Genomic DNA, 105,776 nt, shown 5'->3' with positions numbered 1-105,776 from the left:
AGAACCACACCTGTCTGCACCGCCGCCCAGCCTGGAATCTCTTAGCCGGTCATGAGCAGGGAAGGTACTCTCATCACCAACTGCTCCAAACGCCACTCAGAATCTCACCAACTCCCCCTAAGAGTGGCTGCTAAAATTTGTTAGAGCAGAAATTGCAAATTGAACTTAAAGGCGAAGCAAAAGCAAAGTTTCTAAATCTCTAGCATTAATAAAACGCATCGTAAAATTCTAAAAACCAAAGTAAAGTTTTGAAGAACCCTTTCTTGCCACAAAACTCCTCTCTAAATCACAAAAGCCCTCACGTCAGCCCCAGTCTTCCTGGAAGTCTGGAGGCTCATGGGCACCATCAGATGCCTCCAAGGCAGGAACCGAAGGGCCAGCACTGAGCACCTGCGGGGGCTTCTGTCAGCACACTGAAAAGAGAAGCTAAGGGATGACCTGTTCTGGACACAACCCAAGCAAGAGATCTTCATCTTACCAGGTGGCCTCTGAGGTCATGAAGGAGGGGGGCTTGGGATGCCCATCCAGTTGTAACTTTTCTTTACCCCTGGTTTCATGAAAGTCACTGAAGTCAGGATACACTCCTCAGAAGCCAGGACATGTCGTCAAACTCTGAGCAGTTAAAACCACAGCCTGGTTAACAGCTAAGGAGCTGAAGAGCCACAGGCACAGGTATAAAGAGGTGAAGAAAAGGTCCAAACACACGAGGAGGTCACAAGTTCTGAAGGGTTAACATCCCCAGAGAATCCCTCAACCAATGAGAGACTGGAGCCAAGAGGTAAGTACCCCAACTTTCTGGTGTCATTTGCTATCATTCACATCCCCCCTGCCCCACCACCTCCCCAGCATCCAATGCACCACAAGTCAGCAAGCATTTGAATCCCAGGGTGAGAAGATACAAAGTCTGATGAGTCATATCATCACTCTCCCAGGAAAGAATATTGTTCACAAAAGTTCAAAAGAGACCTTTTTTTTTCCCTTCCAAATGGAGAGAAGCGGTATCACCACACCCTGGCAGGGAGAAAAGGAAGGTGTAGAGCCAACGCTCTACTGAAAAATCAACAGGAACTTCACACAGCCTTGATGAAGGCCATCGGCAGCAAGCCACGGCTCTGCAAAACGAACGGGGTCAGGAAGAAAAAGAGTGCTTTGAGAACGATGCAGTCTTCCAATCACAAGTGGAGCGACATGTCAACAGGCAAGAGTTGGAAGAATAAGAGCTGTGAAGGAGGCCAAGTGTCATTGACCTGCGTTTGGTCAACGCTCACCTGGAACACGAAGCCAAGACCACACAGGGCCTTAATGAAGACTAGCAGCCACAAGCCATGCGGAGCACAGCCAACCGGTCAGGAAGTAGAAAGAGAAGAAGCTGCCTGAGAAAGCAAAAATGACTAAGCAGAAAACTCAAGACCTGGAGGAGAAATTGGAAAAACAAGCAAGATCCTATAAAACTTACATTTGCATTCCAAACAGGAAAAACCACAAACCCTCGTTCACAGCATGGCATGTTAAGAGTTCTTACCACAGAGAAGATGGGAGCTGCCAACTTGAGACACGCTTTAGGACAAGTGCACCAAAAGAGACTCTTCAACGTACCATGTCCCTTAAAAACAGCTCTAAGTAAGCATTCATCAGAAACTTCCTGGAAGACGCATTTAAAGACCCAAGAGTTCTTCCCGCCCAACCACCAAAGCAGGTAAAGTCTTCCTCCCACAAACAGTGAGCCAACCTGAGAGGCCTTTCTCCTTAGCCGAGACTAGAAGCCCCTACACCAAGTTCCTAGGGGTCATCTGAAGTCTCAAGTGCAGTCTGTACCTTGTATCTGCTTATATCTAGGACAGCTGACGTTACACCAATAGGTGCAAGAAACCCTTCTCTTCTAAAAGCTGCACCTCCCAGATCACCAGTCATTCCCATCATTTTCATGATCACACCAAGGTGAAGATGCCCGTTTCACTGGGGGAACCTCGTGTGTCTTCCCTCCTCTCACCTACAGTTCCTATTAAGGCCTTCTTGAGGAAATAGAATCTGTACTTTCCCTAAATAAGAACTTCTTTTTTCCTAAGAGGGTATATGCAGACAACAATCTGAAGTTTGGGGTTTAAAGAAACTATTTTGACCACTATAAAGACCACTCCCCATATTGTTTCCTCCTACTACCAACAATAAACCAAACTGCAAGGTCCTCCTCTTCGCTCACCTTAGGAGTTCAGCCTCGGCAGAGGACTGCACCTGCTGGGGAAGCCTCTACACCTTGTCCTAGGGCCCATCTGAGGTCTCTCCTGACTTCACACCTATGCTTTGCTGAAACTCCTCACGTTTCTGCAAATGCCAAAGATTTTCATCATATCCAGGACTCCTCGGCATGAGGGTACCAAAAGAAGAGTGCCCACTCCCACCCACCTCTGGAGTCTTTAGACTACCTCCTCAATTGTGGGGACCTCAAATACTTTCAACACTTCTTCTGCCTCTGTTTCTTGCTGGGCCTGCTCCTTAAGACCCTTCTCGTCTTTCCTCTGAATGAAAAACTGACAATTCTGAGGTTTGTGGTTTGGTTTGGTTTGGTTTTTTAACTATTCACTATAAAAGGAGATTACCTCAAGATCTTGCTTCCTACAGAACTAACTGTTTAATTGTAGCTCATAGTTTAATTAATAGTAAAGGACTTAGAAATTTATACTATACTTAATGCTTTAAAAAAAATCCTTTAGGTTTAAGTAAAAGAGAATACAATAAAAACTGACTTCCCAGTTTATTCGGCTGTCCGGCCAGATTTGGGAACCAGTGCGTTACATCAATGGTGGGGGTGGGGGGAGGTCTGGAAAGTCCGGGGTCCACCAACTTTGGAAAATCCTTTCCCATGACTTCATTTGATCCTCCAGACAGTACACAGAGGTAGGCAGAGATTACCAAGGTTCAGAAAGGTGATCTTGCTAAACTTGAGCACTACTAATAATAACCACTCACTGAAGGCTCACCCCACTGGCATCCCTGCAAAGCAGTAATTCTCAACCAGAGGCAATTTTGCTCCACCCTACCCCAGGAGACATTTGGCAATATCTGCAGACATTTTTGATTGTCCCAACTCGGGGGAGGGGGTGCTATTGATATCTAGTGGGTAAAGACAGGAATGCTGCTAAACACCCTGCCATGCACAGGATAGCCCCAGTGCCCCTCCCCCAACAACAAAGAATTTTCTGGCCCCAAATGTCAATAGTGCCCAGGCTGAGAAATCCTGGCCTGGTATAAAGTCACTTGAAACCTCCTAGGCATGCAAATCTTTAGTATTGACTCCCTCAAGCATCTTAGGAAGGCCATGGACTCTGTCCCTAGGAAACAATAGTGTTTATACAAGCATACACAGACACAAAGCTTTGCACTTTAAGGGAGAGGGGGTTCATCAATCCCTCATGCCGTTCATGAACACTTTGCCAATCCCAGGCACAAAAGGATACTGAGGTTAGGTACCCTCTTTTTAGGGAGCATTCCAGTTTTGTTTCATCCTTACAAATAAAAGAAACCCTATTCCAGATAAACCTTTGCACATATTATCTCATTTAACCCTCACATCCATCCAATCTGGTGAGTACTACAATGATCACCATGTGATAGAGAAGATTGGAGTACGGAGCGGTTTACCATGGTAACACAGCCAGTAAGTGGTCAAGATTCAGGAATGTCCACAGGCATCCCCAGTTCGGAGACCACATGTAGAACCCCTGCAGTAAGACCACAGCCTCCTAAATGAGATATTCTGACTCTGTCCCAGCTTTCCATCTTCTCGGCCTCCCCCACCCGTTCTCTGCCTCCCTCTTGCTGAGTGAAGAGGTGGGAAGGCCCAGGCTGAGAGGAGTTATTAAATGTGCTGGGCCATCCCTACCACACTGCCTTCTCTGGCAACAGTGGCACTTCTGGGCAAATGTGGTGGCCAAGACCAGGCGAGAGGCCACAGCAGCTGCACAGGCTGCAGGTGTCTGCAGGGACACAGTAAATGCCCTGAGTCTCATGCAGGTGCCATTCTGGTTGTCTCACCACCCCCAGGAGGTGAGGTGGGTGAGCAGAGTGTTCACAGCCTTGTTCAGCTCTTTTTCATCTCTAACCATGCTCAGAGTGAACACGCGCAGTGGCGCCAACGCTGATTCACGGAGCAGTAAGTCAGTTCAAAGGCCTGCCACACGTGCATTTACAGAGCCCAGACCTGTCTGCTCAGAGGGTCCAGAAAACCCCTCAGTGCTCCCTCAGCAGCCAGTGCCCTGTGATATCTGTTAATCGCTGAAACAGGAGTTAAGGGTAAGTTCCTAGGGCTTCGTTGTTTTTCCTCCATTGAACCTCTTCACCGTTTCCTCAGTCTTTCTTTGCTTTCAAGAGGCTACATGTGGACAGAGTAGGTTTGCGGCTGTGCAGGGACCAACTTCACTTTCAACCTCCTGCAGGTCAGTGGACAGAATGACCCAGCATCCAATGCCCTGGCATCGGTCCCCAGGTCTTGTCCTCTGTCCTCGTTTTCTGGTGACGGCTTTTTTCTTTGGTCTGATCACCGGTCTCCTGTAGAGACCTGCATTTCTCTGGAGGCCTGTGACCACGAAGAAACTGCATTGCACCAAACCGTGTCCAGAGGCACGTTTTTCTTGTATTTTACAAAAAACACTTACGGAAATCCAAAAGGTTTTAGAAAAAATTAGCCGACCAGACTGAACAGATGTTACTCACTTGCCATATGTGCACCAGACCAATTTTTTTGAATTAAGTAAAGCACTGCTTTAAAGCTAAGTCCCCTAGCCCCACCTTGTCGTTCCTTTCTTGTCGGGTACTACCTAAGCCTCATGTGCACCCCCTTCCTGAATATTTCCTGCTTTCACAGGACAGTCTCGGAGCCAGAATCAGTATGTCATTACCGCCTGCTGTGTGTTTCTACAGAAAAGACGTCATCCTGTCCATATCTGGGTCCTGTGTGGGGACATCTCCTGAGGAGGCCCCAGGTTATCTCATTCCTGCAGTTGTACACAGGTGGCTTTGGGGGAAAAAAAAAAAAAGGGAAGGGGATGGGAAATGCCCAGCTTGGGGCCAGTCCCTACAGCAGGAGGAGGTTGATTTCCATGACTCTACTCCCCTAAGGGCAACCTGAAATGGCACAAAGCCTGGGTCCAACTCCCTGTTGTTCATTCGGTAGCACCACAGCGCAGGATGGTTTTGGCAGAAGATGCTCTAAATCCTAGAACAGGCTGAAAGGGATGAACCCTGTTATTTGTTGGAAGAGAAACAGACCCAGAGAGGGGAAGTAAGTGTGTCATGATCATGTAAGCCTGTTGGTGATCCGCTCTCAACATGGGGCGCTGACACCGCATTTGAGTCCGCAGAATTGTCAGAACCTTATCTCTCATCCTATACAAAGCAGGCTGTGAACCCTCCCCAGAGGAACCATGCCGAGGCTCTGAGCAGCTACAAAGCCGCTTGTCATCACGAAGGCCTGACTAGAAAATCAGACAGAAACTCCAGGTGGGGCCACAGTGCCCCCTGCTGGATAATTGCTAACCCGTTAATGCTGAGTCGATTCCCACTCATAGTGATCCTATAGGACAGAGTAGAACTGCCCCATAGGGTTTCCAAAGAGTGGCTCATGGATTTGAACTGTCAACCTTTTGATTAGCAGCTATAGCTTGTGGTAGCTCTTGACCACTGTGCTACCAGGGCTCCTGGCTAATTGCTAAGCTATCCAAATCTAACATGTACTTCTAGGATTTCTTGTGGTCCAGCTCAGTAGAGCTGAGGGTTGGGTCCAGGGTACTGTCTCTCCTTGGGAGTTTCTCCTTCTGCTCTAGACCACCTCCAGGGAATCCCCATGGTCTCTGTGGATGGGGGGAAAATGCCCTGACCCTTTTTTCTCTTACTGCATCCCTAAATGTATCCACTCAGCATCACCTACTGATGGCTTTCTGCATGCCAGGTATTGGGACTGGCACTTTAGGGGCTAGAAATGACAAGAGGACCCTGTTCCTGCCCAGCAAGGGGTTTAATGAGTGAGGCAGACAGCCAAGCAGAGTGTGGCAAAGATCAGTCAACGAAATCTAAATCGATCAGAGGGGCTCTAATGGGGAGGATGGGGTTTGAGCTAAGCTTTGAGGGGAAATATAAGTAGCCAGGGAAGAGAGGAAAGAGGCATTTATGGAGCAAGGAAAAAGCGCGGCCAATGCCCCTCCTCACTATTCCCCTTGTCCCTCCCTACTAGCTCACCACCGGTCACAGCAACCCTCAACCTCATGAATCCCACTGTTCTCTACTGGCTCGACCTCTCCTCTCTGGCCATGTCCTCCTCTGGCCGGATTTCTCCCAGCCCTGCTACACTAACCCTGCCACTGAACACTTGGTTTCCTGAATCCTGCATGAGGCTGTCCATAATCTAGACATTGGAGAATTCAATTAAGTAGAAAATATTTCTTGTGCACCTGCTTCAAAAGATTCATTAAAATTTAACTACCCTTTGAGCCTAAGAAAGAGAAGTCATCTCAGGCAAGGAGAAAAGGTGCCAGAGAGCCGTGTTGAGAAGTTTCTCTTCAAGTTCAGGGAAGGTAACAAGTTCACTCAGGGCCTCTGTAGTAAGGGGAGGAGGGAAAAAAGGACTTGAACTCCACGGGCAATGGCGGTAGGATTTGGATGAGTGGGATAGAGAGAGGGGAGTTGGCAGCAAAGGCCTGGAGCATGAAGGCTCAGGAGTCTGTGGCAGGTTTTATCAGGGTGGCAGGGCTGGGTCACTAAGGTCATTGTGAGGGCCTGAGGAATATTTTCCGGTGGGCAGTTGAGAGCCACTCAAAGTTGAGAGAAGGAAAGTGACGTAAAACATGTGCTTATAGAGATCCCAAAACAAAGGTTGTCTCTGGCCCTCCGCAGCATCTGTGGTCAAACAGACCTCCAACTGGGGTGGGCAGGGCAGTCCTGGACCCACAGCTTCAGTGTGAGCTTCTCCATGAGGGTCCCTCCCTGCTGGGAGGGGGCGCTGCCCCCCTTCCCTCAGACCTTGCCTCTAGTTCTTCAGAGGGCAGCATCCCTGCTTCCCAGGGTGAGTGAACAACAGTGCCCAGCTGGCCCCAGCCACCAAGAAGCCTCACTGGGGGCTTCAGGGCTCCAATGAAGGGGAAGCTGGGGTGAAGCACCAGGCAGGCCCCTGACAGCTGGATCTTCACCCTGAAACTGCCACTCACCACTAAATGACCTTTTAGTAAACCCTTTTCTTCTCAGTCTCCACGGCTGACAGGTACCCCAGCTGCTCAAAGTCAATGAGCACCCTTTTACACTGCTATGGATTACACCATGGGCTCTCCATAAAATGCCACTGGAAACAGAAACAAAGACTTGCCAAGCTCCTGCACTCCACCCTCTGCACCCCTCAGCTCTGGCCCGAGCTGAAGCAGAGATCCAGGCTCCAGCCTCTGCCTCTGCTTTGCTCCTCTAGGCCTCACTGTTTTCCTTGACCCTCCCTGCCCCCCAGGCTGACCACAGTTTTTCCAGTTCCTCTGGCTACCCTCAGGACTCAAGACTGAGGCGCTTGTTTAAGATTCTCATCAGATGAACCCCCAAACAACTGCGCTGAGATAATCTTTAAACCTTAAACCAAAATATCACCTGAATCTTCTTTAAACCAAACAATAGTTTAGCTTAGTTAGTAAAGGTGCCCGCCTTGAGCACCATGCTCTTTCAAGAACTATCTAACCAAAACCAAACCCATTGCCATCCAGTTGATTCTGACTCATAGCGACCTTATACGACAGGGTAGAACTGCTCTATAGGGTTTCCAAAGAGCAACTGATGGATTCGAACTGCCAACCTTTTAGTTAGCAGCTGTAGCAAACAGTAGCCCTTAACCACTGTGCCACCAGGGCCCCGAGAACTCTCTATATGGGATCAGATTGACAACAGCAACTCTGAAGATTAGATAGGAAACTTAGGGGGCAGTGAGTTTATGTTCATGGAGGAGGAACAATTTGAAAAAGGAGGTTGAGTATGGTCGCACAATTCAAGGAACGTAATCAATGCCACTGAATTATTCATGGAGAATTTGCTAAATTAGTGTATGTTCTGTTGTGAATATTCTCAACAACAACAAAAAATAAAATAAAAAGATTCTCCTCAGCCGCAGAGCAGAGGGAGGAGCTCACCTATGTCAGGGTGAGTCCTAGGAAGAAGCCAGTCACCACGGGCAGCAGCATTATTTATTTTTCTGATACTCCTACCTCTACCAGGAAATCGGTTTCATTCTGAAATCTGACTGAGAGTGAACTAGCTGACCACTTTACCTGAAACTCAGTTTGTCTTAAATTTTGTCCCTAAGGGGTAGAGCAGAGTCCCTGGTGGCACAGTGGTTAAGAGCTATGGCTGGTAACCAAAAGTTTGGCAGTTTGAATCCACCAGGTGCTCTTTGGAAACTCTATGGGGCAGTTTTACTCTGTCCTATACAGTCGCTATAAGTTGAAATTGACTTGACAGCAATAGGGTTTTGTTTTCTTTTTTTTTTTTTTTTTCGATTAAGAGGTAGAGCAATGGTTTCCAACCTTGGATAAACATGGGATTCACCTGGGGAGCTTCAAACACTACCGACACTAGCTTCCCATCCCCCAAAATTCTGATTTAATTGGCCTAGGATGCAACACTTTTTAAACATTCCCCAGAAGAACTTTTTTTAAAAAGCGGGGTAGGAGGAGAAAGAGGAGCAGCAACCTCTCAGACCATTCTACTATTCAGCTAGGTTGAGAACCACTGGGCTAGTCCTTTGTAACTCAAAGTGTGGTTCCTGAATCTAGCATCAGCATCACCTGGAAACTTGTTAGAGCTGCAAAACTTCAAGACCCAGCCCATACCTCTTGAATCAGATTCTGCATTTTAACAGGATCTTCAGAGGGTTCATGTACACAGGTCTGAGAATCACCAATCCTAGCAACCAGAAGGTTCCTTGGGGAGATTCGAGTCCAGTGCCATATCTGCAGTTTCTGGATACAGGGATCAAGGATCAGAGGGAAGGATTAATTTGCTCAAAGTTTCTGGCCAGTGTTGGGTGGGATGCACAGACATCAAGGCCCTAACTCCCAGTTCAGTGCTCTTTCTCCCACAGAACGCTGCTCCTCCATCCCTGAGCTGGGCCTGGCACCATATGGTAATAAATGGTGGCAGGAGTTTGGTAGGTTCCTGGAACTCACATAGCTGTAACACATGGTCTTTGGAAATCCCAGGGATGGCTGATACACTGTCCCTGGATCAGGGAGCTTCCATTCTAACATATAACTCAGGACAGACACCCATGATATCAGCTGAGAACAACCTCTTACCTTATGTTAGGCTATGATACTGTCTCTAAATCTAGAAAAACAAAGAAAGGAGAAAGGGATCAGAGTGGGTAGCTGCAGCCAGGGAAGGCTTTCTGCAGGCTGGACTTGTGAGAAGGGTGGCTAGTGGACAAAAGACCAAGGGTATTGCTAGGGCAGGAAAGAGGTCAGCATGACTGGGGCACCAGGTGAGGGCCAGACAGGGGAGGAAGATGAAGCTGGAATGCGATGGAGGCTAAGGGCAGACAAGACCCTGAAAGCAGGCAGAGGACTCATAACCCAGTAGAGTTGGTTCAGACCCTGGGTTGGAGGCTACAGGGAGCCATGGAAGGTATTTGAGCCAGGGTAGGAGTCCAGGCCTTAGAAAGATCTTCTGTGGTCAGCCCTGTTTATCATGTGTATTGGACATGGAGCAGTGGAGGAAAGGGCTACAAGAACCCTCAGGCCTAGGAGCTCATGGAGGATGTGGCTTGAAGGTCATTCATCTCAAGGTCACCAAGCCCTGATCCTTGAAAGGTGGCATCCACATGGCCATCTCTAAGGGAGACCAGTCTTTAAGCCAAGAACCATTTAATAGTCAAAGTCCAGCTCAGAAAAGGAAACATAAGTCCTACTCTTATGACTGAGCTTGTTACGTCACAGAGTGGGGATGATAATAAAAACTAGGTCATAAGATTATAGTGAAAATTGTCTGATAATACATGCCAGGGACCTGGCATCTAGCTGGTGCTCAGTATCATGACATATCCATTCTACTTAAGACCTGTTCTCCCCAGGGCCTCGGTGCCTTTGCACCATCTTGGCATTTTCTGCAGCCCCTTAAATTGCTCCTTCCATCTTCTCTTGCCCCCTAATTAATGGTAGCATTTGTTGAGTATTTTACATATATTAAAGCACTTTACATATATAAACTAAATCCTACAATAACATTTTGAGAGAGGTTTTAAAATCCCCCCCCCCCCTTTTTTTTTAAACTCAAGGAAGGAGCCCTGGTGGTATATGGTTAAGTGCTTGGCTGCTAACCAAAATGTTACCAATTGGAACTCACCAGCCACTACACAGGAGGAAGATGTGGCAAACTGCTTTTGTAAAGATTACAGCCTTGGAAACCCTGTGGAGCTGTTCTACCCTGCCCTATAGGGTCGCTGAGTTAGAATTGACTTGATGGGGGGAAAAAAAACTCAAAGACAAAGCCTGCACATGAGCACAACAATTTGAATCAAGTTACAGGACTCAAGCACCCCTCTCCTGACCACTCTTTCATTTGGCCTCCTATTGTGAGACCACCCAGGGCTCTGTCTTCAGCCTCTCTGTGGCCCTCAGGCCACACTTTCTCCGCCCTAAACTCTTCCTCTAACAGTCATGGGACAAATCTCAATTCTTCCTTCTGAGCCTTTTCCCCTCCTTTAATCAACAGACCCACATTTCCGAAGGCCAGCGTGCTATATCCACAAAGATATCTGTCATTCCCTCAAACTTCTAGCACCTTCCTCTAGCCTGAGCCTAGGACAGTTTGTCCAATTACAGCAGTAAGTTCATTCTATCCAGAAGTCTAGCTAATTGTGGCCATGCTAGTCTCCCACCCTGGACCATGGAATCCTAGAGAGCAGAAATCTGTCCTCAGTGCCTCTCACAGACCCAAGCACAGTAAATACAAGACTCACCTCTCTCTCAAACCTGCGTCCTCTCAAAGCTCCCCTATTTCTACTCATGGCACTATTGTTCATCCTGTCCTCTGTGATCTGAAACTCTGCCCTTTGCCCATCTCTCTCCAACATCCTCCTCATTCCCCCAACAGTCTTCTCTGCTCAGAGCTGCCTCCCAACTGCCTCTTAGATTCTTCACATCCCCCACATTGCAAAAGGCCAACCCTCATCCGGCGCTCCAACAAGCTCAGGTCAAACACCAGCTCCCCTTGAAGACCTCCTCCTTTCACCCTTCTCTCCTTGTCCTTTGCTCCCACAGAATCTTTACCACACTCTGCGCCCTATTATAGCTCTCAGTGTGACTGCCTAACCCAAAGAACCATAAACTCTTTGGGGTAGGTGCTGTGTCTTATTTTTTGTCACCACAACGTCCAATGACTGTCCTACAGAGCCATTAATTTAGTTAGAGCAAAAAGAATCTGGTACATAGTCGGCATTGGATAAAAAAAAATTAACAACATGGAGGTTATATGTATTTACTGTCAAAGAAAACTTACAAAATTGCCCACAACCACAGCCCAGATCACTGCTTCTTGCCATGCCTGCCATATTTTTATGGATTTTTTTATTCTCTTTTCATCCACTGAAATGTGGTGACTATTCAAATAGTTTTTGAATGAATTAATGAGATATTAAAGGTCACTTAATCCAGGGAAGTTTACACCTGAATATTGGAAACATGTAAGAAGTTTATTAAAAGTACAATCCCCAAGCCCATTTCCAAGACGGGCTGAATCAGAATCTCTAGGATAAGGCCTGAGGGCTTCCATTTTATTAATTTGTTTTTAACTTCCTTTTAAAATAATTTGACTTACAAAATAGAGTTCCCATACGCCCTTCACCCAGCTTCCCCAAATGATAACATTTTACATAACTATAATGCAATTACCAAAACCAACTATTACTATTAGTAAATTATTAATATTGGCAATTATTAATTGTATTAACACTGATATTATACTATTGACTCTGTTGACTAATTTACATACTTTATTCAAAATTAGCCAGTTTTCTACTTATATCCTTTTTCTGTTCCAGGATCTAATTCAGGATCCTATATTTAGTTGTCATGTGTCCTTAGACTCCCCCACAGATTCTGCCTCTCACCTGACCGTGACATTTTCCAAGAGAACTCACCAATAATTTTACAGAATGGCCCTCAGTTTGAGTTTATCTACTGGGTTTGACCCCACCAGCCATTCTGCAGGAAAAAAGACCTGGTGACCTGCTCCTGTAAAGATTACAGCCTAAGAAACCCATAGGGGAGTTCTACTCTGTCATATAGGGTTGCTGTGAATCCAAGTCAACTTGACAGCACCCAACACCATATGCACACAAATGTGTGTACACATTCAATTATTTATTTATACCAAAATGCAGTAAAAAATATTATATGAGTTATAATCCATTACTATTAATGTTTTGTTACTAAAATTATCCCAGATTTGGGAGCATTCTTAAGTTAGGTCCAACATCCTTTTGGCACATCCCCATCATTTCGTGGTGGTGGTGTCGTTAGGTGCTGTTGAGTAGATTTTCACTCATAGCAATCCCATGTGACAGAGCAGAACTGCGCCATAGGGCTTTCTAGGCTATAATCTTTAGGACAGCAGATTGCCAGGTAAGCAGTTCTTAAATTGGTGGCACTACAAAAACACACAAATGCCTCTGATTCCAATCCAACATCAAGGATTCGCTCTAGCTTTCCTCCTTCCCTTATTGGTAACGCCTTCCTCCATCAGTGAGAAGCTTACATCCACAATGCATTCACTTATTTGCTTAATTCTAAAATATACATAAATAGACTTGCACAATTGCTACACCATTCCCCTCACGGTAAACAAATTTACTAACTATTGTACAACATCTCTGGGCAGTTCTTTTTGTCTTTAGCTTTACAGCATCTGGTCAAATACTGTTTTCACAAGTTAACTTGGATGTGTTCCTTTTTCTCACCCCCTTCAGTACAGTCAAATTATTCATTTGGCATACAGTTAGGTTCATGTGTTACTTGTTTTATCCCTTTTTGATTCCCTCCACATCCTGCTCGATTTTGATTAGCATTGGGGTATATGGAACATCAGCATGTTTTTAAATGTTGGAACTATATTAAGAGGTGCACAAGGAAAAATGTCACTCTGCCTTCACCCCTTCTTCCCCATTCCCATTCACCCATTTTTTCCACTGTTTCCACCCCCATCCTATAGGTAACTGACTTCATGGTTTCTGGTTTATCATTTGTTTCTTTTTGCACAAATGAGCAGAAACATGCATATTTTCCTATTATCCTTTATTTTTTACATGCATACTATACCCTTGCACTTTGTCTTTTTCCCTTAATATCAGTATCCTGGAATTCAGCTCGTATCAATTCATAGAAATCTTCCTTATTCTTTATTACACCTGCATAGTACACCATTGTGTGGATATACCATAGTTTATTCAACCACTGCCTACATATGGGCCTTTCAGTTATTTCCAGTATTATAAACAATGCTGCAATGAATAACCTTGTGCATATGTATTTTCATATTGGTTAAGATGTATCTTCAAGGTAAATTCCTAGAAGTTGAATGGCCAGGTCAAAAGGTAAGCATGTTTGTAGTTTTGTTATGATATTGCCTTTTCCAAAGAGTTGTATCAGTTCACATTCCCACCAGTGATTTTTGAAAATGTGTTTCTTCCCAGTCTTTCCAACAGAAAGATGTCATACTTTTAATTTTTGCCATTCTGATAGAAGTGGTATCTCAATGTTGTTTTGATTTGCATTTCTCTAATTATGAGTGCACATGTGAATCTTTTCATATATTTTTATATTTGTGTGTGTGAATTGTCTGTGTTTTACTCATTTTTCTTTTGAGTGTTTGGCCCTCTGTCCCTCAATTTTTAAGAGTTCTCTCTATGTCTTAGGGATATCAGTGCTTTGTCTGTGGTATATGTTGCAAATATTTGTGTTGCTGTTGTTGTTATGTGCCATGGAGTTGGTTCTGGCTCATAGTGACCCTATGTACAACAAAAACAGAATGAAATTCTGCCCAGTCCTGTGCCATCCTTACAATTGTTTCTATGTTTGAACCCTTTATTGCAGCCACGCATCAATCCATCTCCTCAAGGGACTTCCTCGTTTTTCAGTGACCCTCTACTTTACCAAGCATGATGTCCTTCTCCAGGGACTGGGCCCTCCTGATAACATGTCCAAAGTACATGAGATGAAGTTTTGCCATCCTTGCTTCTAAGGAGCATTCTGACTGCACTTCTTCCAGGACAGATTTATTTTTCTGGCAGTCTATGGTATATTCAATATTTTTTGCCAACACCGTAATTCAAATGCATCAGTTTTTCTCCAGTCTTCCTTACTCATTGTCCAGCTTTTGCAGGCACACGACGAGGTAACTGAAAATACCATGGTTTGGGTCAGGCGCACCTTAGTCCTCCAAGTGACATCTTTGTTTTTTTTAACACTTTAAAGAGGTCTTTTGCAGCAGATTTGCCCAGTGCAATAATACATAATTTGATTTCTTGACTGCTGCTTCCATGGGCATTAATTGTGGATTGAAGTAAAATGAAATCCTTGACAACTTGAATCTTTTCTCCATTTATCGTGATGTTGTTTATTGGTCCAGTTGTGAGAATTTCGTTTTCTTTATATTGTGGTATAATCCATACTGAAGGCTGTAGTCTTTGATTTTCATCAGTAAGTACTTCAAGTTCTTTTCACTTTCAGCTAGCAAGGTTGTGTCATCCGCATATCATAGGTTGTTAATGAGTCTTCCTCCAATCCTGATGCCTCATTCTTCTTCATATAGCCCAATTTCTGGGATTATCTGCTTGGAATATAATATTTAAATATTTTATTAAAATGTAAATATTTACTCCCAGTTTTTCATCTGCCTTTGACTTTGTTTATGGTATTTTTTCCATATCCAATTTACCAATCTTTTATTTAATTGCCTCTGGAGTCCAAGTCATGTTTTGAAATCCTTTCCTTACACTGGGTTAAAGAGGAATTATCTGCTTTTTTTGTTTGGTTGGTTTTTACTAGTACTTGTGTGGCTTCATTTGTTATATTTAAGTCCATGATCCATACAAGTTTATTCTTATATATGATGTGAGGTATGAATCAAATCTTATCTTTTTAAAAATGGGTACCTAGTTGTCCCAGCACAATTTATTAAAAAGTCTATCATCACCTCTGTGATTTGAGATGCCATCTTTGTTGTGTGCCATCAAATTGATTCTGTCTTCTAGAGAGCCTAGGACAGAGCAGAACTGCCCATAAGGTCTCCTAGGCTGAAACTCTTACAGGAGCAGATTGCCAGGTCTTTTCTCCTGCAGAGCAGCTGGTGGGTTCAAATCTCCAACCTTTCAATTAGTAGCCAAGCCTTTAACCATTGAACCACCAGGGCTCCTTATGCCATCTTTATTATATACTAAATTTCCATTTGTACTTAGGTCAATTTCTATTCATTGGTCTATCTGCCTGTTCATGTTCCAATACTATACTGTTCTAATTATAGAAGCTCTATAGTTTGCTTTAATGTCAGATAGGACTTGGTCCCACCCCTACTTTTTTTCAGTGTTTCCCTGGCTATTCTACCATATTTATTTCCATACAAATTTTAGTATTAACTTATCAACCCCATAAAAAAAAGCATGCTGATATTTTTATAGGAATTGAGTTAAAATTATAAATTAGCAGTGAGTATTGACATCTTAATGATATTGAGTCATGATACCCAAAGACATGGATCTCTTTCCATTTAGTGTACTTTTGTGTCTTTCAGAAGTATAAAATTTTTCTTTTGTTGATTTTGTATAGTTCTTAATTTTTTCCTAAGTATTTAATTTTTTTAGTTGTTATAAACGAGGTTTTCACTTCCCTTATGTCCTCACATCCACAATGCATTCACTTATTTGCTTAATCCTAAAATATACAAAAATAGACTTACAGAATTGCTATACTATTTCCCTGTGAAAAACAAATTTACTAATGAAAGTACATCTCTGTGTAGTTTGTTTGTTTGTTTTTCCTTTAGCCTTACAGTGGCTTCTACTATGTCCTAGCCCACCAATGCAACTCTTAGGAAGAAAAGCTGGGCCACAGGATACTGACTCAGGGATTCTTCTACTCCTGTGACCATTACCACTCAGGCCATGGACAAACAACACTCTTTAGTTTCAGACAGTGCCCCGGAACAGAGAGCAGCCAAAACTGAGGCAGAGGGGGACCTATGTCCTCTTTTACCTGTCTACGGTGCTAAACCAATGGCCCCACTCTTTTGCAGATTCAGAGGAGGGGAGCTTCAGCTAGAAGGGAGAGGGGCAGGGAAACAACTTTCCTTGCTTCCTGGTGGAGAAGATATCCATAGTGTAGTCCCTAGAATGAACTGATTTTTAAAAACATTTCCAAAGGAATAGGACATGTTCTAGATACATTGTCAGATTTTGAACAAAAGATTAAAAATGCAGGGACATTCTTTAAGGTCATCAGGATACAAAGCAGGAATTCATCTCAGGAGTCTGGGCTTGCTTATTAATTTGGAGCCAGAAGAATAAAAGAAAATAGAGATGTTGAAAAGTCAGGAATCTATAAAAATATTATAGGACTTTACATAAGATTTAATGAAGTTTTCTAATGTAAGAAGAGCCTTAAAGACCTTAAATAAGAGGAGAGAAACAGATCTGGCCTCTGTTGGGCTCAAGAACAACATATGAGGCTTCAGAATGCTATAGGGGCAAATCCTACAGGAAAAAGATCAGTGGAGAAAGCAACACACTTACTGCCACGACCTGATCAAATGCTATAAGCAATCTCAGGGTCCTAGAAGTCCTTGCTGATGAAATAAAAGAAAATGCACTTTTGAAAGGTTACATTACGTCATGGGAAGACCTGTCAGATCAGGAGAGTGAGAAGACACATCTAACAAGTCAGAAGGTCTAACAAGTCAGAGGGCCCATGTCTCCCAGACCAAATCTTTGTTAACCCTGGTGGAAGCAGAATTATTTCCAGCTAAAATGGAGAGAAGATGTGTCAGCCAAGCAACACCTGAAAGAACAAATAAAGCACCTGGAAAGAGATGATTGTTCACTGCACGAGGCCAACACTCTTCTGAAAAATAGATGTGAATCCCTGCAGACCATCCATGAAGGCCACCAGCAGAAAATCATGGTCTGCAAGGCAAGATCCTGGAAGAGAAAGAAAGGAGCAAGATGCAGCCTTCCAAACAACACTGAGGAGAGTGCCAGTGAGGCAAGAGCTAGAAGAACAAATGACGTAATTGAAAGATGGCATTTACTTATTTCATCACACCAACACTCTCCTGGAAAACTGATGTAAAAAATCTGCAGAGTCTTAATGAAGGTCATCAGCAAACATGGAATCTTCAAAACAAGCTTATTTAGAGAGGAAAAGATCAGCAAGTAAAATAGCAAAATCTTTCCAAAAAATGCAAATATACGATAAAAAAATTCAAGACCTGAAACAAAAACTAGAAGTAGAAAAAAGGTCCTATAAAACTTACATTTGTATTCTAAACAGGAAAGCCCATGAATTCTCACTCATACACAGGATGTTAAAAGAACTCTTGCCACAGAGCAGATAGGTCCTGCCAAAGGAGATACATTTTAGGGCAAGCACACCAAAAGAGAGAGACTCTTCAACAAACCATGTCCCTAAAACTAGTTCTAGGAAGTAACCAGTCATCACACTCTTCCTGGAGGAGGCCCTTCAAAGAACTGAAAGTTCCTTTTGGTCCAACCACCAAAGCAAGTGAAATCTTCCTCCTAACACCAACAAAGAGCCAACCCGCAAGGCCTTTCTCTTCTCTCCATGGAGGAGGTGGGCTGAGATTGGAAGCCCCTACATCAATTCTAAGTGGTCATGTGAGGTCTCAAGTACAGTTTGTACCTCGTATCTGGGACAGTTTATGTAATATCGATAGATGCAAGAAACCTTTCTCTTCTAAAGATTTAGACCTCACAGGCCACCAAGTCATTTCCATTATTTTCATGATGATATTGAGGTGAAGATGCCCGCCCCACCAGGACCTTTCAGACCACCGCCTCACCCAGGGGAACTTCATGTGCCTCACCTCCTCCCACCTATGGTTCCCCTTAGAGGAAATAGAATCTATGCTTTTCCCAAATAAGAACTTTTTTTTTTTTTGCCAAAGAAGGTATATGCAGACAACAATCTGAGGTTTAGAGTGTTAAAAAACTGTTTTGATCACTATAAAAATCATTCCTCCTACAGAATGATCTATTTTTAATTAATTCATACCAGCTGTATAAGTATAAATGACTTAGAAATTTATGACAAATTTAACAATGTAAATAAATCCTTTTTGTGGATGAGTTCCCCGGTTATTCTTATATGGCGCCAGGTTTGAGAGCCATGGGAATGTAAAAGAGGGAGACTGGGATTTGGAAGCTCTGGAGGCTGTCCTAAATCCCCAGCATGGGGCCCTTGAGAACTAACCCTCAGCACCAGGCAGTGAGGTAGGGAGGGCCCAGCAAGGCTAGGGGTCATCCAGCTGAGCGGCTCAGAGTTGTCACAATAGCCCGTAATCAATAAAAATCATGTTAGGCGTAGTATGGGCACTTTGTAATATCTCCCTAAGTCTCCCAGCAGCCCAGTGAGGTAGATTCAGTTAAGACAACTTATCCCAGGTCACACAGCCAGTCATGGGCAGACCTGGGAATGAGCAGAGGCATATCACCCCAGAGGCCACTCATGGTTGTTTCCAACACTCTGGTCTTCTAGGAACACTGTGTGAGGTAGAATAGCATGTAACTGAGTCCCCACTCTCCATATTGCATAGCCATAGCCCAGGGTGGATTTATGGGATGCTGGTATCCTAGAATGGACTGGAAAAGGAATGACCCTGCCATTTTATACAAGAAAAACAGACTCTCTGTACACAGGGAACAATTGAGAACAACTCCAAAACATGGGATGTGCTACAGTCACTAAGTATCCTAGGAAATCAGAGAAAGGAGAGAGACTCAGTGTAAGCAGCTGCAAAAGGGATAATCCTGAAACCTGCTTCCAGTCAAGCACCAAAACCCTGAAAAGAAGAGCAAAGGCAGGTGGGGGAAACTAGTCCTACCAGATATTAAAATATATTATTAATCTGGTAAAAACAATTAAAAAAAAACTCATGAGGGCTTAGAAAATAAAGCTGGCAAGGAAGTCAACTTACCCCCATAACAACTGTTGAGTAAATGGAACGAGGTAGAGATTCCTTGGTAGTCATTTCTACTGGGCAGTGGTGGCAGAACATTCCCTGAATAGGCAAGGAGGAAATGACTTCTTAGAAATGGTTATATGTTCTGTCATCTGTCCACCCACCCCTCTCCCTTTTTTAATTGCATGTTCTTATAACATTGAATTTTACAACCCTACACACCAACCAACCCTGCTACAGCTGCTAACCAAAAGGTTGGCAGGTCAAATCCACCAGGTTCTCCTTGGAAACCCTACGGGGAAGTTCTACTGTGCCCTATAGAGTTGCTGAGTTGGAATTGACTTGACAGCAACAGGTTTGTTTGTTTTAATGCACCAACCAGTCATGTCAAAAATGGGGAAACTGAAGATTTTTCTCAACTTCTGCAGCCTGAAATTGACCAAACATGCAATCATGATGCACTGATAATTACTGGTGAGTGAAATGGGAAAGTTGGAAACAAAGAAGGATCAGTAGTTGGAAAATATGGCCTTGGTGATAGAAATGACATCAGAGATCAAATGACAGAATTTTGCAAGACCAACGACCTCTTCATTGCAAATACCTTTTCTCAACAACATAAATGGCAACTATATACACATGGACCTCGCCAGACAGAATACACAGGAATCAAATAGACTACATATGTGGAAAGAGACAATGGAGAAGTTCAGTATTATCAATCAGAAGGCCAGAGGCCGACTGGGGAACAAACCATCAACTGCTCATATGTAAGTTCAAGCTAAAGCTAAAGAAAATTAGAGCAAGCTCATAAGAGCCAAAATATGAGCTTGAGTATATTCCACCTGAATTTAGAGACCGTCTCAAGAACAGATTTGATGCACTGGACACTAATGATCGATGACCAGATGAGTTGTGGGATGACATCAGCCTAAGGACACTGTCTTAGGCTGGGTTCCCCAGACCAACAAAACCAGTAAAGCGTATAAATATATACAGACAGAGATTTATATCAAGGAAATGGCTCACGTGGTTGTAAAGGCTTGAACCTCTCAAGTCCATGGATCAGGATAGAGGCTTCTCCTGATTCATGTAGCCACAGGGGCTAGCGAACCCAAGATCAGCAGGTCAAAGGGCAGAGCTCTTGCTCACAGGCTGTGAAGATCAGTGAATCCCAAAATCAGTAGGTAAATTGCTAGCTCAAGTCCCAGGAACCGGAGGTCAGATGAACAGGAGCCAGCTGAAGGATCCAGAGCAGGCAAAAGCCAGAACATCTACTTATATTCAGATGCAGGTCACACGCCCAAGAAAACCCCCTTTTAACTGACTGGCTACTAACAGCAGATCCCATCATGGGGGTGATCACACATGAACACTGAGAATAATGGCCTAGCCAATTTGACACACAATCTTAACCATCACAGACATTATATGTGAAGAAAGCAAAATGTCATTAAGGAAACAGGAGAGAAAGAAAAGAACAAAATCAATGTCAGGAGAGAATCTGAAACTTGCTCTTGAACGCACAGCAGCTAAAGTGAATGGAAGAAATGATGAAGTAAAGGGGCTGAACAGAAGATTCCAAAGGGCAGCTCAAGAAGACAAAGTAAAGTATTATAACAAAACGTGCAAAGACCTGGAGTTAGAAAACCAAAAGAGAAGAACACACTCGGCATTTCTCAAGCCTCGAGTTGCAATACTGAAGGATTCTATGGAGAAAATATTGAATGCTGCAGGAAGCATAAAAAAAAAAAATGAATGGAATACACAGAGTCACTGTACCAAAAAGAACTGGTTGATGTTCAACCATTCAACCATTTCAGGAGGTAGTATATAATTAAGAACTGATGGTACTGAAGGAAGAAGTCCAAGCTGCACTGAAGGGAATGATGAAAAACAAGGCTCTAGGAATTGATGGAATACCAACTGAGATGTTTCAATAAACATATGCCATGCTAGAGGTGCTCACTTGTCTACGTCAAGAAATTTGTAAGACAGCTTCCTAGGCAACCAACTGGAAGAGATCCATATTTGTGCCCATTCCAAAGAAAGGTGATCCAACAGAATGCAGAAATTATCAAACAATATCATTAATATCAATTTTGCTGATCATCATTCAAAAAGATTTGCAGCAGTACATCAACACAGAACTGCCAAAAATTCAAGCCGAATTCAGAACAGGTCGTGGAATAAGGGGTATCACTGCTGATGTCAGATGGATCTTGGCTGAAAGCAGAGAATGCCAAAAAGATGTTTGCCTGTGTTTTATTGACTATGCAAAGGCATTCGGCTGTGCGGATCATAACAAAGTATGGATAACATTTCGAAGAATAGAAATTTCAAAACACTTCGTTGTGCTCATGGGGAACCTGTACGTAGACCAAGACGCAGTCCTTCGAACAGAAAAAGGTGATACTGCATAGTTTAAAGTCAGGAAAGATGTGTGTCAGGGTTCTATTCTTTCACCATACTTATTCTATCTGTATGCTGAGCAAATGATCTGAGAAGCTGGACCATATGAAGAAGAACAGGGCATCAGAATCAGAGGAAGACTCATTAATAATCTGCAATATGCAGAAGACACAACCTTGCTTGCTGAAAATGAAGGAGACTTGAAGCACTTACTGGTGAAGATCAAAGACTATAGCTTTCAGTATGGATTGTACTGTGACATAATTCTCACAACTGGACCTATAAGCAAACATCATGATAAATGGAAAAAAGACTGAAGTTTTAAACAATTTCATTTTACTCGAATCAACAATTAACAGCCATGGAAGCAGCAGTCAAGAAATCAAACGACATGTTGAATTGGGCAAATCGGCTGCAAAAGACTTCTTCAAGGTGTTAAAAAAACAAAGATGCCACTTTGGGGACTAAGATACACCTGACCCAATACATGGTATTTTCAATCACCTCATATGCATGTGAAAGCTGGACAATGAATATGGGAGACCAAAGAAGTGACCCCTTTGAATTACGGTGCAGGCAAAAAATATTGACTATACCATGGCCTGCCAGAAGAACGAACAAATCTGTCTTGAAAGAAGTGCAGACAAAATGCTCCTTAGAAGAAAGGATGGTGAGACTTTATCTCATGTACTTTGGACATGTTATCAGGAGGGCCCAGTCCCTGGAGAAGGACATCATGCTTGGTAAAGTAGAGGGTCAGTGAAAATGTGAAAGACTCTCAAGGAAATGGATTGACACCGTGGCTGCAACAATGGAATCAAGCATAACAATGTGAGGATGGCACAGGACCTGGCAGTGCTTTGTTCTATTCTACATAGGGTTGCTACGGGTCAGAACCCACTTTAGGGCACCTAACAACAATAACAACACTGGCTACTCTTCTGCCCTTCAAAATGAGACGACCCTAAGAGTATGAGAAAGCAAAACTTATTTCAAAGTACAGAGAAAACAAACCGGGATTTAGTAAAGGAATAAATTGGCAAGTCAAGATAACCATAATTTCTTGTCTCCATTTTCCTACTGCATTCACATCCAGTAAACCAAAAAAACCAAACCCAGTGCCGTCGAGTCGATTCCGACTCATAGCGACCCTATATGAGATGAGTCGCACATCCAGTAGTCCATCTGAAATCTCCCCTTTCTCCTCCCACCTCCCCGCAGTCCAGAGCCAGGTCCTGGAGATTTAACGCCCCAAACCACTCTCAGCACTTTTCTCCTGCTCACCCTGCTTCCTCCCCAGCCCCTGGTTCCCAAGGGCTCTACCCACTTCTCACTCGGAGGTCTCCCCCTGATGCCCACCGCAGCTGGCCTCACCCCCTCTAGCTTTCCTCCACCTGGACACCCGTCACTTGTCAGCAACGCAGGCCTGAGCGCGTCTCCCAGGCGTTCAAGCCACCATCGCAGCAAGGACAGCTCGCGCCAGCTCGGACTTGCTCGCACAGAATCCTCCTTCGTGCGTCCCGTCGTGCCAGCCCCAGCCCCTTCCGCCAAAGGCAGGCCAGTGTTCTCGAAGCTCCCCCGCGCAAGGCTGGGCCAGACCTCGGAGCCTTTGCTCCTGGGGGGCCCCTGCCTAGAGCGCCCTCCCCACTCTGCTGGCCCTACCAACTCCTGTTCACGGCTCAGAACCCCACCTCGGCCGCTCCCTCTCTTCAGAAGTCTGCGTGCTGGGCGTCGCCCCCTCTTCAGGGCCCAGGTGATGCCCGGAGGCGCTGCGCCCATCCTCTTCCCGGGTACCCACACGGGAGTGCGGTCCGGGCAGGCGCAATCGAGCCCCACAGCGGCTTAGGTCTCCCAGCGCAGGCACGTCTCCCTCAGCTGGGGCCGCCCCTACCCGGGAAGAGTGACTTTTCTGCCCACAGGGAGACCACTAGACCCATTCTCCGGTCCGGCCCTGCCTAGGGGACTGGGCGCTCCGCCCGCGGGAAACAGGGAGCCTCGTGGCTTCTAAGGAAGGGTCGAGCGTCTGCGGGTCTCAGATGGGAGAGAGGCACACCCGGAGCAGCTCGGCCAGCGGAAGGGGAGTGAGGCCTTCTCCTTTCAGTATATGAAGAGAACCTCTTCCTAGCGGCCCTCTTAGCGCAGCGGGTAGCGCGTCAGTCTCATAATCTGAAGGTCCTGAGTTCGAGCCTCAGAGAGGGCAGAGCTCTTTTGCTGTATTACAATTTAATTTAACGGATATAATGAACCTTCAGCGAAGGTGTCCAGAGATCCCGCGGGTCCAACAAGGAGAGGGACTTTTGCCTTTACATACCAAGCATCCTAGAGGGACGTTTGCCTCTACAGACCAAGCATCCGCTTCTACTCACCCGTGGAAGACTTCCTATCCTCGGGCGACAGCAGGTGTCCACGGGGAAGGGGCTGCCCGAAGGCTCAAGGAGCCCCCGAGACCCCCCAGCCTGGAACAGGCGACCCCTTTCGTGAGCCCCTTCTCAGGTATCCCTGGTACTGGGGCAGGGGATCCCGCTGCAGCGATGACAGTGTAGTCAGTCACCTGGGACCCAGGTGTTCATGAACAGCGGACACAATTTCCTGGTAGGCTGCCGCCAAAGGACTGCGTAAGTAAATGCTTACATCCCACACACAAACCGTCCCACCTCACTCATGACAAAAGACAGGGAAGTCACAGCCCCAGGGAATGACCGTTGCCCCCTATCCCAGGAATAAAAACCCACAATGAGAAAACATGCAGTGTAGCTACAGCTGCGGAATGGAAATGCTGGGTCACAGGGTGTCCACACCTTCAGTTCCCATTTCTCCACATTCCTGACGGTACCTGGAATTATCAAAATAATAATAATAAACATATTTTCTGAACTTAAATGTTATTACAAATATCTTAATTTTCAGCCATTGTTTTACACTTTCAAATAGACTGTAACTAGTACATTCAATCAACAGTATAGAGTTATTTATTTGCTATATAGTAGATATTGTGCCAAATAACTACTTTTTATTTCTTTTATTTAGTATGTAATTTTGGAGTACATTTTTTTCCTGTTTTCAAAATTTATGCTACATTTAAGGTGTGGGAATTGTATGTATGTACATCTTCTGTAAATAACATCTAGTATCTTCTTTAAATACAATTGTTGACAAGAAAAAAATTTTTTTAATCTCACTGGTGTAATTACATTGCTTAGACTACTCATTCCACATTCGGTTGGATCACCTTTCTTGAGAATAGGCATAAATATGAATCTCTTCCAGTCAGTTGGCCAGGAAGCTGTCTTCCGTATTTCTTGGCATAGATGAGTGAGCACCTCCAGCGCTCCATCTGTTTGTTGAAGCATCTCGATTGATATTCCATCAATTCTTGCAGCCTTGTTTTTCACCAATGCAGTCAGAGCAGCTTGGACTTCTTAAATACCATCGGTTCCTGATCATATGCAACCTTTTGAAATGGTTGAACACCGACTAATTCTTTTTGGTATAATGACTCTGTGCATTCCTTCCATCTTCTTTTGATGCTTCCTGCATCTTTTAATATTTTCCCCATAGAATTCGTCGCTATTGCAGCTCAAGCCTTCAATTTTTTCTTCAGTTCTTTCAGCTTGAGAAACGCCGAGCGTGTTCTTCCCTTTTGGTTTTCCACCTCCAGCTCTTTGCACATGTCACGATAATACTTTGTCTTCTCGAGACACCCTTTGAAATCTTCTGTTCAGTTCTTTTACTTCGTCAATCAAAAAAAAATCAAGCAATTCTTTGCTGAAGATCATTCAAAATTGGCTGCAGCAGTGTATCAACAGGGAACTGCCAGAAATTCAGGCCGGTTTCAGAAGAGGACGTGGAACCAGGGATATCATTGCTGATGTCAGATGGATCCCAGCTAAAAGCAGAGAATACCAGAAGGATGTTTACCTGTGTTTTATTGACTATGCAAAGGCATTCGACTGTGTGGATCATAACAAATTACGGATAACATTGCAAAGAATGGGAATTCCAGAACACTTAATTGTGCTCATGAGGAACCTTTACATAGATCAGCAGGCAGTAGTTCAGACAGAACAAGGGGATACTGATTGGTTTAAAGTCAGGAAAGGTGTGCGTCAGGGTTGTATTCTTTCACCATACCTATTCAATCTGTATGCTGAGCAAATAATATGAGAAACTGGGCTATATGAAAAAGAACGGGGCATGAGGATTGGAGGAAGACTCATTAACAACCTGCGCTATGCAGATCACACAACCTTGCTTGCTGAAAGTGAAGAGGACTTGAAGCACTTACTAATGAAGATCAAAGACCACAGCCTTCAGTATGGATTGCACCTCAACATAAAGAAAACAAAAATCCTCACAAATGGACCAATGAGTAACATTGTGATACACGGAGAAAAGATTGAAGTTGTCAAGGATTTCATTTTACTTGGATCCACCATCAACAGCCATGGAAGCAGCAGTCAAGAAATCAAAAGACACATTGCATTGGGCAAATCTGCTGCAAAGGACCTCTTCAAAGTGTTGAAGAGCAAAGACGTCACCCTGAAGACTAAGGTGCACCTGACCCAAGCCACGGTATTTTCAATCACATCATATGCATGTGAAAGCTGGACAATGAATAAGGAAGACCGAAGAAGAGTTGACGCCTTTGAATTGTGGTGTTGGCGAAGAATATTGAATATACCATGCACTGCCAAAAGAACAAACAAATCTGTCTTGGAAGAAGTTCAACCAGAATGCTCTTTAGAAGCAAGGATGGTGAGACCGCGTCTTACATACTTTGGACATGTTGTCAGGAGGAATCAGTCCCTGGAGAAGGACATCATGCTTGGCAGAATGCAGGGTCAGTGGAAAAGAGGAAGACCCTCAAGGAGGTGGATTGACACAGTGGCTGCAACAATGAGCTCAAGCATAACGATTGGGAGGATGGCTCAGGACTGGGCAGTGTTTCGTTCTGTTGAGCATAGGATCGCTATGAGTTGGAACCGACTCGACAGCACCTAACAACAAGACTACTCATGAGGTCAAGCACGTTGTCACCTGCTTAGGGGCAGTTCTACTCTGTCCTACAGGGTTGCTATGAGTCAGAATTGACTCAGTGGCAATGGGTTTGGGTTTTTTGTTTTTTAGGTTTTTTTTTGGTTTTTAGTGGCCATTTGAGTTCACCTTCTCACCCTACTCGCTCTAATATAAGCGAAAAGGGAATTCATCTTAAAACAGAGTTCAGAGGCTCAAGAGTATGTCTAAAGAGCGAGACTTAAAAAATCAGGAGCGAGGGAAGCTCCAGAAATCTCAGGAGTAGAAACCGAAAGAGGCCTTTTCAGGTGCTTTTAAGCCCCAGCTATTTTGTTCCAAATTGTTCAGTATTAAAATTCAATATTCAGTAGGGAGAGGTCTTTAGGTGTCCTGTTAAAATGGGCAAAAGAAGACATGTATTTAAATCACAAAGGACAGTGCCCGGTATTTAACATTCTCAACAAGGGGAGGCTGTTATTATTGGAAGACCCCGTGGCTAGGTCAGGAATTAAGACCTTTCTGGGAGGTGGCATAGGATGGTCCTGGCTCAGACTTCTATATCAGACAAACATAATTTGGAATCAGTAACAGATTATCCTCACCACTGACCTTCTTGGTCATCTTTATGGAGACAGACAAAAATCAAACCATGTAAGGGTAAAAGACAATCGCAAAAAGTGCATTTTAGATCACATCTTTCCAATGCCTGGACCCAGTAGAATAGATCTACTGTTGGCTTTTACCCTCTGTATTTTATTCTTAACCCTTACCCATTGCTGTTGGGTCAATTCTGACTCAGTGGATGCTAATTATATTGTTTAGAGGCACGCTGCTATAGTATGGCTTAGCAAACTACAGCCAGTGGCTCACATCTGGCCCACTGCCTGTTTTGTAAGTAAGATTTTATTTGAACAGTCATAGTCATTTAGTTATGTACTATGTATGCCTCATCCCCCAGAAAGGTCTTAATTCCTGACTTAGCCTCAGACTCCTCCAATAATTACAGCCTCCCCTTGTTGAGGATGTTATATACCAGGCACTGTCCTGTGTGATTTAGATACACAACAGCAGAATTGAGTAGTTGTGACAGAGACTGTATGACAAAGCCTAAAATATTTGGTATCTGGCCCTTTAAGAAAGTTTGTCATTTCCTGGGCTATAATGACAAATAGGTCCCAAAACTTATAACAGCTCAAATACAAAGGAAAAATACAACAGAGGTTTATTTCCCTCTCATGTAATAATCCAAAGTAGGGCTTCTGAAGAGTCAGATAAAGCGAGGTTTTGTGTGGTAAGGAACTCTTCTATTACCAAAGTTAGGTACCTGTCTTGGTTATTGTCATGGATTGAATTGTGTCCCCCCAAAATATGTGTCAACTTGGTTAGGCCATGATTCCCAGTATTGTGTGGTTGTCCTCCATTTTGTGATTGTAATTTTATGTTAAAGAGGATTAGAGTGGGATTGTAACTTCCTTACTAAGGCCACATCCCTGATCCAATGTAAAGGGAGTTTCGCTGGAGTGTGGCCTGAACCACCTTTTATCTTACAAGAGGTAAAAGGAAAGGAAAGCAAGCAGAGAGGGGGGACTTCATACCACCAAGAATGCAGTGTTGAGAACAAAGCATGTCCTTCGGACCCAGGGTCTCTGCACGGAGAAGCTCCATGTGAGTGGCTTTAAAGAACAAGAATTTATTTTCTCACAGTTCTGGAGGGTAAAAGTCCAAATCAGGGTCTCAACCATGTCAATTCCTTCTGTGAGCTTATCTCTAGTTTCTAGTGTTTGCCAGGGATCCTTGGCATTCCTTTGCTTATAGATGGAGCCTCAGTCTCTTTCCCCTGTGTGTACCTTTGTCTCTTCTGCCCTTTTTATAACTCAGAATTGATTCAGGTTACAACCCACCCTACTCTGCCATGACTTCATTAATATAATAGAAGAAAAACTATTTCCAAACAGGATCACACCCACCGGCACAGGGGCCAGGACTTTAATACATTATGGGGGAACTCAATTAAATCCACAACAGCACCCAATGGGGAGAGAGAGAGAGGCCATCCTCAAGATATCATTAGGCCAGCTCATGGGAGTTATTAACCTATGCCAAGAGTTGGTTGGGCTTTGTTTGTCTATCGACTACCTGATATAATCTGCAAGTGTCTATTTGTACATACATTTTTTTTTTCTTGAGCTTTATTAAAGATTCCAAGAATTCCCTGACCCAGGAAAAGGTTACCAACAAGACTGTATGGTCTAAAATTTCTTCCCCACTCTGGAATTTGCCGAATGAGGACATAAACAATCACAATGAGTTTGTTATTTGAAAGAACTGGCCGCATATCCCAGCCACTTTGGTTTTGTTTTGCTTTGCTGTTTTATTAATTACAAAGGCCAGATCTCACAAATGTTTCCAGCCCAACCCCAGAAATCAGTGGTAGAAAAATAACAAAAGGAAAAGCCCCAAGCCATATAATAAAAACCTGGGAGTGCAGGCTGGATGGGCAGAGGGGGAGGGGAGTGTTAAAGTTGTCCAGCACTTGGAGGTTATCCTCTCATACGTGGCTGCCTTCTTGGGCTTCCACTGGCAGGGCCATGTCATGAAACCTTCAATATAAGAACTGGTAAACAGTAGCACTCTCCTTGGAGCCCGTGATCAGATACTGGTTGTCCGAGGACATATCACAACACAGGATTTCTGAAGACTCCTCTACCTAAGGGGGAAGAGGGAACCAAAGAGGGACAGCATGCAGGGGCAAGACAAGCCAGAAGCGAAGTCTTGGGGCTGTTTCAAAGGCTTAACATAGACCTAAGGGTTGGTCTAGAGACAGGAGACATCTCCCCAAATCTCAACCTAGGGCTCAAGGTGGAGCCCATGAGTTCACAACCTTTAAATCCACATTCCTCCCAATCGATAAAATGGCCCGGGATGCCACCTCAGAAGTATTCAGAATTATCTCTGGGATCCAGCCAACTGGAATCTGGGGGTATAAGCACTGAATGCCTGAGTTTGTGCATCTTCCTTCCAGTACCTGAAACAACCTTTGAAGAGAAGGTGCCGACAAGCTGTAGATTGACTCGTCCATTGTAGCCACAAAATAGCTCCCTGGTGAAGGAAAGGAGTGGAGAGCTAAGACCAAGTCTGCATTCTAGTCCAGCTCTGTCCCTGACTGGTGTAAGGGCACGGCTTTCTCTGCTTCAGTTTCCTCCATTTATAAAAATCAGAGACACTACCCATGCCATTCCCTTATCTGACCACCCCCCCCACCACACACAAGACCATGGTGAATATCATTAAACAAAAAGACAATTAGAAGTGGCCTTGTGACTCTCATGTCTGCCTGCATCTTTAGATTAGCAGTCTACATAGGAAGTTCCTGGTTACAGAGACAGCCAGAAAAGTAGAGGGGAGTAGAGAAAGAAAATAGGAAAGGCAACCAGGCCAGGAGAGGGAGAAATGCTGGTGAGGGAGGAGAAAGTTAATGCAAAGGCCAGAGCCTTTAGCTCTACCCTCAGGGTGGGTCAAGTGGACACTGGATCTCCATTTGGCTAGCGTTGGGGCTGAAGAGGGAGAAATTAAAAGTCTGAAGTAAGGCTGGGCCCAGACTCTGCAAGACAGTTCAAAGCAGGACATCTATGGGTATCACCTGGTTTCCCACTCACCACAGGAGGCAAACTTGAGGTTGTAGTGGCTGCTATCTCTTAAATGTATGTTCATCTTAAACTTCTCCTCCCGGTGAGTGTGTTGGATTATTACATCACTTGTTCTCAAACCCACTAACACCCATTCCTCACTGGGGTCATGGGTGATGCCAAGAATCTGTTTGGAAGAAGGTGTGGAGTCAGCACGCAAAGTTACCAATATCATCATCCATGTGCACCTTGTCAAATGTGGGCCCCACTCCTGCCTTCATCTACAATTCTACAGGGAGGTTGAGCTTGGCCCCAGTGGTAACCACCTCGTGGTTTAAATCGTATTTCTGCAGTTTCTGGTAGGTCCTCAGATCCCAGGAATACAGGTTTCCATCTTCACCTCCTGTCCAGAACATATCGCCTGTGATATCAACACATCTGGACCCATTTACAGGGACTTGGTGCTTCCTGGCAAGAAAACAACACAGAGGCTGGGTCTGCGTCTGAGTTCTGGAAGTTTTAGGGCAAGGAGCCCTGAGGAATATCTCATATATTTTCTAGACTAACTCACCTGCCTCTACTGCACAGAGAGGAAAGCAAGATCCAGAAGCAGACACATGCTTTCCCCAAGCTTCACCATCAAGCCTTCCTCCCCCAATTGCACCCAAAGGGCTGGGGAAAGAGGTCATACCTGATCATGATTTGGTTCTGCAAATCCCAAATCTCAACAAATCCCTTGAAACAAGCCAAGCAGATATGGGCATCAGAGGAGATCACCAGGGAAAAGCACTTGGAGCCTGTAGAGGCCAGCTGTGCCCTGATGCGGGGGCTGGGTGCCAGATCCCAAAGAGTCAGCGTTTGGAACAAACCCCCTGTGATCAGGCTCTGCTCATCGGGAAGCAGTTTGCAGGTGAGAACACAGCTCCGATGGTCCTGTAGATACATTCTTGTATCACCTCCTTGAAACACTGAGTCTTATGACAGGGCCTGTCTGGGATTCCCCAAGCCCTACCCCTCACCTGAAAGTCCAGCTGGTCCAGAGGGGTCTCGTTCCAAGCATGCAGGGCACTCTCATCCCACACCCTGATGTATCTGGAGCCACACGTGTACACATGCTGGGTAGAGCGGCTGATGGCAACAGCATAGACTTTCCCTCCATGGCAGAGTGTGCCAACCTTCCAGGACCCATGTGGGATCCTGTGCTTGACCACTGCTTCTTCTGGAATGGGGGGCTACCAAGGAAAGAGGCACGCCCTAGCCTACCATCATCCAGGGATAGCCTGCCTTTACCCCCTGACTGAATTCCTAACCATCCATCCAACAACTCCTCTTTGACCCCCAGACAGCATTGCCATGTCCTTCTCTGGGCTCCCCAGACAACTGAACATCCTTCTGCTCTAGCCCAGGTTGTGCTCAGGTTCTTTTCCCGATAAGCAGGGCCACATTTTGAGATAATGCTGAGTGCCAGCAATCAGAGCAGAGACTGTCTGAGAGATCCATAGGGCAGATCTCTTGAAGGAGTAGCTCTGAGCTGAAGACCCTACATAGAGGATGGTGGGAGGAAGGCAGCCTGAAAGAAGAAAGAAGCAGGAGCCCCAAGTCCCCACCACCACAGAGGAACAAGAACGGGGACTCATGCATTGAATTATGTCCACCCAAATATGTACTGGACTCCTCACCCCTATACCTGTGGTGTAATTCTTTTAGGGAATAGGTCTTTCTTCGTTATGTTAATGAGGCCTTATTAGTATAGGGCATGTCCTAAACCTAATTGTTTCAGTTATAAGGAGCAGCATAGACACAGGGACAAGCAAACACAAACTGGGGGTGGTGTGGGGCGGGGGATAGATGCCCCATGAAGATTGCCAAGGAACCAAGGAATGCTGGGGCTACTGGAAGCTGAAATCGACAAAGAAGGACCTCCCCCTAGAGCCACACTCTGAATTCAGACTTCTAGCCTCCTGAACTGTGAGAAAGTAAATTGGTTTTTAAAGCCACCACTTGTGGTATTTCTGTTACAGCAGCACTAGGAAACTAGAACAAAGATACATTCCGTGCCCTTGACTTCTTTCTAGTGGTTTCTTACTTGGTGGGGGGGGGAGGGGAAGGAGATGAGGGAACGGAAAGGATCCTGAGTTTAAAAAAAAAAACAAAAACACTTACAAGTGCTCTGAGGAGTGACTGGCCTTCACTGGAAAGGGATGAAGAGCAAGGCTGACCTGCAGGAGAATATTAAGACCCATCTGCTCACAAAGAGGCAGGCAGGACAGACAGGGCATCTAGCAATAACAGAAAGTCATATGATTCAGGGAGGCTAGCCTCCTGGCACCCATTCCTAGCCCCCCTCTGTAGCCTAGCCTTGGGCTACCACCCCCACACCCCCAAGGGGCAGGCAATGGAGCCGCCTGCACCTGTCACAGCCTGTACTTACTACACTCGGATCCTGGTAGGAAGCTATGAGAAATAGAGAAGAGAGAGAGGAAATAGAGCATGAAATGGGTGACTTCGTGCTGGGATCCACTCTCCCCAGGGCAATTCGCTGTTCCCCACCCAATCTTGCTCAAGGGAGACCTACCTTGGGCCAGGCTCTGTTGCTTTTCCTTGTTCCGCAGCAGAGAGGCTTGTGGCCTGGTGCTCAAATCTTTCTAGGGTCTGGAAAGCCCTTTGCTGCTGGGCCACAGAGCCCATCTCCTCGTGAACCAGGCCATACTGCACTGAGGGGCCTGGGGACTGCTGGGACATACCGGGTAGACTTTCCAGTTGGTACTGTACTTGTCGCTCATGCTGGGAGGAAATGCCAGAGCTTTCTGGCACATCCCTCCTCTCCTCTGGGTCACCATAAGCCCTGGGTGCATTCAATGAGGAGGCCTCTTCCTTCTCTCCACTCATGTTGTTAGATCAACAAATTGCCTGAGTTCTAGGGCTTGAGAAATTGGGCCATCAAACAGATTCTAGGATCCCAATGCATCTGGGTCCCCTGTAGCAAAAAAGAGAACAGATTCAGATATGCATATGTATTGTTTGGGTTGTGTTTAGAAGGATCAGAGAATGTATCCTTTGGTGACAGGATTCAAAATAATTGTTGCCAAATAATTTTTTATACTAAATGTTGGCAGCAACAATGTTAAGGTGAAAGTTTCTCTCCAGACATTTTGAGATATTGGTACCAGGTGTTATGTTTCCAGGTGTTATGTTTTTCCTTTTGAAAAACGGAGGGAATTTTAGGCCATATAAAATCAATTCGCCCTTTAATCCGGCCACATACATTTAGTGAAGGCTCATCCCCAAAGTAAATGAAACATGAGGCAACCAGATACTTGCCACACATATCCCAAGGTCTCCTGCCTGCTGGAGGGGATAGTATGCAGGAACCAGAAGAGGTCATGCCAATATTAGATGTTCAATTTGGATGGGTAAGATTGCATAGTGATGAAGGACTTGGCTTATGCTGATATATTTCCTACCCTATGTTTGCAAAAGCTGGACTATGAAGAAGGAAGACTGAAGAAGAATTGATGTCTTTGAATTATGGTGTCAGTGAAGAATATTGAATACACCGTGGACTGCCAGAAGAGCAAACAAATCTGTCTTGGAAGGAGTACAGCCGGAACTCTCTTTAGAAGCGAGGATGGCGAGACCTTATCTCACATACTTTGGACATGTTATCCAGAGGGACCAGTCCCTGGAGAGGGACATCATGCTTGGTAAGGTAGAGGCTCAGTGAAAAAGAGGAAGACCCTTGATGAGATAGGCTTACACAGTGGCTGCAACAATGGGCTCAAACATGGCAACAATTGTAAGGATGGCACAGGACCAGGCAGTGTTTCTTTCTGTTGTACATAGGGTTGCTACAAGTCAGAACTGACTTGATGGCACCTAACAACCCTATTCATGAAGTCACCATGAGTTGGAATCGACTCAGTGACAACTAATTCAACCTATTCAATACCTATTCAAATTATATAATATATATCGTTTGATTAAGCAGCTCCACTCCTGGAAATCTATTCCGTATCGATAAGAAAAAAAAAATTTTTTTTTTTTTTTTTACATATCAGAAAATACATAGAGCTACGCCAGGATGCTTAATTCGCATTGCAAAGAAAACTATGAACCTAGAACAGTCTGAATGCACTTTCCTGAGGAGACATTCAAATATACTTTACTACAGTCCTATAATTGAATGACATGCATCTCTTAGAAAGCTGTTATTGTTGCTGGATGCCATCAAATCATTCCAACTCAGAGGAACCCTACAGGACAGACTACTACTGCCCCATAGGGATTCCTAGGCTGTAAGCTTTACGGGAGCAGACTGCCAGGTCTTTTCTTCTGCAGAGCCACTGGTGAGTTTGAATTCCTGACCTTTCGGTTAGCAGTTGAGCACTTAACCATTGTGCCACCAGGGCTCCTTCTTAGAAAGCTGCCTGGAAGGAACTTCCAAAGTCTATTTTTAAAGGAGACAAGCAAGATATAGAGTGGCATGGATTGAATTGTGTCCCCCCAAAATATGTGTCAACTTGGCTAGGCCATGATTCCCAGTATTGCGTGACTGTCCACCATTTTGTCACCTGATGTGATTTTCCTATGCGTTGTAAATCCTACCTCTAAGATGTTAATGAGGTAGGACTCAATCTACAAGATTAGGTTGTGTCTTAAATCAGTCTTTTTTGAGATGTAAAAGAGAAGCAAGCAGAGAGATGGGAGAACCTCATACCACCAAGAAAAAAGAGCCAGAAGAATAGCAAGTCCTTTGGATCTAGGATCCCTGTACTGAGAAGCTCCTCAACCGGAGAAGACTGATGACAAGAACCTTCCTCCAGAACCAGCAGAGAGAGAAAGCCTTCCCCTAGAGCTGGCACCCTGAATTAGGACTTGTAGCCTCCTAAACTATGAGAGAATAAATTTTTCTTTTTTAAAGCCATTCGCTTGTGGCATTTCTGTTATAGCAGCACTAGATAAGTAAGACACAGAGGAATATATATAATACCCATTACCTGTGGCCATCCAGTCAATTCCAACCCCATAGCGACCCTATAGGACAGAGTAGAACTGCCCCATAGGGTTTCCAAGGAGCGCCTGGTAGATTTCAAATGCTGAACTTTTGGTTAGCAGCCATAGCACTTAACCACTACGCCACCAGGGTTTCCAATATGTATAATAGGTTCCCATCTTTGAAAAAATAAACCATTACAAAAACATTTATGTGTGCATATACATGTACGTATATAGTGAAAAGAAAACAAGGTGTTGAAAATAAAAACCTCAGGTATAATATTTATATATAGCCCAGAAAAATGCAGGAGGGATTGTCACTAAAATCACAAAGATGATTATATCTGAGTCATGGCATTTTTACTTTTTTCCTTATACTTTCCTGAATTTGTTTTATAAGAACATAATCAGAAAAAAATTAAGGTATGTTAATTGGGACTGGGAGAGAAAGGTAAAAGAAAGTGATGCAAAGTTCCACCACTTGAACATTGTGAAACAAGTCTTCCTGGTTTGACGATTAGAAGGGGTAGTAATCAATCGAATAGTAGGGGGAGGTGGAAAGCTGGTAAGAGTGACGAAACAAGGTTACCCTCCACACGCACACACTCAAGGGCTGCCATATCACACAACTCCAGGAGGCGCCATGCAGAAGGACATAAAGTTAATGTCACCTCTGGAGTGGTACAGTGCACAACCTGTACATTCATACATGGTACCCCTGCAGTACTAGCCCTGCAGCCTCCCAGACTGTCTTCATTTCCATCTCTCACACTATAACCCAAACACTGAGCCCAGGCCCTCAGCTCCCTCTGTGCTTTCTTCCCTCTCAAGCTGCCCATGCACTACCATCCTCAAATCCTACCTACTCGCCTGTGTCAATCAATGCTTCTTTCCTCCCAGTCTCCACCTATCCTCCAGAATAGGAAACGAGTCTGAATTTCTTCCCAGTCCCTTGGAGCACAGCAAGGGGAGTTTGAAACAAACTTTCTCCCTGTCTCAGCTCCAACTCAGTGCCCCCAAAACCCTCACTCTTGAATGTTTTCTCCATTTACTGTTCATTCAAGGCATGTCTTCTAGGCCAAGCTGAAACATACAGAGGCAACTGGGTAATATCTACCATAATTGACCTGGCACTTGCACTTTTAGGAATTCATCCTGCAGATGCACTTGGACATATGCAAAAGAACATATATACAAGCTGAAACTTTCAGAAAATTTTTTTGTGAGAGATGATTGGATAAAACACAAATGGCTGTGGTGGGGAGGGAGGAGACTGGTGAAGTAAATTATAGTATATGCATATAGTGGAATACTGTGCAGCTGTTAAAAATAACAAGCACACTTATGCATTGATATGGAAAAGTCCAGTGTGTGTTAATAGGGTTTGGAACAGTGTGCATAATACGCAACTTCTGTGTAAAAGAAGGATGGAAATCAAAATCTATCTTTGTATGTGTTTGTACACACATAAGAAATTAAGACTGACTGCCTTTAGGGAATGGAAGTCAGCAGATGAGAAACAAGGATAGGAGGGAGATTTGTCATTGCATAACTTGGTATAGTTTTTGCATAGTTGGGGTTATTTGAACCTGGCTTAAAAATTGTTAAACCTTGAGCCTTTTTCTCAGCTAAGCCCTTTCTCATAACCCCATAAATGATAATTCAGGGGCCTCATGATTCTTAACTAGTTGTTTAAATAACAAACTCTCCCTGACACACATCAGGCCTCCTTAAACAGAGTTCACCAGGGCTGACTCGGCTCTGTGTCCTCCTTAAGGAGGTGAGGATGAAAGGGTAGGGCAGAGTGTGATGAGAGTAGCAAAAGATTGATGGACAAGCGGCCCAGGCCCACTTAGGCCACTTTTAAGGCAGCCAGGCCATTTAACCAAGACTTTCACTAAAAGAATAAGCAAAGCTTTCTAGAAAGAGCAGAAGCTAGAGCCAATATCACCAATTGCCCCTCTGCTCCTTCCTACAGTTGGGAATACAGAGACCCCTCCCCTTACCAGGCAGTTCTCTTTCCAAAGACTCAGCACAAAATGCTAGTGTTGGGTCTACCCTGCCAGCAAGATAAGCACTCACAGACCCCCATGGTGTGACAGCTCACCTCTGAAGGTAGAAGGCAAAGCCTTGGAGACAGGTGGCCCACAGATCTAAGGCCCGGCTAACCCCAGACACAGCCTTCCTCACCCAGGCACTGCCCTATCCCACAGATGCTGCCATTTTTAAGCCATAGCCTAATTGAGAATCAAGCCCTCACAGGTGATAAGCTGAACCTGTGTCAGGTGCTAGCTCTGAGTGGCTTGCCGATCACCCTGCTTGGGCTACCTCAGCTGTTTCCACACCCACAACTGTTCCTGATGGCCAACTCCTGGATAGAGGATAAGATAAGGAGCTACAACTCGGTTCGTGGCAGGAGGCAGACGTGGAGTGAGACATTTTTCGGGAAACAAGTCTTTGAGTTGGGTTTAAGGAGCCTTACGAGAGCCAGTGTTTGGGCAGAGATGGAGGGTTGCGTTGAGGTTCCCAAGGGCTGTTTCAAATTCTCGTCTCTGGTGATCCCCTTTGCTCGTGAAGGCTGGTCTCAGGCTGAAGACAATCATGGCGATTATTGGAAGCCAGTGGAGGCACTTTTACCTTTTCTCTCCCCTGTGCTGGCTGGAATGTGCCTGCCTCTTTACCAAATATCTGAAAGTGAAGAATTTTTGTTTTCGTTTTTTTACAGTTGCCATTGAATAGATTCCGACTCATGGCAGCCCCATTGTAGGACTGTGCTTCGCAGGGTTTTCAATGGCTGATTTTTTGAAAGTAGATCACCAGACCTTTCTTCAAAGATGTCTCTGGGTGGACTCGAATCTCCAACTTTTCGGCTAGCAGTGGGCACTTTAACTGTTTGCATCACCCAGGGACTCCAAATGCTCACTCCACCCCATTGCCACCGAGTCAATTCTGACTCATAGCTAGCCTACAGGACAGAGTACAACTGCCCCATAGGGTTTCCAAGAAGCAGCTAGTGGATTTGAACTGTCAGCCTTTTGGTTAGCAGCCATAGCTCTTAACCAGTGGGCCACCAGGGCTCCAAATGCTCACTAATGGTTAGCAATTCTTAGGGGCCTGAGGAGAGAAAAGAAGTCATGAGAGAGGCCTGAGGGAAGACCCCTGTGGTAGGTCCTTGCAGCCCATGGAGGAGAGGGTTTCTAGAAGGCACGTGAGCACTTGTTGAGCACTGAGTGTGCCTTATCTGCATTGTCACAGCCCATTGTCACAACTGCCCCAGGAGGAAGTTTTCATAAAAGTAAACTGAGACTCAGAGTTTAAGTACTTTACTCAAGGCCACACAGCAAGGAAGTGCTGGAGTTGGAGTTTGAACCACGCAGGCTCCACCAGGTTGCAGAGAGATGGAGGAAGGTAGCGAGGAAGGTGGGGCCATTTGGCTTGAACAAGCTGGAGGGGTGACTTATGTGCACTCTTGGAGCTGACACTAGATTTCTGAGAATTAAGTTGTCAGGAGACTAGGTGGGGAGTGAGTGAGGTCTGAGACTTAATATTAAGGATGGAAGGAGCTGGCGAGGGCACCGGGTGGAGAGCAGAGGAGAATATTCCAGGCAGAGAGAACAGCAGGTGTAAGGTTTCGAGGAGAGTCTTTGGTACATTTTAGGAACTGGGTGAACTTTCTAGGGGCTGGAGCACAGAGGGCCTGTGCTGTGAGGCAGGAGGCAGGCGGGACTTTGTCCTAGGGAGAGTGGGGAGGCCCCAGGGGTTCTGAGCTGGAGATGACATTATCAGAACTGGGTTTTAGGAGGAGGATTCTGCCCTTCAGTGGATAGACTGGGGGAGGGGGCAAGACTGAAGGCCTGGAGACCAGTTAAAAGACAATATGTCTTGAGCTGGAGGCAGGACCAGTACCAGCACCAGATTTCCGTCATCCTCTTTATCAGCAAACTCCAGGCAGTTTAGCTGGGGGTTTCCTTATCTTTGCTCCCCCTGGAAAAGAGCCAGCCAGCTGCAGATGATCCTGCCTGGAGGCCCTTAGCAACTATAGTCAAATAGAGGAGGGGAGGGTGTTGAACCAGGCCCTATGGGGCCAACGTTAAATCTGGCTTCTCGAGGCAGGACCTCAAACAGCAGCCTCCGGATCTTTATTTGGGGCTGGACCGCCCTCTGGTGGCCACCTGGAGCGCAGACCAATTTTGATTTCCTTCTCTAAGGTGTTGGTTGGTGCTCATCTCCCAGTTCTGGGTGCTTGTTGTTGAAAATGCTTAAACCATATACGCGCAGGCACAAAGCACTTTTTCCCTTACAAAGTCACATCATCCACTCAAGTGAAATTTATTCCTGAGCCGGGTGTAGCACCACCTGCCCTGTGAGCTTGCCCTGGAAGCTTACGGTCTGTTCAGGAGTCAGAATACAAGCAGCTCCAGGTATGGGGTGGAATCTGGTAAAGACTAACCTGGGAACAGCAGAGAGCTGGCGGAGGCAGAGCTGGGGGCCAGTGCAAACCAAGGAGACCAGGGAGGACAGCAAGGCTCAGGGTGGCATTTGAGCTGATCTCAGTGTGGAGCTCAGAGAAAAGGGACAATGCCTGGCCAGGCCCCTCCTCACTGGTCCCTGCTGCTTCTTCTCTTCTCCCTCCCTATTCTCCACATCCATGGGGAGTCTCCAACTCATGATTCCTTAACATGTCCCCTTCCCAGGAGAATGTGATGACTGGTCCCTGGCCCTCGCCTTGTGCCCTGGACATGCTAGTACCCAAGTAGTCCCATTGCTCCTAAAGCATGGCCCCTACCCCCTACTAGCCACTGAAATCCCACCCACTCTCAGCCCCAAGCCCAGCCTCCAGGAAACCTACCCCAACTACAGCTTCCCACCTGGTTCTCTCTCTCCTCCTCCAGCCCTTAGGGAAGTTAGGGAAGCCACTATGGTGGGGGTCGTTCTGCCATTGATTCCTGCGTCTGTCAGTTCTGACTGCTGCATTAGACTGGGAGCCATTCCAGGAGGCCCACAGACCATGTGCTCACAGGGGTAGGGACAGGAGGTTCTGGATCCCACCCCAGGTCCCTCTGCTGCCATTTCTGCTGAGGCCCCGCTCAGGGCTAAGGCACAATGTTCTGAAGGGAAGAGTCAGGGTCTTTGCATTCTGCATCTGTCTCACTCTGCAGCCAGCTTTGGGCACATGGCTTTTCTCTCTTGGACTCAATTTTGGCTTCTGTATAAAAATGGGTAGGTCTGGAAGGCATTATGCTGAGCGAAATGAGTCAGTTGCAAAAGGACAAATATTGTATAAGACCACTATTATAAGATCTTGAGAAATAGAAAAAACGGAGAAGAACACATACTTATGTGGTTACAAAGGGGGGAGGGAGGGAGGGAGGGAGGGAGGGAGAGGGCTTTTTATTGATCAGTCTGTAGATGGGAACTGCTTTGGGTGAAGGGAAAGACAACACTCAAAACAAGGAAGGTCAGCCTAATTGGACTGGATTAAAAGTAAAGAGGTTTCCAAGATAAAATGAAAGCTTCAAAGGTCAGCGAAGCAGGGGCTGGGGTCTGGGGAACTTGGTTTGAGGGGACTTCTAAGTCAATGGGCAAAACAATTCTATTATGAAAACACTCTGCATGCCACTTTGAATTGTGGCGCCTGGGGTCCTAAATGCCAACAAGCGGCCATCTAAAATACATTAATTGGTCTCAACCCACCGGGAGCAAAGGCAAAGGAAGAACACCAAGGTCACACGACAACTAAGAACCCAAGAGACAGAAAGGGCCACTTGAACCAGAGACCTACATTATCCTGAGACCAGAAGAACTAGTTGGTGCCCGGCCACAATCAATGTCTGCCCTGTCAGGGAACACAACAGACAACTCCTGAGGGAGCAGGAGACCAATGGGATACAGACCCCAAATTCTCATTAAAAGACCACACCTAATGGTATGATTGCGACTAGAGGAATCCCAGAGACAATGCTCCCCAGAACTTCTGATGGCACAGGACAGGAACCATCCCCGAAGACAAATCATCAGGCATGAAAAGGACTGGTCAGTGGGGGGGAGAGAGATACTGATGAAGAGTGAGCTAATTAAATCAGGTGGACACGGAAAAAAAAAAAAAAAAATGGGTAGGGATGTTGAGCCCTGTGTTTCTGCCCTGTTGGCAGAGGGAAGCAATTCAAGAACTTTCTGAAAGCTTTTGCCTTCTGCTGCTACCTTGTGGCAAGTTTGCTCATTGCAGGGCCAATGACAACCCAAGCCCACTTTTCAGTAGGAAAAAAAAAAAAAACCCATGGCCGTGGAGTCCACTCACAGTGACCCTATAGGTCATAGGTCAGAGTAGAGTTGCTGCATAGGGCTTCCATGGAGCAGCTGGTGGATTCAAACTGCTGACGTTTTGGTTAGCAGCCAAACCCTTAATCGCTGCACCACCAGGGCGACAGTAATGAGGCTGCCCAGGGGTCCCTCTGCCAAGACTGGGCTCTTCCCCCACCCTAATGCAGAGTAGTATCCCTTGAACGAGCTGCACCTGGTCTGAGCTCTTTGTGGAAAACTTTCCTCTAGATCCACTGCAGGGGGCGGAGGGGCAGAGGGGATTGAAGCTGGAGCAGGAAGAAGGCTCAGACCACAGACAGGACCAGAAAGCCACAGGGGAGTCCTCTTTGTGTTCCTAAGGCCTCCACTGGACTAGGGTAGATACGGGTAGGGTAGTGAGCACGGAAGCTGAAAGTCTGCAGAAGGACCAGTGAGGAAATCAGGAGACCTGGGTGGTGGGGCCACATGACTTCATGAGGCTCTTGAAGTGCCTGCCTTCTTCACTCTCGTGTCCTTTGGGTCCATACAGATGGCTCTGCCCTGGACAGTCACAAACTTGTGCACAGGGAGAAAATGGTCACAGACTGTCAGGGCAGGATGGTCTTTCCAGTACTCTGGGGCGATCCCAGCCCTGCGCTGACCACAGCCTGAGGCCCCGAGAGGCCCAAGGTCACACAGGATGTCAGATGTGGGACATCAGGCTCTGTCCTCAGTGATGCTCGACCTCCCAGGGTCCCTGCCTCAGTCCTGCCATAGCAGAGAAACTTCTGGACCCTCCTGGAGCCAGGGCTGCAGGACTTCCTGCTCCACCTCCCAGAGACCACCTAGGAGCTGATCAAGAACCTGGAAGGTGGGGCCAGGCAGGCCTCTGACCTCTTCCCCGGCTAAGCGAGAGACTGCATCAGTCACTGACTGCTATGTGACCAGGTGGTGTCCTCTGGGCCTCAGTTTCTCCATAAGTAAATGAAGAGCTTGGGTCTCACAGTGCGTGGTGCAGGAACTGTCCAGAGAAGCAAGGCTGGATGGTCAAGGGGAGAAGATCCAGCTCTCTCCTCTCCCCTGTCCCCAGTGTGCATTCTGAGTGCCCCGGGGCCCACCTCCACCATGCTCGGCTCCCAGAAGCCCTGGGCAGGCAGACTTACACGATGGTGTCTTTGGAACACTGCGTAGGTCCAGTACCACGAGGTCAGCTTTCTGATAGGAATGACTCCTTTGAAGTACTCAATACAGTACTTAAGGTTGACACTGATCACTCGAGCTAGAGAGAAAAAAAAGCAGCAGCAGGTGTGTCTGTATAAAAAGGGGTGGGGAAATCCTGTGGAGTGTACTGGGTGTGTGACTATGTGTGTCTGTGTATGTCTATGTTTAGGTGGTTCTCTGTGTGTCTATGGGAAGGTCTGTATGTGCATCCTGTTTGCGTTTGTGGAACAGGGGTTTGGGAAGTCCTGTGTTTGACCTTGTGTCCATGTGTGTGCATCAGTGTGTTTGTGCATCAGTGTGTGTGTACAGGACTGTGTGTGCATCGGTGTGTGTGTGTGTGCAGGACTGTGTGTCCATTGGTGTTTGTGTGTGTGCATCAATATTTGTAGGGCTGTGTGTATATCAGTGTGTCTGTGTGTGTGAATGACTGTGTGCTCACGTTCAGATAACAGCCCCTGATCACCAAGCACTAACTCTGGACCAGGCTCTGACTGAGCTCTTTACCTGCCGCAAGTCATTCAGTCCTATCATTACTATCACTGGAAACCTTGGTGGTGTTGTGGTTAAGAGCTCAGCTGCTAATGAAAAGATAGGCTGTTTGAATCCACCAGGCACTCCTTGGAAACTCTATGGGGCAGTTCCACTCTGTCCTATAGGGTCACTAGGGGTTGGAATTGACGCAATGGCAATGGGTAGTAGTAGTATTAGTATTACTATCATTAGTAGGGGTGTTGGGTATCATTAGTACTAATATGATTCCATTTTACAGATGATAAAATGGAGGACCAGTTTCGTCTGTGTGCAAAAAAAAAAAAAAGAGGACTGTCTGATACACTGTAGATGGATATTTGGGAGCTGTGGGTGTGACAGAAAGCACCCACTCTGTGGGTCACATGTGGGGACTGTGAATGGGCCTGCATGTCTTGGGCCTGGGTTTGGCTGCCCCATGGGCTGCATGTGTGTGTGGCATGTGTGCACATACAAGCTGTGGTCTGTGGTTTGTTGTGGTGTCGGGAGCTTTCTGCAAATACACCCGTGTTGCCAGTCTTGAGCTTACAGAGGGTGGGCAATCTCTGCTCATCAGAGAAGCATCCAAGGGTTTCCCATACCTGCCAGGCCAGAGGTGATGGGCTATCCTGGGGAGGCACCCATGCCCTCAGTGGCCCTGGGCTAAGCCGGAGAAGCCTTGCGCCCACAGGAAAAGCAGAATCTCTGTATGTGCAGATGCCTTTTAAGCAACATAGAACCAAAGGGCAATTCTAACTATGTAGGTTGGGTGGGGCAGGGTGTTGGGAGCATTCCCCAGGCTGCCTCAGCCTGTGCATGGGACAGAGGGGTCTCGGTGACACTAATGACTCGATCCTCCGGGGCTCCAGCCTGCTTGCTGCTGTAGGACCTTCTACCATGCTAAATCCTCCCCCCATATCCCCAGGGAGTGGCGCATATGGACTCACAAACCTGCCCTTCTGGCAGTGACTGCTGCAGCCCGACACTGGTCTCTGTTGCTCTGGCTTGGACTCCCTTCAGTGTGACATCTTCTCCCAAAGGGCCCTCAACCTTGTATAAATAGGCCACCAGTGACTCATCTCACTAAGCCACAACACCACAGGGACATCCCAGTTAACTGGCCTAAGAACGTGTTCAGTGCTTCTACCTCCCAGTTCATTGCATAGTGCCTGTGGTCACAAAACTTGCAAGCGTCCATTAAAGTCACAACCATTGGTCTCTATTCACCTAGAGCTACAGAAAGAAGGGCAGTCAGGAATAGGAGGATATGGAATGTGTGGCTAATTGCCTCCATGAATAACTGCCTCCTTTGCCATGAGACCAGAAGAACCAGATGGTACCTGGCTACCATTATTGAATATTTTGACCAAAGTTCCATTCGTAAATCTATCTTTAAGTCGAATTTGTACATAAATCGAAACAGATATGATTCATATCTAATGTCAGTCAAATGTCTTAGTATATAGTATCTAGTGTACCTTTCCATGCATTTAAACACTTCCAGGTACTCTAAAACATCTTTAACATAATACAGTAATAACAATGTTTTGATGTGCATCACAAGGTAGCGCCCATTTGTTATTACAAACCATTTATGTACCTCAAATTTTTAACAGGCTTTACAGGGGTTGGTTCATAAGTACTGGTTGTACGTGGGACATTCGTAATCCAGGGACTGCCTGTACTTTTATATCACGTTTTACAAAGGTATTTCCACTTTTTGCCCATTATCTTTTAGCCTTATTTGGGATTATTAAAAAATATAAGATTAAATTTTAAGTAGTTGATTTATCAATATTTTCGCTTATGATTTCTTTCATCTAATGCTTAGAAAAAGTTTTCCCTATTGCACAATAAAATCATTTTTCCTTTTTAAAGGAAATTTTTATTGTTTTTCCTCTACAAAAGTAACGCATGCTTGTAAAAAGTTAACCAGAAATAAATTAATTTAGATAGTTAATGTCTTTATATTATGGGGTTTCCAATCTGAGAACAAGGTTTGTCTCCTTCTCGCTCTCCATTTATTCGGGTTTTTCCTCTGGTGATCATCAGTGGAGATTCATCATTTTCTCCATATGGGTCCTGCATATTTATTAAGTTTATTCCTAGGAAACCTATTTTCTTGATTCTGCTGTGAATGGGACATTTTCTTTCATAGATTTTCTATTGGTTGTTGGTATAAAGCAAAGTTATTTTTGGATGTTACTTTTTAACTGGTCATCCATCCCTGATTATATATTGAACAAACAGAGAAGATATTTCCAAGTGAAGGCTCTGTCAATTCATTTCCCTCTCAGGGTTTTCTACCAGGGTGATCTGATACTTGATCCATATCAGCATTAACCTTGAGAGTTCACTGTATCTTTCTCATTATTAGGATTTTCCCTCACTATGGACACTCTGATGATGAATAAGTTGGAAGCTAAACCTAAACGCTTTCCCACACACATTACACACATAGGGTTTCTTCCAAGTGTGGACAGTCTGATGTATAATGCAGTCAGAACTATAGCTGAAGCCTTTGCCACACTCCACACATCTGAAGGGTTTCTCTCCAGTGTGGCTTCTTTGATGCCGGATTAAATGGGCATTAACATGGAAGGCTTTTCCGCACTCCTTACATTGAAAGGGCTTCTCTCCAGTGTGGATTCTCTGATGCACAATATAGTCAGAACTACAGCTAAACGCTTTTCCACACTCCATACATTTGAAAGGCTTCTCTCCAGTGTGTATTCTCTGATGCCTAGTCAGTTTGGCATTGATACTGAAAGCTTTCCCACATTCCTTACATTGATATGGCTTTTCTCCAGTATGGATTCTGTGATGATCAAGCAGGTTTCTTTTAGAAGTAAAGCATTTCCCACACTCATTACATTCAAAGGGTTTCTCCCCAGTGTGAATTCTCTGATGCTGAATTAGTTTTGCATTAACATTGAAGGCCTTTCCACACTCATTACATTCATAGGGCTTCTCCCCAGTGTGGATTCTCAGATGCTGCCGAAGCTGGGAGTTACACCGGAAGGTTTTCCCACATTCATTACACTCATAGGGCTTCTCCCCAGTGTGGATTCTCTGGTGCTGGATTAATTTCCCTTTGACACTGAAGGCTTTTCCACATTCAGTACACTCATAGGGCTTCTCCCCAGTGTGGATTCTTTGATGCTGAATGAGTTTCGCATTATTGTGGAAGGCTTTCCCACACTCCTTACACTGATAGGGCTTCTCTCCAGTGTGGATGCTCTGGTGCTGCCTAAGCTGGGAGCTGCACCTGAAGCCTTTTCCACACTCAGTACACTCATAGGGCTTCTCTCCAGTATGGATTCTCTGATGTTGAATTAATTTTGCATTTACATTGAAAGCTTTCCCACAGTCATTACACTCATAAGGTTTCTCTCCAGTGTGGACTCTCTGATGTGTAATATATGCAGAGCTACAGCTGAAGCCATTTCCACACTCCTTACACTGATAGGGCTTCTCTCCAGTGTGGATTCTCTGATGCCTACTTAAACTCCCATTAACGCTGAAGGCTTTTCCACACACCTTACACTGATAGGGCTTCTCCCCACTGTGGGTTGTCTGGTGCGTAATATAATGGGAACTATAACTAAAGCTTTTCCCGCACTCTATACATTTGAAGGGCTTATCTCCACTATGAAGTCTTTGGTGCCAAATTAATTTTGCATTAACACTGAAGGCTTTGCCACACTGCTTACACTGATAGGGCTTCTCTCCAGTGTCACTGTCTTGATGTTCATTACATTGAGAGTCACACCTAAAGGTTTCCACTAATTCTTCACATTTGAAAGGTCTTTCCTCAATATCAATTTCATGCTGAGTAAATTTCCTGTCAGCACTGAAGGCTTTCCCTGATCCTGTACACTCAGGAGGCTGCTCTCCAGTGGAGACAGTATGACAGTGATACAAATTTGGGTTTTGAATAAAGAAACATTCCTCCGAGGGGCCTGTCTCATCTTTCACTGTCCTATCAAGGAAACTACTGTCTTCTTTCTTCACACTTCCTACTGAGTGGACTTCCTGCTGTTTCTCTGGAATATAAGCTGCTGGAAAGTCTGTTTCCTGGGAAAAGTCCCTCTGAAGTTTAAATGATGTACTGCTTTTTTCTTCACACATTTTCTTTTTCAAGTTATTGTCAGTCTGGATATCAGTATCTGTAATAAAAAATAGAAAACATAAAATATCATGTAAGAACCATATCAGAAAGAGAAAAGAACTGTACTAGAAAGAATAAAGGATCATAATAATCTAGGGGCTCTTTAAAATCACCAGACTAGGTTAAAGAACCTAAGGTTCGTCCATAAGGTATAATAATATATAGCTGGTAAAAGAATGAAATATATCTATATATGCTGACACACACACACCAAAAAAAAAATGGCAAAAATACACTGTTAAGTGAAAAAACAAGTTGAGAAACAATATGTAAATTAGATCCTGTTTATGTAAAATAAAAAAGAAAAAAATCTAGAAAATTTCTGGAAGAATACACGAGAAACTGGGCAAACTGGAACAGGATGTTTGATAGACATTGTTCCCACTTTGTACACTTTCTATACTATTTTGAATACATGTCAGTGTTATAATTCTTAAAGTAATGACTAAAAAAGATCACCAGTCTCTTGCAATCTAAGGCAAGACCATTGTAAAGGACATAAACAATAACATGAAGGTTAAAAGTGAGAGCAGTAGAATAAAACTTCAGGTCTTGTCCACCAGTTCTGGTTCTATCACACCATGCTTTTCTACACTCTGCAGTTTCTTCTCAGTTGTCCCTATGTACTTGAGTCTCTTGTTAATAAAAATAAAAAATGCTTAAGGAGAATGGCAAGTGTGAGCAGCACCAGGAAGCAAAAGGGAAAGAATTTTGTTTCTTTTCTTAGAACTTAAACTCTAAAAAAAAAAACAAAAAACTCTAGACTTCCCAAAATTCCTTCAAATTTTTTTCTCTACTTCAGAAAGGGTCTGTTTAAGGTCCCCCTGATGTTTCGATCTCACCTTTTCCACCTTTCCCAGGATACTCCTGCCTTTTCCTTTTCTCTCCCCCAAACCTAAAATTGATCATTCCATAAAATTCTTTCCATGACCTCAATATTCTTTAGAGCTACTGATTTCTTCATTTGCTCCCAAATTTCTCAAAAAATGTCCCAAAATGCTGCCTCTATTTTTTTGTCTGTCATTCTCTCCTTAACTATGTGTAATATGCCCCCATACCAGTATTTCATTATCATTGCCCTCAGTAGACCCAAATGACCTGGATTTCCATAGCAAGCATTTTCAAAATAATGAGTCTTTTCCCAATTATAAAAAGTTAATACATACTCATCTATACTACCAGAAAGTTACAAAAAAGAAAATTAAAATTACCTGAATTACAACCAACTTGATAACTACAGCTAATCTTCTGATGTATCTCCTTCCTCAATCACATTGGTTAGAATTTGTATTTCTCATTTGGATCAACCACTTATATTCTTTGCCAATTTTTCTATCCTAGTGACCTATTTATCAGATCCTATGGTGTGGCAGATGCTACTGGTTGCTTACCCAATATCCATTTTCCTCTTCCTCCTTACTAGCACATCTTTTTTTTTTTTTTTTCTACATAGCAATATGCCCAGCTATGTTCCCTACCCTCTCTTGCAGTGAGTGATGGCCATTTGACACAGTTCTAGCAACTGAGATTTAAACAGAAGTCACTGAGTGGAGATTCTAGGAAAGCTTTTAAAAAGGTCACTTTGTTGACATGAGCTTTTGTCCTTTGCCCTTCCCCCTTCTGCCTGCCTAGAACTCAATTTGACTCCTCACCCCAGTTAACCTACACAAATTGACTAGATTAACTTTCCTATCTTCAGTTAGGAGCCCTGGTGGCACAGTGGTTAAGAGCTCAGCTGCTAACCAAAAGGTCAGCAGTTCGAATCCACCAGCCCCACCTACGGGGCAGTTGTACTTTGTTTTATAGGGTTGCAATGAAGCAGAATTGACTTGACCTCAAAGGGTTTGTTTTTTTATTTTTACCCTCAGCTAAGGTCATAATAAACCAAAAAACCCATTGCTGTCAAGTTGATTCCGACTCATAGCGACCCTATAGGACAGAGTAGAACTGTTCCATAGGGTTTCCAAGGAGCAGCTGGTGGATTTGAACTGCCTACACTTTGGTTAGCAGCCATAATACACCGTAGCTCTTAACCACTGCACCACCAGGGCCCAAGATCATAATAGGCTGTTTAAATACTTCAGAAAGATTTCAGGACTGTCTGCTGTCTACAGGGTGAAATCCAGCCTCCTCTGATCAAAGACTTCCACAATACTGCATTTCCCCCTCTAACTGTCAAACGCATTATACTTCCTTCAACCCCTCTATTTCTAAAACATGTCTTCCTTGGTTAAGGATCATATAGTTAAATGGTCAAAAAGGAAAAAAATCCACTGAAATTATCTATTAAAAAAAGGATTCACTGAAAGGATATAAGAACATCTCACGGATGCCACACGCCAGAAAGAAAGCTGTCCATCATGGGGTATGGGAAGTCATCTGGCAGCTTCTCTACCTAAACCAATTAAAACCCTGCTGCTCCAAGTGTGGTCTGGGAACCAGAAGCATTGGCATCACCTGGGAACTTATTAGAAATGCAGAATCTTGGCCACATCCAAGACTTACCGAATCACAATCTGCATATTTATAAGACCCCAAGGTGATTCGTGTGTACATATGCATTTGAGAATCACTGAGTTAGAGGACTTCCTCCTCTCTACCTTACTTTACTATGTACAGCTGTCTCCTTCCAAAATATAATAATGATAAAATATAATACTTAATTGAGCACACACTATAAGCTAGGCCCTTGATGTTATCTCATTTAATCCTCAATTTCTAAGACTAGTACTACTACCTCATTTTACTTATTATCAAATTTTCAGAGATGAGGACATTGAGTCTTTGGGAACTCAAATAAGTGACCTGCTCAAAGCCATTCAACCAGGAAGTGGCACAGTTGGAATCTGAACTCAGGAAAGTCCACTGCAAAGACTGTTTTTAACCACCAGGCTGTTCTTCCTGTCTGTGTGAGACTGTTTATTCTGCATCCTCCACATTAAGTGGACAATACTTAGAAAATAGCAATGACCCAAAAAATTACTGAACCCATTAATATTGTCTGAGAAAGGTAGGATTCCAAAGGTAAGACTAAAAAGAGTTATAATGAGGCATCTAAAAAACGATCTATTCTTGGGATTAGAAAGAAACAGCAAACTTCTAAAATAGATAGGGTTTATAAGAAAGGTCTCAATTGTACTTATGTCTGTAAATCATCGAAACTTATTTATATTACACTCTGTATGGCTAGCAGAAAAATGTGGCATGCTTATATGTTGCTTAAGTTGGCTTTCTCCCTACAGAGCTAAATTTTCCAACATAAGGGCAATGTGTGTTCCCTTACCAGTCCAGAGGTCTTGAGGGCCAATTCCCATTCCAGTGGGCACTGGAGGTGGGCCCCACAGCTCACCTCCTCCCTCCAGTTGTGAGATCACGGTAGGTTTGAGAAGTGGAAATCCTGGTTCAGAGGAAGAAAACAGGAGAGACAGGTGAATAATCCCCCACAGGTGAGTTCCTAAGCTGCTTCTTAGATTGTCTTAGCAATGGGGAAGGAAGGTAAGAGTCCAAGGGGCCCCATGCATAAGGACTATGGAAAGATGGGGGAAGGTGTCTTGGGCAAGTGGGAGTGGTCTTGTGAAGATCTGGGGGTCCTGGGCAGGTGTTGGGGAGCGGGGAATAGCCCAGATTATTGGCCTTGGAGACCTAAGGCAGGGCAAACCAGGGAAATTCTGCTCCAAGGGATACCACTTTGTGGCCTTGGCCTGAGATATTCTTGGGGCACATTGAGATCCCTGGAAAAATATAGGTACAGTGAGAGGAAACGTAGAAAGCATGGCTGTGTAACAGGAAGTTACTTTTTTCCCACACTGTGTCTAAAACACAGCTTCTATAGGGTAGAGTAAAAGTGCATACCAGTCCCAGCAAAGTCCTATACTGGCCCAAAAAGCACTTGGGGTTCGCCCTTCCTCTGAGTCTAGGGAATTAGGACTCTCCGCCCCTGAGGCTCCCACTTGGTAAAGAATTACCAGAGACCCTACCTGTAACCTGTAAGGGGGAAGATAAGCTGGAAATCCCAAATGGAAGAATCTGGGCCCCAGGGGGAGGAAGGCCTTACCCAGGGAGGCCACGTGCCCATAATTCTCCAGCATCACATCCCTGTACAGGGCCCTCTGTGTGGGGGACAGGCCATCCCATTCTGTCTGCGTGAAGTACACAGCCACATCCTCAAAGGTCACCAACTTCTGAAACAACAGGTTCCTGCTGCCCTAGGGCCAATTCCATGGCTCAGGCCCTAAGTGAGGGGCAGAGGGCAGTATAAGGGCCTGGGGTGGGAGCTTTTGAAGAGCGCGACATTAATAACAGGAAAGATTTGAGAAAAGGCACCTGGAAACTGAACGACAGAATATCCAAATTCCGTTTCAGCAAAGAAGCCTCATGCCATTTTTCACTTATAAAAGTTAACGTAAGTTTGACTGCATCTTAAAGATCTTTATGTCTTAAATACTGTTTGAAGCTACTCTTCCCCTTTAACAACTACTTTTCTTGAAGTCCACATCACCTGGACCAGTGGAATACTTTCTGAAGTGGTCACCTTGGTTTTGAACTTCTCCTCAAAATCCTCCCATGCATAGTTATCACAAACATGACCAAGTTAACGTCACTAGCTTCATCTGGCTGAACAGTTAAGAATCACATGATAACTGTGACCTGTGGCAAGTTACTCAGGGGGTCTGCAAAGTCCCTGAAATTGCATGGAAAACTTGCCTTGCATGTTTATTTTTCTGGGGAGAGGATCCAGCCTTCTTATCATAAACCTAAAAATTAAGGTCTGCACCCCAGTACTTGAAAGCCTGTCAAAGACACAATGTGATATTCTGTCCCACAGGACTTCCCTGCCTTTCCCCTACTTGACCCCAGTCCCCATTCTTGTCCCTTCTTTCTCCGAATTAGAAGCCCTGCTCTCCTTTACACTGATCTGTCCCTGCCAACCCCACTCACCTACATGTCCATTAGAGTCCCAATGCTCTGCTAGTCTCCTCCACTCAGGCCCATACACAGAACAGCCTGCGAGGACACTTCTACACCCTCTCACCCAGGTCCCTCTGCTGGGGAAGCTCCTATACCAGAGGGGACCCCCAGCTCAGCTAGGGCGTGCTTCTCAGTACACTCTCCTGCAGCCTCCATCTCTCACTGTCCAGGGTCTCTGTATACATCACCTCTCTTTCCACAGCCTCCAATCCTGCAGGCAGAAGCATGGAGCCACCTCCAGCTTTCATCCTGAGGCTCACCAGCTCCCCTTCTCAGTTTTCCTCCATTTGAAGCTGCTTAGAGGAAGAACTGAAGGACCCACAGCTCACCTGGGGCCAGGCTGTCAGGAGCATGTCTGTCGCCACATGGATTCCCTCTCAGAGAAGGGTTGCAGCTGAGGGAAAAAAAAAGACACACATGTGAGGCAAACCACCGCCATCAGGGGTGGTACAGCCTCTCACAGAGCATCTGAGACGCGGGTGGCCTATATCCAAATGGCAGTGAGACCAGGTGCTGCAGCAGGAGGAGGGAAGTGATCTCATCACAGGCTCAGCCCCTGACATTGACAATGATGCTCTGACATTCATTGATGCTCACTGCCAGGAACCCTGGGATTTTACAATCCTGACACATACCATACATACAAAAGAGTATATGTAAAATGTATGCAGAGAATAAAGAATAATAAAACAAAGACTCATATATCCACAACTCAGCTCAAGAAAGAATATTACCAATATCTCTACTTTTTTCTTTTTCGTTTTCTAAATCATCATCATCTTTGGCTACACTGTAAGAGAAGCTAGGCTGGCTGGGCTGCAGTCCCAGCACAGAGGCTACAAAGTCAGCCCAGGGAGGCAGCTTCTGGAGAAGGGGCAGCTGCTTCCTCACATCTTGCCCCACTCCCTCATAGAGCTCTGGGTGTCCTCAAAGGTCTTAATGCCTTTGTGGAGACCTTGGCTATGTTCCTTAGGTATGCTTTCAAAAACCTTAGCAGAGTTGGAAAAGAGATAGTAAGCCATGTAGAAATGCCTGCTTAGCATAATAGGTTCCTAGAATTTTTAGAAGTGAAAAATGCCAAATAAGAAATATACAAACTGAAAGGATCCAGTAAAATGGCAGTTAGAAGTAAAAAAGGATAACTGATACATCGTTATCCTGAGAAGACAGAAGGAAAAAAAAAAACCCAGAATCTTGAGGAAGGGGGAACAGAAGAGACCACTAGTTCTGGAGCAGAGGCAGGGATAAGAGTAGGTCTACATATCTTCTGGAGGGAAATAATGGACACAGTATAGACTTAATTGCCTACAGCTAATACAGATCTTGTGAGTGAAGAATAGATAAGTGTGAGGTGGGAGAATAGTAACATTTTCAGGAAAGGAAACTAACCAAAGGATTGTCCAAGAGACATGGCCTGGCTGACGTAGCCTCCGCACTTACCTGGAACTAAACCTCTGTCCGGGGGTGGAACATTCTCAGGAGAGTATTCCCATATCCCCTCAGGAATGGCCTGTGGAAAGGCCAAATCATTTCCAGGTCACTGTCACCCCACAGCCTGAGAGAAGCAGGGTGAAGTTACCTTTTGGAGCTGACACCGCTCCAGGGGACAGTGCCCTCCAAAAATCAGGCTTCTGCTCCCGGGTGACTGGGAGGGGCTCTGCTTTTTCTGCCCTCAGTCTCGGCCCTGATTAACAACCCTATGCCAGGAACCAGGGAGCACACTGTCCAAACTTGAAACGCCTGGGTAAAAGCCCGTGCACGACCTCAACATGTCAAAAGGCATGTGATGTTACCTCAGACCTCTTCACGCCTGCAAATATTCCACCCTCTGGCTGCACTGACACATCTTCCCAAAGGTCGGCATCATCTTCTCTGAACAGATCAAACGCTAAATGCTCGGGACCTTATGGCTGTGACAGTAACACAGGCTCCGTCTTCCACAACACGGAACCTATTAGACAATCATGTGCAAAGCCGGAGTCCAGAAGAGGCGAAAAGAAGCCCCTGGGCCGCCGCCTAGCTCCCTCCCACAGGCTCGGCCACCCGACGGCGGGAAACACAGCCTCCTCAGGGTGGAGGCGTGTCCCAACCACAGGAACCGTGGCATCAGGACACCGCCCACGAAGCCCGCAGCCCAGCACTTACCTCCGCAGCCAGCAGCTCCTCGGCGCGGCCGGAAGTGCGTCACCAGGCCGCTGCCGAGCCTCTCTAGGAGCTGAGTCCCTCCCTCTCGGTGGTACCCCCCCCCCCCGCAAAAGCCTCTCTCAGAGGGAGGCTTGAATCCATGGCCTAGAGGCATAAAGAACTTTAAAAAGTAAACAGTAAGAAAAGTAAGCAACAAAATTATAAAATAGGCCAAAAACATGAAGAGATACTTCATCAAAGTCAATTGGTATAACAGTTCATAAAGAAAATGTTCTGCATCCTACTTTGGTGAGTTGTGTCTGGGGTCTTAAAAGCTTGGGAGCGGCCATCTAAGATACATCTATTGGTCCCATCCCATGGGGAGCAAAGGAGAATGAAGAAAACCAAAGACACGAGGAAAATAGTAGCCCAAAGAACTAAAGGACCACGTGAACCAGAGCCTCCACCAGCCTGAGCCCAGAACTAGATAGTGCCCGGCTGCCACCACCAACTGCTCTGACAGGGATCACAACAGAGAGTCCCAGACAGAGTGGGAGAAAAACTTGGAACAAAATTCAAATTCACAAAAAGAAAAAGACCAGGCTTACTGGTCTGACAGAGACTGGAGAAACACCTGAGACTATGGTCTCCAGACACTCCGCTAACTCAGAACTGAAACCACTCCCAAAGCCCACTTTTCAGACAAAGGTTAGAAAGGCCTGTAAAACAAACAATAACACACATGAGGAATGTGCTTGTTAGTTCGATTAAATATTCAAGACCAAATGGGCAATGCCTGCCCAAAATCTAGACAAGAAGGCAGGAAAGACAGGAAAACTGGACAAATGGACATGGGGAACCCAGGCTGGAAAGGGAGGGTGCTGTCACATTGTGGGGATTGCAACCAATGTCACAAAACAATATGTGTGTAAATTTTTGAATGAGAAATTAACTTGAGCTGTAAACTTTCACTTAAAGCACAATAAAATTAAAAAAAAAAAGATACTTCACCAAAGAATATGTATGGATGGCAAATAAGCACAAGAAAAGATATTCAACATCATTAGCCATTCTTTTTTTTTAATTTTTACAATTTTTATTGTGCTTTAAGTGAAAGTTTACAAATCAAGTCAGTCTCTCACACAAAAACCCATATACACCTTGCTACACACTCCCAATTACTGTCTCCCTAATGAGACAGTCCGCTCTCTCCCTCCACTCTCTCTTTTCGTGTCCATTTCGCCAGCTTCTAACCCCCTCCACCCTCTCATCTCCCCTCCAGGTGGGAGATGCCAACATAGTCTCAAGTGTCCACCTGATCCAAGAAGCTCACTCCTCACCAGCATCCCTCTCCAACCCGTTGTCCAGTCCAATCCATGTTTGAAGAGTTGGCTTCAGGAATGGTTCCTGTCCTGGGCCAACAGAAGGTCTGGGGGCCATGACCACCGGGGTCCTTCCAGCCTCAGTCAGACCATTAAGTCTGGTCTTATGAGAATTTGGGGTCTGCATCCCACTGCTCTCCTGCTCCCTCAGGGGTTCTCTGTTGTGTTCCCTGTCAGGGCATTCATTGGTTGTAGCCGGGCACCATCTAGTTCTTCTGGTCTCAGGATGATGTAGTCTCCGGTTCATGTGGCCCTTTCTGTCTCTAGGGCTCATAATCGCCTTGTGTCCTTGGTGTTCTTCACTCTCCTTTGATCCAGGTGGGTTGAGATCAACTGATGCATCTTACATGGTCATTAGCCATTCTTGCTGTTAGCTGTCATGGAGTTGATTTCGACTCATAGATACCCCATGTAACAGAGTGACAGAGCAGAGCTGCCCCCATAGAGTTTTCTAGGATGTAACCTTACAGGATTAAATCACCAGGTCTTTCCGTGGCTGGGTGAGTTTGAACTGCCAACCTTTCAGTTAGCAGCCAAGCATTTAACTGTTGCACCACCAGGGCTCCTTCATTAGCCATTAGGGAAATACAAATTAAAGCCACAATGAGATATCACTACACAAGTATCAAAGTGACTGAAAGAAAAAATAGTTACAGCACCAAATGCTGGTGAAGGTGTGGAGAATCTGGGTCATGCATACATTGCTGGTGGAAATTAAAATGATACTGCCACTCTGGAAAACAGTTTAGCAGTTTCGACAAAAAAAAAAAAAAAAAAAAAAAACCAAACCCATTGCCATTGAGTCGGTTCCAACTCACAGTGACCATATAATACAGAGTAGAACTGCCCCATAGGGTTTCCAAGGAGTGGCTGGCAGTTCTAAACTGCTGACCTTTTTGGCTAGCAGTCAAACTCTTAACCACTGTGCCACCAGGGCTGTGTAACTAACTACCATAAAACCCAGCAATTGCACTTCTGGGCATTTATCCCAGAGAAATGAAAATTTTATGTTCATACAAAAATCTATACATGAATGTTTAATAGAAGCTTTATTCATAATAGCCCAAAACTGGAAACCATCTAGATGCCCTTCGATGGGTAAACTGCTAAACAAACTATGGTACAGTCATACCATGGAATACTACTCAGAAATAAAAAGGAGTCAACTATTGATACATGCAACAACCTGAATGAATCTGCAGAGAAATATGTTGAATGGGGGGGGGGGGGAGAGAAGCCCATCCAACTTTTGAACATACTGTCAGATATTATTTATATAATGTTCTCGAAATGACAAAATTATAGAAGTGGAGAAAGAAAGATTAGTGGTTTCCACGGTGAAGAAGAAGGCTGGGTGGGATGGGGTGGGAGAAAAATGGGTGTGGCTATGAAAACATGAGAGATCATTGTGGTGATAAAAACGTTCTGTATTTTAACTTTATCAATGTCAATATCCTGGTTGTAGTTTTATACTCTAGTTTGCAAGATGTTACCCTTGGAGTAGTCCCTGCACACAGGAGTCAAAAGTCCCAGGGAATTAGCAACACCCCAAAGTATAAATGTTTACAGAACTGTCCAAGGACAAGAGGACTACAGTAGAAAACAGGTAAGCTTTGGTGCTATCCAAGGTGCTAGCTCTGTCTCAGACATTTGTTTACAGAGCTCTCCAAGGTTCTGCATCTGACCTCAGAACCATTGCTCTCCAGTCTGGTGCTTGTCCTCTATTTTAACCCTGGTCTCCAGATACTTCTCAACCCTATCTCTTTCTTTGAACCCAACTGGGCTGAACCTGACCAATATCACCTAGTGCCACAGCCCCTGTTTTTCTCTTCTTTTCTCCTTGCCTCAAAATCCAGAGAATTCAAGGAATTTATCGTGGATCCAGATGTTCACGGGGGGCATCTGGGAATTTTACTACATCTTTAAAAGTTGTTATAAAATGCATCAGAATACACACACACACTTTGAAAAGTTAAAAAGAATAGATGAGGGTTGGGTATTGTTTCTAACAATAAAAATTATAAATTACCTCGATACAGTTTAAATGTAATAAAAATACAATAAAACTGGAGAATTCATATGCTCAATGGCTTTATTCAACCACCTTAAACTCTCTCCCTGAACAAGTTACTTTATGCAGATGTTGTAAACCACAAAACACCTTTTATCTGAAAAATGCTTTACTAGTTATAAACACTTTTATGTATATTATGTGCTTTTTTTCCTTCACATCATCTTGAAGGGGGGTACAGAAGGTATTATAGCCCTTTTATAGCTGAGTTAAAACAAAATTTACAGATTACAGCTGTTGTAGAGCTTAGGGTGTAGTGGGGAAGATAGGCATTAAATAAATCAGCACCTGAATAAAGACATTGTTGTAAACTTTTCTTCCTACTACACTGTCTTTCGGAAACCTAATTAACCTCTTTGTGTCTGTCTCTTCAATTGTAACATGAAGATTATCACAGCACTACTTCGTAAAGTTGTGGAATTGGTTAAGTGTAGTGATTAGTAAAGTGCCTGGCATGTGGCATCAAAAAAATATTACAGCTGTTACCATTTATTAAAGGGCAGCTGTAGCTGGTGCAGCAACATGTAAAACTAACCAAACCAAAAACCAAACCCACTGCTCTCTGGTTACTTTATTCAGTTTCTTTTGAGTGAGTTTTACATTTTCTGCCCTCTAAATGACTCCCGGAGCCCTGGCAGTACAGTGGCTAATCCACCAGCTGCTCCTTGGAAACCCTATGGGGCAGTCCTACTCAGTTCTATAGCCACTATAAGCCGGAATCAACTCGATGGCAATGGGTTTGGTTTTAGTTTTGGTTAAACGATCCCCTAGAAATAACCCAAATGTTCACTAACAGTAGAGTGCATTACTATGTACTGTTTACAACCAATGGTATATTCACGTAACATAATACAGGTAGTGCCCAACTTATGAGGATCCATTCCAATGACTCCACTGTAAGTCAGTTCTGACATAAGTTGAATAGTCATTATTTTTGCCTTTTTTTTAATCAGTGTCTTTATAAATCTGATCTTTGAGAATAATGTCAGCAAATTACACACAACATTGTACATGGTACATATTACTAATGATGTACCAAAAAAAAAAAAGAGATGGTCATAAGTGTGGTTTGTCCTAACTCAAAGACTACCTACCTTAGTATGCAGCAATGAAAATGAATCTACACTGATTACTCCATTTCCATAAAATACAAAGACAGGCAAAATAATTTATGATGATACAAGTCAAAATAGAGGTTATTTTTAGAATAGTAGTGACCGAAATAGGGTGCAGAGACTTCTGGATTGCTGGTAATGTTCTATTTCTTGATCCTGGGGCTGATTATAAGGCTATGGTCTTTGTAAAATTCCAAGCTGCACAACTATGACTTGTGTACTTCTCTGTATATATGGTGTATTTCAATAAAGAAAAAAATGCTTACTTAAAAAGTGATTCCATGGCTTATTTTTCATTGTTTAATCTAAACGTGATAGAACTGCTTATCCAACTGCTGACAAGTTAGAAAGAGGTGGTGAAGCCACCCAGGGGATAGACTTAGTAAAAAGGTGAAGTCTGGAACCAGGTAGGGTAATTCCAACAGGTTGGCAGCAGAAGGGTGAGTGGGAGAAAAAGGTGCAGATTATACTCAATATCCAAAGAAAAGGGCCAGCTCTTTGTTTTCCTACTGAAACCTCTCCACTGAGCATTTCCTTGGTTTTAACAGTCCACTAACCAGGTCAAAGGGCAGGGTTGGCATGCTACTCTAAGCATTAAAAATGGCAAATGCCAAGCTATAAAAGGTACAAGAGCCTGGCATTTACCAGCTGAATTTCAGAATAGCAACCACTCCAAGTAAGAACAGATTAAACAGAAAATGAAAGCTTTTGAAGTGATGGGTTTCAATTTCATAGTAGGACTTCTTGAGAAAGGATTCACTGAAGACATAGTTTTATAGTAACACTGAAACTCTTGTCACAGAGCTTAAATGGTTAGAACTTCTATCCACTGGTGTTGCCTGGATGCAGCCTGGGTTCTCTTGAGTCTTACAATGGAAGGGTTTCCCGTTCTCATTACAATCACAGGGTTTCCTCCTATGGGGACTGCCAGGACTATAGTTAAAAACCCTCCCATACAACACACACAAACACACAAATCATTTGTCCATTATTAGGTTTCTTACCCCTGCAGACGTTAAACAATTGTTATACTGATAAGGCTCTGTATAAGTCAACATTCTCTTTCAAGAAAAGAAAAATCCAACTCAGACTTGATGAAGCATAAAAACAAAAGTGGAATTTATTGGTTACTGGAATTCAAAACCCCAGATGTAATTCTAGCCTCAGATATGGTTTAATGTAGTTGTTCAAACAATGTCTTCAAGATGTGGTTGCTCTTCAACTCTCAGATACCTCTTTTGCTGTGCTGACGTTATTCTCAGACTCTACTAGAATCCAAGGAGTTCCTCACAGCTCAAGTTCAATGCATAAAGAAGAGTATTTATTCCAGTTAGCTCTTGCCAAGTCCTGGGACTCACTCTAATTGTACCATATTAGGTCACTCACTGACATTAGAACCAATAACTGGCCTAAGCAGAAAAACTTGTAGCTGAGCCAGGCCTGTGTCCCACATTCTACTCCTGACTAGAGGATGGAGTCCAAAAGGTGATTTAGTATATACTATTACCAATAAAAAGGGGTAAAAAATTCTGGGAGGCCAAAACGACAAATGTCCAGCACAGGCTTCTCTCCTGGTTGGACATGCTCATGACAACCTAGCTGAGAAGTCCTGAAGGTTTTATCATACTTGCTACACTCATAGGGTTTCTCACCAGTGTGAATTTTCTGATGCTGAATAAGATTTCTTTTGCTAGTGAAGTCTTTTCCACACTCATCACATACATAGGAAGACTCCTGAATATGGATTCTGAGATGCCTTTTTAACTGTTCCTTAGCACTGAAGGCTTTTCCGCAATCCACACACTCAAAGGGCCTCTCCTCACTATGGATTCTCTGATGCCGAGTTAGTTTTGTATGAAAATTGAAGGCTTGGCCACATACTTTACAAGAATAAGGCTTTTCCCCTGTGTGAATACGCTGATGTTGGCTAAGATGGGAAGTCCTTCCGAAGCTTTTGCCGCACTCGTTACACTCATATGGTTTCTCTCCAGTGTGAATTTTCTGATGCCGAATTAGTGGTGAGTTACCAACAAAAGCTTTTCCACACTCATTACATTCATAGGGTTTCTCCCCGGTGTGGATTCTCTGGTGTATGACAAACTCAGAACTACTGGTGAAACTATTTCCACACTCCTTACAGTGATAGGGTCTGTCCCCACTGTGGATTCTCTGATGCCTGATCAGATTTGCGTTATCATTAAAGGCTCTCCCGCACTCCTCACACTGATAGGGTCTCTCTCCGGTGTGGATTCTCTGATGACGAATTAGTGAAGAATTGCCATTAAAGGCTTTTCCACACTCATTACACTCAAAGGGTTTCTCCCCAGTGTGGACTCTCTGGTGTCTAATATAGTAAGAAAAATAGCTGAAGCATTTCCCACACTCCTCACATCTGAAGGGTTTCCTTGAACAGTGGATTCTCTCAACCTTTCCTCCAATATTTTCCACAGTGGGGATCTTCTGGTGCTTCTCCAGTTCACATGTTTCTGGGAAGTCAGTTCCCTGAGGAACACTATTCTGCAGCCCACATGCGATCATGTCTCTTTCTCCAGAGATTCCTTGTGTTGATATGGACTTGCTGTGAATGTTGTTACCAGCATCTGACACAAGAAACAGAAAACACAAATGCCAGCTAAGAATTATTCTAGAAACAACAGAGCGTTGAAAACTACAGAGCTTTTAGAGATAACATCCTAACCTCCATGGCAGCTTGCTGGGAAAATGAGGCTATTAAAATGAAAGTGCCATATACCACTCAGGCAGAAAATGTTTGAGATGAAACAGGATGTTAGGTTTTGACAGTATACTTTCCAGTTTACACAGCACATCTGACTGCTTCCTAAGCTTCACTGAACATTAAGGGCACAAGGCTGTGGCAAAGCAGAGAGAAAAGAAAATCACAGAGGGGCTTAGAGGATATTACCCCCAATACACTCCATGATCTACTAGTCCAGACATTCTTTGCTGCAGGTAAGTGGCAAGATCATTGTGGTAAGGGGCAAGATCATTGTGGTAAGGGTCACTGCTCCTGCTGCACGTTCTGTTCTGCCTGCTCTTCCATTTCCAATTCCCATGCAGTGATTTCTCCGGGACAGTGGTCTTCAACAAACTCTGCATTCTAGATATTCCTCATGAGGCTGGATGGGTAAGATGCACCAACCACACTCATCTACACCATTAGCTAAGCAAGGAGGCTCCGGGGTATGCCCTGCAGGCTCTACCACCCACAGATCCTAGGAAGTAGAGAACAGAAAGTTCTGCTTAAGCTTCTCATCCTAAGCTTCTTGCTCTCACACATCTTAGTAGAAAGAGAGTAGAATACTTGCAGGTAGGCTCTGGAAATACCCATTTTTAAACATGCTCTCCAGGGGATTCGCCTGCAAAGCCCTTTACAACGATCTATTGGGTCCTCTATTCCCTTCCTCAGGAAGACTAGCTTCCTTTTTGTCCGCATCTGAAATCCTTTTTTGTCCCCATCTGAAATCACTGTAATCTATTAAATTGGAAACTTCTCCATTGAATTCACTCCAACCCCTCCTTCTGCTGTGGTCCCACAGCCCACTGCTTATATACCAGCAATAGCACTTAACACGTTCTCTCTTCTGTAACTCTTCACACCTGTCTCCATAACTAGTACCCTCCAGACTGTCTTCTCCTTTTTTTTATTATTATGATGAAAATATACACTACAGAACATAGGCCAATTCAAAAATTTCTACATGCATAATTCAGTGACATTGATTATATTTTTCAAGTTGTGCAACTACTCTTGCTACCCTTCTCCAAGTTTCTCTATCATCATTAACATAAGCTCACTGTCCCCTAAGCAAAAACTCCCTTCCCCCCTGCCTACCATCCCTGGCAACTACTAATAATCTTTGGTTTCTACATATTTGCTTATTTAAGTGAGATCATACAGTATTTGTCCTTTTACAACTGATTTACTTTGCTCAGCGTGTTTTCAAGGCTCATCCATGTTGTGGCATGCATCAGGACTTCCCTTCTCTTTATGGCTGAATAATATTTCATTGTACGTGTAAACCACATTTTGTTTATCCATTTATCTGTTGATGGATACTTCGGTTGGTTCCCCCTTTTGGCTATTGTGAAAAGTGCTGCAATGAACATGGGTGTACAGATTTCTCTCTAGACCTTCTTAAACAAAGCCTGACACATGCAAACACTCAAAAACTGCTCCTGAGTAAATCCATCCTGTCCAAGGAAGGAGTGGCACTAAGGCAATGCTGAAACTCAGAAAGAGCAACAGATTCAAGAATCGTATAGATCTGGCTCATGGATAGGAAGGCTCAGCATTGTGAAAATGTCTACTTGACCCAAAGCCATCTACACATACAATGCAATCCCAATCCAATTTCCAATGGCATTTTTTAATGAGATGGAGAAGCAAATCACCAACTTCATATGGAAAGGGAAGAAGCCCCAGATAACTACGGCATTACTGAAAAAGAAGAACAAAGTGGGAGGCCTCGCTCTACCTGATTTTAGAACCTATTATATTGCCACAGTAGTCAAAACGGCCTGGTACTGGTACAACAGATACACAGACCAATGGAAAAGAACTGAGAATCCAGACGTAAATTCATCCACCTGTGAGCAGCTGATATTTGACAAAGGCCCAAGGTCCACTAATTGGGGAAAAGACAACCTGTTTCACAAATGGTGCTGGCATAACTGGGTATCCATCTGCAAAAAATGAAACAAGTCCCATACCTCACACCATGCACAAAAATGAACTCAAAATGGATCAAAGACCTAAATATAAAATCTAAAACAATAAAGATCATGGAAGAAAAAATAGGGACAATGCCTGGAGCCCTAATACATGGCATAAACACAAAACATCACTAACAGTGCACAAACACCAGAAGAGAAACTAGGTAACTGGGAGACCCCCAAAATCAAACACTTATGCTCATCCAAAGACTTCACCAAAAGAGTAAAAAGACAGCCCACGGACTGGGAAAAAATTTTTGGCTACGGCAAATCTGATCAGCGTCTAATCTCTAAAATCTACAAGATACTGCAAAACCTCAACAACAAAAAGACAAAGAACCCAATTAAAAAATGGGCAAAGGATATGAACAGGCACTTCACCAAAGACGACATTCAGGCAGCTAATAAATACAAGAGGAAATGCTCACAATCATTAGCCATTAGAGAAATGCAAATCGAAACTACAATAAGATTCCATCTCGCCCCAACAAGGCTAGCATTAATCCAAAAAACACAAAATAATAAATGTTGAAGAAGCTGTGGAGAGACTGGAACACTTATACACTGCCGGTGGGAATGTAAAATGGTACAACCACTTTGGAAATCTATTTGGCGCTTCCTTAGAAAGCTAGAAATAGAAGCACCATACGATCCAGAAATCCCACTGCTTGAAATATATCCTAGAGAAATAAGAGCCTTCACAAGAACAGATACAAGCACATCCACGTTCACTGCAGCACTGTTCACAATAACAAAAAGATGCAAACAACCAAGGCACCCATCAATGGATGAAAGGATAAACAAACTATGGTATATTCACACAATGCATCACACATCAATAAAGAACAACGATGAATCTGTGAAACATCTCATTACATGGAGGAATCTAGAAGGCATTATGCTGGGTGAAATTAGTCAGTTGCAAAAGGACAAATATTATATGAGACCACCATTATATGAACTCAAGAAAAGGTTTAAACACAGAAGAAAACATTCTTCAATGGTTACAAGGGTGTGGAGGGAGGGAGGGAGAGGAAAGTTAACTAGTTAGTAGACAAGAATTATTTTAGGTGAAGGTAAGGACAACATGCAATAGAGAGGAAGTCAGTACAACTGGACTAACTCAAAAGCTAAGAAGCTTCCTGAATACAACCAAACACTTCGAGGGACAAAGTAGCAGCGATGGGGGTCTGGTGACCACAGTTTCAGGGGACATCTAGGTCAACGGGCCTAACAAAGGTATTAAGAAAACGTTCTGCATTCCACTTTGGTGAGTGGCATCTGGGATCTTAAAAGCTAGCAAGCGGCCACCTAAGATGCATCAATTCGTCTCAACCCACCTGGAGCAAAGGAGAATAAAGAACACCAAAGACACAAGGAAAATATGAGCCCAAGAAAAAGAAAGGGCCACATAAACCAGAGACTTCATCAGCCTGATATCGGAAGAACTAGGTGGTGTCCGGCGACCACCAATGACCGCCCTGACAGGGAACACAACAGAGAATCCCTGATGGAGCAGGAGAAAAGTGGGATACAGGCCTCAAATTCTCGTAAAAAGACTAGACTTAATGGTCTGACAGACTGGAGGGACCCCAGAGATCATGGCCCCTGGGCTCTCTGTTAGCCCAAAACTAAAACCATTCTCGAACCCAACTCTTCAGACAAAGATTAGACTGGACCATAAGACATAAAATGATACTGATGAGGAATGTGCTTCTTAGCTCAAGTAGACACATGAGACTATGTGGGTAGCTCCTGTCTGGAGGCGAGATGAGAAAGCAGAAGGGGACAGGAGCTGGTTGAATGGACCTGGGAAATACAGGGTGGAGAGAGGGAGTATGCTGTCACATTGTATGGAGAGCAACTAGGGTCTCATAACAATGTTTTTACAGGTTTTTGTATGAGAAACTGACTTGAATTGTAAACTTTCACTTAAAGCGCAATTAAAAAAAAAAAATCATATAGAAGGTGTTTTAGGTGGTAATATATAGGTAAGAGTTAAGATTTGTGGAAAAGGCTTCAAATTCTACCTATGAGCAGAAAACATCTATTTTATTCAAATCCTGCCCAGCATGAATCATTTTCAAATACACTGCTCTGGAAAGCTCTACAGTTGCCAGTTCTGACCCTGCTTCGCTTACCTTTACAGATGTCTCTGGTCTTCTCTGCAGGTGGATCACCCTGTGTCTCCAGCCCCCAAGGTAAATCTCCTCCCTCCAGAAGTGAGATCAGAGAAGGTTTGGGAACTGGGTATCCTGAAAAGGGGGAAGAAAACGGTATTTTTGGCCCTGTGTTTGCTGTCTCAAAAGAAGAAAAACCCAAAATTCTCAATAACAATAAGACCCATAGAAGAGGACTCAGGAAACTGAGTATTTGTGACCTCTTCCTTGAAAACTGCTCATGAGCAGGAAAGTTAGTGAAATCCTGCAAGACATGTTCAAACACAGAGAAAGCGTCCCACCCTTCCCTAGACAACGAGGAGGGTAGCAACATGCTGAGAACTTGTCTTTGGCACTAGAAACACATGCAGAGCCTCTTAGAGGATGGGCCGTGCTCTTACCAGGGAACACCAATTCCCTACAATGGGACCAAACTAACCTGACACCTCTCCCTATTCAGCAACCTCTGAGGCTGGCCACTTAGCCTCAGCCCTGGAGCCACCATTCAGTGGAGGATAACCACACCACACCCCAGCCTGTAAGAAGAAAAAAAGGAAGGAACCAGAAAGTATAGATCCGAGTCCCAGAAAGAAAGTGCCTTACCCAGGAAAGTCAAGTTCCCATAATTCTCCAGCATCACATTTCTGTACAGAGCCCTCTGTGTGGGAGAAAGGCCAGCCCATTCTGTCCGAGTGAAGTACACAGCCACGTCCTCGAAGGTCACCACCTCCTAAAACAACAGATTCCTGCTGCTCCAGAGCCAATTCTCTGGCTCAGGGCCAGAGTGTGAGGCAGAGCGGATAGTATGAGGGCCTGAAGGAGGGGTCCTATAAGGGATGGGTAATGAGAAAAGGTGAAAGGAACTAGACCATAAAATGACTATTTCTACAATCAAAAATCTGGAACTTCTCTCACTACCATAAGAGCTTTCACAAGGACGCAAGATTTACTGTTACAAAGCATAGTATTTTGGAAAACCCTGAAAAAAGTCTCCCGTGAACTCACCTCCTAGAGCAAAATCTCTTGGATTTTGTAAACGCACTTTCAGTCTTTCACTGTCTCACCTACAGGTGAACAATTAGCTTCAATCTGTCCAGACACCCACTCACAGGTTGCATTTCAGGACCTACCTGTTTCCACTTCACTACCCCAAAACTCATGCCCACCTAACATGAACAAAGTTATGGTTTGCCCAGATGAGCCTGTTCCATCCAACGCCCCCCGCCTTAACTTTGAATAAGCTGTGCTGCCTCTGCTCAAGAACCTCCAGCAGAGGGAGCTCCATGCCACCTGCAGCAGTCCATTCTGCTTCCTGATGAGTCGAAGGCACTACTTAAATAGTATGGCTGCTGGGTAGTGTGTGTGTGTGTCTGTGTGTGTGTCTGTGTGTGGGGGGGGGTAACACTAGACATATCAAAACATCTGCCAATTCATTAACTTTCCATGTATAATTCAGTGACATTGATTACATACATCATGTTGTGCAACCACTATCACCTCAAAGGCAATCCGTAACAGCTCCTGTCTACCGAGCCTCATGCTTTCTTAATAGCCAACCCTTCCCCTCCCTGTTGGTCCCAACTTTGCCATTCCAGAAAACTGGTTTAGACCCTCTATTCACTCCTCAGATTTCAGTATCCACCTTGGTTACTCTACCTAAGGTGCAGTGAATATCCTCCCAACTCCCAATTCCATTTCACTCTGCAGATCTCCACATTCCACTAGCTCCAGCACTACCTCAGACCCCCCAAACTAGATCCCCTTTCTAATTCATATAAACGGATTTGCACAGTAAGTGACAATTTTCCTCCTATCTCAGTTAAGAGCACCAGTTTGAGCTAGTCTCCAATACCAGAAAGTTGAGATTCATTCTAGACTTTCTTGTCCCCATCACAGCTCATTTCTTACAAGCAGTTTTACATCCTAAATATTTCTGGAATCTGACTTCTCTTCACCATGGTAGAGTCACTACATTAGTTCAACAGCTATATCCTTCAAGAGCTCCAATTCCAGGCTTATCCTGCACTGGGTCCATCCTCTGCCCAGCACAGACAATTATCTATTTAAAATGACAACCTGACCCAGCCAGCTCCTCAATGAACTGCTTGAATCATCACTAACTAGAGCAGTGGTTCTCCAAGTGTGGTCTCCAGACCATCAGCAGCATCACCTGGGAACTTGTCAGAAAGGCAAATTCTCAGGTCCCACTTCAGAGTAATCTGTCTTTTAAGAAGTCCTCCAAGTGATTCTCATGCACACTGAAGTTTGGAAACCTTAAACTGGAGGATAAAATTCAAACTCATAAACTGAGCTGTATCAGGTAAGTGGCAAAGGTGATGGGAAGGCACAAGACTGTATCCGGAGAAAGCTGGGAAGCTGTGCAAACGAAATACCAGGAAGGAAAGACAAACCATGAATGAGGGTGATATATAAAACAGGACAATTGGAGGAGATGGGGGCAGAAACCATAGGTCTTGGTGACTCTCTGGAGGTGTTATCAGGGGAGAACAGAGTCAATAATTACTCAGCAGTCTAGGAACTAAGTGATCAGGACTGCAATACGGTGATACCAGGAAGCTGCAGAAATTCAGAAGAGGGTTGGAAGCTACAAGGAAGACAATGCATCGGTGACATAGTCAGGGAGAGGGAGCTGACAGATGTGGGAAATTCAGAATTGGGACTTGGGATACAGTTCATGGACACTAAACATTTCTGGAATCTGACTCTTCTTTACTGTAGCACAACCACTGGATAGAGAACACCTAGGAAAAAGGACACAGTAATGCAACTCACCAATCTCAAAAAGTAAAATACAACTCAAGAAATTAATTTTACTATCCCAAAAATGCAAGGTACTTATGTTTGCTTTACAAATGAAGTTAGTTAAGGTACAAAGAGGTTAAGTGATGGGCTCAAGGCCATAATGCCACTTGATGGGATCCCAAACTTCAGCTGTCCTGCTTCCTAGTGCAGATTCTTCCACCCCATTCCAGAGCCTCCCTTAGCCAGCAATAAGGGCCTAAAGGATATGTTCTTCCCCTGATCCTGAAACCTATCCTTCTTTCTTTTGGAGAACAAGTGGTGAAGACTCCTTTTCCTTGTCTTTTGCCTGTTGTTCCTCTGCCTCTACTCCCTCAATCCCCAAGAACTCTGTGACCTTGCTCCCGCCACATACTCGATAACATACATCACCACCCTCATTCACACAGATCCCTCTGCTGAGGAGACTACTGGACCTGGGGACCCTGTGGCTCAGCAGAAATCCTCAGAGTGCAGGAGGCTGTTCTTCTGCTTCCCAAGACACTCTCTCCAGCTGTCTCCATCCACCACTTCATGGGTCCTGAGGTGTCTAGCTGCTCAGTCCCTCACCATCAGCCCTCTTTCCCCAGCATCCAGTCTCAATGGAGGGAATCAACAGGGGTTTTCCTACTGTGTTGGCTCTAAGATTCTGGCCGTAGAATTGCCCCTATCATTCTCCTTCAAATCATATCTCTCTCAAGCTGACTTGAAGGATCCACAGCTCACCTGGTGCTGGGCTTGCAGGGGCGTGGCTGCCATCATCTGGGCTCTCACTCAGGTAGGTCAGGGGCTGAGGGAAGAAGCAAAGAGAACCAAGAGTGAGCCCAGCCCAGCCAAAGACTTTTCTTTAAACCTGCAAACCTGCCAATAACAGCAGCAGCAATCATTTACTAAACACCCAGTGGGAAAGTGGTTTGTAAGTATTTCCACTTTTAATCCAAACCATACTATGAGGTTTGTAATTCTGAGGAAACTGAGATTTTGAAAGCATAAGTAAGTTGCCTAGGTCACCAGAACCTGTACTCATGAACATCAGGTAATGTTACCTTTCCTAGTAAAATAATATGGGGGAGGAAGGGAGAGAGAGAGTGAGCTGAGTACACAAAGGGCAAAACAAGTAAAAGGCACCAAAAAACTTATGCAAAATTTAAGAGGAAACCCAGATTTTTATTTTTAAAAGTGAAAGTTTACTGAGAAACATCAAAGGTTAAAAAAATTAGGAAGGAGTATCACATTTTGGATGAAAAATATATATCCCCTCATTCAGTCTCCACGATAATCCTCTAATTTTTTTTTTTTCTTTTTCCCAAATGAGAAAACTGAATCTATGAGAATATTTTTTTCTCTCAGAGGGTAGATGAATGAGCTTGGATCTCAGACCAGATCTACCAGATTCCAAAACCCATGCTTTTAATAACGACACCATATTGCTTTTAATCACTACACCATATTGCTTTTAATCATAATCCCAGCAGGTTTTTTACAACTTGGTAAAGTGATTTTAGGGAGCCCTGGTAGCACAGTGGTTAAATGAAAGGTAGGCAGTTTGAACCCACCAGCCATTCCCTGGGAGAAAGTATGGTAGTCTGCTTCCATAAAGATCACTGCCTTGGAAATCCTATGGGGCAGTTCAACCACCTTGTCTTATGGGGTCACTATGAGTTGGAATCGCCTTGATGGCAGTAGGTTTAGTTTTGTTTTAAGCAATTCTAAGGGGTCCTGGTGGGACAACAGTTAAGCACTCGACTACTAATCAAAGATCAGTAATTCAAATCCATCCAGCGGCTCTGCAGCAGAAATGACCTGATGATCTGCTCCCATAAAGATTACGGCCTAGGAAACCCTACGGGGCAGTTCTATGCTGTCAACTCAACAGCACACAACAACAAAGTGATTCTAAGGTTAATATGGAATAGATAAAGAGTACCCACTGCTGTCGAGTCAATTCCGACTAACAGTGACTCCACAGGACACAGCAGAACTGCCCCATAGGGTTTGTAAGAGGCGGCTGGTGGATTTGAAGTGCGGACCTTTTGGTTAGCAGCCAATTGCTTAAATCACTGCGTCCCCAGGGCTCCATAGCCAAGAAAATTAAAAAAAAGAATCTCGGAGTAAAATTCTTCTTTTCTTAGACCTGGGGAGAGGCATTTTTTTTTTTATTGCCCATTCTGGTATCCAGTGACATCCAGAAACCGATTAGCAAAAGCCACCTCAACATGCCAAAATGTCTGGGTTATTATTTTAACTACATCACCCACTACAGATACTTTGTATACTTCTTACAGTCACATTCTACCAAAAAGTCAGCATCCTCACCAGAGACTCACAGCATGATAGTTTCCTTGTGCCACCTTCCTCTCTTCCTTCAGCCACCCTAGCCTTCTTTCAGCTTCCTCTACTCTGCTAATTCAGAAACTGTCTTCCTGCTGTTTCCTCTGTATGAACCCTTCTCCAACCTTAGAGTCTTTGTGACTGCTACTCTGTCTGCCTCTAATACTCTCCAGCAACCTGGCCTGTCTTTCCCTAGATAATGCCAACTCATTCTTCAGACCTCAACTCTCTGTTACACACTTCACCAACGCTGTATTCCCTGTATACCAGTTATCGCAGTTTGAGATTATACATTGATTTGGGCTTTCTTTATTTAATAAACATTTATTGCACACATATTTCATGCTATGCCATGTATGAGACATGGGAGAGAAAGTGAGAGAGAAAAAAAGAACATGGTCCCTTCCTTCAGGGAGCTTAAAACCAAACCAGGAAGTTGCCATGGAGTCGATTCCAACTTATGGCAATACCATGTGTGTAAGAGTAGAACTGTGCTCCATAGGGTTATCAATTGCTCATTTTTTGGAAACAGATTGCCAGGCCTTTCTTCTCAGGTGCCTCTGAGTGAACTAAAATTGCCAACCTTTCGGTTAGCAGCCAAACACTTAACCATTTGCACCACCCAGGGACAGCTTCATGAAGCTTAGTCTAGACTGAAGGAGAAGCACACATTAATCAAAGACTCTCACAAATAACTTCAAGATCACAACTGTGATAACTGCAAGGGGGAAACCATCCTAATCAGGTAACGCTTAAGAATAGGAATTAGCTAGGTTAAAGGGGAAATCTTTACAGACATAACACAGTATGAAAAACCATGTTCTAGAAATGAAGGGCCAAATTTAAGATATAACTATTGCTCTCTTCTCACCTGCGGCAAAGGAGAACGAAGGAAACCAAAGACTCAAGGAAGAAATTAGTCCACAGGACTAATGGCCCACACTGGCCTGAGACCAGAAGAACTAGATGGTGCCCAGCTACCACTACCAATCATTCTCTCCAGTACAGGGACACAATAGAAGTTCCCAGTTAAAATGGGAGAAAAATGTAGAACAAAACTCAAATCCATAAAAAAAAGACCAGACTTACTGGACTGATACAGACTAGAGGAACCCCTGAGACCATCACCCTAAGATACCCGTTTAGCTTGGAACTGAAGCCACTCCCACAGGTCACCTTTCAGCCAAATAATAGATTGGCCTATAAAATAAACAATGCCCGTGAGGAACGTGCTCCTTTATACAATCAACTATATGAGACCACAGTCGACATTTACTGGAAAGCAAAGATGAGAAGAGAAGGAAGGGCAGGAAAACTGGATGGATGGAAACCCAGCAGGTGGGGCAGAAATGGTGAAAGTGTTGATACCTTGTGGGGACTGTAACCAATGTCATGAAACAATCTGTGTATGAATTGTTGAATGGGAATCTAATTTGCTGTGTAAAGTTTCACCTAAAGCACAATAAAATATTTAAAAAAAAAAAAAAAAAATGAAGGGCCAAGGGGAGTGTGTTGCAAGATGAGGCTTAAGTTGCAAGAGATCATACCACGCAGGGCCTTGTACACGCTAAGGACTTCATCTTCTAACTAAAAGCGGTAGGCTGTCTCTACAGAGTTACGAGTAGGTGGAGGTAAATTATCAGATTTGATTAATACGTGACTTTCCCATTTTTTTTCCCCCATTAGGCTGAAAGCCCTCGTCATGTCTCATTTTAAGTGCATCCCCGGACCCAAGAACAGCAACTGGCCTACAGCCGCTCAATAAATACCTGTTGACCAAGTGAGAGGAGGAGCTTTATAGCCGTGTCCTTTCCACTCAGCCACCCCTATTTTCTGCCTCTATTTCCCGAAGAGGCCGCCGCGGGCTGGGGGAGTGAAGGCACATGAGTTAGGGGGGACTGGTCCGCAGGCCGCCGCCTCTCTCCGAGGCCCGAAGGCGTCTCCCTGCCTCCCTCCCTCGGCTCTCCGCGGCACCAGGGACGACGAAGTGGACCCCCTTCTCCCAGGGTGCAGGGCGCGCGCCTAGCAGGGACTCCCGAGTGGCAAACCCCAACACTCACCTCAGGAAAACAGAGCGTGAAGCGTGAGCGGAAGTGCGTCACCAGGTCGGCAGCGCCGCAGGAGCCTCGCGCTCTAGGATGCCAGGAGGGGCTCATCTCAGTGGTGCTTTACCTTTACTGCCTATCGCAGGCTGGGCTCTCTACCTTGGAACCCTTAGAGATCTTGTCAGGGAGAAAAAGTCCATCATTGTTTTCACGAATCTCTAACCGAAATTTAGCATTTCCTAGCTACAAACCGCAGTGGTATCAGCAGTTCCTGTGACGTTGCCAACTGAAATCACAGGCATTTTCATATCACGTTGCAGTTGATGCAGATATCTCAAAATAATGGGCTCATCTCACCACTAATTCGACATTGTCATCCTTGTTATTAGATATACTTTTAGATATTGTCATTTCATTTCATCTCATTGTTGAAGCACATATATTACTGTAGAACAAATTAAATTTCTAAACAATTTAACTGTATTTTAATACAATTGGTTTCCTTTGTAATTTGATGCGTATTATGCATTTACAAGCCTTATTCTGAGAAGGGAGTCTACAGGTGTCACCAGACTGTCAAAGAGATCATTGTACAAAAAAAGCTGTCCCCGGAGGACTAAAATCCATTTATGTTAAGTAAAACCAGGACAGACAAGGGACACATTAAAGAACTATTTAGGAAGTGAAAACACTGGATGTAATAAATTATTTAATAAAGAAAAATGAGAGAAAGGGAGCAATCTATAACAGCCATAAAGGTTGAATAATATGATGGATAAAAGTGCCATTAACTGAGATAAAGAATTCAGGGGGATCCGATAGAGATTAGAGGAACCCCTGAGACTACTGCCCTGAGATAAACTTTCAACTTGGAATTGAAGCTATTTCTGCAGTCCACCTCTCGGCCAAATGATAGATTGGCTTATAAAATAAACAATAACACCCATGAGTAATGTGCTCCCTTAAACAATTAACTGTATAAAACCAAATAGTCAACATATACCCAAAAGCAAAGATGAAAAGGCAAGGAGGGGAAGGATCAATGGAAACAGAACAAACAGAATGGAAATAATGAGAATGTGGACACATTGTGAAAATTATAACCAATGGCACAATTTGTATAAAAATTGTTAAAGGAGAACCTAATTTGCTGTGTAGACTTTAAACTAAACCAAACCAAAGCCAGTGCCATCGAGTCGATTCCAACTCATAGCGACCCTATAGGCCAGAGTAGAACTGTCCCATAGAGTTTCCAAGGGGCGCCTGGCAGATTTGAACTGCCAACCTTTTGGTTAGCAGCTGTAGCACTTAACCACTACACCACCAGGGTTTCCAGACTTTCAACTAAAACACAATAAAATATTATTTTTAAAAATTCAGGAAGAGGAGCTGGTTTCAAGCAGGAAGATTACAGAATCTGGTTTAGAAATACAAATATATATATATATACAGATGTATTTATATTATGACTGTAATATATAATGGATTTATATACCCACGATATTATAAACTGGATATGTTGTTGTTGTTAGGTGCCATTGATTGAGACTCATAGCAACCCAAAGTGACAGAGCAGAACTGCTCCATAGGGTTTTTTTGGCTATAATCTTTATGGAAGCAGATCGCCAGGTCTTTCTCCCAAGGAGCTGCTGGGTGGGTTCGAACCACCAACCTTTCAGTTAGCAGCCAAGCACTTAGCCGTTTATGCCACTAGGGCTCCTTATAAAATGGACATACATCTGCTTTATTAAGATATAATTCACATACAAAACGCTCATTTAAAGTATACAATTCAATGGCGTTTAGTATGTGCAATGATCACCATAATCAATTTTAGAACATTTTCATCACCCCAAAAAGAAACCCCATACCCATTAGCAGTCACTCCCCATTTTCCCTGTGGTAGGCGGAATAATGCCCTTTTTAAGATGTCTAGTCCTAATCCCCAGAATCTGTGACTGTTAAGTTAAATGACAAAGAGGAATTGAGGTTGCAGAAAAAACAAATATTGCTAATAGTGGATCTGAAAATGGAGATTGTCCTGGATTATCCAGGTGTGCCCAATATAATCATAAACCAGTTACCACTGAGCCGATTCTGACCCTTGGCAACCCCATGTATTGCACAGTAGAGCTGCACTCCATAGGATTTTCATGGTTATGACCTTTCTGGAAGCAGATTGCCAGGGCTTTCTTCCCAGGTGCCTCTGGGTGCCCAAACTTGCAGTTAGTAGCTGAGCGCTTAACTGCCTCATTCAGGGCTTTCCCAGTATAATCATAAGGGTCCTTAAAAGTGGAAGAGGGAAGTGGAAGAGAGAATCAGAGAGACAGCAGTGAAAGAACAACTTGGTCCAACATTGCTGGGCTTTGAAGATGTAGGAAGGGGACCATGGGTCAGGGAAAGAGGATGGCCTCTTGAACCTGGAAAAGGCAAGGGAAAAGATACCCCTTAAAGCCTTAGGAAGGAACACAGTCCTACCAACACCTTGATTTTAGCCCAGTGAGATCTATTTTGGACTTCTGATCTCCAGAATTATAGTAAATTTGTGTTTTAAGCTACTTGTGGTAATTTGTTGCAGCAGCAGTAGAAAATATCCCCCCACGTCCCCACTCCCACAATCCTACGCAACCACTAGCCTACTTTCAGTCTCTATAAATTTGCCTATTCTGGAAATCCAGTATAAATGGAATCATACAATTTGTGATAAATATCATACAATATTATACAATATCAAATACTGAGTGTTTGGTGCCTGTCCAGCATCTAAATGTATGTGTCCTAGTCATCCTTCAAATCTCAACTTAAAGGTCATTTAGTCACAGAAGTCTCCCCCACCTCTATGGGCCAGGTCCAAAACCAAAAACCAAACCCAGTGCCGTCGAGTCGATTCCCACTTATAGCGAACCTATAGGACAGAATAGAACTGCCCCATAGAGTTTCCAAGGAGCGCCTGGCGGATTCGAACTGCCGACCCGGGCCAGGTAAAGCCCCCTTATTAGACACCCCTCCCCACCTCTACCCCCAACAAAAGCATGTGGCCCAGACAGCTTTACAGGTGGATTTTTTCCCCCAAGCTTCCAAAGAACAGATAACTGCTAGGCTGATTAAACTGTTCTGGAGCACAGATAAAGAAGAGCCTCCAAGCTATTTTTAGTAATCTGGTATAATCCAGTTCCCAGATCTTGAGAAAAATGGAAAATACAGAGCAATCACACTTATGAATACATATGTCACTATACTAAGCATATTAAATATAATCCAGCAGGGTTTAAAGAAATTTAAAACACCATATCCAACTAAAATTCTAAGAGCATAATGATGGCTTGATATTAAGAAAAACATTAATATGATTACTCATATGCTGTTATTTTGTTGTTAGCTGCTGTCAAGTTGGCCCTTGACTTATGATGACCCCATGCACAAGGGAACGGAACACTGCCTGATCCTGCGCCATCCCCATAATCGGTTACAGATTGGACCATTGTGATCTGGAGGGTTTTCACTGGCTGATTTTTAGAAGTAGATCTCTAGGCCTTTCTTCCTAGTCTGGAAGCTCCGCTGAAACCTGTTCAGCATCTTAGCAACATGCAAGCCTCCACTGGTGGATGGGTGGTGGCTGCATGTGAGGCGCATTCACCAGAAACCAAACCGCAGTCTCCTGCGTGGAGGGCAAGAATTCTAACACTGAACCACCACTGCCCCCAATTAATTACCTAAATAGGTGAAAAAAGAAATATCATCTTGAAAGAGCTAAAGAGATATAACATGAAGCATTCATTCCCATTAGAAACCAAATAGGAAATAAAAACTTTTAAAAGTCTTTTCTATTTAATACATTCATCTTTATTATGTAAATGAACCAAAGATGGACTCTGTATATTGACCCTATGTTGTTCATTTCTTCACAGAAGGCTGGGACCTATTAGTTCAAAAGCCCGTCAGTGCCAAGCTCCAATTTTTACACATCCAATTGCTTTTAAAATAGCCCACATTAGCACATTTTTAGCCATTTAGAGTCTGCCTGCTTTCCATACCCCATGAAACTACACTCAACACCTGCTAGCCAACCAAACCAAAAAACCAAACCTGCTGCCATTGAGTCGATTCCGAGTCTTAGCAACCCCATAGGACGGAGTAGAACTGCCCCCATAGAGTTTCCAAGGAGTGCCTGGTGTATTCAAACTGCTGACCTTTTTGGTTAGCAGCCGTAGCACTTAACTACTACGCCACTAGGGTTTCCCTGCTAGCCATGGGTAAGATAAATCCCAGGGCCATAAAAGGCCCCAAGCTGCTACTGCTGCCCTTTGGAGCTCTCTTGACCCACAGCTCTCCATGGTGCTGCTGACTGGTATCACCTAGACACCTAAGACTGCTCTTCAGTCCCTCTCTCCCCAAGAAGTTCCCTTGCTCTTCTCCCCTTCTGAGTGGTGCCCCTCCTACTCCCCACATGTTGCCTTTCAAAGGCCCTATGCAGTGAGGGACTTCCCTCACACACAAACCTGTCCAAGTACTGCCCCTCGCTTTGGGCTCATCATGCACTACCACCACCTCATGGTCATCTTTTTCTTGATTGCCCCTGAAATGTCCCTCGAACTCACTGGGTTCTTCTCTACAGAATAGTCACTGATATTTAGTTTTATAACAACTTGAAATTTCCATTACAGAGCTTAAATTGTAACTTCCACCTACTTGGGATACCTGCACATTGACTTGGCTTCATTGGGTGTCAATGGCTTTCCCACAATACTTAAGGGTTTAACCGTGTGAACCATCAAAATCATTGCTACATCCTTTCTGACACATCACACATATGAAAGGTTTCTTTATAGAATGGACTCAATGATGCCAAATCAGGTTTATGTTACCTCTGAAAGCTCTGAAACATTTGAGACATTAAAATGCCTCCGAAAATCCAAATCAAAACTACTTAAGCAAAAAAAGAAAATTTACTGATTCATGTTATTGAAAAATCCAGAGGTAGTGTTTAGTTCTTTCCATCTCAGTCTGTCATCTGCAGGATTGGCTTCGTTCCCATCCTTCATGTGGATCAAGCCTAACATCCAAGTCTAGCAGAAAGGCATGTTACTTCCTGGTAGGGTTTATATGGTCCTAGGATCCATCTTGAGAATAGACTTGAAGGCAACAGGTTTGGGTTTTTTGTTTTTTTGGTGGTGCAGTGGTTAAGCACTTAGCTGCTAACCAAAAGGTCAGCAGTTTGAACCCACCAACTGCTCCGCAGGAGAAAGACATAGCAGTCTGCTTCCATAAAGATTTACAGCCTTGGAAACCATCTGGGGCAGATCTACTCTATCCTATAGGGTTGCTATGAGTCACAATCAACTCGATGGCAATGGGTTTGGTTTTGGTAGTATCCATTTTGGCTGGACAAGCTTAGGTCACCATCATTGTGGCTAGGCAGAGGGAACAGTGTAGATGGACCAGTCTAGGCCGTATGTCCCACCATGCAGTGGGGAATAGAGCCCCACCTAAACTGACATGAACTGTTAAATTTGGGCAGGGTGGCTTCCCAAAAGAGAAGGGCGATGTGGTACGCACATACAAGGGACTGCTACTCAGCCAGTAGGAGAAAATTAAGATTTGATACACATGCTACAATATGGACAGAGCTGAAAGACATGCTGAGTGAAATAAGTCAATTCCAAGTGGACAAAGACTGTATGACCTCACTTATATAAAAAGACAAGAAAAGGCAACTGTATAGACAACAAAGTTTATTAGTGGTTACCAGGGGCAGGAGGAAGGGGAAAAGGGGACTAATGGTCTAAAGGTGATGGAAATATCATACTGATTAAGGGTAGAGTTGCACAGCTGGTTATTCTAATTGCTGTCAATAAGTTGTACACCTGTAAAAAGTTGAATTCGCAAAACTTGTGTGATAGATATATTAAAAAAAAACAGAGTAGGGCAGTATTACCATGAAAAAGGAGTAAAAAATGCTGGGAGGTCAAACGAACCAAGGTCCAACACAGGCTTCTCTCCAGGGTACACATGCTCATGATGACACAGCTGGGAGGAAGTCCTAAAGGTTTCCCCACACTTGCTACATTCATAGGGTTTCTCTCCACTGTGGATTCTCTGATGCCGACTTAATGTTGATTTAACAGTGAAAGCTTTTCCACACTCATTACACTTATAGGGTTTCTCCCCCGTGTGGATTCGCTGATGTCTAACCAACTCAGAACTACTGGGGAAGCCATTTCCACACTCTTTACAGTGATAGGGTCTGTCCCCACTGTGGATTCTCTGATGCCTGATCAGACTTGCGCTATTATTAAAGGCTCTCCCGCACTCCTCACACTGATAAGGTTTCTCTCCGGTGTGGATTCTCTGATGACGAATTAATGAAGAACTCTCATTAAAGGATTTCCCACATTCTTCACACGGATAGGGTTTCTCCCCAGTGTGGACTCTCTGGTGTCTAACATAGTAAGAGAAAGAGCTGAAGCATCTCCCGCACTCGTCACATCTGAAGGGTTTCCCTGCACAGTGGATTCTCCCAAACTTTCCTCTAATACTTTTCACTGTGGGGATTTCCTGATGCCTCTCCACTTCACATGTTTCCGGAAGGTCAGTTCCCTGAGGAACACTCTTCTGCAGCCCACATGATATCATGTCTTTCTCTCCAGAGATTCCCTGTGTTGATGTGGACTCATTGTCAATGTTGATTTCAGCGTCTGACATGAGAAAGAGAAACCACAAACGTCACCTGAGAATTACACTAGAAACAATAGAGCATTGGGCTTTAGAGATTACTTTTCCAATCTCCATGGTAGCCTGCCAGAAATAGGAAGCTATTGAAATCAAAGTGCCAAATATCACAGAGGCAGAAAGTGGTAGAGGTGGAACAGGAAACTAGATTTTGAACCCCAGGTCACTCTACTTTCAACACAGATGATTACTTCCTATGTATGCCTAATATATACCTAGTAACTTGTGACTTCTTAGTACTTAAGTGCTTGAAAATGCTTTCGGAAGAAGGGACACAGGATCTAAGAACAAGAGGAAACACTGGCACTGGCAAAAATAAAAGTTATCAGGAGGTAAGAGCAATGAACATGCTGTTCTTTTGTTTGTCTGTTTAGATTCCACATCCTACAGATTTTCCAAAAGACCTGAGACACTAAGCATTGAAGGCACTGGGTTGTGGGAGAGCAGAGAGGAAGTGCTGAAACAACTCTATTCTGGGGCAATTTCAGCTACATGAGACCTTTATATAGAGCAGGGTTGCTCAACCTCAGCACCACTGACATTTGGGGCCAGATAAGTCTTAGCTGTAGACAAGTGTCCTGCGTATTGTAGGATGTTTAGTAGCATCCCTGCTGAAGCAGCATTACTCCCCGGCCCAGTTTTAAACAACCAAAAATGTCTCCAGACATTGCCAAATGTGCCTAGGGGGCAAAATCACCCTTGGTTGAGAACTACTGACATAGAAGACTCCCATATATACAGGGTGGCCATAAAATCTGGAAACCCAGATACAAATATATTTTTTAAATAGACTGAAGGTGTCCTTGACACCATTACGTATATTTGCCTGTTTCCAGACTTTCTGACAGCTTGTCCAATTCCAGGCCTAACCTCATCCCCATGTTAGAGACCTGCATTCTCAACAGCCTGCTAAACCCAGATAGGTGTGTCCCAAAGAACCCTCAAACTTCATGTGATAAATCTATTGTGTCATCTTCATCATAAAAGCTATTCTTATACCATGACTTCCTTATGTTATCTGACTCGTTTCCACTGCTAAGCTTTGTCAGTGCTACCACACACTCCTCACGATCCTTTCCGTCCCTATGTTACCCTGTCATTACCCTAGTGGAGGCCTCAAAGTTACTAACTGCAGTATAACAACAATGTAATAAGTTTTACAATAGAGGGTCCCAGACAGAATGGGAGAAAAATGTAGAACAAAATTCAAATTCACAAAAAAAGGCCAGCCTTACTGGTCTGACAGAGAATGAAGGAATTCCCGAGACTATGGCCCCCAGACACCCTGCTCAGTCAGAACTGAAGCCAATCTAAAAGTCCACCTTTCAGCCAAAGATTAGACAGGCCTCTAAAACAACAACACACGTAAGGATCTTGGTCCTTAGTTCAATCAAGTATATGAGACCAAATGGACAATACCTGCCCAAAAGCAAAGAGGAGAATGCAGGAAGGGACAGGAAAACTAGATGAATGGACACAGGGAGCCTGGAATATAAAGGGAAAGAGGGAGAGTGCTGACACATGGCAGGAATTGCAACCAATGTCGCAAAACAATTTATGTATAAATTTTTGAAGGAGAAACTAATTTGTTCTGTAAACTTTCATCTAAAGCACAAAAAAATTAAAAAATATATATATATAAAACAGGTTTTTATGCTTTCATTTCCCCCTCAGTCCAATCAAGCCATATATTTTGTCAAATTAATATTTGTAAAACGCAGCAATTATGGGCCTCTGTCACTAGTGGCAAAGTCACTATGGTAAGGGTCATTGCTCCTGCCCCAAGTCTGTTTGCCTGTTTTCTCATTTCCCGTTCCCTGCAGTGAGTTAACTAGGACAGAGCTCTTTAGGTCTGCCATATGCTCTGTGATCTCTGTGATCTAGACTTTCCACACAAGGCTGGTTGAGTAAGATGCACTGAAGATGTTTATCCATGGTTGGCTAAGTAAGGCGGCTTATGAGTATGCTCTGTAGTAGAGCAGGGCTACCCAGGAGAAATAAAATGTGAGCCATAAATGCAAACCACACATGCAATTTACAATATTCCGGTAGCCACATTTAGAAAAAGTAAACAGAAAATGGTGAAATAAGTTTTAATAATATATTTTATTTTACTTAGTATATCCAAAATATCATCATTTCAAAATGTAATCAGTATAAGAAGTATTGGGATAATCCACATTTTTTGATACTAATCATTCAAAATCCAGTATGTGATTTATTCTTACAGTACAACTCAATTTGAATTAGCCCCACTTCATGTGCTCCACATTAAAAGGGACATTAATAACAGAAATAGAGAAAATTAAGAAAATATAATCCTGCTTGGCTTCTAGTCTTAAGCTTCTCACTCTTGCACAGCTTACTAAAAAAGACAGAAGAAAGCTTGCCAGTGCCCTCCAGAGATACCCATTTTTCAACATGCTCTCCAGGTGGTTCTCCTACTAAATCCTTCATGATTTATTGGATCATCTATTCCCTTTCTCAGGGAAGACTAGCTTCCTTTTTTGTCCCCATCTGAAATCACTGTAATCTACTAAATCGGAAACTTCTCCACTGAACTCACTCCAATCCCTCCTTCTGCTGTGCTCCCACAGCCCACTGCTTATATACCAGCAATAGCACTTAACACGTTCTCTTTTGTAACTCTTTACACCTGTCTCCATAACCAGAATCCTCCAGGCTGTCTTCTCTTTTTTTATTATTATGGTGAAAATATACACAACATAGGCCAATTCAAAAATTTCTACATGCATAATTCAGTGACATTGATTACATTTTTCAAGTTGTGCAACTACTCTTGCTACCCTTCTCCAAGTTTCTCTATCATCATTAACATAAACTCACTGCTCCCTAAGCAAAAACTCCCTCTTTCCCCCTCCCTATCCCTGGCAACCACTAATAATCTTTGGTTTCTACATATCTGCTTATTTAAGTAAGATCATACAGTATTTGTTCTTTTGCAACTGACTTACTTTGCTCAGCATGCTTCCAAGGTTCATCCATGTTGTCGCATGCGTCAGGACTTCATTTCTCTGTATGGCTGAGTAATATTTCATTGCGTGTATATACCACATTTTGTTTATCCATTTACCTGTTGATGGACACTTTGGTTGATTCCCCCTTTTGGCTATTATGAAAAGTGCTGCAATGAACATTGGTGTGCAGACTTCTTTCCAGAGCTTCTTAAACAAAGCTTGGCACATGCAAACACTCAAAAACTGTTCCTATCCAAGGATGGAGGGACACTAAGGCCATATTAAAACTCAGAAAGAGCAATGGATTCACAAACTGTACGGAGGAGGTATTAGGTGATAATATGTTGGTAAGAGTTAAGATTTGTGGGAAAGGTTTCAAATTCTACCCATGAGCAGAAAACATCTATTTTATTCAAATCTTGCCCAGCATGAATCATTTTCAAATACACTGCTCTGGAAAGCTCTACAGTTGCAGGTTCTGAGCCTATTTTGCTTACCTTTACAGATGTCTCTGGTCTGCTCTGCAGGTAGATCATCCTGTGTCTCCAGGCCCCAAGGGAAATCCCCTCCCTCCAGAAGTGAGATCAGAGAAGGCTTGGGAACTGGGTATCCTGAAAAGGGAGAAGAAAAGGCATCTTTCAGCCCTGTGCTTGCAGTGTCAAAAGAAGGAAAACCCAAATGTCTCAGGACTCAACACTGGGGACAGCCAAAGAGATTTAGATCAAGAGGAAACTGAATATTTGTGACTTCCACTCAAGAGTAGGAAAGTCAGTGAAATCCTGCAAAGCATCTGCAAACCCAGGGAAGGGGTCACACCCTTCTCTAGACAATGAGGAGGGTAGCAACAAGCTGAGAACTTGTCTTTGGCACTAGAAACACAAGCAGAGCCTCTTAGAGAATGGGCCGTGCTCTTACCAGGAACACCAGTTCCCTACATTGGGACCAAACTAACCTGACACCTCTCCCTACTCAGCAGCCTCTGAGGCTGGTCATTTAGTCTCAGCCCTGGAGCCACCATTCAGTGGAGGATAACCACACCACACCCCAGCCTGTAAGAAGAAAAGAAGGAAGGAACCAGAAAGCATAGATTTGAGTCCTAAAAAGAAAGTGCCTTACCCAGGAAAGTCAAGTTCCCATAATTCTCCAGCATCACATTTCTGTACAGAGCCCTCTGTGTGGGAGAAAGGCCAGCCCACTCTGTCCGAGAGAAGTGCACAGCCACGTCCTCAAAGGTCACCACCTCCTAAAACAACAGATTCCTGCTGTCCCAGAGCCAATTCTCTGGCTCAGGGCCAGAGTGTGGGGCAGAGGGGATAGTATGAGGGCTTGGGATAGGGTCCTGTGAGGAGTAGGACATGAAGAAAGGGTGAAAGGATGTGGACATGAGTACTAGACAAATGACTACATCTACAATCAAAAAATCTGAAACTCCTGTCACTATCAGAGAAGCTTCTATATGCACAGAAGATTTACTGTTACAAAGGGCAGGAAAACATCATAGAAAAGTGGAACAGAGAAAGTTTTTCAGGAATTCACCTTCTTGAAGCAAGCCTCTTCATTTCTGCATATGCCCTTCTAGCCTTTCAGATCTTCCACTTAGAAGCAGTTGGCCCCCAACTGCCCTTCTCACTGGTGCCATCTCAGGACCTGCCTGCTGACCGGAGGCCCAGCCCATCCATCCTGCTCCCGACACTGACCCCGAACCCTGGGGTGTTCCCACACCTGCCGTTCTACTCAATCTTCATTCCCACCTACTAAGAACAGAGGCATAGTTTGTACAAATAGACCTCGGTCTCCTGTAACAACCCTCATCAGATGTTTGAACCCTCTTAGGCCACCTACCCACTCCAAAACAGTAGGCCTATGCTGCCTCTGCTCAAGTACCTCCAGCAGCACTCACTCACAAGAAAGATATTTATGTGCTCTTCTTTGACCAATGCTTTCCCTCTTTGATCCTGAACCCCCAACTTCTGCCCCCTTTTCAGAGAACAAGTAGTATAAGCCCCTATTTTTTTTTTTCCTTGCCATGGAATTTAAAAATATATATATTTTATTGTGTTTAGGTGAAAATTTGGAAACTCTCGTGGCGTAGTGGTTAAGTGCTACGGCTGCTAACCAAAGGGTTGGCAGTTTGAATCCACCAGGTGCTCCTTGGAAACTCTATGGGGCCGTTCTACCGTCCTACAGGGTCGCTATGAGTCGGAATCGACTCGATGGCACTGGCTATGGTTTTTGGGTTTAGGTGAAAATTTACACTGCAAATTAGGTTCCCATTTAACAATTTTTATAGAAAATGTTCCGTGACATAAGTTTCAGTTTTCGCAATCTGTCAGCATTTTCATTCCGTTTGTTTTCATTGATATAGCATCCTTCCCCCTCCTCGCTGTCTCATTTTTGTTTTTGGATAAATATTAACCATTTGGTCTCATATAGTTGCTGGGTTTGTTTTTAGTTGATTGTTTAAGGCAGCACATTACTCATAGGTGGTACTGTTTATTTTATAAGCCAATCTATTATTTGGCTGAACGGCGACCTCCAGAGATAGACGCAGTTCCAAGTTCAAAGGGTACCTTAGGGCGATAGTCCCAGGAGTTCCTCTAGTCTTTATTGGTCCAGTAGGTCTGGCCTTTTTTTAGGAATTTGAATTTTACTCTACATTTTTCTCCCATTCTCTCTGGTACCTTCTGTTGTGTCCCCGGTCAGGACGGTCGGTACTGATAGCCAGGCACCATCTAGTTCTTCTGGTCTCTGGTTAGAAGAAGCTGTGTGATTCGTGTGGCCTATTAGTCCTATGGACTGGTTTCTTCTTTGAGTCTTTGGTTTCCTTCATTGTCTTTTGCTCCAAACAAGTACAGCCCAATACTTGTATCTTAGATCATGACTTACAAGATTTTAAGACCCCAGACACTACTCACCAAACCAGGATGTAGAACATTATCTTTATGAACTATGTTATACCAATTGACTAACTTGTCCCACAAGACTATGGTCCTAAGCATTTTAACCCAGTAAACCAATCCCACAAGTTGTTTGGAAATGCCTAGGAAGCCTCCATGACTGTGCCCCCTATGTGCTCTGTTACATATATGGATACGTATGCAACACACACAAACATATATAAATATATACGTGTGTGCATATGTATATATATACACACACACATATATACACATGTCTACACATACGACTATACATGCACGTGCATTTACTCGCATATGCCCTCCCATACACATATATGCATACATATCTATGTAACCATACACATACTTTTTGATTGTTAATACTGTTGTTGCAAAATTGTATATGTTATGGCATTTACCAAAATTATCCCTTTGTCTTGTGTACTTCTCAGCATCTTCATTTACCTTGGTCAAGTTGTGCAGACTTCACCCATCCATGGTATTGCCTTTCCGATCACCAAAAATAACATGTGTCTACTATCTAGAATGTAATTCCTGAAACAAGCTGCATATAAATTGTTGAATGGCAAACTAATATGCTCTCTAAACTTTCACCTAAACAATGAAATGTTCAAAAAAAAGACAAGTGATTCCTCCTCCCTTCCCCTCCCATCCCTGGGAACCATCAAAGAACATCGCTTTCCGTGTATATATGTAGTCTTGACTTTTTATTATAGTGGGACCATACAACAGTTGTTCTTCTGTGATTGATTTACTTCACTCAGCATAATGTCCTCCAGATTTTCCATGTATAAGATGTTTTGCAAACTCCTTGCTTTTCTTTATAGTTGCATAATAATCCTTTGTATGTAAGTACCACAATTTATCTATTCATCCATTAATGGGCACTTAGATTGTCTCCATCTTTCTGCTATTGTGAATAATGCTGCAGCGGACATAGGTACGCACATGTCTATTCATGTCCCTACTCTTACATCTCTTGGATATATACCTAGGAATAGGACTGCTGGATCATAAGGTATTTTTATTTCTAGCTTTTTGAGGAAGAACCATACCATTTTCCACAGTGGTTGTACCATTTTTACCCCCTATTTCCTATCTTTTGCCTGTGGTTCCTCTGCCTTCACTTCCTCAACCCCCAAGAACCTTATGACCTTGTTCCCTCTATATACTGGATAACCTACATCACCGCCCTGAGTCCCTCATACACACAGATCCCTCTGCTGGGAAGAACTACTGGACCTGGGGACCCTGTGGCTCAGCAGAGATTCTCAGAGTGTAGGAAGATGCACTTCTGATTCCCAGGACACTCTCTCCAGCTGTCTCCATTCACCACTTCATGGACCTTGGGGTCTCTGCCTGCTCAGGTCCTCACCACCAGCTCTCTCTCTCCCTAGCATCCAGTCCCAATGGAAGTAATTAATAGGGGTCTTCCTACTATGTTGGCTCTAAGGCCTGCCAAAATCGTCCCTATCATTGCCCACTTCCTTCAAATCAGATCTAAGGCTGACCTGAGGGATCCACAGCTCACCTGGTGCCGGGTTTTCAGGGTCATAGCTGCTGTCATCCGGGCTCCCTTTCAGAGAAGGGCAGGGGCTGAAGAGGCAAAGAGAACCAAGAGTGAGCCCAGCCTAATGAAAGGCTTTCCTTTGAACCAACAAACCTGCCAATAACAGCAGCAGCAATCATTTACTAAATGCCCCTTTTTAAACAACTCCTGCTCACCCTTCAGACCTCAATTTGAAAGTAATATCTAATATCCAGGAGGATCCAAATTAAATCAGATGTGCTGGGCATGTTTTCCCTTTCCTTATACCAAGTATGTCACACTGGAATTACAAATTTATTTACCTCTTCATTAAGTATTTTTTGATGCATATTGTGACAGGCAATGTGGTTGGCACTAGGAGTTCAAACACTGAAGGAAAAAAATTCTTGCTCTCCTATAACTTGTACTGAAATAACTGTTAAAAAATACATCCAAAGCACAAATAAGTTAAAGTATATAGGGTTTATTTGAGCGGTTATTCTGTATGCATACAGGGAGACGATTATGTTTCTAAAAAACAAATGGCTCAGTGCAGGCTACTTACAATGACATTTTTAAAAAGAGGAGGAAACGGAGTAGGAAATTAACTATCAGCTAATCTAAACATGACTGATTGAAATCAAGCCCTCCTTTCTGAGATTAGCTGACATCAGGCCACATTCGTTTCTGTGGCCTCCATTCACCTGAAATTGCCTAAAGTCAAACTCTTTGCAGAAGATAAACTTCAAACGACCTCATGGCTATACAGTTGTCCTGTCCCAGAGGGAAGCTGCGATTTTATGATTATCTGTCTCTACATTATTTCCATCTGTTCTTGGATGCATTTCACATTGGTCAGTGACCTTTGTGAATGCCCCTATACACTCAGAGGAATCTCAGTTTGGGCCTCAGTTTCTCTCTTTTAACAACTGTGAGGTTACAACTTTGTCAAGTGCTAGGAAAGAGGCATAAAGTGGTCTGAAAAACCTAAAGAGGTAGGCTGTGCCACAGAAACCAGGGTGAGTTGCCCTAGTCGAGGGACATTTAAGTAGAGGAATTAACTAGGTCAAGGGGGAACCTTTGCTGAAAGAACATGTCCTAGAAGTAAAATGGCCAAAGAGGCTGTATCAGAGCTAAGGGGAAGTGTGCTGCCAGACAAGAGTGAAGAAGCTGCAATACACTCGACATGCAAGGCCTTCCGAACGTTACGCAGGTCGGCCTTCAGCCTAAACACAACAGCGCATCATTAAAGTTGTGGTGCGGGAGAGAGTAACGATCGAACTTAACATACGACTTTCTCATTAGGCTGAAAGTGTCTTGGGTCTGTCTGATTCACAGCTGCATCCCTGGAACCTAGAACAACACTGCACTTAGTAGGTGCTCGAAAGGTATCGGACTAAGTGAACGAGAGGTTCTATGGTTGCGTCGGTCACACACGGCCACCTTCACGCGGCGGCCCACATCCACAGACCCCATTTCTCAAGGCGGTCGCAGCTGGGGAGTGAAATTCCAATTAAGGGCGGGATACCCACCCGCCGCCCGCCCCCACTCTCCTGGGTGCCGCTGCTCGCTCCCCGGGCTCGGCCTCCCAGAAGCGCTGGGAAGCAGTACACCAGCTCCATCCCAACTTCACCTGAGGTGCAAACACAAGCTTTCCCACCCCGCACTCACCTCCGCCGGCGCTGCGCTCCGGAAGTGCGTCACCACTCATCGCGCCTAATTGGCCCTTCGGTGTCTCCTCTCTAGGAAGCTGGACCGTGTTGCTGGTTCTCCCGCTTTTTGCTCTTTTTTTTTTTTTTTTAACCACCTACGAGGAGGAAGCGGCCACTCCGGGATACTTCTCTCGGTCCTTCCTAATCAGAAGCCTGTGGCAGACCACCGTTCAGCCTTCGGCGGGACTGGGAAAGCAAAAGGCCAACCTGGATTAGCTCTAGTAGTTGGGAATTCTTTCCTTTGAACATAGACCCTGGTGGCATAGTGGTTAAGTGCTAAGGTTACTAAACAGAAGGTCGCCGGTTCAAATCCACCAGGCGCTCCTTGGAAACTTTGTGGGGCTGTTCTACCCTGTCCCATAGGGTGGCTATGATTGGGAACCGACTTGAGGCAGTGGGTTTGGTTTCCATTTTTTTGGACTGTACTCAAACTGGTTCTGCTCCCCTCATGTACAGTGAAATCTGACCCCATCCAACGAGGGTTGGATGGGGTCAGATTTCACTGTACATGCATGGATCATGGTAACTGCAGTGCGGATAATGGATTTAAGAGGGCAAAGGTACAGTTAACCAAAAGAACCGTTTGCCATCCAGTCAGTTCCAAATCATGGCGACCCCATATATGCCAGAGTAGACTGATGCTCCATCAAGTTTTTAATGGCTGATTTTTTTTTTTAATTAGATGCCAGGCCTTTAAGGCACATCAGCATTGACTTTGAATTTACAGCCTTTTGGTTAACAGCCAAGAGCTTGAACGCTTTGCACCATCCAGGGACTTAGATAAAAATACGTTGTTTTAGCTGCCTTTGAGTCAGCTCTTGACTCATGGCAACCTTGGATTTCCCAGCCACCCTGCATTATCCACATAACCGCCAGTATCTTCGAGTCCATCGTTGAGGCTATGGTACCAATCCATAGTTGGCCCTCTGCTGCACCAAACGTGACGTCTTCCTCCAGTAATTATTCCCTCCTGATGATGTTTCCAAAGCAAGGAAATTGGACAGCGTTCTGTTGTGATCCGTAAGGTTTTCATTGGCTACTTTTCAGATGTAGATTGCCAGACCTTTCTTCCTAGTCTGTCTTAGTCTGGAAGCTCTGCTGAAAACTGTCTACCATGTATTACCCTGCTGGTATGTAAAATGCTAGTGGCATAGCTTCCATCATTGTAGCAACACACAAGCCACCACAGCAGACAAACTACAGATGGTTGGTGAATAAAAATACTGTATTAATAAAATAAGGACTGCAAGAGCACCACCTAATGGAAAATGCTGGGAAGCATAATAATTGGCTTTTCATTTCTTAAGGTCTGGTCAGCCTGTGTTCTTTGGCTTTGCATAACCGAAAGCTCTGAGGTCTCACTTCTGGTGGTCTCTTTCTCACAAATATACACATACTCTTTATCTAAATATATCTACATGTACATATGTGTGTATACTTATTTTGGAGTTACCTGTTGCTATTTTTTTATTTTCTAATCTTTATTTCAAAAATCACACAGTAGAGAGGGTAGTATAATGAATCCCCTTATACACATCACCAACTTCAACAATGAAGCCCTACTTGTTGTATTTACTACACACACACACACACACACATTTTGTTGTTATTGTTTTTGTTTTGCTGGAGTATTTTAAAGTAAACCCCAGATATCATATAATTTCTCCTGTCAGTATGTCCATGTGTATCTCTAACAGGCAGGAGCTTTAAAGGAAACACAACTATATTACCATTAAAAATAATTCTTAATATCCCTTAATACCAAGTCCACGATAAGTTTTCTCTGGTTGCCTCAAAAATATGATTTTTTACCGTTGGTTTATTCTAACATAGAGTCCCAGTTCATGCACTCAGCTGCTTAAAAAGCCCTTAAAAATTCCCAGAAGGTCCTGCCACTAACATCTTCAATAAACTCTGAACTCTTCAACAAATACTTATTCAACAAACATTTACCGGGGGCCTGCTATGTGCCTGGCACTGTTCTGTGGATACAGCAGTGAAAAAAAAAAGATTAAAAAAACTTCCCCTTATAGAACTTGCCTTATAATGGAATTAATTTTCCTCACATTATGCTTGCTGGCTTAAAAAGAATGAAATAGAGGTGGGGCCAAGATGGCAGAATAGTCAGATGCTTCCTGTGAATCCTCTTACAACAAAGACCTGAAAAAAAAAAAGTGAAATTATTATATTTATGACAAACTAAGAGCCCGGAACATCAAAGACAAAGTTACAAAACAGACTGAGTGGCAGGGGAGGGAAAGACGGTTCAGAAGCGGAGAGGAGTTGTCAGACATGAATTGCTGGGAACCCTCAGAATGTGGTGAGCTGGTGGAAGCATTCGGCCAGTTTCCTCGGAGAAACAGCAAGTTGCACAGCCTACTCATACCTCCAGAAACAGAGAAGAACAGTGCTCTTGGCAAAAGCTAAGTACTTGTGTATATTTTACCATGCCCCCAGCCCCCAAGCTGGCTTCGGTGGCTGTCGATTTCTCTGGGCCTAAGATAGGTTCTGCTGTGCACCCTGAGCCATTTTCCTGGCCTTGGAGAAGGCATAAATTCACAACTGGGGAAAAGATAATCTGCCAGCTCCACTAACCTTGGGAACTCAGGACAGAAGCGACTCCTGTCCAGGTATAAACTGTCTGTGGACTTTGAATACCTTTCCCCCCTGCATGGACCTGTGTGAGCCTATTTCAGGAGAACAGGTCCTTGTTGGCAGACTGCAGCTGTTTAAACAGTGCGGTGGAGAGGTGGGTGTTTGATGTTTGACACTGCTTTCCCTATTAAACAGGGTCCTCACGTACCCACATCAGGGGCCTAAGGACTGGTGGCTCCACTCAGGTCACCTATCCACCTGCGACAGGGGTCCAAGGATAACTGATAACTCCCAGTCCTTAAAACAAAAAGCATTGGGTACCCATGGTCTGTCTGTAGAAACCACCCACCTGTGTACTCTAGGGAATGAACAGGGATGTGCTTTCCTCACAGACACTCAGGGAGCAGCTGTCAGCCCCCTGCCTTGTTCAGAGTGTGACCCCCTGCTGCAACCAGATACTGGTGCCTAAACCAATCACCCCTGCCCCTCTAAGTCTGTAGGACAGAGCCTGTACCACAGACCTGATGACCAACTACCTGGACACCTGAGCTGAATCCATACAAGAAAAGTGAATAGACTCCTAGGCTCATATGCCTGATAATAGCTCTAGCCATCTGGTGACACGACAGAGCTTCAAAGGCAAAAATAATCAAGCTAGGTCATACAAGCAACCTATTTGGACATCTCAAAAAAAAATGAGAAGCTAGAATACAGTAAGAAACATAAAATAAACTTATACATAACTCAGAGACAGCAGTCAATATCAAATCACATAAAGAAGCAAACCACGATCACATCAACAAGCTCTCAAAACAAAGAATCAAGGGATCTCTTGGATGAAGGTGTCTTCCTGGAATGCAGAATAAAAAATATTAATATACAGAACCCTTCAAGACATCAGGAATGAGATCAGCAAGGAGATCAGGCAATACACAGAACAAGCCAAGGAACACACAGATAAAGCAGTTGAAGAAATTAAAAAGGTTATTCAAGAACATAATGAAAAATTTAATAAGCTGCACGAATCCATACAGACACAGCAATCGGAAATTCAGAAGATCAACAATAAAATTACAGAATTAGACAACTCAATACAAAGTCAGAAAAGCAGAATTGAGAAAGCAGAAGGCAGAATTGGTGAGACTGAGGATAAACCACTTGGCACCAATATATTTGAAGAAAAATCAGATAAAAGAGTTTAAAAAAATGTAGAAACCTTAAGAATCACGGGGGACTCTATCAAGAGAAATAACCTACAAGTGACTGGAGTACCAGGATAGGGAGGGAAAACAGAAAATATAGAGACAATTGTTGAAGATTTGTTGGCAGAAAACTTCCCTGACATTGTGAAAGATGAGAAGATACCTATCCAAGATGCTCATTCAACTCCACATAAGGTAGATCTTAAAGTCACCAAGATACATTATACTCAAACTTGACAAACCAAAGATAAAGAGAGAACTTTAAGAGCAGCTAGGGATAAATGAAAAGTCACCTACAAAGGAGAGTCAATAAGAATAAGCTTGGACTACTCAGCAGAAACCATGCAGGCAAGAAGGGAGTGGGATGACTTACATAAAGCACTGAAGGAAAAGAATTGCCAGCCAAGGATCATATATCCAGCAAAACTCTCTCTAAAATATGAAGGCAAAATTAGGACATTTCCAGATAAACAGAAGTTTAGGAAATTTGTACAAAGGAAACCAAAACTACAAGAAATGCTAAAGAGAGTTCTCTGATTAGAAAATCAATAATATCAGATATCAACCCAAGACTAGAACACTGGACAGAGCAATCAGATGTCAACCCGGATAGGGAAATCACAAAAATAAATCAAGATTAAAAAAGCTCAAAACAGGGACAAACAGCAATGATATTATGTAAAAGAAGACGACATTAAAACAATAAAGAGGGACTAAGAAATGTAGTCATAGATCTTTCATATGGAGAGAAAGACATGGCAATATAAAGAAATAAGAGTTAGGTTTAAACTTAGAAAAATAGGGGTAAATATTAAGGTAACCACAAAGGAGACTAACTATCCCACTCATCAAAATAAAATACAAGAAAAAAACACAGACTCAGCAGAAACAAAATCAACAAAAACAAATAAGATGAAAAGACAATATATGAAGATAAACTACTCAGCACAAAAAATTAAGTGGGAAAAAGAAACTGTCATTAACACAAAAAAAGACATTAAAATGACAGCCCTAAACTCATAAAAAAAAACATACCTATCCATAATTATGCTGAATGTAAATAGACTAAATGCACCAATAAAGAGACAGGGAGTGGCAGAATGGATAAAAAAAAAAACAGAATCCATCTATATGCTGCCTACAAGAGACACACCTTAGACTTAAAGACACAAACAAACCAGAACTCAAAGGATAGAAAAAAACCATATCAAGCAAACAACAATCAAAAAAAGAGCAGGAGTGGCAATATTAATTTCTGACAAAATAGATTTTAAAGTTAAATCCACCACAAAGGATAAGGAAGGACACTATATAATGATTAAAGGGACAATATACCAGGAGGATATAACCATATTAAATATTTATGCACCCAATGATAGGGCTCCAACATACATAAAACAAACTCTAACAGCATTGAAAAGTGAGATAGACAGTGCCACAATTATAGTAGGAGACTTTAACACACCACTTTCAGTGAAGGACAGAACATCCAGAAAGAAGCTCGATAAAGACACGGAAGATCTTCATGCCACAATCAACCACCTTGACCTCATAGGCATATACAGAGCACTCTGCCCAACAGCAACCAACTATACTTTCTTTTCTAGTGCACATGGAACATTCTCTAGAATAGACCACATATCAGGTCATAAAGCAAGCCTTAGCAAAATCCAAAACATTGAAATATTACAAAGCATCTTCTATGACCATAAATAAAAATAGAAATCAATAACAGAAAAAGCAGGGAAAAGAAATCAAACACTTGGAAACAGAACAATACCCTGCTCAAAAATGACTGGGTTATACAAGACATCAAGGATGGAATAAAGAAATTCATAGAATCCAATGAGAATGAAAACACTTCATATCAGAACCTTTGGAACCCAGCTAAAGCAGTGCTCAGAGGTCAATTTAAATCAATAAATGCACACATACAAAAGAGGAAAGGACCAGAATCAAAGAACTACCCCTAAAACTTGAACAAATAGAAAGAGAGCAACAAAAGAAACCCTCAGGCACTAGAAGAAAGCAAATAATAAAAACTAGAGCAGGATTAAATGAAATAGAAAACAGAAAAACAACTGAAAGAGTTAACAAGACCAAAAGCTGGTTCTTTGAAAAAATTAACAAAATTAATAAGCCATTGGCCAAACTGACAAAAGAAAAACAAGAGAGGACGCAAATAACCCAAATAAGAAATGAGATGGGCGCTATGGCAACAGACCCAACTGAAGTTAAAAGTCATATCAGATTACTATGACAAATTATACTCTTAACAAATTTGAAAACCTAGAAGAAATGGATGAATTCCTAGAAACACACTACCTACCTAAACTAACACAGAGGTAGAACAACTAAATAAACCATAACAAAAGAAGACATTGGAAAGGTAATTTAAAAATTCCCAACAAAAAAAAGCCCTGGCCCTGACGGCTTCACAGAACTTGCAGAGTTCTACCAAACATTCAGAGAAGAGTTAACAGCACTACTACTAAAGGTATTTCAGAGCACAGAAAAGGTTGGAATACTCCCAAACTCATTCTATGAAGTCAGTATATCCCTGACACCAAAACTAGGTAAAGATACCACAAAAAAAGAAAATTATAGACCTATATCCCTCATGAACTTAGATGCAAAAATCCTCAACAAAATTCTAGCCAGTAGAATTCAACAAAATATCAAAAAAAATAATTCACCATAACCAAGTGGAATTCATACCAGGTATCCAGGGATGGTTCAACGATAGAAGAACAATTAATGTAATGCATCATATAAATAAAACAAAAGACAAGAACCACATGATCTTATCAACTGATGCAGAAAAGGCATTTGACAAAGTTCAACAACGATTCAAGATAAAAACTCTCAGCAAAATAGGAATAGAAGAAAAATTCTTCAACATAATAAAGGGCATTTATACAAAGCCAACAGCCAACATCATCCTAAAGGGACAGAGTCTGAAAGCATTACCCTTGAGATCGGAAACCAGACAAGGATGCCCTTTATCACCACTCTTATTCAACATTGTGCTAGAGGTCCTAGCCAGAGCAATTAGGCTAGATGAAGAAATAAAAGGCATCGACATTGATAAGGAAGAAGTAGAAGTATCTCTATTTGCAGATAACATGAACTTATACACAGAAAACCCTAAAGAATCCTCAAGAAAATGACTGAAACTAATAGAAGAGTTCAGCAGAGTATCAGGATACAAGATAAACATACAAAAATCAGTTGGGTTCCTCTACACCAAGAAAAATAACATTGAAGAGGAAATTACCAAATTAATACCATTTACAGTAGCCCCCAAGAAGATAAAATACTTAGGAATAAATCTTACCAGAGACATAAATACCTATACAAAGAAAACTACAAGAAACTGCTGTAAGAAACCAAAAGAGACCTACGTAAGTGGAAAAACATACCTTGCTCATGGATAGGAAGACTTAACATTGTAAAAATGTCTATTCTACAAAATGCCATCTATAGATAAAACGCAATTCCGATCCAAATTCCAACGACATTTTTTAATGAGATGGAGAAACAAATGACTGACTTCATATGGAAAGGGAAGAAGCCCCTGATAGGTAAAGCATTACTGAAAAAGAGGAAGAAAGTGGAAGGCCTCACTCTAACTGATTTTAGAACCTATTAATACTGCCACAATAGTCAAAAAAGCCTGGTACTGGTACAACAGATACATAGACCAATGGAACAGAATTGAGAATCCAGACATAAATCCATCCACATATGAGCAGCTGATATTTGACAAAGGCCCAAAGTCAGGTAAATGGGGAAAAGAGTCTCTTTAACAAAATGGCGCTGACATAACTGGATATTCATCTGCAAAAAAATAAAACAAGACCCATACCTCACAGCATGCACAAAAACCAACTCAAAATGGATCAAAGACCTAAATACAAAATCTAAAACAATAAAGATCATGGAAGAAAAAATAGGGACAACACTAGGTGCCCTAATACCTGGTATAAACAGTATAGAAAACATTACTAACAACGCAGAAGAGAAACTAGATAACTGGGTGCTCCTAAAAATCAAACACCTATGCTCATCCAAAGACTTCATCAATAGAGTAAAAAGATTACCTACAGACTGGGAAAAAGTTTTTAGCTATGATATTTCCAATCAGTGTCTGGTCTCTAAAATCTACTTGATCCTGCAAAAACTCAACAATAAAAAGACAAATAACCCAATTAAAAAATGGCAAAGGATATAAATAGACACTTCACTAAAGAAGACATTCAGGTAGCTAACAGACACATGAGCAAATACTCATGATAATTAGCCATTAGAGAAATGCAAATCAAAACTGCAATGAGATTCCATCTCCAGCAAGGCTGGCATTAATCCAAAAAACACAAAATAATAAATGTTGGAGAGGTGGAGAGACTGGAACACTTACACACTGCTGGTGGGAATGTCAAATGGTACAACCACTTAGGAAATTGATTTGGCACTTCCTTAAAAAGCTAGAAATAGAACTGCCATATGATCCAGCAATCCCACTCCTTGGAATATATCCTAAAGAAATAAGAGCCTTTACACAAACAGATATATGCACACCCATGTTCACTGCAGCACTGTTTACAATAGCAAAAAGATGGAAGCAACCAAGATGCCCCTCAAAGGATGAATGGATAAATAAATTATGGTATATCCACAGAATGGAATATTATGCATCGATAAAGAACAATGATGAATTTGTGAAACATTTCATAACATGGAGGAATCTGGAAGGCATTATGCTGAGTGAAATTAGTCAGTTGCAAAAGGCAAATACTGTATGAGACCACTATGATAAGAACTCAAAAAACAGTTGAAACAGAGAAGAAAATATTCTTTGACCATTAATAGAGCAGGGAGGGAGGGAGGGTGAGGGGTTTTCACTAATTAGATAGTAGATACGAACTATTTTAGGTGAAGGGAAAGACAACACGCAATACAGGAGAGGTCAGCACAAGTGGACTAAACCTAAAGCAAAGAAGTTTCCTGAATAAATTGAACTCTTCGAAGGCCAGTGTAGCTGGGGTGGGGGTTTGGGGACCATGGTTTCAGGGGACATCTAAGTCAACTGGCACAACAAAATCTATTAAAAAAAACATTCTGCATCCCACTTTGGAGAGTGGCGTTGGGGTCTTAAAAGCTAGCAAGCGGCCATCTAAGATGCATGAATTGGTCTCAACCCACCTGGAGCAAAGGAAAATGAAGAACACCAAAGGCACAAGGTAATTATGAGCCCAAGAGACAGAAAGGGCCACATAAACCAGAGACTACATCAGCCTGAGACCAGAAGAACTAGGTGGTGCCTGGCTACAACCCATGACTCCCCTGACAGGGAACACAACAGAGAACCCCTGAGGGAGCAAGAGAGCAGTGGGATGCAGACCTCAAATTCTTGTAAAAAGACCAGACTTAATGGTCTGACTGAGACTAGAAGGACCCCAGATGTCATGGTCTCCAGACCTTCTGTTAGCCCAAGACAAGAACCATTCCCAAAGCCAACTCTTCAGACAGGCATTGGATTGGGCTACGGGATAGAAAATGATACCAGTGAAGAGTGAGTTTCTTGGATCAAGTAGACATATGAGACTATGTGGGCAGCTCCTGTCTGGAAAGGAGATGAGTGAGCAGAGGGGGTCAGAAGCTGGCAAAATGGACACGAAAATAGAGAGGGGAGGGAAGTAGTGTACTGTCTCATTAGAGAGAGAGCAACTAGGAGTACATAACAAGGTGTATGTAAGTTTTTATAGGACAGGCTGACTTGGTTTATAAAATTTCACTTAAAGCACAATTAAGAAAAAAAAAACGATTTAAACCCAGAAAAAAAATGAAATAGAGGAAATAGTTTTGTTATTTATTAACGTGTTTTTTTTCCTGTACTGTCTTTTTTTTTACACATATTCAGCAAAATTGCTCCATTATGTAAGAAACAGATTTTTATTTATCAGGTGGGAACTCATTTATTAGGTGGGACCTCAACTACCACTTAAGGTATTTTTTTTACTGGAAAATAGCATTCTGTCTTGTAAAAATTAATTTCTAAATTAACTTCAGAGGATAATTGTGAATTTTATAAAATTACGGAAATTTATTAAAAACTAAAGCTTCTTAACAAACCAAAACCAAATTTGTTGCCTTCGAGTTGATTCCAACTCATAGTGACCCTATAGGACAGAGTAGAACTGTCCTATAGTGTGTCCATGGAACAGCTGATGGATTCCAACTGCTGACCCTTTGGTTACCGGCCGAGCTTTAACCACTATACCACCAAATCTAGCTAAACAAATTTTTAAGTTAGTCAAAGACTTAAGTGTAAAAAATGAAATCAAACTAGAAATGAGTACTAGAAAAATTATTTTCTCTTCTATATATACTCACAAAAACTTAAAAGAAAAAGTTAAAGTTGATGGTAATGAATAATGGTGACAGTAGCATCACATGGTGAATGAAATTGATGTCACTGAAGTATACACTTAAAAATGGTTAAAATGACAAACTTTATGTTAAATGTATTTTACCTCAAAAAATGAATGTAAACCTTTTTTATTTTTTAAAAATTTTATTGTGCTTTAGGTGAAAGTTTACAGAACAAATTAGTTTCTCATTCAAAAATTTATACACAAATTGTTTCGTGACATTCGTTGCAATCCCCACAATGTGTCAGCACTCTCCCCCTTTGCACACAGGATTCCCTGTTTCCATTCGTCCAGTTTTCCTGTCCATTCCTGCCTTCTCATCTTTTCTTTTGGGCAAGTGTTGCCCATTTGGTCTCACATACTTGACTGATCTAAGAAGCACATTCCTCACAGGTGTTATTGTTTGTTTTACAGGCCTGTCAAATCTTTGGTTGAAAAGTAAACTTCATGAGTGGCTTCAGTCCTAAGTTAGCAGGGTGTCCAGAAGCATTGTCTCAGGGGTTCCTCCAGTCTCTGTCAGACCAGTAAGCCTGGTCTTTGTGAATTTCAATTTTGTTCTACATTTTTCTCCTGCTCTCTCTGGGACTCTGTATTGTGATCCCTGTCAGAACAGTCAGTGGTGGCAGCCTGGCACCATCTAGTCCTTCTGGGCTCAGACTGGTGGAAGCTCTGGTTCATGTGGTCCATTGTGGTCCAAGGACTACTTTGGATTAATGTTTTCTATTAATATGTCTTTGGTTTTCTTTACTCTCCTTGCTCTGCACAGGAAGACACCTGTAGTTGTATCTCAGATGGCTGCTCGAAAGCGTTTAAGACTCCGTAAACTCCTCACCAAAGTAGGATGTAGAACATTTTCTAATTAAAAAAAAAAAATTTAAGTTAAAGTTGAAAACCGTAGATCAGGCCCTTCAGCAGTGGAAACGAAACTCAGCCACCAGAATAGAAATTTACCAAATGGCTTTCTGTTGTTTCCAAACGGCCCCGTGAGCATGCAGGACTGAGAAGGCATACCCGGAATGCGTGTAAACATTGGTTACTAGCAGCTATTCTGAGGGCTTGTGTGAGAGCAATTAACTCTGCTTTCTGTGCTGAGGTTCCTGGCAGAAGAGGACAGGCTTCGAGGACATCGGTTTGGATTACCACTGCATAGCCTGCTTTTTGAGTTCTATTTTTTATAAAGCTGCTTCCATCTGTGTAGAGGGTCAAATCTGGATTTGAAACGGGCTGGTTGGATAAGTCCAGCTAACTGGAATAGGCTTCTTCAGTAGTTTGGAGGCAGTCCTAGACCGGCTCACCTGCAGGGTTTGTTGGTAACAGGCTGGCTAGGTTCAAGATAGCAGTTACCTTGAGCATGACCTCTGGATTGGCCCACCGTGAGCCTGTTGTAGGATAAAAACATCACAAAGTTTGGTAAAGCAAAAAGATATTCAGCATACGTTCAAAAAGGCAAAAGTTGAGAAGTGGACAAGTATGCTGCCACAGCCATGTCTACCTGAATCCAAGGAAATATTACAGAATAAGCAAGAATGGGAATACAGACAAGCGTGCTGCCACAGCCATGTCTGCCTGAATCCAAAGAAAGTTACAGAATCATCAGTATATATTAACATTACAAAATGGGCAAAACCATTGAAAGCTTCATCTTTTCACAGATTGGCTAGAAAATGTGATCCTACATTTTGAATTGCCCCTCTCAACCATCATTGGTACAGGTTTCACTAATGACAATCAGGAGGGTCTTCATTGGGCCAACAAATTTCTATTCAGTAGATGTTAATAGAAAAAGATAAGAGTGGAAAGTCTTGTGTTCTGGCTTATGTGAAAGGTTCCCTAAAATACATTTTCCAAGATTATTTTAGCTATTGTCTTTGTACCTTGGGGTCCAGTATATGTGTCCTTGTGAGTCCTTGTGAGCCCAGCTCCAGCTGGGTCACACTCTCTATGCTCAAGGACAGAGAATAATGATTCCAATGTTGTTGTTGTTAGGTGCCGTCGAGTTGGTTCCTACTCATAGCGACCTTAACCACAACAGAACGAAACACTGCCCGGTCCTGCACCATCCTTACATTCGTTGTTATGCTTGACCTCATTGTTGCAGCCACTGTGTCAATCCACCTCATTGAGGGTCTTCTTCTTTTCCACTGACCCTGTACTCTGCCAAGCATGATGTCCTTCTCCAGGGACTCATCCCTCCTGACAACATGTCCGAAGTATGTAAGATGCAGTCTCGCCATCCTTGCCTCTAAGGAGCATTCTGGCTGCACTTCTTCCAAGACAGATTTGTTCGTTCTTTTGGCAGTCCGTGGCATATTCATATTCCTCAACAACACACCACAATTCAAAGGCGTCAACTCTTCTTCGGTCTTCCTTATTCATTGTCCAGCTTTCACATACATATGATGCGATTGAAAATACCATGGCTTGGGTCAGGCTCACCTTAGTCTTCAGGGTGCCGTCTTTGCTCTTCAACACTTTGAAGAGGTCCTTTGCAGCAGATTTGCCCAATGCAATGCGTCTTTTGATTTCTTGACTGCTGCTTCCACGGCTGTTGAATGTGGATCCAAGGGAAATGAAATCCTTGACAACTTCAATCTTTTCTCCGTTTATCATGATGTTGCTCATTGGTCCAGTTGTGAGGATTTTTATTTTCTTTATGTTGAGGTGTAATCCATACTGAAGGCTGCGGTCTTTGATCTTCATTAGTAAGTGCTTCAAGTCCTCTTCACTTTCAGCAAGCATGGTTGTGTCATCTGCATAACACAGGTTATTAATGAGTCTTCCTCCAATCGTGATGCCCTGTTCTTCTTCATATAATCCAGCTTCTTGGATTATTTGCTCAGCATACAGATTGAATAGGTATGGTGAAAGAATACAACCCTGACGCACACCTTTCCTGACTTTAAACCAATCAGTATCCCCTTGTTCTGTCTGAACAACTGCCTCTTGATCCATGTAAAGGTTCCTCACGAGCACAATTAAGTGTTCTGGAATTCTCATTCTTTGCAGTGTTATCCATAATTTGTTATGATCCACACAGTCGAATGCCTTTGCATAGTCAATAAAACACAGGTAAACATCCTTCTGGTATTCTCTGCTTTCAGCCAGGATCTATCTGACATCAGCAATGATATCCCTGGTTACATGTCCTCTTCTGAAACCAGCCTGAATTTCTGGCAGTTCCCTGTTGATATACTGCTGCAGCTGTTTCTCTTCCAGTCAGTTGGCCAGGAAGCTGTCTTCCATATTTCTTGCCATAGACGAGTGAGCACCTCCAGCGCTGCGTCTGTTTGTTGAAACATCTCAGTTGATATTCCATTATTCCTGGAGCCTTGCTTTTCACCAATGCCTTCAGAGCAGCTTGGACTCCTTCCTTAAGTACCATTGGTTCCTGATCATATGCTACCTTTTGAAATGGTTGAATATCAACTAATTCTTTTTGGTATAATGACTCTGTGTATTCCTTCCATCTTCTTTTGATGCTTCCTGCATCATTTAATATTTTCCCCATGGAATCCTTCACTATTGCAACTCGAGGCTTGAATTTTTTCTTCAGTTCTTTCAGCTTGAGGAACACCAAGCGTGTTCTTCCCTTTTGGTTTTCCATCTCCAGCTCTTTGTACATGTCATTATAATACTTTATCTTCTCGAGAGGCCCTTTGAAATCAAATGATTTCAATGTTATTTCCTAAATCAAGCCAGAGCCCACCTTTCTGGTCCAGCATGGTTAGAATTGCATGAGGTACAAACACAGTCACAGGCTGACGTAAGGTAAACTTTCTAGCTTCAGCTAAAAGGAGGCGAGTCGCTGCTACCACCCTAAGACAGGCCGGCCATCCTCGAGAGGCTGGATCTAGAAGTTAAGAAAAATATATTATGGTTTTTTTTCAAGGACTCAGTTGTTGAGTTAAAGCCCTTGCTGTGACTCTCCCCATTTCATGTACATACAGTTCGAAGGGCTTTCTGTGGTCCTGGAGTCTGACAGCCGGAGCAGAGGCTACCTTTCCTTGATTTTCAAGAAAGCTTGTTGACATTCATCTGACCATTCAAAAGGATCCTTTCCATGGTAGGCTTCGTAGAGAGGCTTTGTTATTAACCCAGAGCTCAGGATCCAAATCCTACAAAAACCAACCATACCTAGAAAGCCTGGAAATTGCCTCTGGATGGTCGGGGTGGAGATCTGGAGGATCACTTGTTTGTGTTCCAGCAGCAGGGCCCGCTGACCTTGAGACATCTGGAAACCTAGGTAAGTTACCTTTTTTTGTGCGATCTGAGCCTTGACAGTGGATACTCGATAACTAGCCTGGGCTAGAAAGTTCAAAGTTAGAATTGTGTTTTTATCTGTGTCCTTTTTGGTAGGACTAGCAACAAGGAGGTCATCTACATATTGAGGAAGGAGGCCCCAGACTATCTGTAGACCCCAGAGATCTTTTGCCAGGGCTGTTCCAAACAGAATGGGGCTATTTTTGAACTCCTGAGGGAGAACAGTCCAGCAATATTGTTGTCCATCCTCCCTCCAACCCACCTCTACCCTCCTGTAGGGTTCTTCTCATTCAAAGGCAAATATTTCCTGAGATTCAGGAGCTAAAGGAATGCAAAGGAAGGCATCCTTTGGGTCTAGGACAGTAAACGAGGCATAGTCTGGAGACAGGGAAGTTAGGGGAGCACAAGCGTTTGGAACTATAGGGTGCAGGCCTTCAGTTACCTGACTGACTTTGTGTAAGTCCTGCACAAACTGATACTCTCCTGTTTTTGGCTTCTGGAGTGCTGAAAGCAGATTTACACTGGCATATGTTCCCTGCTTTTATAAGTCTTTTTTGTGACCTCAATTACTTGTGTAGCTCAGGGAGAAAGTGATCCTTTCAGGAGATTCAAAACAGAATAGGTTGTTTCTGTATCAACAAGAAAATCTACAAGGTTATTCTCCAGCTTTAATGTAACCAGGGGCTCAGTGGATGCCCCCGGTCCTCATCAGTGTCAGTCTGAATCTTTGGGCTGGGCATATTGAAGCATTTCAGGGGTAGCTGGGCTTCAGCTGGGTTTCCAATTTAGACATTCCTTCTTCCAGTGCCCCTCCCGTTTACAATAAACACACTGATTTTGACCTAGTCAGGGGAGGCTTCTTGACAATACCTGGGGCAGTTGTCCCTACTGATAGCTATGTTGGCCTGATTTGAAAGGCCCCCAAACCAGAGTGGCAGCTAGGAAAGCTGCTTGCTGTTTGGACTTCTGGGTTTTTCTTTTCCTGGACCTGGTCTCTGTTGGTATACACTTTAAAGGCTATTTCAACTAATTGTGCTACGCTCATACCTAGACTCCCTCTGCTTTTTGTAACTCTTTTTCTAGTGTCTGGCACAGTTGGCTGAATAAATACCATATTTATTATTTGTGTTCTCTGGGTTTTCTGGGTCTACATCTGTATATTGTCAGAATGTGGCAAAAATTCTTTCAAAGAAGGTATATGGATTCTCAGTTGGTCCTCATAGACTTTAATTAATTTTTTGTTTGTTTGTTTTGGAGCACCTCTTTTTAACCTATGATAAGAAAAGTCTTAAAATGATTGAGCCTGCCATTTCCCAGGGGTGGGCCAGCTAGGGGCCCAGCTAGGTTTAGAAGAAGGTATTGTTAAATCAGGAGCTTACTGAATAGGGTTGGTAGGCTGATGAAGGTGCTCTACTTTTTCCCTGGCTATTCTTAAGACTAATCTCTACTTCTCCAGGTTCAAAAGAATATCCAAGAGTGCCTGACAATTAGCCCAGGTAGGAGAGTGGGTGGCGAAGATGGTAGTAAAAAGACCTGCCATACGTTTGGGGTCTTCTCCATAAGGAGGGAAACTGTTCTTCCAATTGAACAAATCAGATGTAGAGAATGGAGTGTGTACCCAGACTAATCCCAGAGTTCAATTTTTCTCCTGTCTAGGAGGAACTTGTCTTAGTGGATAATGCCCTGTTGCCTGTCACCCTGTTTCGGTTAGGGAAGTCCCCCGTCTGAAAGTCGCACCACTTTGGACGTGCGGTGGGGAAACCATTTCTGAGGGTGGCTCAGCTGGCCCACACAGTTCCCACAGATACAAGGCAAGGCTGACTGCAGAGGAAGAGTGCAAAAAATCATCTTCCCCTGAGGAATCAAAGACTTTTTTTTTTTTAATTAATTTTTATTAAGCTTCAAGTGAACATTTACCATTCCAATCAGTCTGTCACGTGTAGGTTTACATACATCTTACTCCCTTCTCCCACTTGCTCTCCCCCTATTAAGTCAGCCCTTTCAGTCTCTCGTTTCGTGCCAATTTTGCCATCTTCCCTCTCTCTCTATCTTCCCATCCCCCCTCCAGTCAAGAGTTGCCTACACACTCTCCAGTGTCCACCTGATTTAATTAGCTCACTCTTCATCAGCATCTCTCTTCCCCCCACTGACCAGTCCTTTTCATGCCTGATGAGTTGTCTTCGGGGATGGTTCCTGTACTGTGCCATCAGAAGTTCTGGGGAGCCTTGTCTCTGGGATTCCTCTAGTCGCAGTCATACCATT

The 105,776-nt window shown here is 43.5% G+C and overlaps 4 protein-coding genes and 1 non-coding gene across 23 annotated transcripts; 1 reads left to right on the top strand and 4 right to left on the bottom strand.

Moving 5' to 3' along the window:
• The first annotated feature begins 23,742 nt into the window (after positions 1–23,742).
• TRNAM-CAU (transfer RNA methionine (anticodon CAU)) lies at positions 23,743–23,815 on the top strand. The gene has a single exon. It is a non-coding gene; the product is annotated as a tRNA-Met (tRNA).
• Positions 23,816–29,230: 5,415 nt separating this feature from the next.
• On the bottom strand, positions 29,231–33,143 carry TLE7 (TLE family member 7). The gene is made up of 9 exons (XM_049864002.1): positions 32,830–33,143; positions 32,686–32,708; positions 32,418–32,473; positions 31,274–31,486; positions 30,946–31,187; positions 30,581–30,722; positions 30,285–30,441; positions 29,654–29,727; positions 29,231–29,335 (listed from the first exon to the last, which is right to left on the bottom strand). Exons 1-9 carry the CDS (start codon positions 33,141–33,143, stop codon positions 29,231–29,233), a joined length of 1,326 nt encoding a protein of 441 aa, XP_049719959.1.
• A 12,013-nt stretch (positions 33,144–45,156) lies between these two features.
• Positions 45,157–54,565, bottom strand: ZNF23 (zinc finger protein 23). Of its 12 annotated transcripts, XM_049864694.1 has the most exons (6): positions 54,189–54,529; positions 53,836–53,950; positions 52,725–52,789; positions 51,482–51,608; positions 50,711–50,824; positions 45,157–47,425 (listed from the first exon to the last, which is right to left on the bottom strand). In XM_049864694.1, the coding sequence occupies exons 3-6, from the start codon at positions 52,746–52,748 to the stop codon at positions 45,630–45,632; spliced, it is 2,061 nt and encodes a 686-aa protein (XP_049720651.1). In that variant the 5' UTR covers positions 52,749–52,789; positions 53,836–53,950; positions 54,189–54,529; the 3' UTR covers positions 45,157–45,629. The 12 variants fall into 12 exon arrangements, with proteins under 12 accessions (XP_049720651.1, XP_049720654.1, XP_049720656.1 ...); XM_049864697.1 differs by lacking the exons at positions 53,836–53,950; positions 54,189–54,529 and adding an exon at positions 54,541–54,565; XM_049864699.1 differs by lacking the exons at positions 53,836–53,950; positions 54,189–54,529 and adding an exon at positions 54,541–54,564 and having other exon boundaries at positions 51,482–51,658.
• Positions 54,566–60,156: 5,591 nt separating this feature from the next.
• Positions 60,157–73,248, bottom strand: LOC126064922 (zinc finger protein 19-like). 8 transcript variants are annotated; one of them, XM_049864435.1, is made up of 7 exons: positions 73,171–73,248; positions 72,880–72,975; positions 69,506–69,569; positions 68,689–68,742; positions 66,584–66,710; positions 65,963–66,076; positions 60,157–61,687 (listed from the first exon to the last, which is right to left on the bottom strand). In XM_049864435.1, the coding sequence occupies exons 3-7, from the start codon at positions 69,539–69,541 to the stop codon at positions 60,591–60,593; spliced, it is 1,428 nt and encodes a 475-aa protein (XP_049720392.1). In that variant the 5' UTR covers positions 69,542–69,569; positions 72,880–72,975; positions 73,171–73,248; the 3' UTR covers positions 60,157–60,590. The 8 variants fall into 8 exon arrangements, with proteins under 8 accessions (XP_049720392.1, XP_049720393.1, XP_049720394.1 ...); XM_049864436.1 differs by lacking the exon at positions 73,171–73,248 and adding an exon at positions 73,085–73,163; XM_049864437.1 differs by lacking the exon at positions 72,880–72,975 and having other exon boundaries at positions 73,171–73,189.
• Positions 73,249–78,785: 5,537 nt separating this feature from the next.
• On the bottom strand, positions 78,786–88,997 carry LOC126064923 (zinc finger protein 19-like). Its single transcript, XM_049864443.1, has 5 exons — positions 88,983–88,997; positions 87,315–87,379; positions 83,979–84,105; positions 83,360–83,473; positions 78,786–79,850 (listed from the first exon to the last, which is right to left on the bottom strand). Exons 2-5 carry the CDS (start codon positions 87,348–87,350, stop codon positions 79,087–79,089), a joined length of 1,041 nt encoding a protein of 346 aa, XP_049720400.1. The 5' UTR covers positions 87,351–87,379; positions 88,983–88,997; the 3' UTR covers positions 78,786–79,086.
• Between the last annotated feature and the right edge of the window lie 16,779 nt (positions 88,998–105,776).

The sequence above is a fragment of the Elephas maximus genome, chromosome 21, assembly GCF_024166365.1.
Source record: "Elephas maximus indicus isolate mEleMax1 chromosome 21, mEleMax1 primary haplotype, whole genome shotgun sequence".
NCBI lineage: Eukaryota > Metazoa > Chordata > Mammalia > Proboscidea > Elephantidae > Elephas > Elephas maximus.
Note: the sequence above shows the minus strand (reverse complement) of the source record. Positions and strands in the feature narration are given on the sequence as shown.

What these genes read in the sequence shown, in the direction of transcription:
- ZNF23 (XM_049864692.1), bottom strand. Translation starts at nt 52,643, where the DNA reads ATGAAAGCTGGAGGTGGCTCCATGCTTCTGCCTGCAGGATTGGAGGCT. An exon ending in TGGAGGCTGTGGAAAGAGAG is followed by an intron (nt 51,609 to 52,583) that starts GTGATGTATACA and finishes CTGTTGTTTCAG; the next exon opens with AAGTTGGTGACCTTTGAGGA. An exon ending in TGGGCACGTGGCCTCCCTGG is followed by an intron (nt 50,825 to 51,481) that starts GTAAGGCCTTCC and finishes CCTCTGAACCAG; the next exon opens with GATTTCCACTTCTCAAACCT.
- LOC126064922 (XM_049864434.1), bottom strand. Translation starts at nt 66,314, where the DNA reads ATGTTGCTACCCTCCTCGTTGTCTAGGGAAGGGTGGGACGCTTTCTCT. An exon ending in GACCAGAGACATCTGTAAAG is followed by an intron (nt 61,688 to 65,962) that starts GTAAGCGAAGCA and finishes TTCTTGTGTCAG; the next exon opens with ATGCTGGTAACAACATTCAC.
- LOC126064923 (XM_049864443.1), bottom strand. Translation starts at nt 87,350, where the DNA reads ATGACAGCAGCTATGACCCTGAAAACCCGGCACCAG. An exon ending in CCCTGAAAACCCGGCACCAG is followed by an intron (nt 84,106 to 87,314) that starts GTGAGCTGTGGA and finishes CTGTTGTTTTAG; the next exon opens with GAGGTGGTGACCTTTGAGGA. An exon ending in TGGGAACTTGACTTTCCTGG is followed by an intron (nt 83,474 to 83,978) that starts GTAAGGCACTTT and finishes CTCCCTTTTCAG; the next exon opens with GATACCCAGTTCCCAAGCCT.
- TLE7 (XM_049864002.1), bottom strand. Translation starts at nt 33,143, where the DNA reads ATGAGTGGAGAGAAGGAAGAGGCCTCCTCATTGAATGCACCCAGGGCT. An exon ending in AGTCACTCCTCAGAGCACTT is followed by an intron (nt 31,487 to 32,417) that starts GTAAGTGTTTTT and finishes TTTCCTTGGTAG; the next exon opens with CCCCCCATTCCAGAAGAAGC. An exon ending in TGGACCAGCTGGACTTTCAG is followed by an intron (nt 31,188 to 31,273) that starts GTGAGGGGTAGG and finishes ATGTATCTACAG; the next exon opens with GACCATCGGAGCTGTGTTCT.